Here is a 121,022-nt window from a genome sequence, read left to right on the forward strand (position 1 = left end):
CCATCGAACCCTGCTCCAAGGTCGATGCTTGTCAAACTTCTCTGTAAGTTAAATTCTATAAGGAATCTCCGTAGATTTTATTTTATTTTTTCCTATTTTTGTCCTGCGATCATTCTCTTTCCTTCTGACCGACTACCGGAGGGTTTAAAAGGACTTGTAATCCTAACAATTGATATTTTCATTTCACTGACCATACTCTCACTTTTATACCGTCAATCTTACTCATTTTATTCACGGCCATTTCATCACTTCAAATCCCTGAATGACACTTAGGGGCTGCTCTGTGAGCATAAAGGCCCGTGTTGGCATAAAGTCAGCTCAATACTAAACAACAACAACAACAACAACGTGGCGTATACGTCACGTGACTACGGGTCGTATCGTGATTGGCTGCCGAATCTGTCTGCGATGCTTCAGTGCTTTACAAAGGCAACAGACTTTCGCAATCTACTTCTTTTTACAGAGATATTCACTTTCTGAATAACGGCATGGCGACGGCAATTAACTCTTTTCCAGAACACTTGCTGAGGTAGTAAATCTAAGACAAATTGTATTCTTCAATTCACAGGAGGAGGTGGAATCTTTTAACAAAATATCATTTATTTACAATGGCAAACCTAGGTAGCTACCTTAAAAGCTTTTATGATTTTAATTACTTATAATGAATTTTATATCTGTTACCATTTTACAGCTTTTAAAGGCAAAACCTATTTAGCTAAAATATTTTTCCGTGTCGATTACCTTTGCTGCTGTGACACCAGATCAATCAATCAATCAATCTGCTGTGAACAAAATTAATGCAACCGTTCTTCGATTTTATCTATCTGTAAGAGAAAGCACATGCCACTGACGTGTTCAACTTCTCAAAAATTACTGAGCAATTAAAAAATTAAGATATCCTTACTGCTCCTTTTACCGAGAAAAAGAATCGTTAAAACTCTACCGATTTCCCTTTTTCTGAGGCGAAAGGGCATACATAATAAAACCGTATACAAGTCCTTCTGCCCCTTCAGACGACAAACAGAATTACGTCATGTGTTCCTCTGCATTTGCCGGGAGCCGAAAAGGAAAATTCCCGTGCAATGAGGAACCAAAATTCCCGTGCAATGAGGAACCAAAATTATACTCTGCCGTTCCCTGTCCCTCCCATAAAAGGAAACTTTATTAGTTTCTCCGCTGAAAAAAGAATCATGCCGTCACATTCCCGGCCTCCAATTTCGCCTCATGTGCTATGAAAGGCTGGCAGGGCGAGGAGGGTAGCCGCTGGACCACCTTACCCAAAGGCACACGCACGCACAAACACACACACACACACACACACATATATTTTGTTCCTCTGTCTGTGTTGTAGTGACTGTCAAAAGTATTATACAGCATTTCATTTATTATTGTTTTTATTATTGTTATAATCTCATTTTATTTTAGAATTTTACATTGTGCTTTACTATTAGTTCTTAATATCAATGACACGTTTATATATATATATATATATATATATATATATATATATATATATATATATATATATATATATATATATATATATATATATATATATATATATATATATATATATATATATATTTATATATATATATATGTATATATATATATATATATAGTGAACAGATATTTATATACATACAATATATGAACAGATATATATATATGCATATATATAAAGTGAATAGATATATATATATATATATATATATATATATATATATATATATATATATATATATATATATATATATACTATATATATATATATATATATATATATATATATATATATATATATATATATATATATATATATATATATATATACATATATACATATATACAGTATATATATGTGTGTGTGTGTCACTGATATTAAGAACTAATAGTTAAGAACAATGTAAAATTCTAAAACAAAATGAGATTATAACAATAATATAAACAATAATAAATGAAATAATGTTTAATACATTTGACAGTCACTACAATACAGACGGAAGAACAAAAAATATTTCCAACCTGTACGTTCACTGACGTCTTTTCCTTGTTCTTAATTAGCGCAACTTTCATTTGAAGACACCTTTTATCTTCAAGCGATCAGTTATAGATGTGTTGTTAAGAAGCATCTCTCTCTCTCTCTCTCGTAGGAATGGCGTTGTCTTTTCTCTAAGTCGTTAACGTTAAAATTGTAAGCATTTTAAAATAACTCAAAAAGTTTAAACCTTGTACTGACCTTTGGAATATAATAACTAACAATGAATTTTAGTAACCTCATTTCTAACCTCTGATCAGAAGAAAGGTGTCCTGTAATAAAAATATATAAATCCAACAAGAATTTCATTTCGATACATTTTGCGTCATGTGTGTGTGTGTGTTTGTTTGTGTTTGTGTGCGCGCTCGCGCTCGCATCCCCTACGGCAATAACAAGTTCCCTACAAAGCTGGTCCTCCTGTCGCGCAGCGAGCCTATTCCATGTTCGATGTGGTCAATATTTGGATGGGTGATCACTAAGAAAGATTAGATTACGTCGACACTAAAAGCCCTTGAACATCCTGGGGACTGGGCACCGGCTATCAACCTCATCACAAAAAGGGTAAAAGTTGTGTGTGTGTGTGTGTGTGTGTGTATTATATATATATATATATATATATATATATATATATATATATATATATATATATATATATATATATATCCCTCACTTTTACTTATTTTGCTCCCGCTTTGAAAGATTCGCTGATGTCCTTATCGATGTGGTTTGAGAAGCAATAAAAGTACAAAGTTCATGCATATTTTCTACTACTAATTTCTACTTGGTTAACAAAGGAAAGTTGCCATAGAGCATAATAATCAAGAGTCGCCCAACACTAAACAATGACACTTATGGCGTGCTTGTCACAGTAGAATACAAAATGTTAACATACAAAGGCAGCTGGCTGCAATTGGGCTGTGGCGAAGTGGCTGCTAGCTGACCCATTTAGTCAAAAAGTTGTTTCCAATAAAAAAAAAAAAAGGTGAAAAGGAAAAAAAATATCTTTAAACACTTTTATTAAAATGCACTAAAAAGTAAAAAAATAATTTTTTTTATACACACCAGGATTTTCTTTCAATTAATCATGTCTACAAAAATAAAAGCGTGGGCGCCAAAACACGAAAGAAAATTCTACAAGAAAAGATATATATATTTTTTTTTATTTCTTTTAACATTTCCTTCAATTTTTGTCGCCCACGCTTTTATTTTTGTAGACACGATTAATTTTTAGAAAATCCTGCTCTCTCAAAAAACTACTTTTTTGCTTTTCAGTGTATTTTAATAAAAGGGTTAAAAAAAATTTTTTTTTAATTTTTTATTTTATACTTTTTAGTTTTAACAGAAACTGTAACCGACTTATGACTGTAGCTAACGAAATTGATAGCCTGTTGAGTAAAAAAAAAAAGTAAGAAAAATCAGTACAGTACAGTTATTAACTTATTCTATGAAAAATCCGAAGAGTTCCATACAAATCCTGAGATACTACTGGGAGAGGTCACTAGAGGTCACAGCTGACCTACTGATCATGTAAGGTTGTGTTGTCACCGGGATTGAGTAACCATGCAAAATTTCAAGTTCATCAGCCGAAGGGAACAAGTCGAAAATTGAGTTATAAGATTGGACCCAAACAAACAAAACAATAGACAGACAAAAAGCACGCTAAATAAAATCGTTTAAAAAACAAAAAAAAAGTACACTACATACATCTGGTAACTTCAGAATCAAAAACAGATCCCCCATAAGAAACCTTCCACAAGTTCTTCGTAACTACAAAGAAGCTCCATAAATAACCCGTCGATTACCCTTACCTAGACTGTACACAACGTGAGAATTTATGCACTCTCTCGCCCCTGAATATCAAGGTACATTAGGCAATAATATGACCCCATAATTCTTACTCTCTATCACCAGGTAGTTTCACATATAAAAGGTCACCTTTCTTGTCAATGCCAGCTGAACAGGCACCTGCAACAGAATCATAGCATTTCATTCCTGGGGCTTTTTCAGACTTTAATCTTCTACAGTAATCCTTCACAGTCTCTTCTTCAACATTAAAAAAAATTCACTTGCTTCCTCCTGTTCTTGCACTATTCAAATCCTCACTTCTCGTCAAGACTACATTCGTTTTAGACTACCTCTATTTTTTCATCTTTTATTTTGTAACCCATTCGCTCATTAACCTTGTTTTTCTAAGCATGACCATCTCTCTGAAACTTCTTTGCCTTCATAACAATAAATACTATAACTTTTACAGCCTCTTTTACAGTATCCAATTCTCCATTTCCATTTTTTCTCCTCCATCTCCTCCTAGTGTGTCTACACACACACACACACACTATCACTTTTCATCCAAAGAATCGCAGCTAGAAACTTCTAAAATCCCTGTTGGAGGCCATCCGTTTTTCTTTTATCTCAGCTCATTTTCTTTTATATTTTCCTGAAATGTAATATTTTCTTACTCGCTATCAAACTCATCCCTCTTTCTGACATCCATGACCAGATCCCCAACCTTCTTTCCGAATAAAAGCCTTCTGCTTTCTCTTTAACCATTATCAGATTTACCTCCCCCAGCATTCCACTATTTTCTAGCGTGTCATTCAATTTATTCTATGCTTTACTGCGCTAATACAATCTAAAAGATTTTCGTCCTTAGCTACTTCTTATTCCTAACAGCAATTAGGATCTTACTTTAGTGGTATTTCGAATAAGAAAGACCCTTTTAAAACACGTCTATACAAAATTCTCACCAAGATCAATCATTTGATCTGAACACTTTACACCTGAAACCAAACCATCTATGTCGCCTAGTTCAGCCAAAGAATAATGGTCTTTTCCCTTATGAATCTTCACATATTTAGCTTATATACAGCCCAACTAATTTCCCTTCCTGCTATTTTCAGTTCTTTAAAGTCTGATAATAGCATTCGTAAAACAGTTCACTATCCTCTGGTCTTACTGAATTCCTTATTATCCGCAGTTCCTTCGCTATTACCAAAATGGAATCACTCCTGCTCTTTCACCTTATTTCGATTCCATAAACTCAAAAGTGGTCTGTGTTTAAAATTTTGTCTGCTGTTACGCTGTCGGTTTTTACTTTGGAAAAATACTTATATATCCATTTACCTTACTCTTAAGCAGAGTACCTAAACGGAAAATTAATGTTAATATCCAAGTATTTTTTGTGAAAGGGGAAATTACAATGTTTCAGCCGTGACATAAAAACAAAATCAATTTTGCCATTTCCTAAATCTCCTGTCAGAAAGAACAAGATTTGAATGGTGGTTATTTGATTTTGAAATATTCAATGAAATAATTCTAACAAATAGACAAATGAAGCTCTGCAAGAACCATATTCAAAATAGTCTTTATATGCTCAACGAAGATTGTTAAGTAGAGACAAAACTAAAAATTTCACTCCAAGGCAAAATTTTTCATCCAAAACCAATGGAGCGCAGGGACGGCTTTAGGTCTAGGTTGGATCCAAACCTGTCACTCGGTAGCCATAAGATTACTAAATGTTGAAGTGGATTTTACTAAATGTGAAGTTAATCCACACTTTCATTCTCATCGGATTAGCTATTTGTGGACGTTAGGTTGCAAATTTAAAATGTACATATGGATCGAAGAAATGCTTGAAAAAACTTATCAAAATAATCCCCCAATCCTCAAACTTCTTTTCGTCCAAATTAAAGCTAGAAACATATTCACGGTTGGATGACTGCAGCCATTTCGACGCCAGATTGTATAAACTATTCAATCAGTTATCATCGACAAGAAGTGACACTGATTTTTAAACATTATTGACTGCATTCCAGTTACAAGAAATGGCGCAGGTTATGTTTGGTATTTTCACATGAACTGTCATTTCAGATCTGGACTGAGAAGCCAGAGGTAAACTCTGTTATCATTCGACAGCTGGATTAGACTTTCTCACCAACTGAGCTTAGAAATGAACCTCCCCAGGTGAAAATCGAAAGATATATATATACCGCAGAATATTTCTAATGCCTCTTATCGAAGGATACCTGTTTAACAACAGCGCACTACTACAGAGATGGATTCGACAAGAAATCAAGTTATGCCTGATCTGCTAAGTATCCGCATACATTTAAGAATAAAAATACCAGCTTGAATAATTAAGTGTACATGCATAAACAAACAAATGCCTCTATGCGGAAAGCTTCTAAACTCTTTCTACTTCATTTTTTTTTTGTCTTTCCCTATTTGACATTCATGATTAATTCTTCATAAGCTTAGTCATTTAAGATTAAAATGTTGCCCTATCTGTCAAAAACTCCCGTCCTCATTACTGCCATTTATTGCGCATAGTACGTACGTACAGAAGAATGCACAACAGCACTTTATTAAATAAAATAAACGGCAATTACAAGTAGGATGATATTGGGGGTTATGTTGCATATTAATAACCGACCCCCCCCCTACAACCCAATTCCTCCATTCCCTTACTTCCGTCCTTTGTGTGTCTTACCGCCCAAAATCCCCACCACCACTAAACCCACCGGATCTTCCCTTCAATAATCTAAAACTACGTCCACTGTGAGCGGCATATCTCAAGTCCATTAGGTCGACAACAAATGACCAGCGCTAGGGATTTTCGACCCAGCGGCGTCCATCCATTGAGCGGACAGATTTCTTGCTCTTGTGTGATACCAGTGAGCATTCAGACACAACAGATCATCCATACTTTGCCTCTCATCTCCGAAGAATAAAGCAGAAGAAGAAAGCAAAAGAGGAAAGTAATCCCGGGTATCCTCCCAGGGGACCATACCACCACCAAAGACTATAGCACCCAAACCTCCCCCCACCCCCCCAACCACCATGCCTCTTCCTTCCCCTCAACCCCCATCGCCCTCTTTCTCAGAATCACACAAGGACAAGCAGAGGCAGAGAAAGGGACCTGTTGCAGGCGACTGGGGCCAGATGTTATGCAACAGATTTCTTCGCCAGGAGGAAACTGTCGGCGCGAAGCTTGAATTTTCCTCCGCAAAAAAAGTTCAGTATACCTTAGTTTAACCAGACCACTGAGCTGATTAACAGCTCTCCTAGGGCTGGCCCGAAGGATTAGACTTGTTTTACGTGGCTAAGAACCAGTCGGTTACCTAGCAACGGGATCTGCAGCTTATTGCGGAATCCGAACCACATTATAGCGAGAAATGAATTTCTATCACCAGAAATAAATTCCTCTAATTCTTCATTGGCCGGGCGGAGACTCGAACGCGGGCCCAGCAGAGTACCACCGAGAATAATACCGATCCGTCCAACGAGGAACTTTTAGGAGGTCATATTCTGCAAGTTACATATTGTGCAGGTTTTACTTTGTAAAAGGGACACTAAAAATGTCAAATGATGATGTATGAAATTTTGGCCAAAGGTCAAGCGCAGGGGCCTTTATGATCATTCAACGCTGAAATGAGAATTGAGAGTAAACAGGTTTTAAAGGTGTTGCAGGAGGAAAACCTCAAAGCAGTTGCACTATGAAACTACTATTAGGAGATGGTGGAAAGCAAGATGGAAGAGAAGTAATATAAACGGAGGTACAGTGAAAGGAATGAAAGGAGTTGCAGCTTAAGTAATGCCTACAGTTCACCGCGTGAAGTGCACTAACGGCACCCACGGGGCATTAAAAATTTAAGGGAATTCGCACTCTGATATAAACTGCAAGTTGGCTTAAGCTTTGGCAGGTAAGATTCGAAATCGAATTTTCAATTTACAGAATGACTGTAAAACTGCTTTTTTTTTTTTTTTTTTTTTTTTTTTGGACATTTGATCGAGCTCCCTTCCAGGAAGATTGAATAGACAGTTGCCTCACGAGTAAAAGGGAGATTTTAATTCAAGGGGTTGGAAGGACAGAATATTACTTTCTGTACAGTATAATGGCCAAGAATGGGGTGAACCAACATGCTTACCCTTAGGAAATTCAGAGCCCCTTTAATCTCACACTGCGGAAAGAACCATAATTTCAATGTCCATCTGAAAATAGGTGAGCTGAATAGGGTCTAGTCTTTTCAACTCAGTGTCTCAGTCTCTCTCTCTCTCTCTCTCTCTCTCTCTCTCTCTCTCTCTCTCTCTCTCTCTCTCTCCTCTCCTGTTTACCAAACTTAATGTTTCCTATTCGGAGCAGTACAGAGCAATAGTCAGCCAAGATTTCTCTGCAAAAACCCTTAAAACCTTAATGTGAGGCCCTCCTAGAACTATAGGAACAAAAGCCGTTTACTTTTACTCATGTATGCCGTGACATAATTTTTTTTCTAAAATACCTGAGGCATTTCCATGAAACCTGAAAAGAATCTAAAAATATTTAAGTAGAAACGTAAACTATTTGTGCCTTACAACGAATATGTCGCGTTGGAGTGTTTACACAAACTTTTCGTCCAATTTTTACTGACAAGAGAAAAATTTGGCAATACAGAAACTGAGGTTTCAGCTGAATTCAACAACTTTTACTTTAATTTGAGAGTAAAAGACTTAGTGTAAAGGGAAACAAAACTAAGAACCTTCTCTTTCCTTACGTCACTCTCACATACACCACCCATCTTAACCAACATTCCTCCAGATTCACATCAAAGCCTGTTACAAAAGATGAGGACTGTACACCGTCTACTATTGCAGTAAAAATTATAATAAAAATAAGAAGATACGCCTTAGAGAGAGAGAGAGAGAGAGAGAGAGAGAGAGAGAGAGAGAGAGAGAGAGAGAGAGAGAGAGAGAGAGAGAGAGAGATAAAAATTATAGCCTCTGGACAAGACTAAAGGAAATTAAATCTTCCACTGAGAGATGTTGGTTTCAGCTTCGTTTTGGGAAAAACAAAGAAAGACCCAAAACTCTCTCTCTCTCTCTCTCTCTCTCTCTCTCTTTCTCCCCTGACAGCACAACAAGCAGCCCATCACCACAACAACTGACAAACGCGTCGCGTCCAACTCGCATCATGGTTATTAACATGCAAATTCCATTCGCTACGCTGTACTATATGCGAAAATATCTTTGATGTGTCTAAATGATATATCGAGACAGCCTGCTCTCTTCTCTTCGTCCCTTCCTTCCATTCTCTCTTTGCAATCTTTTTTTTTTTTTGAAAGAAGGGAGGGGCTTATCCTCTTATTATGATAGAGTTTTACACATTTAATTTATGAGTTTCAGAAATTATATGAAGAGGCCAGTACTTTAATGCTTTATTATATTAATTATAATCTGATATATATAACTGGAATAAAATTATATTCTCTCTCATGAAGCAAAATTTGCCAAAATTACAAAGCAAAATCAGGAAATGAATTCAGAGCCAAGGAAACTGACTTCTTATATATTGTGTGCTTTGAGTAATCTCAAAATATTTCCATAATACTGTAAACGCAGATATGGTATCATATGCAATTTCAACATCAGGCCATGTCCCTTACAAGGGGGTTGGCTCCAAAACAACCTCACAGTCAACTACTGTGAATAAAACTTCAACATCAGCACTTCATATAGCTTTACAGAAGGCTAATTAGCAGCACATCTCCCCTACACACATTCCGCCACACACTTCTACTTAGGTTCCTGATTTAGGGGCCTACTTTGTAAACACCTCTTTAAAGTCACTTATCCAGCACTTTCTACATAATCTTCTTCTCCTCCCTTCTGTGACTCAACTCTTCTCTCATCCTACCTTCATGTGATATGTTTACTCCCAAATACCTTGATGAATCACACTATTATATTCTTCCACCACCCATATCTACATTCGCTGCAGGAACCTCTTTTTTAATTGCCCTCTAAACCACACGGTTGTTCTAATTACTCTCAACTTTCAATTCGTCTTGCAAACATTCTAAAACTCTTTTACTAGTTTCTCCTCGCTATACGCAATCAACATTGCATCGTCTGCAAACACCAATTATTTCACATTCCATTCATAACTCATTTTCTTGTAACGCGATTTTGCTCCTACACCTATTGTCCCTTCTCTGACTTCTCACATAATTGCAACAAAAATACTGAGCAACCATAAAAACAAATCAGTCGCTCTCTAATCTAAATAGTGTAACACATGCTTACCTACCAAAAGATCTTTTCCTTGCTTACCTTTCATCATACTAATTTATATTCTAGCCCATATATGCTCAGCACCTTCCTTTAAACTTGTCACATAGCCGTTTCATAACAGACCTGATCTACACACCTTCTTCCTTGTCTAAGCCCACATTGTCGTTCCCTCTCAGATTCCTCTGTCATGTCTCACTTTCTCTATCAAACCCCTAACACACACCTTTCCTGGTATACCAAGTAATTTTATGCCCAATAATTTTCAGTCTCCTCTATTACCTTTACCTTTCTACAATCGAACTCTTCTTCCCTCCTCCAGACATATATACCTAACAAATTCTGATCTACCACTCAATCGTACTCTCACCACTAGACTGCGGAATCTAATATTATAATGCCATCAGCTCCAGGAACGTTTCTATTATTCAGTCTCCTCACCATTCTCCTTACATCCTCAGGATTCATTTCCACAAAGTATATTCAAACTTTCATTAACCCTTTCCTCTCCTGGGTCATTCAGCTCTGCGTCTCTTTTATCTTCCACATTCAACAAATCATCAAAATACTTTCCCCTTCGACCCATTCCTGCATTCACATCAGACTGCAGCTCTCCATTGGCATCTTTTATCCTAAGATCCATTTGTTGATGGCGGGTGACCCTCCTCATAAAAGAACAGTGCCTTCTGTCTTTTTCGACAGATGTGAAAGAAGAATTTTAATGAAAGATTTCGATTACGTCAATCTGTACCTAATGTACCTAAACTATCAACGTATGCCTTCAGTCCTTTAATTCATTTAAATCAATTTAAACTGCAACTACGGAAGGTCATCCAGAACGTTTATCTAATAATCCTGAGCCTCTGGGACCAACGATCTAATATGATCCTTGGTGTTCTATTGTTTTACTTCACCGAAGTGCGAAATTGAGAAACACATCGGAAGCACAAAAAGATTGCTTAAAGGGAGGATAGGCTCTCACTAAGGAGCCAGTCACCATACAGGATGTCCTTTAAAACCAACAGAATTTTCCAGTATCCGAGATCACTGCAAGAAATACATCAATTTCCATATTTAAAATCCTCCTGGGCCTCTGAAGGCTCATAGGGCAGGCGCTGATCTCCTGTTTCTTGGGCCGACAGCCAGTGGGGGACAGGTCCCAATGCCTATGACACATGGCTAGTGTGTCGCTAGGCCCACTGTTTAACTCCCCAGCCCGAAGGCTGGTACCTATTCCCCTACTGAACCTCTCGGGTTTTTTCGGGGCAGCTAGGTTGGCAATCAATGATTTTTAATACTGTTGCCAAAGCACCCAATGATACTCTCTCTCTCTCTCTCTCTCTCTCTCTCTCTCTCTCTCTCTCTCTCTCTCCTGGAATCTTAACTATTAAGCTGCCTGTTCCCTGATTAAAGGGTCAGACTCTTTCACTGCTTGGTATACAGCCAAAGCTGACCTCCTGCCTTCCTAAAAGGAGCAGGTTGGTTTTTAGCTCTGGCAGAGTTAGGTACTGCAAGTAGTCTTCCCTCCTTTAACGTTCTCCTTTTTCTTTTTTATCCTTTACTGTTTGGTTATTTGTAAAATTATAACCTATGGAAATTCTATGTACCCTTTGTGTAGAGAGTTTGCAATTTAATTGCTGTATTTTGTATAATTTTATTGCCCTGAAGATGAGACTCGTTATCTTGAAAACTAGGTCAATATACTAAAAATCCTATGCTGGGTGTTCTCCATACACGTACACATACACATACATACAAACATACATAAACACAGAGCGGTAATTTTTTTTTTTTAACTTAGTGGTAGCGCTTCTTTTGTTTTCTTGTAGGTGACAGCCCCACCCACTACCGAGGGAAACAGAAAAAAACTGGCAGCCATTTTCCAATTTGTTTGTGCCCTCATGTCCATAAGAGGGGGGGGGGAGGATGGGCTCTAATTCTGTAATTACTTGGTAAGTATATATAAAACTTAATTTTATAATGAAAAAAATGTCATTTTCCTTTAAGTAACTTACCAAGTAATTACATGGGTGAATTCCACATTGAATGGAGGTGGTATGTATGGACATGGTCCCCTCCAAAACATTAAAGCAAGGTGATAAATTTGAAAGAGAAAAGAAGTTCTGCCGGCATTGTATGCAGGTGAATACTGCCTGGGGTTGGTGCTCATCTCAACCTGTAGAGGTGTGACTGTTGAGCCGTGGAGCGCCTCTACATAAGTGGGAGCTTTGTAAGAGAGGATATGCATGCAATAAGGTGCCCTTGCCCTGAACGCAGTACCAACATTAAAAAACTAGACAATGCTGTCACCTATTCTGAAAAACTTGTTAAAAACCACAACCTATCCACTAAGACGTGGATACTCCAGATGCCTTGTACCCCCAAGCTCCCCAAAACTCAAAAAACCTACACCAAGACAAAAAGATAAGCGAAAAAGAGTGCTTCCTATGATTCTTCACCCATTACCATGCAAGCCACTGATAATGGAACCAAGGTACTGCAATCGATAAACACTGTTTTTATTTCCTTCAAGTAGTGAGAAGCAAAAATGGACCTGCACCTCCAGTAGGTAGACTGGATAATGGAAGTCAAGGACATGTTATATCTAAAACCCAAGGAAGTAGACACCACTCTGATATCTCACTTTATTGGTAAAATGTTCTCCTGGATCTGGGAATGTGCTTCTCTAATTAAATCTCTTACAGAGAATGACAAGGCATTCTCTGATATAGAGGACGAGAGGGGTTCCTTACTGAACATCAAAGATTACTAGACAGGCCCCTAATCTTTTCTGTCCTATTCAGGTAATAAGTTCTTTACAGTGAATGAATGAGGCCAAGGCTTGGACTGGTCCTCGTTCTTGGCCAGGAAAGCTAAGGTGAAGGAGCAAATGGCATTCCCTTGAGGAAAGCCCACTCTTCTGTCAGTAGCTTGTATTTCGCTGATTAGCTTACCCGTAGCTAAGGCAAAGAGGATGAAGTTTATGCATCAGACTGCCCAATAGCCTTTAATGCTAGTAGACAAGTTCTTTGTATTCTTCAGAAAACAGAAAATCCACAATTTACTTTAAAGCGGTTTTGGAAGATGAAACATTGTGGTTGTGGCACCATCGTCGGAAAACTGACCTTTTGGCCTGACAGAAGAGGCTAGAAGACTTTCTTCTGCCCTATGCAATAGCCTCTGAAGCTTCCCTTGAAAAACCCTTCGCCCTGACAAGCTTACGGACAGTCTGAAGCCTGTCAGAGCTACAGTGGACAACCCTTGGTGGTGTCTTCTGAACTGGGTTTGTCGAGTAGCAATACTTTTTTGGGGAAGCAGCTTGGGTAGTCCACCAACAGAACCACTCCCTCAGAGATGGTCTGGGACCGCTCAGATCTGCTTATACCACTTGACAGGCAGAGGGTCTGGGTGCCAACCATGGTCTTCAGAAAGGTGCTTAAGGGGCCGGTAAGAGTCCAGGAAACGTTTGTGGCATTTCATGACCACCGTAGTCATCTGAAGAGCTGGAGGACAATGGATGTACAATACCTCCTTGGACAAGCCTTTCCAGTAGCTGTTTGCCGACACCTGGGAGTGGTCAACAGGTGCGGCTGAGAGGTGACTAACCGTGGGCAAACCCCATCGACCTCCCTTGGACCTTTGGTATGTCTTCTCCCAGGTTTGGGGGAGCAGGACAGGGACCTGAGTCTAGGAGAACCGGCAGGACGGATAGCCACCTCCTCCATTTGCACTGCACTATCACTTTCCAATTTCTTTGCAAACACTTTCTCCATAACCACTCTAAGAGATTCACCCAAATTAGCAACAGCACTTACTACTAGATTAAGCTTTTTATCAAATCTAGACTTGAGACTGGCAATGGCATTACGGTCGGAAGCATGGGAGCCAGGCAAGGGAGGAGAAGGTTGCAAGGTAGGAGGGCAAGGAATAGGAGAAACAGCAGGGATAGGAGAAGAAGGGAGAGTAACAGAGCTAACCTCTATACTAGCTTTGGTGTAGCCTCTAAACTAACAGAGCATTTTTCAGCTCCAGAAGCCACTTTCCCCTTTCTGTCTCTCTCTAATTTATTTAAATAAGATTTGAGTACCTCCCACTGTTTAATCTCCCAGTTTGAACACTTTCTACAAGCCTTATCAACATTACATTCTTGTGCCCCCTAACCCCCTACATGCTAGAATTATTAATATCACAGACCTTACTACTTAAGACAAATACGAATGTGAAAATCCCCAAAAAATTGCAAAATTTTCCGAAACAAATTGAAAAATGGCTTCCAGGCTGTTCCTGTTTCTCCCGGTAAATCTACCGCTAATTTTTAAAAAGTTGCAGCGCGCGGTAGATAATTGAGCTATGTAATTATTTGGTAAGTTCTTGAACTACAATCTTTCTGGAGTTTTTTGTAGTGTCTGTGAAATAATGAGTTCCCCTTGACAATGAAATATCCCATAAACTATCTTTTTCTTCGTATGAGGATGTGCTCTGGGTAACTGGTATCTTACTTATGTTTTCTTAATTTTGCTAATGTTTCAGATTATTGAATTAATTTTCGTAAATTATTTCTTTCCTTTTTTATACCTGGTACTTTTCCTGACTTGCTAAGTTTGTGGTAGTTAAAAAGAGTAAATTCTTTATTAGTTGAACCATGACTCATGAGCAATATGAAACGTCCAATGCCTTTTTCAAGTCTGCAATATGCTTTAAGCCGCAATGCAGAAATATTTTTATGGCTTCGTACATGAAATAAGGGTAACTTAACTCTATGCGTTGACAAATATCAGATGACTGAACCTTAATGATGAAGAACACCTTTAAATATATCAAATACGAGATTCATTGTAGTACTTTGTTCCCTGCCCTTTTTTTTTTTTTAGGTTTTTCGAATGGTTTTGCTAAATTAACTATAAAACTAAGGTCGAATGTCTTGCAGTGGCGTGACAAAAAGGCATCAGGCACGATCATGAAAGTAGGCATCTAAGGGATTTTGGTCAATACCTGATTACGAAAGTGAAAATGATCAGTAAAGTATACATTATATATATATATATATATATATATATATATATATATATATATATATATATATATATATATATATATATATATGTATATATATATATTTATATATATATATATATATATATATATATATATATATATATATATATATATATATATATATATATATATATATATATATATATATATATATATATATATATATTGAAATCCCTTCGTATCAAATACAAGACACCTTGAAAATCACCAGTAAATGAAAATTACCCGACAGGGCTCTACATTGAAAATAAAACCTAAATTAACGGAAAAAAGGGAATTCTTGAATTCGAGAATTACTGAGGCAAATTCCTACATTCTTTATCAACCACCACACAAATTCTAATGCATACGACGACGGCATTGAATTCTAGCTTCAAACGAATTTTCTTAACAATAATACGAATAATAAAAGACCCATCGAAACATTTTGAGGGCTCTCGCAAATGCAAGTCGAAACAATCAGTAAGCACGCGAGAGTAATTTACGAGCCAATGACACGTAAAACCCAAATCTAATGGAAGCTCGTATCCCAGCGTTGATGAAAGCAATGAAGGCGGGCTTGCGCTTCAAAGATATGCACTTGCCTAAGGGAAATCATTGGTATAAATACGCACCAACATTATCATCATCGCAGGTACGTTTTCGTGGTCAAAGTCTTAACGCGGGTAAAAGTAAACAAAAAATGCGCAAACGAGTTTTCTGTATAGCCGCTACAGCGTATAATCAAGGCCACCGAAAATAGATCTATCTTTCAGTGGTCTCGGTATAATGCTGTATGAGCCGCGACCCACGAAACTTTAACCACGGCTCGGTGGTGGCCTATCCTACATCGTTGCCAGAAGCACGAGTATGACTAACTTGAACCGTAAATAAAATAAAAACTACCGAGGCTAGAGGGCTGCAATTTGGTATGTTCGATGATTGGAGGGTGGATGATCAACATAACAATTTGCGACCACTTAGCCTTAGTAGTTTTTAAGATCTGAGGGCGGAGAGAAAAAGTGGGGTCAGAAAAGAGTGCGGACGGACAAAGCCGGCACAATGGTTTTCTTTTCAGAAAACTAAAAACCATCAAATTACAAAGCAAATTAACGTACAGTTTATCGAAATGCCAACTCGATTCTCACGAATAGCTTTTAATAAGTCAAAACCCCCGTAGAGGAGTAGTGCCGTCAGCGCACCTCATGCGGTGCACTGTAGGCATTACTTAAGGTCTTTGCAGCGTCCCTTCGGCCCCTAGCTGCAACCTCTTTCATTCCTTTTACTGTACCTCTGTTCATATTCTCTTTCTTCCATCTTACTGTCCACCCTCTCCTAACAATTGATTTACAGTGCAACTGAGAGATTTTTCCCCCGTTACACCTTTAAAACCTTTTCACTGTCAATTTCCGTTTCAGCGCTGAATGACCTTACTTGCCCCAGTGCTTGGCATTATGCCTAAAATGTATAAATCAATCAGTCAATAAGTCAAAACCCCATTTCAGCATCGTCATCATCATTATCATGACATTTTATAAATGGAAAATGGTTATAGCTGTATTAAGAAAATTCACTAAACCAAGAACTATAAAAAGGAAAAAATACATTAAAACACGCTAGTATTAAGACAAGAAATGTCTACCAATCTTGAAATTAAAATTTCCTTCATAAAAACCCATATAAAAGTTATACGCTGACCTTTACAACTGGCGTTTACTAATCTAACAAACTCGGCTAAAAAGCATTCAGATGAATATTTACTTGCCTGGTATAATTTCATTTTTCGAGGAGATCGTCTTCTTTCATATTCTTTTGGACTGTTCTTAAATAATTCTTAACAACACTACACTTGGATTTTGTCATTCATCTATCTGGAGTCGAACAGACCATGCTGGCTTACATCCCTTATTTAACTGTCTAGTATTTCATAATGAACGAACATTTCTGTGAACCCTTTAATAGTGCACTTTCCCGTCTGCTGGAAAGAAAGCTCACTTTATAGGCTCTGATGCTCAATAAGGAAGTTTGGTCAAAATAGAATCTTAATTAGCAAATAACTTCAGGGGATAGTACGAGCAATGTCTTCGTATTTGGTTTAATAATTTATTGATACCCTGATGTTTTCCGTTGATACTTCTTGATTTGGAAGCTTAACCTATAAGCAATATAATACACATGAGAGAGAGAGAGAGAGAGAGAGAGAGAGAGAGAGAGAGAGAGAGAGAGAGAGAGACGCATATCAGAATCAGATAATTTTTTATCTCGTGATTATTTGTAAAAAGGGACGGCTCGCCTGAAGCCAAGTTAATCACAGGCACTATAAAAAAATACCTACGAATGTAAAGTATAAATTTCTCGACATTTTTAAGTTAATAACACGGACTTTCTGTCCTCAGGAGGGAATTTCAAAATGGCTACAGCATCCCATGCTTGGTAATCCGCGTTAGTTTTTCTGAGTCGAAGATTTAGTTCAGAATATAAGAAAAGGATTGCTAAAATCTGTGTTCTTTAGTCTGCGTGGATGTCTAACCGTACAAATATCAATAATTCACAACCCAGTAGTAGTTCAGCCCTTAACCCCCTAAAAACAGATGGTTAGATCCCATGCGTACCAGCTTAACTGAAATACCGACTCTGTCTCAACATTTATAGGTTTTTCTACTTAAAATACCTTGTCATTTAACTAAATATTTGATGAGTAACGTGAAAATGTCATGCCAGTGTATGCGTCTCATCAAGCGGCACTTTCACCAGTACGGTTTAGTCAATCAACTTAGTCTATCACTGAACTCTCATCACATTACAGGATCGATGGCAAAATATGCCAGTACACTCTTTACAAGTGTCAGTCCTTTATAGAAAATAAACTCAATTTAAAATCTGAAAAAACACTCACGTGGCATATTGCAATACCTACTCGCCGCTCAGGGAATACGAAAGAATCGTTGACAACAATTGGAGCGAGACTTTGCACGAAACGAAATCTGAAATGACTTCCAAGTGATTAAGCAGCGAAAGTGTGTTCACGCCTAGTTAAATAAGGTCTTTTAATGTCCGGTTTCAACCGCCTTAACTAAAGGTTTCAATGGCCTGACTCAGATTTTGACCTTAATTCAAATTGCTGCTTCAAAAACCTTACAAACAATTTGTCTAAAATTTAATTCCGGTTTCAGCCATCTTGCGCACAATTTGTCTATAATCTAAGTCACTGATTCAATCACCTTAGCCGCTTTTATGATTTACATTAGTTTTTATCACCTCGTCCACGTTTATGCCTATGGTTTAATTCCAGTTTTACTCCACTAACAGTCTATCATTCAGCCATCTTCACCATACTGCGCCTACAATTTAAACTATAGTTTGTCATCTTACAATTTATCAATAACCTTAGGTTCCAGTATTCTTCCCCACATGTCTATAACATCAGCTTTTCTAATCATTCAAAATAATCTCACGAAAAGCTCCATTTTATAAAAATAAACTTTCTAACAGAATACAACGGAGGCCGACTTCTCATTTTATCTAATCCATCTCACAGACTTCTTTCCTTGTGGATTTAGCTGCCTAATGACCGCTGCCTTTGTTACTGCACAGACTCATTAATGACACTAATTATCAATGTCACCGACGACCATCAACACAGCACATAAATGGCAACATGAAAATGCCTAATTATCTACAAGGGAAGACACGGCTGCCTTCATTTCTGAGGACGCTTTTAATTTGTAATATACAAAGGTCGCTAATCACCACCACTTTTCAAAAGCCCCCTCTTTACCTACATCGAGACCAAAGGAAGCCGGTAGAACCAGGTAGACCTATAGCAAAGGCCCCCCAATCTCTAGCCTCACAAAGAAACTTAGTGTTCACATTGGGCAGTCCACGCGGATTGACGCAACAGATTTAACCGTAATTTATGCCAAATAACATCATGCATGTAAATTTTCAAAGGTACCTTTTTAGCTCCTCGTTGGATGGGTCGGTATAGTTCTCGGCTAGCACTCTGCTGGGCCCGCGTTCGAGTCACCGACCGGCCAGTGAAGAATTCGAGGAATTTATTTCTGGTGGCAGAAATTCATTTCTCGCTATAATGAGGTTCGGATTCCACAATAAGCTGTTTGCCCCGTTGCTAGGTAACCAATTGGTTCTCAGCCACGTAAAATAAGTGTAATTCTTCGGGCCAGCCCTAGGAGAGCTGTTAATCAGCTCAGTGGTCTGGTTAAACTAAGGGATGCATAACTTTTCAAAGGTATCTTGACAGGAAATATGTAAATGAAATGAAGCAACAATATGAAGAACAATTTTCTACAGTACTCTATACATGTAATAAACTTTCCATTTAATAAATAAATTATAACAACATTACCTCTCATAATGTAAGACGCAAAATACGTTTCAACTTGTACAATACATCAATTACCTCTCGCCCATCTGGGTCTAGTTTCTAATGAAACCACCGAAAGTTTACTCAACTACTTCATCGCTTCCCGAATAAAATAAATATTGTGTCTCCGCAAATACTCCCTAAAATTCTTGTCACACAAAATAACTAATGAAATATCTATCTAAACTATATAATTCTGCTTGCTTGTCCAAATGACAAATTACACTTGGTGAAGAGTGTAAGTCTCCTGCGTAGATTTTCACAAACCTTCGCCATACTTCATCGCAACAAAATGTTTCAACGAATATTTAATTGTCATTCTTAATCACACTCAACATCAGCTCTCACTGTAACGTACGCAAGACCTTATCAATTAAATTAACCTCTGGTATATCAACTTTCCTTAAAAGTTTGTTTTTGGGGGACAAAAAATTTAGAAAATTCGATGGTTTAAGTATGAGGAAGTTGATCGGACTGGTCTCATTTTAAAGAGATGAAAATGAACGGACTGGTTCAACTCCTGATACTAGAACAATGTGGAAAATTTTTATAGAAAATTTAGGAGCAGGAAATAAGTCTACATTCATCCAGTTGTCAGCTAGTGCTTGGGGATGAGGTTGCAAGACCAATGTTCATCTCCGCCCTCCACCTAGCTACTATCACCACAGTCGACTAAGAACCAGGTGCATTATTCATTATCTGGGTCTTGGAGGGGCTTAATGGATTTTTTTCGAAAACGGGTCTTAAAAATTAAAGTTATATATAAAATATGTGTATATATAAAATATATGTATATATATACGGTATATGTATATATATTAGAGAGTATTCATTAAACTATTCATAAATACTGTGCATGAAAAAAGCATTAAAATGCGTGAACTTGTAGAAGGTGACTCAGAGAGAGAGAGAGAGAGAGAGAGAGAGAGAGAGAGAGAGAGGAAGTGGGTAGTGTTGACCAACCGCTAAAGACAAAACAAAAGTCTAATGGCTTTCCCAAAGGATTTTCACTGCTAGTTAGTATCAAGCAAAGTCATCATTTTAGAGCATAAGCCAAAGGCGATAAAGGTGATAAGTTACAAACACATTTCCAACGCTGCTCAGAAGGTGTGGGAAGGTGAATAAAGAAAACGATGAGTAAAGAGGGCTGTGAATAAAGAAAATGGTGAACTGAACGGTGAAGAGTGAAGCAGGTCTTAGCCGACATACCTCGAACCATGACGTCATGGTTGGCACCAGGAACAAACACCATAGAAGGGAGAGAGACAGAGAAGGAAGGCAGTGAGAGTTGCAGTTGCAGTAGACAGAGTTGCAATTACAGTGAGTTGCAGTTGCAGTAGAGACAGAGTTGCAATTACAGTGAGTTGCAGTTGCAGTAGAGACAGACAGGGTTGCATTACAATCACCGTAAGAGCGGACGGTGTGCGCAGTGTGATGGTGTTGCCCATGGCGCGGTAACTGAATTCATACGTTTTTACAAGCACTCTCTAGAACTTAGTTTTTTTCAAGTCCAAGTTTGGACTTGGTGTATATCAGTCTCGAGTACAGTCGACTTCCCAAGAAGCAATAATTAAACCCAGTTGGAACATTTATACTTTAGAAGGGATCATAAATGAAAACCTTAAGACGTTTTTGTATCAAGAACTACAAGAGTACTTATCTTCAACTGTTCCTAAAATAAGATAGAAGCCAGATGCCTCCCCGACTATGCTATGTATGTATAAAAAATGTATGTATGTATGTGTGTGTGTGTGTGTGTGTGTATGTATGTATATATATATATATATATATATATATATATATATATATATATATATATATATATATATATATATATATATATATAGAATCTACTGGTCACTTTTACCAGATACATATGGAATTGTAATAGCCACAATGCCCTCTTAACTTCTCGAGTTCTTCGCGCTTTTTTGGATATGCTTGTCACTGCAAAGCCGTAAGATCCAAGCGCAAGAAATTGAAGAGACTGTGATGCCTGGTCGCGGGAAACGAACCCGCGTCACCATAATCACAAGGAGGTCACGTTGCCGACCTGACCATGAGAAGGATAAAAGTCTATTACCTCTCGTACATACATATACCTGTCGTTTTCAGATATATACATTAGAGCTGGAACAGACCCATCCTCGCCATCGTAGCCACTTGGCTACGATGGTGAGGGTGGGTCTATTCCAGCTCTAATAAATATATCTGAAAACGACAGGTATATGTATGAACGAGAGGTAATAGACTTTTATCATTCTCGTGGTCAGGTCGGCAACGTGACCTCCTTGTGATTATGGTGGCGCGGATTCGTTTCCTGCAACCGGGCATCACACTCTCTTCAATTTCTTGTGCTTGGATCTTACGGCTTTGTAGTGACAAGCATATCCAAAAAAGGCGAAGAATTCGAGAAGTTAAGAGGGCATTGTAGCTATTACAATTACATATATATATATATATATATATATATATATATATATATATATATATATATATATATATATATATATATATATATATATATATATATATATATATATATATATATATATATATATATATATATATATATATAATGTATGTATGTATAAATGACTCGCGTCTGTCTCGCCACGTCGAAATCATTCGGGCAAAATCAAAGTTGATATTAAAACCACGGCATAAAGGGCCAGGGAAATATGTGCGGCCGAACATATGCATGAATCACAAGAAATACTATATGCTGAAACCAATCCAATGAAAGACGCACCTACCTTTGACATTCTCTTTGACACGGCCCATCCTTGCTGTTCCTGGGGGAAAACAAATTCGATATGAAATGAATATGTTAAGTTGACATTTGCATAAAATATATGAAAAATGAAACTGCTCTATTTGCACCTCACCAGTACCCAAACCCCAAGCCAAGCCAGGGTCCCCTCCCTGCCGCAAATACCCAACTGTTCCCGGATGGCCCCACCACGCCAGTCTGGTTTCCCCAAGTTCCCGCCGACATTCCGCTCCGTCGTGACTTATCTATCTATCTTCTTCGATGAATAAATAAACCGCTTGCGCCTCAGATCTTCTGCTTTAAGGACTCGCACGGCGTTTTCTAAAGGTGCGTGTGTGCAGCCACGCGTGAGATTGACGCAAATCTTTCACTGGAATTCAGGATGAGTTTTCGTTATTTCCTCCTCCCCTTATTTTCCTCTTCGACTACTTCTTCCTCTCCCCGCTTCTTCTCCTTTTTCATTCTTGACCACCTACTACTTCTTGTCTCCTCTTCCTTTTATCCACAATCTGCTTTTTCATTCTATCTCACTATTTCCTTCCTCTTTAGACAATTTTACTCACCTTGCTCTCTATCGTCTTCTCTTCCTTTCCCACGCTTCCCTCTTCCTTATTCTCTGTAACTTTTTCTTCTGTTCCCTTCCTTCCTAACCTCCTTTATTCTTCTTCTTTGTCATTTTCTTCTTTACTTGTTTCCTGTTAATCATCCCTCCTTTTTTATGCTCATCTGCATCACTGTCTTCTTCATTATCCTCTCATTTTTTCCTCCTTCCTTCTTCTTCTTTGTCATTTTCTTCTTTACTTATTTCCTGCTAATCACCCCTCCTTTTTTATGCTCATCTGCATCACTGTCTTCATTATCCTCCCCTTTTTTCCTTCTCCTTCCTTCTTCTTCAGTCTCCTTTTCTCCCCTCTCATTTCTCCTTATCCTTCATAATCCATTCCATCCTTTTCATCACTTTATTTGTCCTTGTCCTTCTCGCCTCTTTACCATCTTGATTTTCTTCCTCCCATTCTTGTTTTCCTTCCTGTTATTCGCGTTGTTCTTGCCACTAAAGCTTTAGAGTCATTTCATCATCGTCTCCCTATATGTCTCTATCCTGGTCTTGCAGCCTCACCCCTTATGATAATAAATTCAGATGAATAATTAGAGGGGAAGAAAAGGGCACGATTTGGGGTGGGTTTTGAGGGGTTACACTTCCCTGCCCCCACCCACTCCTTTTTCTGCCCCCGCCGGCTCCTTTGTCTGCCCCCACCTACTCCTTTTTCTGCCCCCCACCCACTCCTTTTCTGGCGCCACCCACCCCTTTTTCTGCCATCCCCCCACCCACTCCTTTTTCTGCCCCTCCCACTCCTTTTTCTGGCGCCACCCACCCTTTTTCTGCCCCCACCCACTCCTTTTTCTGCCCCCACCCACTCCTTTTTCTGAACCATCCCACTCCTTTTTCTGAACCATCCCACTCCTTTTTCTGAACCATCCCACTCCTTTTCTGCCCCATTCCACTCCTTTTCTGCCCCCACCCACTCCTTTTTCTTCCCCCACCCTCCTTTTTCTGCCTCCCCCCACCCTTTTCTGCCCCACCCACTCCTTTTCTTCCCCCACCCACTCCTTTTTCTGCCTCCCCACCCTTTTTCTGCCCACACCCACTCCTTTTTCTGCCCCATCGCACTCCTTTTTCTGCCCCATCCCACTCCTTTTTCTGCCCCATCCCACTCCTTTTTCTGCCCCATCCCACTCCTTTTTCTGCCCCATCCCCTCCTTTTCTGCCCCCTCCACTCCTTTTCTACCCCCCCACTCCTTTTTCTGCCCCCACCCACTCCTTTTTCTGGCCCCACCCACCCCTTTCTCTGGCTCCACCCACCCCTTTTTCTGCCCTCACCCACTCCTTTTCTGCTGTCACCACCCACTTTTCTACCACACTCCTTTTCTGCCCCCACCCACTCCTTTTTCTGGCCCACCCACCCTTTTCTGCCCCACCCCACTCCTTTTCTGCCCACCCTGTCCCTTTTCTTCCCCACCGTCCTTTCTTCCCCCACCATCCCTTTTCTTCCCCACCATCCTTTTCTGCCCCCACCCACTCCTTTTTCTGCTTATTTTTCTATCTTTACTTTTAGGTTCTACAGTACCTTTGTGTCCTTATTTCCCTTCTTTATCTCCTGCCTCCCCCTCCCCTTTCCTTCTTTCTTCCTATGGTATTCCTTCTAGTCCACCTCGTTCTGAATGAATTAATTCATCATGAAATTTGGGCAGTCAAGCCAATCACCGGGTACTTTCAACCATTCAGCTTTTAAGTCTGTGAGAAAGGAGTTGGAGTGGCTGGAGAACAAGATATTCAGAAAAAAGAAATGATAACGTTATGTTGGATCTAAAGAAACTGAGGAACACCACTGCACAGCATCAAGAAGTAATAGGTAGGTTGAACAGTATAGTGGAGATAAAAAAAGAAAGTAAAAGGCTAAAACGTGGGCTGCTGCAAATACCCTCTGGCAATGACTACGGTGCACCTCGTGAGATGCACTAAAGGCATTACCCCCCCACACAAGGGTTCTTATTTTTCTCTCTCTCTTTTCTCCTCTTCCCAATCATCTCCTTCCCCTTCTCCTTCTTCGTCTTCATGTCGATCTTATCGTCTTATTTTGCTATTCTCTTCTTTCTGTTCGTTTTTTCTTCTTCGTCGTCAGCTCATTTTCCTTCTTCCCTTTGCTCTTCCATTTCGTTTTTCTTCACTCTCGAATCTTTTTTACTCTCTGGTTTTTACTCTTCTTTTTCATCCTTTTTATTCTGTCCCCCTTGCTACCAGCATCAGCGTTGCTTTCTCTTTACTATTCTCTTGTTTATCGAATAATAATTCAGAATGTGATTATTTGGGGAGGAGGTCTTGCAATGCATATCAAGAATCTCAGAGTTACAATTAACAAGATATTGAGGAGCATTCTTCATGTCGGGTACGATGATGATAACATAACCTTTGTGCCAACGAACAGAACGCACAAAATACTTAAATTTGAAGACGTTTATAGATGTTTATAAATATTTTCTTTAAAAGCTGGTTCACATGGCTTTTTACAAAATATTATAACATATTTCTTGAGCATTTCCAGCCATTATACCTCATCATGCATATGATACAAGTAAAACAAGGATGAACCTTCCAGCTGTTGCTCTACAGACCCAAAGACACTTTCAGGTATTTCAGAGCTGAAAGTGTGTTGGCTCCCCTGTCTGAAGTCTCACTGAAGCATAAATATATACGATGGGCGATCAGTAAATAGGGAACGATTGTTTTTTTAATGTTTCGTGTGCCGCTGGCGTTTGTTCTTTTTTTTTTTTAAACTAACTAGCTTGGAAAATTAATCGTTCATGCTTTATCAGGCTGCATATTACTGTGTATATTATTTAGGTTCAAGACTGTGTCTTATTTTGTGAATTCTGTTATTCTTTACGTTTTTATTCGTTTCGAAAAATATACCTTTTTATGTACTGATGATACATAAGTGGGTTACTATGCTACCACGTTATTTTATAATGCGATGTCTAATCAGTAGGACGCAGTAGGTCTGGTGCCTCTAATGACCTCTTTGTAAAATTTTGTATTTAGAAGAATAAATAAAACATCTATCTATATATTTGTCTATAAATGAACATCTATCTATCTATCTATATCTATATATGTCTATAAATAAATATCTATCTATATATTTGTCTAACATTCATTATCTCTTTCGCTTTCCGTTATTCATTCCACTTCAACCTCCCCTCCAATTTTCTTCCTCTTCCTCCTCAAACCTTTTTTTTTTTCTTACATTCCACCTTCAAAACTTGTTCTTAATTCACTTCCTTAAATTATTTTCAACTTCTCTCCTCGACGGCTACCTCGCTCCCTTAATCAACTATTTTTGCTCTCCTTCTCTCATCTTACTTCGTCCTTCTTCTCTCCCTCCTGTTCCTTCGTTCGCCTCTTTCCACTCGTGCAGCGCCAGCGTCCGTAAACCAATCAGTCAGTGACTCCTCCTTAGGGGAGGTGACACAATTAGCCAGCTCTTCATAATCAAGTCCAGAGGAAAAAATCGAAGAAAAACAAATCACTCGGCGCAACGAACAAGCAACAAAAATGACGAGATCATTGCAAGGCCCAGATGAACACGGATGTGCATGGGAGAACTGGCCAGGAGGAGATCAAGGGAATAATTGCAATCCAAACGATCGCAAGGCGATGATAGCTTAGAAAATAACCTTTGTAAGTTTCTACACAACAAAAAATGAGCATCAATATCTCCTGATACATCTAGCAGTTTCGTCAAGGGAAAAAATATGAGAGAGAGAGAGAGAGAGAGAGAGAGAGAGAGAGAGAGAGAGAGAGAGAGAGAGAGAGAGAGAGAGAGAGAGAGAGATATTTACAAGCACGGAACACTCTCTCTGTTAACTTTACTGCTGATGATAACGCATTTGGTCTGTTCTCGTAAAGAATACATATGAATGGATGGAATGATGTACGTAAAAGGTCATGGCCAGCAACTGGAACCAAACAGCAAACATTTGAACTGAGAGAGAGAGAGAGAGCATTTTTTGCTATACTAGAGACTACTTCCAGACATCTCAGTAAGTTAGAGCACTGGATCCCCATTAATCAGACATAAAAGTATAACTACAGCACGAGGTTGTCCACTAAAGATGCCTGACATTAATTCTGACTATAATTCCATTAAGAAACTGAACCGCTTTAGTACTAATTTTATGATGTTTCCTCGAAAAAAAATCTGCAGTATTTATTACTTTGTTCATAAAATTAATTTGAAAGACATAGTATGATAAATGGACCATTTAATCCAATGGCAAAGTAACTGCTCCCAACTGAACCACGATAGTAATTGTCCCTAGACTCAAGGGAATTGCCCCTAGACTCAAGGGAAGAGATTGCCCCTAGACTCAAGGGAAGAGGATTGCCCCTAGACTCAGGAAGAGATTGCCCCAGACTCAAGGAAGAGATGCCCTAGACTCAGGGAAGAGATGCCCCTAGACTCAAGGAAGAGATTGCCCCCAGACTCAAGGGAAGATTGCCCCTAGACTCAGCGGAAGAGAATGACCCTAGACTCAAGGGAAGAGAATGCCCCTAGACTCAAGGGAAGAGATTGCCCCTTAGACTCAAAGAGATTGCCCCTAGACTGAAGGGAAGAGATTGCCCTAGACTGAAGGGAAGAGATTGCCCCTAGACTCAAGGGAAGAGATTGCCCCTAGATTCAAGGGAAGAGATTGCCCCTAGACTCAGGGGAAGAACTTGCCCCTAAACTCAAGGGAAGAGATTGCCCCTAGACTCAAGGGACCTAGACTCAAGGGAAGAGATTGCCCCTAGACTCAAGGGAAGAGACTGCCCCTAGACTCAAGGGAAGAGATTGCCCCTAGACTCAAGGGAAGAGATTGCCCCCAGGCTCAAGGGAAGAGATTGCCCCTAGACTCAAGGGAAGAGATTGCCCCTAGACTCAAAGGAAGAGATTGCCCCTAGACTCAAGGGAAGATATTCACTCGCCACTTTGGGTATTCTCGTACCTTAGCATCCCAGGCCATTGGCATCCGCTAGGGCAGCAATGTCCATAAAATACATAAAACTTATCACCACCATAACAGCAATTAACATTACTTAGATCAGTATATGCAAGAGAAAGATTCTTGAAGCTAGTAAGACAAGCTGTTTGTGTATGGCGTACGAAGATGAGCAAGGGTGAGAAATGTGTAGGTATAAGTAGTAGTAGTAAAGGTTAGCATACATGTGACAGGAGGGATCAATGTTCTGTGAATGTACAATTCGGGAGTATTAGGAAAAAGCAGTAGAGGAAGACCTAGAGGGTCCTGGGAATATCGGAGAGGATTTACAGTAAAAAGGAAGGACCTGAATACCCAGTTAGAAGGGGAGTAGAGGGCGTACTTGCATGAGGTGAATGGCACATTTTGTGTACCATGGTTTGATGCCCTGCTGACAGGCCTACTCTGGAGATGTGTAAAGTAGCTAGAATTGTGGAAGTTTTCTGTAAAAGGGGTCCATCCACAATTTAGCAGTTGAAGTATACACGTGGCATGACGTTTTCTCTGGTGCCACCATGTTAAAAGAAACAGTTTATAGCATATATATATATATATATATATATATATATATATATATATATATATATATAGTATATTTCATAAATATTGTTTAAAATATCCAATTCACTATACTTTGAGAATAACCTACACTCACAGAGAATTACAACTGACACATGATTCGTCTCCGGCAGGAAGGTAGCAGTGTGTCTGTGTGTGTGAATATATATATATAATAAATATATATATATATATATATATATATATATATATATATATATATATGTATGTATGTGTATGTGTGTACGTGTGTGCGTTTGCTGTGTATGCCAACGATATACCAAACTTTTAAAAAGAAACGACACAAACCTTATGGAAACAGGCTGCCTGATGGGATGGCCCTCCTCTACGGGTTTCACTTCATTCCACTGCCTCCCCGCGTTTTGGTGTAGATCAAATTGAACGAGATGGGAGATATAATGGCGTTAACGGCTTCCACGCTGCACCGGAGCCAATTCTGCAAAATAAACAAAATACACATAACCCATCGATGCAATAATCCCCGGTAATCCAATAACATATATATTGCCTGTCACTCCAGCAATGTTTACTGACTGATAAATGTATTGGTCATGGCAAAAACGACTGACTGGAGAGAGAGAGAGAGAGAGAGAGAGAGAGAGAGAGAGAGAGAGAGAGAGAGAGAGTTTACACACAGCAGCATGAATGAAGACAAAACTATTCAAGTCTGAAAAACAAATCCATTTATTTCTGAGGAATATCACCGTAATTGCTACACTCTGCATAATACTGTAATGACTACGGTTAATGTTAGGCTACTGCAGGACCCAGTGAAGTCCTGGGCTACTGAATCCAGAATAACCTTCGTCTACAAGTCGATAATTTACATCTTCGTAGGTAAATGATTTGCTAATAATCACTTACAGACGCTGTTTACACCTTATCGTTCGTTATTCGTCCGGTTTTCATTCGTAAGAATGATGAGTTTGGAAGAAGTATCTTAAGAAAAATTAGTATATTTTAGGTCTGAGTTAAAGTAAGTATCCTTCAGTCCGGAGACCGTCAGTAGGCCTATATGAAAGCTGTAATAGCGAACGATGCACGGAACATATACAATGAATAGCCTCATTCATTTCTACGTGAATGTATAGACAATTTACGTACGACAGAGTACAAAGACGAACCGTACAGTGTGAATCGAGCCTACTTTGTATTTTTCCCCGGAAATAAATAAATGATGAAACGAGGGTATAATAAACGTCAATGTCGTCAGTAATCGAGACAGGCATCTGGCAAGTAGAGCATCGAAACTCCTCCTCAAAAGTTCTTTATTGGCTGGCACCCCGGGGGGGATCGGGTAATTGACGCAGCCTTGGGAATTCTGATGCGCAGAACTTGAGACGTTTAAATTCATTCCACGAGGAATTTGGGATCGTGACGGGAAGAAGTTCTTGTTTAATCTATTCTGGTAGATCTAAGCAACCTTCACTCAAATTACTTCCTGCTTAAACTCTGCATACCTTTTTTATTCTATTTGGAGATTTCCCCGTCTCCCAATTACCTGTAAATCAATAGGGGCTCTTTTTAATGCTTAGTAAATATTAAGATTCGTGAGAAATATGGTTGATATTAATAATAATAATAAGAATAGTGATACGCAGACTCAGAGAAAGGAAATCAGACGTGAATGGAGTGTTGAATAGTTGGTTTGCAAAGCCGATACAGTGCTGATTGAGGAGAGTGAAGAATACGGTGTTCATTCGAAAGAAGTAACACAAGGTAATGAGAAATACAGAAATACGGGATCAGTTGTTAGAAAAACTGATAAATTAACAAATATATAAAAATGTAAGTATATTATTAAAATAAAAGGAGAATTGTATTAGGACAATAATGCATTGCATCTTTGCTTGAACTTCTGAATTTCCAATTGCACGAAATCCTCTGGGAAGCTGTTCCACAGTCCAATGGCACGGGGAATAAAGGACCTCTAAAACTGAGAGGTTTGACAACAAGGCACATTTGCTGCATGTTGATGCTACTGTCCAGAGAATCTGGTTGCACTCGATAGGAAAAGGGGATCGGCGATCAATTCTGAATGAGAAAAATCTCTGTTAAAATACAACTTACGAAAAACTGACAAACAAGAGACCTTCCGACGATGGTCCGAGTCATAACTGCTGATATTAGGAAATACAAACCGACCACCATGAACCACTCTATCTAAAAGAGATTAATCTCTGGCAGAAGCAGATATCCACACCAGGCAACAGTATTCTGGTAAAGGAAGCATAAATTACCTAAAACAGGTTGCATTGATTTTATCACTTATAAAATGAGGCTTTACCTAACTTTTGTGCAGCATTTGCTGAGACTTTCATTAGATGTTTCTCAAAAAGGGGGTGGGAAGGGCTTCCCTGAAACAGGGCTGGTTCTGCCCATAGACTTAGTAACTAAATAAACTGTATGAATTTATCATACATCAATTCGGTATACATATGACTTACTCTGGAAAAGAATGCTGTGGGGGGGTAAGACACCACTGGCACCAAAGGGGGTGGGGTGGGAAGGTGACGACGTAATAATAACCGAAGATGACAGACAGTGTCTAATCCATAGTTTTTAAGGTTACTGAGATGAATGGTGACACTCCTGATACCCTTCAAGTCCAAGTTCAGGCCCAATAGGAAGGTGGGGTGAGAGGGGGTGAAAAATAAAATGTCAAAAATGACACATATTGGTGTCTAATCCATAGTTGTCAAGGTTGCTGAAATGAACAGCAGCACTCCTGATGCCCTTCAAGTCCCAGTTCAGCCCTGACACGAATGGGGGGTGAGAAGGGGGGTGAAATATAAAATGTCAAAAATGCTGATGTAATTGAAGCACCTATCTTAACCGGAGAGAGAGAGAGAGAGAGAGAGTGAGAGATTTATCGGTTGTCATTCAGAGTTTTCCCGGGCAAGGCTGGGTTGGTCAGCTAGTACAGAGATAAAGATCAAACTGAGATGGAAAATTTTTGGTCCTAACTAGTTGAACCTTCAAATATAGTACCTGAATTATACTGAAATTGCAAAAATAGTTTACAAAAACAAATTGGCCTATGTTAGCCTCTATCACACAGCACTATACCAAACTCACTGTGATGAATTACTATATATATAACTTTGCCTAGCCTTAGCAAAGCTACTTGTCCACCTATTTTCCTTAAATTGCAGGTAATCCTTATTTAACTAGTCCAGCAGGCTCAAATTCAAATAGCCTAACTTCCCTTAGGTAAAAAGGGTCAACTTATGCAGGACCTGATATACAGGGCTACTAGACTGCCTACAGTAGCTCTCCTAAATCTAAGGCTCTGCCTACAACTTGACTCATTTTCTGCAAGATTTAAGCTAAGTAAAATCTGAGTCCTTACACTTATCATACATGGTTTTCTTATATTCATGTTTATTTTGACATAGATTAGTCTAGGCTAGTTTCAATGAAAGTTGTACTTTATACCATTATCATATTTTGGACTTGAATATATCATATACGACTTGAATATACCATTTTCCTATGTTTTAATGTGTGCTTTCAACGTTTCTAACATCCATTTCATTAGCAAATGACCTAACCAACCACATCTAACCTAACCTAACCTGACCTAGGATACAAGATCCTTACCGAAGTTCATTTTTATTAGTTAGAAAACATTCCATGCACTTAAACTTACTCTAACAATGGGATTAAAGTCCTTGTATTTTCACTCGTTTTACGTTACTCCTACATCGAAATAATCTGGTTCCACACCGTGGTCCCCTGAATTGTAGGATAAGAGTGTAGGGGGTCAACTAACTCTAAAAGTACTCAACTGCTAATGAAATCAAGTAAGAAAAACGTTTCAAGATGCATTAAAATAGGAAAATGATATCCTAAAAGGAATAATGGTTTAAAATAGGGTAATACCCTAGTTTCTTGTAAACCTAGCAAGGTTAAATATTGTATTTACGAGGCGCACATGTCTAGCGTGAGTTGAGCTATTTGTATTGTATTTTTTTTTTTATCCAAGTGGGAGATACGATATTTGTATAGTTTTTTTTTTTATTCTGGAGGGAAATAGGCGATTTCTATTGTTTTACTGGTATCATTATTCAGGTGGGGAAAGCAAACGCCTCCATCGGGGAGTTAGGTTAGGCTAAATCTCTTTTTAAGAGGCATAAGAAGTCTTATTTTTACTTCTTTCTAATTAGAACTCAAGAGGCATTTTGTACATCATGTTTTTTCCCCTCACCAAAAATACCCCGACTCTCTTCACTGCTGCATTATTAATGCAAAAAAGCAAAAAACTGGTTGTTGCGCTACGCTAAAAATCATGGTGAAATTACACAAGATGGCGCAATAGGGTAACTGTCGTTTATGGCAATTAATTAAAAATAAACGGTAAAAAAAAAAACGTATATCTGGTTTCATAAAGTTAAGTATACCTTAGTTTTACCAGACCACTGAGCTGATTAACAGCTCTCCTAGGGCTGGCCCGAAGGATTAGATTTATTTTACTAGTTTCATAAGGTTAGCACTTCAAACATATATCCAAGTCAGGGTATAAATGCACTTGACCACATATCTATGAGTAAGCTACGAAATTCTGCCCCAAAAACTTTATGATCATGCAATGGAGACTAGGGACTAGAGAATCAGAAATGTGCTTGCAGTCTCCAGCAAAATTTCACCCACCTCAATAGCTTTGGACAGAAAGAAATGTAATCTATTATAATTCTATATTTCAAAAATAAGCTTCGTTATATTCCGTAATTCAAAGCGAATTTCAAAGTACTTACAATGCACTGTGGAAATAAATGAAAAATTTTAAGATAATTTGTGTCCCAACCCAATTTTAAAAATACTGGCTTCACCGAGACCTGCATCACCCATGTTTATTATCAGCCCGATTCATCATACATAACTAAAGTGAGTTGGCTCATGTCATTCCATATATCTCACATTCAGTTACACTTACTTTCAGTAAAAAAGGCTTTGTCCCCTTTTCCTCGTGAGTCTTCTTGCAATCGATAATGCTGACAGGTAGAGCAACAAAAAAAACCTATCATTACAGAGATAAATATATCACAGCGACTGATATTTTTGTTTTACTGGTCTAGCCAACAAATTTCACCAACTACACAGCAAATGTCAAGCAGTTTTATTCTCCCACTGACTACTGGACAATCGTATTGGTGAAAAGTGACACGCTTTGTAATATGCCCAAAAAAACCATGTTATTAATATAAAACATTTAGAAGTTTTCCACAATACCCACCCACGAGATCGCACGCGCTTTAAAGCAGAGTGTTAGTTTTGAAAACAAAAGCACGATCACATAAAAATACCTTTATCATATAAAAAATAAACACCAACTGTGCGTGCTTTAACCTGCATTTCTGTCTAGGCTTCAAAAGGTATGAATAAGTGGGTGGTTATCGGCAAGAAGGGAGGCTCGGAAATATTACTCCCAGTGCAAGTTAAAGGTGGCGACATTAAAACTGACCGATGGCTACATGTACGTGAGTCTCCGCATAATAGGCCTGGAACCTTACAAGAGCAACACGACAGTCACTGCCAAGTTCCTCCTTGAACTGTTGAGTTTAGGAGAAACGGTCCGTGGAGAAACCATCGACAATATCAACTATTTTTATGCCTCTCCATAAGTTTCATTAGACCGAATGAGAGAAAGACCTACCGCTACCGACTCCTGAATTATAGTCTTTGCACCAGCCTGGCTACCGCCTCCAGTTTCTCAACGGCCAAACAACCTCAGAACACTAGTCCTTTTTTTATACACCTTCTGTCGTAATCCCAGCAGTTTCCACAATTTCCCTTTCATTTCCATCCAACATTCACGCTTTTCTTCCATAAAGGAGCGTAGTCTCAATAATCCCTCTATTTACACGCTGGATCCATAGACACTCCTACTGCATCTATTTCGCAAATATTTTGTTTTTACCGTTTCGCTGCCTACACCAAGGATATGTTGTTTTTATCTATACAACAACAAGTGAGTAAAATCCACGTGCATTATTACTATAACATAATCATATAATAGTTAACTTAGCGCTGCAATAACAAAAATAAAACATGATAAACGATTACACCATTTGTTTTATATATAATGCTCTCTCTCTCTCTCTCTCTATCTGCTTTTCAGTCACATAATGTACGTAAAACATATCACTCTCTCTTCCTACTCCGATCTTCAGACATCTTTTAACCATATCGTAAAACTAAGGTATACTTTTTTAACCATATCGTCATAATGCGTTTGAAAACAAAAAAATATGAAGAGGAATTACAATCAAGAATAACCACGAGTTGTTGTATTCACGCAATAATTACTTCATAAAGCATCATCAGTTGTCCTATTTCTGTAATGTTTCCCTTAAAAGGGTATATTCAAAGAAAATTAAGACAACAGTCCTACTTCATTCAGCCTTAGGTTTTGGTACAGTTCCCGTCGCTTATTTCGGTACCTTCGCGGTGAAAAAGGATAAGGCTCCAACTGGCAACTCCACGACATAGCAGCTAATGCCCCGGTGAGAAGCAAACACGAATGTGTTGGCAACACTGCCTGTGGAACTAAATTTGCTAGACAATCAAACGTTTGTCAAATGAGTCATGATAATTGAGGAACTTTTTCTGTGCATAACGCACATGATACACTGAAGTTTGAAATACTATACTCTCATAACTAAAGTAATAAAAAGCCTCTCTATCGTGACGTGCTATACTTGCTGTTGGCCCAGCGTTCGACTCTTCGAGCCGCCAAAGAAGAATTAGAGGAATTTATTTCTGGTGATAGAAATTCATTTCTCGTCATAATGTGGTTCGGATTCCACAATAAGCTGTAGGTCCCGTTGCTAGGTAACCAGTAGGTTCTTAGCCACGTAAAAATAAGTCTAATCCTTCGGGCCAGCCCTGGGAGAGCTGTTAACCAGCTCAGTGGTCTGGTTAAACTAAGATATACTTAACTTGTGTGTGTATGTGTGTGCATAACTTTTTTGGAACAAGAGTATTCCTTTCTTACTTTGCTCAGTTGGCCCATTTCGGTAAGTCATTCCTTTGCCAGTTACTTCTTGTTACTATTGAAACAGTTTCTTTGAGTATGCCATCGTCATATTGATGATTGTTGAGTATGCCATAGTCATATTGATGATAAGATAGTACATTGATGAAATAGTTTCTGATGATCTAGCCCCTGCTTTCATTACGACACAAATATATCACTGGCGTCATGTGAGTGTGTATATTTGTGATTGCGAGAGGATTTGGAGGGTGAATTGTAAATCTCCTTGGGAAGCCATTTCGTAATTATGACTTTTACATCGCTTTGTTCTACTGTCATTAAATATTACTGTGAGGAACACAGTTCCACACCCGTTATTTTTAAAAGTCTTTTTATTTCAAGTAAAGGTTCACGTAGTCAATTAATAAACTGTATTCATTCAGTCTTGACATAAAGTCAGATAAATAAAAGTATCATTGTAGGTTAAAAAAAAAAAAAAAAAAATCAGCGCATTGAAGTAAATTGATAAAATGTATTTTTTCATTCCTGACAGGTCAAATACATAGTAAACTATTTATATATATATATATATATATATATATATATATATATATATATATATATATATATATATATATATATATATATATATATAGAAAACGTGATCAACGACCAATGAGAAAACTAGTTCCGGAGGATAATTTTCCAAAATAAATTCATGAACAGTACGACGAGTTTCCTAAAGATAATGGGTAACTTGCTAACTTTGAAGACGACTTAGAACCTGGCGATAAGCTGCCAAAACGAACTTGCATAAAAATATGGAAATTTAAAGTTAGGACGAACACCTTATGTTTTGAAGACGACCTGAATTGATTCTCAGGATAATTCACGGAATGAGGACAAAGTTTTCCGACACACATATATATATATATATATATATATATATATATATATATATATATATATATATGTGTGTGTGTGTATGAAACAACTGTGGATGATGTAACTTAGTCCTGGCAATTTGATCCCAAAATACCAACTAATAACTCGGAAGGACTCCTGTAGGATCCACTTCCCTTCAGGGAATGTGAGGGTGATCTCGAAGAACGTGGGCTTCCTCCGAAGAACTTTCCGAAGCCACTCGTCTCAATTAAGGACCAAATCCGGTTCCTCCTCCACCCAGTGATGTACGTTACTATCGTGCAACAAATCCAAAGGTTGCAGAACCTGGAGATCGTCTTGAAGCCGTCAAAAGCACCAGAGACAAAATGAGTCTTATTTCAAATCTACTACACTTACGAAAGGCACTAAGTACAAGGCAACAATGGCATATCAAAGTTTTAAACTGTTTGGTCTTAGTGGTGTAAAAAGGCCCTGCTTTGCAGTGTAAGAAGGCGAAAACAGAAAAAAGTCCTCGGGACTTGCATGGAAGAGTTGATCCTGAAACTGGACGGTCACAAACATGTCCTCAAGAAAGTCCGAGGGAATCAAATTGAAACCCAGATGTAAGACGATGTACGATCAAAGCTTGATCACGAAAGAGAAGCATTCAAAAGGGAGAAATAACTATTCCTTCTGTAGAGAAAGCATTCCATTTAGAGGTTGAGGACTCGGAGTTCCGTTTGAACTGCGAGAAAACAGAGCTTGGTCAAGAACAGACAATCTGCGAGAAAGAGAAGTGTTTGAGAATCGGAAGAGGCAGGACATCTATGGATGACAGCACAAGAGGGAAGAACTCCTGAGGACGATCGAGGAACTAAGGACGACAGTGAAGAAAATAAAGAATTATCAAAGAGTCAGCTCACTAAAATACACCTCTTGGATTCCATACTTCGACATGGTATCAGAAATAAAGAACTGCTCCAGCCAATACTGGATGATATTATAATCCAAATTTCAAATTAAATGCAATCCAAAGGCAACCTCTGGCGTGGCATAAAACCCCGTAAAGTTAATGCCTCTGTAAGAAAAGAAACCAAAAGGCAACCTCTGGCTAAAACCCCGTAAGTTAATGCCTCTGTAAGAAAAGAAACTTGCAAAGGCAACCTCTGGCGGCGTAAAACCCCGTAAGTTAATGCCTCTGTAAGAAAAGAAACTTGCAAAGGCAACCTCTGGCGCGGCGTAAAACCCCGTAAGTTAATGCCTCTGTAAGAAAAGAAACTTGCAAAGGCAACCTCTGGCGCGGCGTAAAACCCCGTAAGTTAATGCCTCTGTAAGAAAAGAAACTTGCAAAGGCAACCTCTGGCGTGGCATAAAACCCCGTAAGTTAATGCCTCTGTAAGAAAAGAAGCTTGTAAAGGCAACCTCTGGCGCGGCATAAAACCCCGTAAGTTAATGCCTCTGTAAGAAAAGAAGCTTGTAAAGGCAACCTCTGGCGCGGCATAAAACCCCGTAAGTTAATGCCTCTGTAAGAAAAGAAGCTTGTAAAGGCAACCTCTGGCGCGGCATAAAACACCGTAAGTTAATGCCTCTGTAAGAAAAGAAATTTGCAAAGGCAACCTCTGGCGTGGCATAAAACACAGTAGGTTAATGCCTCTGTAAGAAAAGAAACTTGCAAAAGGCAACCTCTGGCGCGGCATAAAACACAGTAGGTTAATGCCTCTGTAAGAAAAGAAACTTGCAAAGGCAACCTCTGGCGTGGCATAAAACACCATAAGTTAATGCCTCTGTAAGAAAAGAAACTTGCAAAGGCAACCTCTGGCGTGGCATAAAACACAGTAGGTTAATGCCTCTGTAAGAAAAGAAACTTGCAAAGGCAACCTCTGGCGCGGCATAAAACACCGTAAGTTAATGCCTCTGTAAGAAAAGAAATTTGCAAAGGCAACCTCTGGCGTGGCATAAAACACAGTAGGTTAATGCCTCTGTAAGAAAAGAAACTTGCAAAGGCAACCTCTGGCGTGGCATAAAACACTGTAAGTTAATGCCTCTGTAAGAAAAAGAAACTTGCAAAGGCAACCTCTGGCACGGCATAAAACACCGTAAGTTAATGCCTCTGTAAGAAAAGAAACTTGCAAAGGCAACCTCTGGCGCGGCATAAAACACCGTAAGTTAATGCCTCTGTAAGAAAAGAAACTTACAAAGGCAACCTCTGGCGTGGCATAAAACACAGTAGGTTAATGCCTCTGTAAGAAAAAGAAACTTGCAAAGGCAACCTCTGGCGGCATAAAACACCGTAAGTTAATGCCTCTGTAAGAAAAAGAAACTTGCAAAGGCAACCTCTGGCGTGGCATAAAACACAGTAGGTTAATGCCTCTGTAAGAAAAGAAACTTTGCAAAGGCAACCTCTGGCGCGGCATAAAACACCGTAAGTTAATGCCAATGTAAGAAAAGAAACTTGCAAAGGCAACCTCTGGTGCGGCATAAAACACCGTAAGTTAATGCCTCTGTAAGAAAAGAAACTTGCAAAGGCAACCTCTGGTGCGGCATAAAACACCGTAAGTTAATGCCTCTGTAAGAAAAGAAACTTGCAAAGGCAACCTCTGGCGCGGCATAAAACACCGTAAGTTAATGCCTCTGTAAGAAAAGAAACTTGCAAAGGCAACCTCTGGCGTGGCATAAAACACAGTAGGTTAATGCCTCTGTAAGAAAAAAACTTGCAAAGGTAACCTCTGGCATGGGCATAAAACACCGTAAGTTAATGCCTCTGTAAGAAAAAAAAAACTTGCAAAAAGGCAACCTCTGGCGCGCATAAAACACCGTAAGTTAATGCCTCTGTAAGAAAAGAAATTTGCAAAGGTAACCTCTGGCGCAGCATAAAACACCGTAAGTTAATGCCTCTGTAAGAAAAGAAACTTGCAAAGGCAACCTCTGGTGCGGCATAAAACACCGTAAGTTAATGCCTCTGTAAGAAAAGAAACTTGCAAAGGCAACCTCTGGCGTGGCATAAAACACAGTAGGTTAATGCCTCTGTAAGAAAAGAAACTTGCAAAGGTAACCTCTGGCGTGGCATAAAACACCGTAAGTTAATGCCTCTGTAAGAAAAAAAACTTGCAAAGGCAACCTCTGGCACGGCATAAAACACTGTAAGTTAATGCCTCTGTAAGAAAAGAAATTTGCAAAGGTAACCTCTGGCGCAGCATAAAACACCTTAAGTTAATGCCTCTGTAAGAAAAGAAACTTGCAAAGGCAACCTCTGGCGTGGCATAAAACACAGTAGGTTAATGCCTCTGTAAGAAAAGAAACTTGCAAAGGCAACCTCTGGCGCGGCATAAAACACCGTAAGTTAATGCCTCTGTAAGAAAAGAAACTTGCAAAGGCAACCTCTGGCGCGGCATAAAACACCGTAAGTTAATGCCTCTGTAAGAAAAGAAACTTGCAAAGGCAACCTCTGGCGTAAGTTAATGCCTCTGGCATAAAACACCGGAAGTTAATGCCTCTGTAAGAAAAGAAATTTGCAAAGGCAACCTCTGGCGTGGCATAAAACACCGTAAGTTAATGCCTCTGTAAGAAAAGAAATTTGCAAAGGCAACCTCTGGCGTGGCATAAAACACAGTAGGTTAATGCCTCTGTAAGAAAAGAAACTTGCAAAAGGCAACCTCTGGCGTGGCATAAAACCCCGTAAGTTAATGCCTCTGTAAGAAAAGAAATTTGCAAAGCAACCTGCAACCTCTGGCGTGGCATAAAACACAGTAGGTTAATGCCTCTGTAAGAAAAGAAACTTGCAAAGGCAACCTCTGGCGCGGCATAAAACCCCGTAAGTTAATGCCTCTGTAAAAAAGAAACTTGCAAAGGCAACCTCTGGTGCGGCATAAAACACCGTAAGTTAATGCCTCTGTAAGAAAAGAAACTTGCAAAGGCAACCTCTGGCGCGCATAAAACACTCGTAAGTTAATGCCTCTGTAAGAAAAAGAAACTTGCAAAGGCAACCTCTGGCGCGGCATAAAACACCGTAAGTTAATGCCTCTGTAAGAAAAGAAACTTGCAAAGGCAACCTCTGGTGTGCATAAAAACACCGTAAGTTAATGCCTCTGTAAGAAAAGAAACTTGCAAAGGCAACCTCTGGCGTGGCATAAAACATGCCTCTGTAAGGTTAATGCCTCTGTAAGAAAAGAAACTTGCAAAGGCAACCTCTGGCGCGGCATAAAACACCGTAAGTTAATGCCTCTGTAAGAAAAGAAACTTGCAAAGGCAACCTCTGGCGCGGCATAAAACACCGTAAGTTAATGCCTCTGTAAGAAAAGAAACTTGCATAAAAAAGGCAACCTCTGGCAAAGGTAACCTCGGCATAAAACACCGTAAGTTAATGCCTCTGTAAGAAAAGAAACTTGCAAAGGCAACCTCTGGCGCAGCATAAAACACCTTAAGTTAATGCCTCTGTAAGAAAAGAAACTTGCAAAGGCAACCTCTGGCGTGGCATAAAACACAGTAGGTTAATGCCTCTGTAAGAAAAGAAACTTGCAAAGGCAACCTCTGGCGCGGCATAAAACACCGTAAGTTAATGCCTCTGTAAGAAAAAAGAAAAGAAACTTGCAAAGGCAACCTCTGGCGCGGCATAAAACACCGTAAGTTAATGCCTCTGTAAGAAAAGAAACTTGCAAAGGCAACCTCTGGCGCGGCATAAAACACCGTAAGTTAATGCCTCTGTAAGAAAAGAAACTTGCAAAGGCAACCTCTGGCGCGGCATAAAAACACCGTAAGTTAATGCCTCTGTAAGAAAAGAAACTTGCAAAAGGCAACCTCTGGCGTGGCATAAAACACAGTAGGTTAATGCCTCTGTAAGAAAAGAAACTTGCAAAGGTAACCTCTGGCGCGACATAAAACACCGTAAGTTAATGCCTCTGTAAGAAAAGAAACTTGCAAAGGCAACCTCTGGCGTGGCATAAAACACAGTAGGTTAATGCCTCTGTAAGAAAAAAAGAAACTTGCAAAGGCAACCTCTGAAACTTGTGCAACCTCGGCATAAAACACCGTAAGTTAATGCCTCTGTAAGAAAAGAAACTTGCAAAGGCAACCTCTGGCGTGGCATAAAACACAGTAGGTTAATGCCTCTGTAAGAAAAAGAAACTTGCAAAAAGCATAAAAAAAAACTTGCAAAGGCAACCTCTGGCGCGGCATAAAAACACCGGAAGTTAATGCCTCTGTAAGAAAAGAAATTTGCAAAGGTAACCTCTGGCGCAGCATAAAACACCGTAAGTTAATGCCTCTGTAAGAAAAGAAATTTGCAAAGGCAACCTCTGGCGTGGCGTAAAACCCGTGCGGCATAAAACACCGTAAGTTAAAAAAAAAAAATTGCAAAGGCAACCTCTGGCTTTATGTAAAAACTTCAAGTTAATGCCTTTGTAAGAAAAAAAGAGCAGAAAAAATTTACAAGGCAACCCCTGGGCCGGAGTAAAAAACAAAAACTTACAAAGGCAACCTTTGGCGTGGTGTAAACCCGTAAAATAAGGCCTTTGAAAAAAAAATTAAAGTTTACAGAGGCAATCTCAGGTGGGGCCGTAAAAGCCCATAAGTTAATGCCCCTGTAAAAAAAACAATAAAATTGCAAATATGGAGAACCAGCAATTAATTTGCTGTGTGTGAGCAGCCCGGAATCCATATTAATGGATGAATTGGGCACTTTATTGACCAGTTTATTGGGCTATAAAAAGAATAAAACGTACAGTAGCATCTGACTAATAGAAAGGTCATTTGAAATACAACACAAAATTCGATAATGGTCATAGTAATGATAAAGTTAATATTGATTCAACTAAACGTGTAATTTTCATAAAATCTGTTGCTTACCTTCAAGTGAGTGTTGATAACATGCAAGGCCATCATTTTGTAGTAGTCTCACTTTGGTAACAATCATTTAATCACATGTTCAATTCCCACACCAGATACGATGAGCAGAATATCTACAAGGAGTCGAGGAGAGGTCAAGTTACGTGTAACTCTTAGGGATAGATTCATTTCTACGGTATGCGATAACTATGACAGAGGGCAGATTCACCAACGAGAAATATCCAGAAATACTGGGAAGGTAATGTTTCCAACCTTCCCGGACCCAGAGCACATTGTAAAGATATATTTGACAACTGTACTGTTCACCAAGCCAGTATTGTAATACGGTGACCGAGTATGGCCTCCTCGACCCAATGGAAAACATGTGGGCGTACACTGTGAAAGACTGGGATTCACAAGAAGGACGAACATCACTGCAGCGTTTGCAACATGATGCAGCAGGTGGGAAGTACTGCGAAGGAGGCATGAATTGTTTAGAAATACGTTGCATCTATGCCGAAAAAGTACTGATTTGTATAGTAATTTCCACTTGGTTTTGAATACATACTTTTTATCCACTGCCATATTACTGTCAATTTCATGGATATTTCTTGATTTTGCATTATATATATACATACATACATATGTATATGTATATATATATATATATATATATATATATGTGTGTGTGTGTGTGTGTGTGTGTGTGTGTGTGTGTGTGTGTGTGTGTATTTGACTTGTGTCAGGAATGAAAAAAATAAATGTTATCAATTTACTTCACTGAGCTGATTTTTTTTTTTTACCTACAATGATACTTTTATTTATCTGCCTTTGTGTTAAGACTGAATTAATACTAAGTGAGCTCTATAAGAAAACCTTTAATTAAAATAAAAGCAATGTTAAAAATAACGGGTGTGGAACTGCGTTCCTCACGGCAATATTTAATGACAGTTAAGCAAAGCGATGTAAGTCAATTACGATATGGCTTTGCAAGGTGATTTACAATTCGCCCCCAAAGCCTCTGGCAACCACAATATACACACACACACACATGACACCAGTGATATATTTGTGCCGTAATGAAAGCAGGGGCTAGATCATCAGAAACGGTATTTCATCAATGTATTGTCTTCTCATCGGATGGATTAGGTCGCTCAATTTGAGGGAAGTAAACCAACATCAATATGACAATGGCATACTCAAAGAAACGGTTTCAATAGTATCAAGAACTAACTGTCAAAGGAATGGCTTACCGAAAGGGGTCAACTGAGCAGAGGAAGAAAGGAATACACTTATTCCAAAAAAGTTATGCAGAGAGAGGGAGAGAGAGAGTACAGCCACGTCACGACAGAGAGATTTTTATTACTTTAGTTATGAGGATAGTGTTTAAAACTTCAGCGTATTATGCGTTATGCACAGAAAAAATCCTCAATTATCATTACTCTCATTTGACAACGTTCTTTGGTTGTCTAGCGCCATTAGTTCTACAGGCAGCGTTACCAACACCATCGTGTTTGCGCTACACCGGGACACTAGCTGCTACTTCGTGGAGTTGCCAGTTGTAGCCTTATCCTTAGTTCACCGCAATTCTACCAAAATAGTGCATGGCGGGAACTGTACAAGAGCCCTATGTAAAACTTCGCCCATAGTCCGTCAGCAGCATTACATCCAAAATTGCTTATGCCGTGTCATTTACTTTAATCTTATCAACACTCTCGCACTTGCTCAACCAAAGTTATTTCTCTCTCTCTCTTTCTCCATTTACCCGAACACTTTTTCGTGCAACCATTCCGCAAACCTGTTCTGCCTACGTGACGAACCACGCTTTAACTCATGCTAAGTTCTAAATTACACCTTTATATTGAAACGTTTCGCCTTTTCAGCATAAATAACAAATTATGTAAACAATAATTCAACACAATAAAGTCTACCAATTTCAGCTTTCATCTGAATTTAAGAACAACATTGCATTTTCATACGGAAGACGGATTCAACAAAATCTTCAAACACTGAATTTTGCATTTCTGCCAACTATTCCGCTATTCACTGAATCCTAATGTCTTCGTATCTATTACATGCATTGCTTGATGCATCCAGTCCTCCATTTACCAATGCTTTTACTCAACCACTGCCATTTTTTATATAAAATATTCTCTATTTTACCCGTGAAAGAAATCTTGCTCACATTTTCTTGAATTTTTTATCTTTCACTAGCCTTTACACCTATCAAACTTGTGCTACTTTATTGCATTCACAGCCTTTTTTTTTCTTGTCCTATATACTTCCAATTGTATTTCTCCTTTCCTATTTCATAAAATTCATAAATAGCCGCTCTATAACTTAGTATACCATTCCCTGAGAGCTGGTTCTACTCTAAATTAACGATTCTTTCAAGCCCACTTTCTCACACAAACTTCTAAACGTTCATACATCATCCATCAGCACTGAAAGTTACAATAATTCAATCATAAGACTGTTTGGATCAGGGAGCCTTTGTCACATACACACAGACTGAAATTTCTCAGACAACTGTTTCACAACCAATACCAGTTCCATAAACCATCATCATTACTTAAACCCATGTGCACTCAAAATCAAAAGACTAGGATCTTTTTCTTTATATTTTTAGACAGCAAGGAGTAACAAATTCTATGTCCAGTCCACCTGTAAATCAAGAAGCAGCGTAAACAGTGTTGTCTAATATCCTTCACCCTACTTGAGCAGTGAAATCATTGCAGTGAGAGTGAACGTGGGTACACAGGATAATATCCCGTTGCTTGTTTCCTCAGAGAAAAACTACCCATAAACAAGCACAATATTTGGCTTAGAAAGAAATAAAAAAGGACCAGAACAAAGAAGCAACTGCAATAGAGAGAAAATTATGACCTAGAAATAACAATACAAGCGTTACCTACAGAAAAATATGCCTTGGTCTCTTATGGGTTTTAAACACTGAGGTTGCAAAAATGACTGCAATTTATTCATATGAGATACGCGACGCGTGATGCATTACATAACGTCAATGAATATATGAATACGTTATTTTAGTTTGCAATTACACAGCGCTTTATTTCTAAATTTAACACAAGAACATAAATCATGAAATCAATATTATTATTATTATCATAAATCATGAAATCAATATTGTTATTATTATTGTTGTTGTTCTAAAGGGTCCACAACAATATAACTGTTTAAGGGTCGTGTAAAATTTATAAAAGCTTTCGAACCCTTCTCTGGGTTCATCTTCAGTTGAACCCAGAGTAGGGTTCGAAAGCTTTGATAAATTTTACATGAGCCTTTAACAATTATGTTATTGTAGACCCTCTAAGACATTTATGAACTCTCGTGACAGAGAGATTTTCTCCCAATTATTATTATTATATTGACATACTGTGCCAGTCTTCTGGATAAAAGTAGGCGAGACTAATCAGGTCATTAACCTTTCATCTTCCCGAATTAATAGCACTCATTTAGAAGTACTAAATTTAGGTTTGAATTTTAATTTAGGTCCTGAAAAAGATTTTCTTATTAAAAGCCCAGCCTCTAACAATAATTTTAAATATCATAACCCACAAGAAAAATCTTCATATTTTGATAGGGTCGATTCTTGCCTCTGAATTGAGTAAAAACAATTTTGGTATTCCTTTGAGAGACAAGAAAGCTTGATCTCAAAATAATGAAAACAGATAGGGGCTCCATTGTTGTCATGGATAAAATTTGGTTATAATATTGAAGCATTAAGATTACTAAATGACAGTAATGCTTATAAGGTTGAATAAAGTGCCTTCTATCAATGAAGTACAAAATTCTATCAACAAAAAAAGAGATATTGCAGCTAGAATTTCAAATGATGAGTTACGAAAGTCATACCCAAGAAGATCTAAGGCAAAAACACCTAACCTTCCTTACTTCTACAGGATCCCTGAAGAACATAAAACTGGCTGTCCTTTACGACCAATTGCAGCTACGTGCTGTGCCCCACAATCCATGTTGGTTGAATCAAGGTCCCTAGACCTTGGGCTCAGTGGTTTGCCAAGCAACTTGTACCTTTGGTAGGCACGATATCCTCTGTACATATCAGACACAGGGATGATTTCACTCAGAGATTAAGGGCGTTTGATGGCTTTTCTGGGAAAATGTATAGTCTGGATGTCACTTCTTTATTTACTAATGTCCCTACTGGTTATGTGATTGAAAAATTACGTGATAAGTTTGATAATGACCAAAGTTTATGCCTACTCCCCCACTGAATTATTTCTAGACCTCAGTAAAATTTAAGTAGAGTCCAGTGTTTTCATTTTCAATGGTGATGCATAAGAACAAAGATCTGGAGTAGCAATGGACCACCCCCTCTCACCTGTTTTGGCTAATATCTGCATGGAATTCGTGGAGGAGACTATTCTGAGTTCCTGTCCGTCTCGTTTTAAAACAGTACTTTGGGTCTGCTAAGTGGACGATATTGTCATTCTTTTCAGACATGAATGCATTCAGTGAACTAGTGGAATTTGTTAACTGTCAGATGCAATAAATCAAGTTCACACATGAAGAGGAATCAGAGCACAAATTACCTTTTATGGACGTCCTAGTGTTTCACAATCCAAAACAAAGTTTGAATTCTCGGTTTACAGAGAATTATATTTTCATTTTTATTCCTATCATAGCATTCAGATAAAGGAAAAATATCATTGTTAACAAGGCTCTTAGGCCTCTTAAAGTTTGTGACCCACAGTATTTAGATGATTAAATTTCCCATATCCGAAATGCTTTTAGTAAGTTCAGTTACCCTTCCCATTTTATTGAAGCTGCTTTGTCTAAAGCTAAAAAAAAACGTTTTACAACCCTTCTTCACAAACGTACATTGATCACAGCAAGTGATAAATAACGCTTCCATATCATGAGAAGTTAAAATCAACAGTTCAGTTAATCGAGAGCATGCGTAATGTTAAAGTAGCCTTCACATATAAAAATTCAATCAAATAAAAGTTCACTAAGAATAATGGCCGCAGAACTGGAAGTGATAGTACCAGCAAGAGAGATATGGGTATATTCTATACAATGCCAATGCAAGCTCTGTAATTTATTTTGAGGAGACAGGTGCAGGGAAGGACATAGGATTACAAGAACATAAATAAGCGGTTAGGGACTTCGCTCACAGCAGCGCTATTCCTAAACATTGTTGGGCGAATAATCACGCCATGGATTGGATGGGAGCTAAAACTATAGCAGGCCACAGAGGAGTAGTGGAGGGGGCTTTGAGAAATATTTGCGACACAACAGATAGCAGTCAAGCCTTTAACGCAGGAGGACAGACATTCCATGAATTTAAATGTAAAGCAGTTTCTCGAGGCCCCTGATACTGTCTCCCTCATCTCTCCCAGCACAGTAGAAACAACAGGAGACGCCGATGCTGAAAGTCGTCCACTACCAACGAATCGCCTAATCACTAGTAACGAACACCGTTACGTACGATCGAGAGATAGCCGTTAAGATCGCGACGTCTGGCTCACAGATACGGGGAAACAGCTATTACATAACCGCCATTTCTTGATTGTTCGATGGTTTCCCGGACTGTTACAAAAAATTCGTCAATTGTCTTGTTAAGAAATACATGAATTTTTATTCAGTTGGCTGAAGAGGACCGTTGTTGCAAACGGTTGAAAGCTCCCATTTTCAACCATTTTTGTATTTTGAAAAATACAGTCGCTCACATTATTGTGGCTTTTTACTTATTATTTCCGGTCACAGTATAGTGATGCACCGTAGATTATTATTATTATTATTATTATTATTATTATTATTATTATTATTATTATTATTATTATTATTATTATTAAACAGTTTAATATTATTATTATTATTATTATTATTATTATTATTATTATTATTATTATTATTTTATTATTATTATTATTATTATTATTATTATTATTATTATTATTATTATTATTATATTAAACAGTTTAACAGGAATACTGAGTCACATCCGTTGACACTACTCTGCTTGCCTTAGAGGATTTGTTCTTATATGAGGTAAAGATTGGAGCAAGTCAAAGGAGTTCGACAGCTAGGTGGGAAGAGACCAAACAGGAACGAATAAAAGGTGACCGCAAAAAAAAAAACTTCCATACCGTCTACAGTCCGCCACGCAAAAGCACACTGCAAACGGCGACCCTCCCCTGTGCACGAGGTCATCTGATAATAACAGGTAAACAATAAGAAGATACAGCAACGTTTCCACCAACCTGCGAATGATGTCTAATTCTCGATGAAACACTTTTCATATTTAATTCCGGTGCGCGCCAATTGGAAATTCGGCGAAACGGAACTGCAAGCGATGTTTCATTATAACAAATCAAGAATAGAGACGTACGGAAAACCGCAATCATTTTTCACCCGGTCCTGCATCAGATGGGAACCCTAGTTTATATGCGATCCAATGAAAAGGTTAATATAGCAGCCGAGAAAAATCTGAATTTTTGGTAGATTACTACCGTTTAATTGGATATCTCTCTCTCTCTCTCTCTCTCTCTCTCTCTCTCTCTCTCTCTCTCTCTCTCTCTCTCTCTCTCTCTCTGTGAGTGTGCATAGTGCAAAATCATGGCCAAAGGATATACGGTCCCGTATCCTTTGGAAAATGAAAATTATACTTTCATCTTCTCCAGAACGAGAAATTAAATAGTGTAAACAAAGGTTACAAAATATTGTCAACGGACTCAATTTGACATCAAATAATCATGGCCATCCCTGATGCTGGCAAATAGCAACACGGACGCTTGATTAAATGAAAAAATTAAACTTGGCAGAACCAAGTTATATAATACCATTAACGTATGCATACGTACTTGCATACAGTTATGTACATGAATATGCCCATATACGTATCATGTTTATACTACCCAAAATTTGAAAGCACCCAAACATCCACATGAGAATATGCAAGGAAAAGAGAAAAAAGGCAAAATCCTTAACAGAACAGAAATCAAACAAAATCATAATAAAAAATGGAAGAATGGGTTAAAAAAATTACATATGAAGGCAGATCTGGTTTATCTAATCAACATAAAAAGCAAAAAAAAAAAAAGTATTGAGCATATATTTTACAAACTCCGTGAATTTTACTTGATCGTGTATTGTAAAAACAATTATTTCATAACTTCTCTATATCCTCATATAGTATCACTGGGTAAGCTCCAACCAAACGCCTTGAAATCCAAAATTTCTCCATTCCGAGTGAAATTCAACTCTACACTCTTTACCTGACCGAGTTCAGTTCTAATCCACTGCACTGTCAAGCAGCATAAGCGTTTATTCAAGTTTATAAAAACATAAATCTTCAAAATTCGGACACAATTATCCCAGCCGAAATTAATCGATCCTCAAGATGGCAACAAAAAGGTAAATCTTTTTTTATTTTTTATGTTGAAATATGTAAGATCTGGATATTTTTCTTGAATGTGATCAGTAGAATCTGCGTATTACAGTCTACAAGTCAAAAACGATCACCAATCTCTGAGATCCTGTTAAGTAAGAATTTCTCTGAAACCCACTACCAAACGACTGAACCCTTAGTGGGCTGATTCTATTAAAGACTCAACCTTTAATATCTCATCATTCGGAAACAAATGAAAAACACAGTGTGCAAGTTCCTCGCAAATAAACAAGAAACTGATTCTCAACTTTTTTTTTCACTTCTAATTCTTGAATACTATTCCACTCAATTTCATCTAAAGGATCTTCTAACCGCAATCTTTTTGCCTATATTCTTCCCTATATACGACTCTTTGTAACAAAATCATAACTTATTTTCTAAGCAAGTCCATCTCATAATCATTTAGTATTATGTCACATGCATGCTAGGCTCAAAATATAATTACAATCCCAAAATACTTCTCCTCATGCGAAACGGATAATATTGCTGTTTAAAATACTGATTTACTAACGAACCTTCTTCCAAAATAACTATAAACTCGATCACCTTACAAATCATCCAAAATTGCTGAGTATCACTGATATGTGATATAACACTAGACATTTACAAAGATCGATTAATTTCACAAATATATATCTGACACCAACGACCATCCTTGGGGTAATATTTCAAGATCGTGTTACGTGCTAATTACTATAAAAAAATTACTTAAATCAATTAACTGTTTACACGACAGATTTTCCCAAAAAGTCTAAAACCTGGACCATATTATTACGCACCCAAAATCACATTCAGTGAAAACTGTGAGCTGAATATCACTGATAGCTAACCATTATCACACAAGTTACTGGCTAGACCAAAGAGCTACAACCGGACTCACAGAATGCACAGAGCGGCAGAGAAACGAAGACTCGGCTCCATCACCCCGACCGCCTTACGGGGAAGAAAAAAAAACGAATGAGAGAGGGAGAGGCAGATAACAGTAAAAGCGTGAGGTCTGGCCCAGGAGACAACAGTGAATCCTTTTGGAAGCTAAAAGGTTAAGGGGACCGGGGAAAGCAAATCCAGTTATAAAATGCAAAAGCTGGGTGAAAGAAGGAAGGAAGTGACAGTGCACAGACCAAGGTCTACAGACCTTGGCGCAGACAGCCCAGACTGGGGTCTCCTTTCCTACACTTGGTGCACGCGAAGAAGAGAGTGTCTCTTAAATTAAGACACGTTTCAAAACGGCACCTGTACAAAACGCTCACCAAAAGAGATGCGGAATGGAATGGAATTTGAATATAGGATTTAGGCCAAAGGCCAAGAAACAGACTCATGGCATCACTGTTACCCAAAGGGAAATTTGGAGAGTAGGTAGGTTTGAAAGGTGTAACAGGAGTGTAAACTCAAAAGTTGCAATACAAACAAATTGTTAGGAGAGGGTGGAAAGGAAGATAAAAGAAAGATATTATGAATGGTGGCACAGTAAAAGGAAATGAAAGGGGTTACAGTTAAGGGCCGAAGGACGCGTAAAAGAACCCACGTTTGCAGAAAACTGCATGAGGTGCACTGATACTGTTTCTACGCTGGTAAGATGTTGATTTATAATGATGACGACAAAAATATTGTTGAACAGAAGAATTACTGTTTCAGCTTTAGAAAAACAGAAGCTAATATATAACCAATTTTAACAGCAAAGCTCAGAGAATGTTCAGGAGAGTATCTGTTGCAATACAACAAAAACATCTAAATGTCAAGAAGTAAATCTGACAAACTTAAATTGCAGATAGATATGAAATGAGAGAATAACATTATATTATCATCTGAAAACATATAAAGCAATTTTTGGAGGAAATGTTCCACATTTCCAAAATTAAACCCTATTGAGACAACAATAATAATAATAATAATAATAATAATAATAATAATAATAATAATAATAATAATAATAATAATAATAATAATATCTGAATGGCTAGGAGGCTAAGTAGGAAATATGGAGTGTCAATTCCCGTGACAAGCGGAATGAATGGATAGATTTAAGCATAACTGACGTACGCTATACAGGACAAATACAAACAAATTTGAAAATGAAAGTGTGTGTGTTTTTCATATATATTAAGCGATCATTTATATGCTTAACAACTTTGTAAAAAAAAAACATCGTTGATAACCATCACCTCCAAAATTTGAGCAAGTATTTCAAAATGGTCTTTTCGAGCTCCAAGACAGTGCTGGTATAAATCAAATTTTTGTAATGAATCCACGCCTCAGAAAAATATAACATAATGAATTAGTTCATCAGTAACTTTTAGAAGTCACCCCTAAAACCAAAAAGAAACACAATATATTTTTTTTAAAAAGAGATTTACAATTTATGAGAAGATGGTAGAGCACTTATACTCGACCTATCTCACGACTACCAGCCAGATCACTTCCCTAATCAGTATACGCTATATTTTCCAGCATACTGATAACGAAAATATACCTATGGACATGCTTGACATGTATACTTACGGGGAACGCAATCAACAAAAGATATCTGAGCAAGCAAAAGCTGTAATAATGTTTGAAACGTCTGGATATAACTACATAACACTTCAAACCCAGAGCTCTTCTTCTCTCTCTCTCTCTCTATCTCTCTTTCTTTTTTCCTCCCCTTTGGCATTCATTTTCTCATCCCTTTATCCTTCGTTCGCGTTATTTCTCAATCTTTGAAACCCCTTTGCATACCCTAGTTGATAAAATCCAATATAATCTCTTGTATAAATTTAATCAAGCCGTAGCGTATAAAACTGATGCAATAAATGTGTTACCCATATACAATAAATGGTCGAGGATCATTTCGTGAAATTTCATTTTGGACTGGTGCTTTCTTTTTTCACCTGCGCGACATACGCCACAAAAGAGAGAGAGAGAGAGAGAGAGAGAGAGAGAGAGAGAGAGAGAGAGAGAGAGAGAGAGAGAGCTCATCTACAGGTTCTCCGCTGAATATCTCTCAGCAACTACGACGAATTGAAACAAAGAACCATACTTTACATAAAATTTATACAAACATCATATATATAAATATAAATATAAATATAAATATAAATATAAATATAATATAACATAATATATATATATTATATATATATATATATATATATATATATATATATATATATATATATATATATAGCAAAGAAATTCATAATCATGAAATTATAATCAAACAAAGTCCACTAATTATTATTTGGAATATTGATGAATGAAGGGAATTTATATGTGACAAAAAGGATTTTGGTGGACGCTGTCTCGATCCCCGACACAGTTTCCTCTCCAACGACTCCAGTCGACGGTCTACCAATTGAGCCATCAAGAGAGGTACTGATCCATTTATCACTAATAAATTCTTCAATGATAATTTCATCGGGGATATTCCTGAAGTAGCGTGAATTGGATATTAAAAACGACATTTGTAGCTTCATGACAAATATAAATCACAGATAAAACTTTCAAATATATATAAGCAAATATCACCGAGCCATAGGGTAGAAAGTTCAGTGCCTACTATTCCACGTTTACTCAAACGTAATTTCCACTTACTATGATCTTGGATGATTTACAAGAAGGTTCAAGTTTTAAACTTTTGTATTTTTTAAATCTCTGATTTTTTAATCTTACGGTTCTGTCACAAAGTTTGGATTACTAGAATTCTAACGTGTAAACAACTAATTAATTCCCGTGTTAATTCTAAAGTAACCAGCACATAACACGATCTTGACATGTTACCCCAAGGATGGGTCGTGATTTCAAATAAACATTTTTGTGAAAATAACAGATTCTTGCAAACTTCAGATTTCTGCTTCAAAACTAGGACCTAGAATTGTCTCGCGTACAAAGTTATTACATGATCGCAATGCGTGAATGAACGTGAACGAACCTGGTACTGAACTTCCACCGTTAGTTTCTGATGCCATGTTTCAGATATTTATGTATACTGTATACATATATAATACATACATACATATACATATATATATATATACATGTACATACATTAGAGTAGAGTATAATATATATATATATATATATATATATATATATATATATATATATATATATATATATATATATATATGAGAGACAGACAGAGCAAAATGTCCCACTAACCCTTTCACGACAACTATGGGCAAGTATTAACTGTGCTTTTCTACCAAATAAAAGGAGAATATGAATCCGGTGTGTTACTGTAATTTTCGCTCCTCTCTCCCTGCAATCTTATCAGCTATATTTGTCTTACGGTAATTTTGCCTTATGGTTAATATACTTGTTTCGAGGTCCAACCTGTCTTGCTTACGCCATACACACAAAAACCATTTATGAAGCGGTCGCATAATTACCAGGCATGAAGCGGCTTCCTGTGACAGCAATGCATCACACAACGTTCAATTTCTGCAAAAGCTTTTCAGCTCAACAGTAAAAATTTTTGAGAATGAAAAGAATTTAATTTTTATTATGGGAAAACATCACAAAACATCTACTGGAATTACCTCTACCTATCTGTCCATCTTGACTAACCGAATGTGGTTCTACGGACGAACGGTTTGTGCACCACTGAGTTGACTGGTGATAGCAAGACGCTGGAAAAACTAATGTGATGATAAGGAATCTGAGAGTTTGTGTGACAAGCCAGAGTTTATGCTTCTAACAAGGTTTTGAGAATAAGTACAAGAAAGACTGATACTTAACAATATCCACGTGAAAGGGGAGGGGGTTCTAAAAATGGCTGACGCACAGAGCATCTATAAGTGTACGTTACAGACGACACTGAATGGCAGGTCAGTCAAAATTTGAATTTTTCTGATCTCTCTGCCTTCCTCATTCCCACGCAAAGCACGCAGGCACTTCACATCCTGTTTGCGCAACGTGTGGACACATTCTATACGTGTACGTGTTATTATTTTTATTAATACATCATTGTTAGTTACCATGAACATTCATTCATGTGGAGCAAAGAAAAAATGTCCTCCTGTTGAGCAAGCTTGCGGAGAACAAGAATTCCTTAGGAAAATAGATAAACCTCGGCATAGATAAGTTGTCTAGCATATACAGTTTTTATAAAGATGAAGATTCAGACGAAAAAACTAAAATATAAATGTACGAACATAAATACAGAAATAAAATTACTGACATACAGTAAATGTGAATTAATGAAACGTGTACCTATTCAAAAAAGGCCGCCTTTATGCGTAAATGTGTATGTATATACATATATATATATATATATATATATATATATATATATATGAACTCTATCACTTACACAATTGTTCAGTGTATTAATACAATTAATATAAGAATCTCGTTTAAACTGGATGGTATCTAGCCGAGATAGTTATTCAGGAAAAGTCAGCTTCTAGACCAATAAGTCCTATCAGTCTCCTCTAGACCCCATCCAGTTTAAACAGGTCCTGTTATTAATATTAATATATATATAGATATATATATACATATATGTATATATATATATATTTATATACGTGCTTGCCTAACGTGCGTATTCCTCTTTAAGGTGAGAAAACGGAATGACAACCATATTGACCAACCAGCGCCCACAAATGCATGACCGCCAGGCATTCAAACTGTCACTTTCCTCAACTCTCATGTCTTCTTGGGTTATTAGTAGCGAGTTGGAATGTTCCCAAAAACATCGAGACGGCACATGTGTGTATATGCATATATATACATATACGAGTGTTTGCGCATATCTATTTATAAAAACATATGAACCTTTTCATCCCTTTCAAAAAGGGGTGGTTTCAGAAGGTATTTTCCCTCTGACTACGTTTCCATTTTGGTAAGAACATGCTAAACCCATACCTTTCTACATCACATGATGTGACTAGCTACGGTGGACTCAAGACCAGATACAGAGTGCTTAGTCTACTAAATACACTGAGCTCTTAACAGAATGTGGCCAATTTGCTCTGTCCTTGGCCTCGGTTCAAACCCATTTTCTGTTAGATGAGTAAGTTGTCGATAACACCAAGAAGCCCACACAAAAAACGACATACACGTGTAAAAGGGGGCAAGATCCGCGTTTCTCCCTATGGATTTAATTAAGGAAGAGCAGTGCAAGGGGAGGTACGATAATTTTGAACACAGCAATACAAGGCGAGCAGAGATAATCTTTAAACCAGTAGTCTTGATAGCTAAATATTTAAGTCATAATACGGTACTGAATTTATTGGCTAGGTTAAGTCCCAATTTAGGAAATCTCATCAAAATTATTCTTGTACTAATCATCGGGATGACATCAGTTTGGTTTCGTCATTTGTTTTATAGTGACATAGCATTCAAATCAGATCACGGCTTGGTGGTGGCCTATCGTAGATCGTTGCCAGAAGCACGATTATGGCTAACTTTAACCTTAATATCAAAACTGTTGAGGCTAGAGGGCTGTAATTTGGTATGTTTGATGAGGGTGAGTGATCAACATACAAATTTGCAGGCCTCTAGCCTCAGTAGTTTTTAAGATCTGAGGGCGGAGAGAAAAAGTGCAGACAGAATAAAGTGTGGACGGACAGACAAAGCCGGCACAATAGTTTTCTTTTAGAGGTTATCAAAATTTCATAACAAGGGCCCACATCTTAGTATCAGACTACACGCTGTCGTGTACACACCGACCTAAACCACTACAGCTGACTACAAAATATAACACCGCCTCCTCAGTGTGCTATCAAATAATAAAAGGAAAACGATGGACAATGAAGATAATTCATGCCTACAAGACACATCTTGATACTGTATACGAAAACAACTTGGCAATGTCTGGACAACAACAGCGTTAAAGACAATACTACTAAAAGACGGTACTACTACAGAAGTACCCTCTGTGCAACTCTCTCTCATCTTCCATACTGGTATCATTCCTTCCTGAACTGTGGATAAATTATCCGTAAGAGTTGTCTTTCAGCAGGAGACGTTCAAAAGACTGCCAAAGTTCCAGGGCTGATTCGTGGGGTATATCAGAAAAGCATAGTAAGCTAAAACGAGGTAAAAAAAAAACGCAAAAGATTTAGAAAATGTTCAGAAAATACTATTTTTCCTACTTAACATTTACTGTGGGGAATGACTAGGGATGAGATTGAGCAATCAATCATTCCTCTTCCTTCTATGCACTAAGGTTATTTCCAGTTGCAACCAACATAGAGAAGAGAGAGAGAGAGAGAGAGAGAGAGAGAGAGAGAGAGAGAGAGAGAGAGAGAACCCACCATCCACTCTCTCATCACTCCATAACTTTCTTCTCGACTCCTCATCTTCGTCCCATAAAGTTTGAGACTACCTCCCTCAAGTCATGAACAGACCTGTGGCAGGGGGATCAACTCTTCCCACTGATCCCAAATTAATCATCACTTTTAATATGCCTGTGTGTGTGTGTGTGTGTGTGTGTGTGTGTGTGTGTGCGTGCGCGCGCGCGCTTGTGGTTGCGTTTTTTGCATTACAAGCCCTCAATCAATATTACTTTGGTCAACGCCTGGAAATCACGTATATTGCTCGGTCAACACTGATCCTAAATTAATCAAGTTTCCGACCATTCTTCGTGTGTGGATGTGTGTGTGTGTGTGTGTCACAAGTCCTCAACAAACGTCAGTTTGGTAAAATTTGTAAATTACTTACAATATATCTATTTTACGAAAGCTAAACAAAACTAAATAGGTTTTCGATCTCTCTCTCTCTTCCATGCGCGCATGCGCCTGTATGTGTGGTGCAACCCCCTATTCTGCATCATTTAGGTCAACGTCTCGAGATAGCGGGTATCTCCGTGATCAGCAGTCACGTCATCAAACTTTGTTGAACTTGATTATAGGGGACCGACAACAAACCCAAGGAGGCAGCCCTCTACTCCCTGAATCCAAGTGGCCCCCCCTCTCTTCCAACACTGAGGCTCTGTGGCCTCCTAACTAAGCAGCTCCCAAAAACCTTTGCGGTTTACCAAGGAAGGACAGCTAGCCCCTTGAAAGTTTTAACAGGAGGATTCTATTCTATCTGGATCCAGGTCTAGCCAGAATAAAAAGACGAAAATAAATAGCTCAGAGCAGTTAGAGCCCCTGAGGAATCGAGGAACTGAACACTTCAGTAGCTATTCTTTTACACGATGAAGAAAAATATTACCTCGAAAGCCGATCTCTTACAGCTATTTCTAAATATGTTTTTGAATACTCTGTTGGCAAAATTTCAAATTGTCCCCAAGAATAGAGCAGCGTTGCAAATTCATAATCATGGGACTGCTTATGAGGAAAAGCTTAGAAATAAAATAAAAGACACGACAACTACGCATCAGTGATTACTAAACGCTACTACTTCCATCCTTAACTGATAGCTCTAACAACACGTTTAGAAATTCAATCAGACAGAATTGATATTCAATAGAGATTAATACACAATGTCTACAAAAACAATCAGTCAAACATTAAAACAAAAACAAGCACAATGTGAATACTTAATAAGCATTGGGACATTCTATACACTCTTCTCAGTCTATCGTAGAGTACCTGCGGGACTGATTAATATCAAATGTGACAGGTATCCGAGACTAAGAGGTGAAAGGCCTACATCACGCTCAACGGGTAGGCCTAAACAAAGTACCTTGCCCTGAAGGAAAAGAATAAGGTTGATGTCATCTTAGGCTTTAGAACAAAAACTTAATTTTCACTGCACTACTAACAGCAAAAATTTTTGTCCTTTTATACTGACTTTAAATCATTTGGATGTGTGTTTGTGTTTGTGTTTGTGTGTGTATATATATATGTATATATATATGTATATATATATATATTTATATATATATATATATATGAGTATATATATTGATGTATTGATATTGATATATTTATATATACACTCATACATCTATATATATATGTATATAAACTTTCTGGCTCACATCGGGATCGAACCCCGGTCTCTCAAACATGAAAGGCCAGGGCAGTACCAATTGATCCACACAAGTCACAAAAGAAGTTGGAACCTAAGTACCTCTGTCCCTGAGGTACATAAATATATATATACAGGAGTGATGTATGTCCAATTATAGAAGGCACACACATATATATATACTTGTATATGTGTATAGCCTATATATATATATATATATATATATATATATATATATATATATATATATATATATATATATATATATATATATATAACATATATACTATAACACTAGTGAGAAACAATTTATATAAAAATGAAAACGTGAAAAAATTAGACTAATCATTTCTCTAAAAACCTTCGGGCAGATCTAGGCAACAATTTATAACCGCCCCCCCCTCTCCCTCAAAAGAAGCAAACCTGTACTTAAAAACGATCATCTTTTTAAATAAAGGTAGATATTCAAGGGCGCAGCGTGAGGCTCATGTTTCATAGATCTCTTTATACATCCACTTCGACTGCTCTCCCCCTTTCACCGTCCCGGATGTTAGGGTGACTTCAAACTTCTCCGAGATAGATTGAATGAAGTTAATTCAATTGCTTGTATCCCTCTATTGAAATCTTTTCTTTTTAGATTTCTGTAATATAATTCCCTTTTACTTTACCTCGGTTAATTGAGCTCTATCCCTGTCCATCACCGTGTGGAATATTACTATACTGATGCAGTCTCCTTTCTGTTACATCAGTGAACCCACTCTTACATCTTCTGTAGACCCCGTTTTCTTCTTCACAATTTTGCAGCCACTCATTTCTAACACCTTCAAGTTCATCACTTCCCATACTGACACTAGAAATCACCAATCAGTGGGGACACTATTTCGACACCCAAAGAAAGCTTACTTCTTTCCTCAGATTGGAAATCAATCCAAGAAAAACCTTGTACACTAAAATCTAAATACGTTGAAAAGTACTTTTTGCAATGCAATTAATAAATAAATATATATATATACATATACATATATATATATATATATATATATATATATATATATATAAGTATATAAGTTTTAGCAATGAAATAAATATATATGTGCCCTTTTTTCCCAAGAGGTGGAGGCTTCAGGTGGTAACCTTCCGGTTCTTAGGAAGACTTTTGGGATGAAACTTCTAAACCCCACCCCCTCCGTACCTTAAATCACCATGGTTGCACCCCACCATAGTCGTAATCAAAGTCTAGAGAATACATGGCCAAGACGCACTGTCGATTTGGACAAAATGCACCTAAATCCTGCTTTGTCTCGGTCGGGAATCGAACCTAGCACTTGTCGCTGGTAAGGCAATCGTCCTAACCACTTACATACAATCCACGTACTACATACAAACACACACGTCTATATGTGTGTGTGCATTTATACTATAATACAGGGTTACAGATGCACTAAAAACAGTTAAAGAAATAGAGGAAAGATTGGAAATCCTCAAAAGTAGTCATCATCATCTGCCTTAAAGACAAACGATTGATAGTAAAAACTTAAACCCAGAGATGGCGAGAGATAAAATTTGAGCAATTGCTACTTACAAGTACTTTATACAGTGATCCTGCTATTATGTTTAAGTGCCAATTTATGTACCGCAATAAGAAATAAAAGAAAAACTTAATTACCAAACATAATAAATATCTTATATATATCGTGACTGTTTGCAAATACGTACTTCAAGCAAATTCAAATCAATCTTGGAGGACGTTCATACAATCACAACAGCTTCATCCGTGACTCACTCTTGTGGATTCATTTTGCCAGTTCTTCTATTTCTGTGTACATTATGGGTAAGCATAAATGAAAGTGTATATCTGTATGGAACGAGTTAGGTCTAAAATTGGGCCTAATTGACCAAAGTTTAAAATGAATTCTTCTAAACAAGTTCCACCCCCAACTCCCTCTCTCGGAAACATACGATAAAGTCGCATCTGGGGTGGAAAGACAAAGAGACAAGGAATAAGAAGGGGGATTAATTAATAGACCCAAGTGATTAGTACTCCGTCAAAACGTCTACCATCATATAATTAATAAGGGGAGGAAGATAATCTCGCCCCTCTGGGATAAAACCATTCAAACGAGATTCTCTTCCTGTCCCCCTATTTACTTACGTTTGTTGTTCCGTCGCATGTGACATTCCACCTCATTTAGCGCTATATGAAGGCCCGGATGACGTATGTCAAGGGCAAATTACCAATTATTAATAGTCATTAACATCAGATCCCGGTAATAACGGGTAACCATGGGAACGGTGCCAACAAAAACGCGTCCTGTAACGAAGAGAACTAAATGGATTATGATGTCTCCAGCTGTACGGGCGAGCATTCATACATGCACAGAGCTACTGACAAGGTGTAAGTGTGTTTCTACACAAGTGAAACTCCTGTTTCTACACAAGTGAAACTTCTGTTTCTACACAAGTGAAACTCCTATTATTCCAAAGTGCTCTAGCGTCATTGTATCATCCTTAAGGTATCATGCATGATTAGACTAAATCTAGCACTGGTAACTTTTTAATGCACTAGAAAATTCTTCTCTCCTACGTCTGCTACCAGCACATCCGGTCTTCCACATTCATTATTTATCACCATTCTCTGACAATAAAATACTTTTTATATCTAGTTTTAAATTCTGTTAAAGATTTATCAGATATGCCATCATGTATTCACTTTAAATCAACTTTCATTTGTATATCAAATTTAAGTTACATCAGTTGACAGAGTCTGTCTCTCTTTAACACGGTACTATTTCCTCGGCTGGTTCGTAGAGCCCTTGGGTCCACACCAGACCACTTATTTTCATTATATTCCACACTTTGGGTTGCACTCGTGCGGGTCAACCTTAGTCTCGGTTGAGACACGGGTTAAGAGGTCCACACCAGGCCTCGTATTCCCTTTACCGTAACTTACGGATTGCCAATGTTCAAGAGCCCTTGTTGGCATGAGGTCAACATAATCTAGACAAGTGGTTCTTAACCTTTTTTAATGTATGCACCCCTTTCAAATCACCAGTCAGCTATCGCACTCCCTGAATTGCTGCAATCAAAAAAATTTAAAAAACTAAAATACAAAGTTGGTATGATGTGTATTAACAACAAAACCACATCTTTTTAATCTTTATTCACAAACCTTACAATATTAATAATAATAATAATAATAATAATAATACACACACAATAATACACAATAATACACAATTATTATTATTATTATTATTATTATTATTATTATTATTATTATTATTAACGATTTACTTTATTTAATTTTAGTTAATCTAATTTTTTTTTTTTGCAAAAAAATAACATCCGTATACATAATATATTTTGTTTTAATTACTCATAGGCATCCCCGCACCCATCAGGAACCGGCTTCGCACCCCGGGTCCCAGCACCCCAGGTTAATAAGAACCGCTGATCTAGACCAACTAAACTTAATGTCGTTTGGCTAGCTCGAGTCCAGGGGTCTAAATCAGGTCTCATAGCCCCTTTAGCGTCTTACAGGCCAGCTTAACCAGCCTACACAAACAAACCAGTCTACTTGAAGGGCCACTACTCAGAAAATGTGTTGGCCTATCCCCACACAACGCAGAGGAAAAGTCGCCTAATTAAACCTGGAATATTATCAAGACCTCAGGCATTTCATGAAACATACAGTTTATGGACAATCACCACTTGCATATTCAATTATGTATGCAACAACCGTCAGGTTCGTTCACTGTTTGCTTCGGGGGTGAATTTTATGAAAGGTGAAATAATCAGTAAAACATAAGTAATACAAAAATCTGCAAGGATACCGAAATAAGGAACTGTAGATAAACCAACAATAACGCGAGCAACATTTTTGGAACCTCTAGTAACAGAGCAAAACCGAAGAAATTTTAGCAAACACATCAGCTATTACAATGGTTTCAGCTAAAATTAAGAATATATTAAAGCCAGCTTCAACGACATTACTTTCCTTTTGTAATGGCTATCACCTGGAAATAATTTCATGTTCCTACAATTAATCGTTTCTACCATACACAAGTCAAGGGTCATTAACGGTAAGGCAGTTTTCAAGAACAGTATTAATAAGAATGAATTCTGCTACAAGGATTTCAGCTAATGAGTTTCCTATCAAATCTGGCATAAAGCTGCCGAACCATACAAACTCATTTTCCCAACAGACTCAGGAAAAGCAGACGCTGAACCAACTGCAATATTTAGCAGCGTCACAAAGCGACACTCGAGAAATAATTTATCCCTTAGGGACAAAATGACAAATTCGCAGAGAGTACAGCTTCAACGGAACAAACTGAAAGAGGCACCCATTCCTGCCTTGTCTTTTCGGGATACCATTCTCGTGACTTTTTAATAGAAGATAGATAAATAGAATATACAATTTAGAACGAAGGCCAAGCGCTGCGACCTATGAGGTCACTCAGCGCTGAAAAGGAAAATTGAGAGCAAGAGGTCTGTAAGGTGTAACAGGAGGAAACCCTCGCAGTTGCACGATGAAACAATTATTAGAAGGGGGTGGAATGTAAGATGGGAGAAAGAGAATATGAATGGCGTTACAGTAAAAGGAATAAAAGGGGTTGCAGCTAGGTGCCGGAGGGACCTGCAAAGAACCTTAAGTAATGCCTACAGTGCACCGCGCGAGGCGCACTGACGGCACTTTCCCCGCCTACGGAGCGTGACCTTTTAAAGGCAAAATGTTATCAAGACCTCTGACTATCTCAACGTCTGCAATAGGCATACAGCTTGCCAAGCCACATTGATTACTCCTTTATTTTTTTTTTTTACTCCGCTTCATAACCGTTGCATGAGCAGAGGGAAGAAGCTAAAATTAGCAAGCAAACAGTCCAAGAATTTCTGGTTTGTCACTGGCACGCCAGATGGGATTCGGGTGGTCATTGTCACATTCTTTTTGTAGCCTTCATGTGGCTGCAGTGACCGATCGAAGGATTTATATACTGTATATTATATAAAGAGAGACACACACACACATTACACACACACACATATATATATATATATATATATATATATATGTGTGTATATATATATATATATATATATGTATATATATATGTGTGTGTGTGTGTGTGTGTGTGTGTGTGTGTGTGTGTGTGTGTGTGTGTATGAACAAAGTTACAGCCACGAAGGAAAAGTAAAACGATCGAGATGCTAAATACTTTCTGTCTTATTACCAGGACATGATCACAGCAACTAAAGATATATATATATATATATATATATATATATATATATATATATATATATATATATATATATATATATATATATATATATATATGTGTGTGTGTGAGTATAAGTCCCAGGGGATACAAAAAGGGTTGGGAGGTCAAAGAACTGTCAATGAATTAACATCGAAATCTACCCATTGGTAATCCTCTCTCACTTATCTTTCAAACCTTCTGAACATATCAGGTTCTTCTTCCAGGTCAACTGAATTATAACACGTTTTTTACTTTTCAAACACACACACACACACACACATATTATATATATATATATATATATATATATATATATATATATATGTATATATATATATATATATATATATATATATATATATATATGTATATATATATATATATATATATATATATATATATATATATCAGTGTTCAAAGTACCTGGCTATTATTACTAATAACTAATCACAGAATTCAAAAATTTACCTCACTTCAGCCAGATACCTGAACTCTCATAACAATAAAAATTACGACTGAGTACTCTAAAGGCAACAGTGATCCCTCAAAAAAGCTTACTAACCACGTGAAAAATCAGACAAAGTTCATCAAAACAAGTGTGAGGTATTACCATCTAATCAAGAAATACACTAGAGTAAAAGGGCATCACTCCATCGAACAACTGGGGCTGCAATTGACAACCGAATGGAGACTATGCATGAAAAGAGGGAGATTGAAATAATGCCAAAGAAATAAAAATAGGGCAAGATCTAGGTTAAAAACCCAGTCAGACAAAGGCCAAAATTAAACATCTGGATTCGTATAATCCATTAAATAGAGGATATACAAAGACAGCCCCAAACTACCAAAACTAGTAGAACTAAATAGAACCACCGCCACCTGACATAACACAAGGACTATGACAATAATATTTCAGATAATGGCCTACAAGGATGATGTGTATTCAAGGAAAGTGAGCTATAATTAAAAAAAAAAAAAAGGGGGAAGAGGGACTATGGGTATATCCTCACCTACCCCATCCATTATAGTGAGTCATTTAAAAATATAAATAATTACCACCCCAACAAAATAACATAAAATTCAACCAGAATTGCTATAATCCCCCCAAAAATAACTTCAAGTCAAAAAGTACTGCACCATCCAAGGCAATATTGGCCATTAGAAGTCTGATCTTTAACTAGTTACCGACAAACAAGGTGATACAGGCCACCAGAGTTCTCATCTCTTAACTTGCACAGCCAATAAAGGTGATGTAAGCCACCAGAGTTCTGATCTTTAACCAGTACTGCCAATCAAGGTTATATATACCACCAAAACTGTGATCTTTAACCTGTAATGCCAATCTAGGTGCTGCGACAGGCCACCAAAGTTCTGATCTTTAACCAGTACTGCAAATCAAGGTGATACAGTCTACCATAGTTCTGATTTTTAACCAGTGCTGCAAATCATGGTGACGTAAGACTGTTAACCGGTACGGTACTGCCAATTGAGGTGATATGGACCACCAGAATGCCGATCTTTAACCTGTCCTGACAATCAAGGTAATATGTGCCACCAGAGTTCTGGTCTTTACTGTGTACTGTGAAACAAAGTGCTTCCATAGGCCACCAGAGTTCTGATGTTTAACCAGTACTGCTCATCTCCATCAGCTTTCAACAGCTTCTTGCTATTGTCCAACCTCAGCCTCACAACTATCCCTTGAACTGCACACCCTCCCTCACTACTGGTTCATGTTTCTCTAGTGGCATTCACATCAGCATCATTAAAGTACAATTAGAATTTAACTACTGGACGTGACATTTTCCTTTGCCAGTTGCTCTAGATCTCAAGGCGAAGATATGAACAAAAATCTAATACCAATCTAATCATTAGTTTTTTATTTTATTTTTATTTTTTCTTGCCGGAAAAGATTTTTAACATTTTGTCATTTGTTACGTACACAGATGGAACTCAAAAACGTTCGTCCCTCCTGTGTTTCAAATTTCCAGGCTCAATCTCTGAAATGACTGAGGTCATTCATAAACAAAATCCGAAGAAAAATATGAAAGATATGAGCAACGACACTAGACGAAGGCGGTGAAGACTAAACCCCAGCTGGAATATCAATATCAACCGGCAGCCAGGAGCATCATTACACCGTCATCGTCTGACCATGATGAAAAAGGCTTAACTCGAGAGTTTAATAAAACCTTCCTCTAATAACAGCAACAGCCACTACTTGCATCATTCCACTGAGATCTCTCTCTCTCTCTCTCTCTCTCTCTCTCTCTCTTCTCTCTCTCTCTCTCTCTCTCTTCAATTTCATTAAAACGTTCATCTTCGAGTTTTGACGACACTTAAAAAAGAAAAAAATTTAATAATTTACCCTCAAACTTTCTACGCAAATTAAGAACTAAAACCTCATACGAAATTTAACCAAAAATTTATATGTATGTATATATATGTGTGTGTTTTATTATACATATATATATAATTATTTTGTATTTCCTAAGAGGTTTATGTTCTTACTCTGCAGATAAAGTCTGGAGTAAATTATCCATTTTATACATACAGTACATATACATATACATACATACAGTACATTATATATATATATATATATATATATATATATATATGTATATATATATATATATATATTAGAAAATAAAAATTTAATAAGAAATACTACTGGAAAGATACTCTGAGGAGAAAACAGGGCACTCTTTCGTTGGAATGACTTTTGGAAAGAAATTTAAAGTGAAAGATTTAAAAGAGATGGATCTAAATGACGGGAGTGAAATTAATAAAATCCAATTCGACAACGCTTGCAGACATGCAGACATGCCTGCCGAGGATATAAATATAAACAGCTTGTAGAATGGAAGGACACCATAAGCTGGTGGTGGTGGTGGTGGTGGTGGTGGAAGAGCGTAAGCCTGAATGAAAAAGTTAAGTATACCTTAGTTTAACCAGACCACTGAGCTGATTAACAGCTCTTCTAGGGCCTGAATGAGGAACGGGTTCCAAGGGTATGGGTGAGAGGAACAGCTGTTCCATCCTTTAAAGACAAACGGTGATGGCGATTTCAAGAATTGGGTCTAACCTTATCAAGTAGGTCTCTGAAGTCATTTGCTTGAATTTCGATTGAGAAGGAAATATGATGGCAAAGAACTGACAGAAGAAAATAAAACGTGATTTTTGACAAGGAAGAGAGTGCGTGACCCAGAGCTCTTTATGTATAAACTGTGCACAAAATTTGAGACTAAAGGGATACAGTTATATGTGGTATACACGTCAATGAAAAGCTTATGATAATTACCAGAGATGCAATGCGAAGTGTTAAGGCTGCATGAAGCAGAAGGCATATATTTAGCAAAGCTGCCGTTACTAAATAATGAAAAGTGGTTAGTTTGTTGTAAATATAGGTCTCAGACATGAATAAGCTAGTCTAGAGCAAGCGAAATTGGCATCTGATGCTTTGCAGTGTACGAGTATGTATAATAGTGGTGAGAATCTACCAAAACTGGCAAAGGGGTTGGAGAGTGTGTGCAAGCAAGGAAGACAAAAAGTATATCTTAGTTTAACCAGACCACTGAGCTGGTTAACAGCTCTCCTAGGGCTGGGCCCGAAGGATTAGATTTATTTACGTGGCTAAGAACCAACTGGTTACCTAGCAGTGGACCTAGCTTATTGGAATCCGAACCACATTATGATGAGAAATGAATTTCTATCACCAGAAATAAATTCCTCTAATTCTTCATTGGCCGCTCGGAGAGTCGAACGCTGGGCCAACAGCGTGCTAACCGAAACCTCTACCCACCCATCCAATGAAGAACTATTCGATAGTAAATGTTACAAAGAGTGGGGTCATCTGGGTAACTGGAAAAACGAAAAATGGAGTAGTCAATGCTAGTACACAAAATGGAAGACTGGAAGCGGTTGATTCAGAGGTATTTGAGAATAACTGCAACGAATTATATTAGGATTAAAGAGATGAATCAAGCGATAAGTGAAACAGCAAAAGTAACACAATCTCAGCACAGTTTGAAAGAGAAAAGGAGTATCGATGGGTGAGAGCTGAAGAGAAAAGGAGTTTTCACAAATGAAAGAGTTGCGAGTTATGCTGAACTGAAGTGTGAGCGCTATTTGACCGAATTTAAATTACCTGTTGTCATGATCATGGAAGTGAATGCAAGTGAGTATCATGTTGATGAACTATTCATGCAGGATATAATGAGTAAGAGGTAAAATAAAAGATATGACGAGTATGTGGTACTGTATACTAACTGTATGTACTGTAATTACCTTTGCATCATATTTATGTACAAAAATAAAAATAAGAATTTTTCATAACGATTTTACACATAAAAGCATGAAAACTTATAAATTGCTTCAAAACTGAAACATGAACACTACTGTAGGATTTCTCGAGGATTTCGCAAATGTTGCGAGTCTGTGAAAAAAATCGTGTATGCCAATTAGTTAAGTTCCAGTGAAAAGTTCACGTCTGTGAATTCAAAAACTGAAGCCTGTAAGATCGAGGTATTATTTTATATATATATATATATATATATATATATATATATATATATATATATATATATATATATATATATATATATATATATATATATATATATATATATATATATATATATATATATATAATATTATATATTATTCAGCAAACGAGCTGAGCTGACCATAATCACGGAGAAGCCACATAAGTCTAAGAAAAAGCTACTGTATATCTTAAAACCTAAATAACCCTCATTCCTTTACCACATTTTTTTTATTTTATCTAGGGCATTGCCACTGCAAAAACTGACTGAAATCACAAAAGTGATGAAATCACAAAAGAGGTAGTAAAGCCTAGCCACAGGAGACAGATATAGAGGTCAGGGGATACAAAGGATGGGGTACGGCATAGGGCTTAACCTGCAACCTGGTAAATTATGATGAAAGCAAAAAGTAGAAGTAGCAGTCTTTTCTCAATCGGTAAAGAAAGCGAGTGCCATTACAATACACATATTGAGTAGGCTTCGGTTTGGACGAATCACCACTGATGATGAGAAGACTATGCACAACAGCGCCTGAGTACAGTACTCTCCAACACTGACCCGAACAGGTATTTGTTGAATATAACTTAGTCTCCACAGAAGCAAGAGCAACAGTTGGGAGTTGGCCCGTATTATTCTCGATGAAAAGTAGAAAAAAGAAAAAAAATAAGAGAAAGAGCAAAAATTTTACCCAAAGAGGCGTTGCGTTTATATGATCTCGCACTTCTGTGTGGACATTTGCTGTCTTCAAATTGTATTGCTTGAAGAAGTTACCAGTGTCTATCTCTTCAGGTAGGGTTAGCGCTGTGCATATTATGAAGGCACTCGCTTTCTATACTGATCGAGTCAAGACTCCTATTTATACTTTTCGCTTTCATCATAATTTATCAGGTTGCGGGGTATAGTCCTACGCCCTATCCCTTCCTTTGTATCCCATGCCCTCCATATCTGTCTCTTCTGGCTGGGCTTTAACCACGTACCCCTTTTGTGATTTCATCACTTTTTCCTGTGATATACTTTATTTTGAGGGTAATAATGTCATTTGTATATCGCACACACTATTACAATCAGCAGGATGATGTCTTACTGCTCAAAACAGCAAATACTACATAAAGCAACAACATATGCACAATATCATCACAAAATTTCAAGCTGTCAAATCTGAATCCCAGTGATATAGCAAGACAATTTCATTATTATTTTGTACTCTAATTTTCTTAAAGCACCTCATGCCCCGAGTATGAATAAACAAACCCCGAGGCATGAACCAGATTAGTTCGTTTTCGTCCTACACGACATTTAAATGTATCAATAGGCCTAACATATGTTACAGCACCCATAAAGTTTCCAGAAACAAGACCGCCCCAGTCTGCCTCCTCCATACACTGGCAGGGCAAATATGACTAACGTGAAATTAACTAATTTACTATCAATTTACACTTGGGAAAATTCACAATCCCAAAGTAAGTTGGGTTACCAGTGTGGTCATTTTCCTTAGTTTGGAGGTACCTATCAACTCGGTAGCCTTATAGGTTTATTATTTACAAAATGTTACAAAATGTGGCCGTTTGTAACAGTAGGGTAAGCTAACTTCGAGAAGACCCGTTTTACAAATACTGAAATCTGAATAGGCCTATAGTAGGCTTCCTGGGCCTTATCCTAAGTTATCAGTCTTACTTCTCATAGGGGTTGGATTAAATGCCTAGTATACATGACTTCCTTACATCGGTTTCGAGACAGACTGTGGTTTCTGTGGGTCTAACCTGAATGCTCTATTTAAACCCGAATGCTCATAGGCCTAACCATACAGAAATATAACGATATTAAACTTGTTTGACAAATAATTTGTTCACTTGGTTTTTGGAAGGAATGCATTTATGCAACCACAGATAATGTTCACCCTGGTATACAGTCATTATAATCTCACTGACACTGACGATTGAAGGCTCAAATATTGAGCCTTCGTTGTTCACGGCCTGCAGTTTTCTCTATAAATCATTTACGTACAAGACAAAACGGTCAATTGGTGAGAATTACTTTCCTTCTTTCATTTCATGATATATGTGTTATTAAAAATGGTACTAGGTTTGTCTGTATCAAAGCACACAACGTTAAACGAAGAACGTGATTGTAGGAGAAATAGGTAAATAACAAGCAAAACATATTTATGATAGTAGAGATATGACGTTTGATTCCACGAATGCTGGGGGACCTATTTTACAGATTATACGACCAATAAATCGACCTGGAATGAGACGTTACATAGTTTCAGGTTGGTATTGCCGCGTTTGCCCTCAGTTTGTGGCTCCAAAGCCTTTAAATAAGCAGCTCCTAAACTTATATAACAAGCTTCCTCTTCGGCTGAGGCAGACTGAGGATTCGAAGTCTTTCAACAAGAAACTTAAAACTCTTTTTTATTTAATCGATGATATGCAATATCATTGTATGTGGAATATGCAACGTGAGCAAATACATCTGATGAATAAACTATTAATTAGATAATAGAGGTCCTGCGAGCGCTTTGGAAGTAGTGCGGGACCTGGATAAACCGGCAGCAACAAACCTATGTCGAATGCATTTGCATTCAGTAGACTACTAAGTAATAAATTGTATCAGTTATTTAATCCTAAATATATTTCATTACCTTGACAGTTTAAAAGAAGATGCTGTTGGCCGTGTATCTAATAATTAAATTACCACGCTAAGCATGATAAGTTATTCAAAATTCTGAAAATGAATTTCAATCATGGCGTTCACGAACTCACCCACTGCCGTAACTGGTGATGGAAACGAGTTCCTTTCACAATTAGTCCTGTCTACGAGTCCGACTGTCCTTTTTCAAAACCAGTGACTGCCAACGAACAGTCAAGGGCTTCTCCCATTATTGAGAACGAGAAGTATTTAGAAGACAAGGGTGCAATTCGTACAGTCACTAATAACCAAAAAATAAAAACTACAGTTGGACCTTGTATGTTTCTGAGTCTATGGCTTGGCATGTCGCAGCCGTGCTGTGAACTATCGCGGGACAATGAAGCATTCTAAAAGACCCCATCTTGAAACCTTTAAATTTTCTATACTTTATGGGAGCAGTTATGTAAAATCAACATATAAAGCCCGTGTGTTATTTTCAGTATGCTTATGGCTATTACATGCAAGATTGAATTAGCTTGCAAGTTAATTAAAAATGAAGAAGAAATCACTCACTGGGAACTCACCAAGGTGTATTGTCTCACACACTATTCAGTTAAATTTCTTCCTTTTTCAACATCCCAAAGGACTTTTAAAAATAAAAAATTCTGAAGAATAATCTAAATTATTTTTAAGGGGAAGATGGTTAGTTTCAGTGTCATTTTACTGCCCGCATAATAATTTGGATTGTCCCTCTTGACATCCGTTTAGGTTCCAACAAGATTACGAAGTTCCGAGTCGGAGACGGAGTTTCACTCCAGTGTGAATAAACCTTTTGAGTCACTTCGCCGATAACCGGTTAAGTTGTGGAGATTTCGTGGTGTAATGTTCGAATGGGAAGAAAGTCCAGCTTGCTGCTGAATTTTATTGGTGTTTACGTATTCATTTCAAGATGAGAATTGGTCGTAGCAGATATTGGTACCTTTTACTTGCGTCTTTATTTTCAGTAAGTTCACTTTTGTTTGAGGTTTTATTTAATTGCATTGTTATGCTAAGCTACAGCTGAAGGGAAGTCTGTAGCCATTGGCTAACCCTGGACATGTTGTGGTAATAATCTGTGATAGCTGGCCATATTTACAGGCCATAGAGACCAAGGAATTAAATTTATTTGCAGCCAATTAATGTATCAAAAATGTTGCAGTTAACAAATGCATGAATCATAAGCTATTGGCTATTTTTGTAGCTTCATACCAATTGTTTTTACGTTTTTACCATTTGGCGATTTTTTCTGTTCCTATATTTTAAAAGTTAATGGAAGAATACACTTGGGGAACATTTTTGTTGACTACTACAAACACCAGTGATCTCCTAATGTATTCTCAAAACAAGAGCCCTTGAGAGGGTTCTTAGGTTTGGATTACTTGAGATCTCTGACACTCGCAAAGAGCAAGAAAGCAAAAAATAAAAAGTAAAACGTGAAATACAATATGGTAATCTCTCACCTAGCCTAATCATCTGTGTAAATTTTTGTAAATTGCCATAGCCCAGTTTCAACATCAGTTGTCTGGTTAAAGGTAACACTTACTGTATAGTGCAGAAGGGGTAGCCTAGTTTGCAGAACAACGGGACCAGGCCCTAGCACAACCTCTGAGCTACTACTTGGTTCTACCTCCATTGTTTCTGATGTTTAGTGTTACTAAGAGGGTCCCTCCCCCTCAGCTAGGTCAGGGCACTGCGCCCTAACTGAGGTTAAGAAGGTAGGATCTGGTTAGGTCAGGACGTGGCATTCTAGGAAAGGTTAGGTTTGTTTTCATCTTCCAAACCTGTTTCTGTTCTACACCTTATAGTTACATACATTAGGCCTGACCTGGTCAGGGGGGCCTTTTGCCCCCAGGGCCTCCCACCTAAACATGACACTGTACACTGCTGCGCGACATGTACGTTGCAATGCAGTATTGCCAGTTTGACATTTCCAGCAATACTGGGTGGTTATGTTCAATCACATAACGACACCAGTAGGTAAAACTGCAGAATACTATCATGGCCTTGATTCCCACCAGTCGCTGACCGGAATATTTACCACCTTTTGTATATGTTTCAATGTCTTATGTTTGTTTGGTATTTAGAATCTTTGTTTTTACGTTCTTCTTCAAGGGGCTCGTACTATATGTTGCACCAGTTTTGTGTGTAAACTGGCATTTTGTACATGCAACTTACCCGTCAGATATATACTTAGCTATAGTCTCCGACGTTCCCGACAGAATTTCAAAACCGCGCACACGCACAGGTAGGTCAGGTGATCAACCATACCCGTCAGCTGGGTGGCGGAATAGGAACCATTCCTGCTTAATCAGATTTTCTGTCGCTGGTTCCGGCAACATCTGCTGTTGGTTCCTTCCTGCTTTGATTTTCGTTTTCTCGCTTGCTGAGGATCTTTTGGCCTGATTTTGGTGACGTATTGATCTTTGGTTTGGCATACGCTATTGTGGACTGTTTGATTTGCTTTTGGATTGTTCATTAAGATGTCTGACGTTAATGTTTCGCCTGTGTTCCGTGTGTGTGCTAGGCAAGAATGTAAGGTGAGGTTGCTGAAAGCTTGTAGACCTCACACTGGGTGTATGAGGTGTAGGGGAAATGATTGTTCTTCGGACAATAGGTGCAAGGAGTGTGAGAAATTGTCTGATCAGGAATGGAAGGTTTTGTCTTCTTTATCTGAAGAAGCTTGAAAGGATAGAGTTAGGGAAGGCTTCCTCCAGAAGCTCGAGTAGGTCTCGCTCTGCTGAGCATGATTTGAAATTAACCCAGTAGACTCTCCTAATCCTTTGGTTTCAGCCCCTTCTCCTTCATCGAACCTGTGGATTCGTCCTCTGAAATGGCTGCGATGAAAGCGGAACTTTTCAGGTGAAATCGCAACTGCCCGCGATGAAGGAAGGTAAGAGTGACAGTGATATGTGCAGTGTCCCCAGTGTAGTGGAGGGGGCGTCTGATCGGCCTCCGCATTGCTCCTAGGCCTAGACCTCTTCCAAACTCCCAGGACCAGTGGAGGAGGAATGTCGAAAGCCGCAGGGAGGGGATGTAGAGCATCCCCAACGATCAGGCGTCCCTTCGGCAGATCCTGTTGTTGCGTCCCAGGCTGCCTTGGATCGCCATAGAAAAGGCATCCTGAAAAAGTGCTTCGTCGTCTGACGCCGTCTTTCTCCGAGACGTGGTTGAGTTCGGCTGAGGAGTCGCGCCTTTTGAAGAGATCTTGAAGGCTCCTAGAGTAGAGCGTTTGGACTCGAGCCCTGAGCGCTTCCCGGAGGATTCTCCTATTGTCAGGAAGAGAGCTCGTAGATCCTCTCCTCCTCTCCATCAGGGGTGAAGGATTCACGAAGAAGATTTTGATCGGCCTCCAGGAGCAGTTATCGGCGCTTGTTGATCTTTGCTAAGGACCCTCTTCTCGTAGGAAGGATGACTTTTCCTGTCAAGAGTTCCAGGAAGCTCGCCTTCAACTCGTCGCTTTCTCCTGCCAAGCTTCCTTCGTCCAGCAAGTTTTCTTCGTCTCGTAGACGCTCTCGCCGAACAGGCGCCAGTCTCCCAGCAGGCGCACTTCTTCCAGGCGCTCGTCATCGGAGAGAAGCGCCTCCTTCCAGGCGCACTTCCCACTGTACTTCTCCTTGGGCAGGCGCCGTCGTCTTCCAAGCTCCTCCCCGGCAGGCGCCGCCTCCTACCAAGCGCCCCTGTTTTAGGGCCCTCCTGGAAGGCTCTCATCAGTGGACAGGTCCCCTCTCTGACAGGCGCCCGTCCGGGTCAGGCGCCATTCTCCTGGTAGGCGCCTGAGCTGGACAGGAGTGCTTCTCCTTCCAGGCTCGCTTCCCTGATAGGCGCTCTTCTTCTTAAGCCTTCCTCTCCGCCTGCTGCTTTGGGAGGAAGTTTCAGAAGAGGATTCTCCTAAGGACGCTGGAGTTTCGGATTACAAACGGTTGGCTTCGGTTTTAATTCAGGAGTTTGAGATTCTCTTGTCATGCTGCCCTCCTCTCCGGGATCTTTGTGGGACAGCACCAAGTCAACTAGACCCTTCTGTTTGTCAAGATGCGCCCACGATTTCGATGAGGAAGGCCTTTAAAGGAGTAGGGGAGTGGATGCAGTCTAAGAAGGATGCAAGCAAGACGGTTTTCTTTCCTCCTTTGAAACTTTTGGGAAAATCAGAATGTGGTATGAGACCAAGGAGCCTATGGGGTTGGGTTTCCACATTGCTTGGACGCAGATTTCTAATCTAGTTGACTCCTCCAGGAGACTTTCCCTTCTTCAGCGAAGGCGACTTGGGGAATGAGTGAAATGGATCATCTCCTCAAGGGTCTTTTAGAGTTGTGGAGGTCTTCAACTTTATGGATTGGTCTCTTGAGCTTTGGCCAACAGGACTGGGATCCCGAATTCCTGTGTTTGGATGACTTCTTTAGTGTTTTGTCTTGCTTGGACAAAGCAGTGAGGGACGGTTCCTGCTGGAAGTCGCTGCCTTATTCGAGCTGCTATTCTGAAGAAGAGGCTGCATTCAGCTCTTCCTCACGAAGTCTGTGTCTCCTCTTCAGAGATCCTCTCTCTGTTTGCTCCTTTTCTCCTCACCTTTTTCCTCAAAACTTGGTGAAGGAGATTTCTGCCTTTATCTGAAAAGGCGACACAAGACCTTTGGCCCAGTCTTCAAGAGGGTCAGACCTGTCAGTCCCTTCGCCAAGAAGGAGAAGGCTCCCTTCAGGAGCCCTTTCGAGGTGGTCCTTCGTCCAGACCTCCTTCAGGAGCAAAAGACCAGAGAGGAGAGGAAGGCCTTCCCTCTGCCCATCAGAAGGACCAAATGAAGAACGAGTACTCCAGACGACAGGGGTGCCAGACTGCCAATCTGCCGAGGTCTGGGCACAGAGAGGGGCGGACGACTGGTCCTCTCCATTTTAAGAAGAGGCTACCTTATCCCTTCAGGGAAAGTCCTCCTTAACATCAACTCCCAGGAGTTATCCGCCAGCTACAGGGATCCCATCAAGAACCAGGCTCTTTTCTAGCAGTGGAACAAAATGTTAGAAAAGGAAGCAATAGAACTGGTTCAAGACTCCATTCCCCCGGTTTTACAAACTGTCTTTTTCTGGTTCCAAATCTCGGGGTTGGAGACCGTGGTTCTGATGTAAAGTTACTCTGAATTTCTTCATAATCAAGACGAAATTCAAAATGGAGACTACCTCTTCGGTTCTGCAGCTCTTCGTCCAGGGGATTGATGGTCTCCTGACCTGCAGGACGCTTACTTCCACATTCCATTCATCCCTCGTCAAGAAAGTTCCTGAGGTTCGTGATTGGGAAAAGTTTTTCAATTCAGGTCCCTGTGCTTGGTCTTTCGACGGCCCCACAAGTGTTCACGGGCATCTTAAGGAATGTGGGCACGCTGGCTTCACTTAGAGGGGAGTGAGGATATCAATGTATCTCGACGATTGGCTGATTCGAGCTCAATCAAAGGACAGTTGTTCTGAGTACTTGTCGATCACCCTAAATATGACACAGTCCCTTGACTATTAGTAAATCCCACAGAAATCCCAGGTTGTTCCCGAGCAGAGCATTGTTTACCTGGGGATTGTGATGGATTCTCGGGATTTTCTAGCCTTTCCATCCCAAGAGAGAATAGATCGCTGTATAGAAAAGGTGACAGTTTTTCTAAGGAGAAAACATTGTTCAGCGAGGGAGTGGATGAGTTTGCTGGGACCATTTCCCTGAACAGTTCTGTCTCCTTAGGAAAACTTCATCTGAGACCTCTTCAGTTTTTCCTAAAGGAGAGTTGGGACCAGAAGTCTCAGGGACTTAGCAACTTTGTTCCAAATTCGGACAAGATAAAAGAGGATCTCAACTGGTGGTTAGACCTCGAAAAATTATGCTGGCAAGGACTGTCTCTTCAGTTACCGAGCCCCACCCTAGTGTTGTTCTCAGACGCCTCGGAGTCGGGATGGGGGCAACACTAGGGTCGAGAGAAGTGTCAGGCACCTGGGAGGGAGACCAGGTGAACTGGCACATCAACAAGAAAGAGCTATCAGCAGTTCATTTGGCTCTCACAAGTTCGAGTTCCTTTGTCGAGGACAAGTAGTCCAAGTGAACTCAGACAACACTACTGCCCTGGCTTATATAGGAAACAGGAGGAACACACTCCTTCTCCCCTTTACGAAACGGCAAAAACGTTGCTGTTATGGGCTCAGGAGAGGAGGATCAGACTCCTCACCAGATTTGTACAGGGAGAGAGGAATGAGGGCCGACCTTCTCAGCAGGAAGGATCAGGTCCTTCCCACAGAGGACTTCCATTCAGAAGTCTGCGAAAGACTGTGAACCTGTGGGGAAGGCCGAATATCGACCTTTTGCAACCCACTGGAATGCAAGAAAACTACTGCCTCCCTGACATCGGACCCGAGAGCAGTTGTACAGACAGTCTTCCCTAGATTGACAGGATTAGACGGATATGCCTTTCCCCATTCAAGATCCTAGGAGAAGTGGGTGGAAAGCTTGCATCATCGGAAGGCTGAGACCGACACTGGTAGTCTGTTTTGGCCAGCTCAAGACTGGTTCAAGAGGTACTGGAATGGGATAGTAGATTTTCCAAGATCGCTTCCACACAGGAACGATCTTTCAAACAGCCCCACTTCAACAGATTCCACAAGAATCTCCCTGCCTCAGTCTAACTGCCTTCAGACCATCGAAGGTCTGGTCAGAGCGAAGGGGTTTTTCGCACAAAGCTGCAAGGCTATTGCAAGAGCCAGGAGATCCTCAACCCTTTCGTGGCTACTAGTCGAAGTGGGAGGTCTTTAGAAGATGGTGCAGGACCAATAAGATATCCTCTTCCAGTACCTCTGTGACAAACATTGCTGATTTTTTATCTTCCTGAGGAACATTGTAAACCTCGCTGTATCCACAATTAAGGATACAGGAGTATGTTATCTTCGGTTTTCAGACACAGAGATCTGAATATCTCTGAGAACAGAGACCTCATGACCTTATATAAGGTCTTTTGAAACGTCAAAATTCAGACTTCTGAAACCTCCCAGTTGGAATCAGACATATTTTGAAATTCTTAATGTCTAAAAATTGAACCTCCCATCAAGCTTCCTTCAGGGACCTCACCAGGAAGTCACTTTTCCTCTTTGCCCTTGCCAGCTAAGAGAAATAAGTGGAAATACAAGCCTTAGACGGCAAAGTTGGTTTTATGAGGTTCAAGCATATGCTCCTTTAAACCATTCTTTCTAGCGAAGAATGAGAACTCTTCTAAACCGTACCAAGAACCTTGAATTAAAAGGTCTTTTCTTCTGTGACGGACATGAGTTGGAGGACTCTATGCCCTGTCAGGAGCCTTAAATTCTACTTAGAAAAGAAGAAATCTCTGGGAGGATCAAAGTTGAAAGTCTTTGGTGCTCTGTCAGGAATCCTTCACGAGGATCTCAAAGAATGCGCTGTCCTTTTTATTATGACGTCATCAAGGAAGCTTATATCTCATGTGAGGATGAGCACTTTAAGCCCTTAGAGTGAAAGCACACGGTATGAGAGCCATTGCTACTCCTTGGCTTTTCACAAGACGTTGTTCTCCAGTCTATTTTAGAGGCAACCTATTGGAGGTGTAATTCAACGTTCGTGATCTCATTACTACAGATATTAGAGTAACGCGTATGATAAGTGCTTTCTCTAGAGCCGCACGTATTCAAGTGATTCGGTGCTGGGACAGGAGCTGGAATCCAACTTCTATTTAGTTTTAAAGTTAATTTAGTTGTTTTTTAGGCTTGGTGGTGTGTGTTTTTTATGGTTGGCTGAAAGAGGGTGATGGAATTTATGCTTCCCTTTCAATTTTTATCACTAACAAGGTTAGGATTGGTCAGGTGGCTTGGATTATTGTCATGTTCCTTGTAATTCTGTATGGACACTTAGCTCTGTCATGTAAGAGGATAGCCCTATTGATACGATTCAGGTGTAGGCCTGGTCATGTAAGTGGGCAGCCCCTTTGACATTTATCCGCTATAGGCTCGGCCATGTTAGTGGGTCATCCCCCATTGGCACGATCCAGAAGGGCTGTCAGTCACAGGTCACATCCTCGCTGAAGCTCCTGAGGCAAGTAGACTCATAGACAGTATCCATGAAGTCTTCTGCCCAATCAGGTAAGAACCATGGTTTTTGTTTATCCTACAAACATGTTGTTTCGTTTTAGTTATTTTCTGTCTCTTGCCCTCCTCCAAGGGTGCTATATATATATCTGACGGTGCTTGCATGTACAAAAATGATATTTTTATGATAAAATAAAGTTTTGTACATACTACCGGCAGATATATACGATTGATGGCCCGCCAGCCTCCTCAGAGACAGGTGGAAGAGAAAAATCTGATTAGAAAACGGAATGGTTCCTATTCCCCACCCAGCGGCGGGGTATGGTTGATCACCTGACCTACCTGTGCGTGTCAGCGAGTTTTGAAATTTGTCGGGAACGTCGAGACTATAGCTAAGTATATATCTGCCGGGTAAGTATGTACAAACTTTATTTTATCATAAAATATCATATTACCCAACTAGGGGGGAATGATGGTATTCTACTATTTTACTTGGTAGCCTACTAATTTGTACTACTGTTGGAAAGCAGACTTTTGGGAGGGAAAATTTTAAAAATTTTAGATTGCAGAGATGCATCCTAACCTAACCTAGGTCACCAGGTCCTGCCTGACTGGAAAGCCCAACTGAACCCAGTAACTTGACCTTGGTCACCATAAGTTACAGAGTATCCATATTTGACTGCCTACATACCATGGTTATGTATTTTCATCTGTTATTAATTTTATGTAAAACCATTATTGCATGCATTTTAATTTGTGCTTTGAAAATTTCTAAGATTCTTTCCATTCGCAAGTGAACAGTTTTAAAGATACTGGACTCGCTCAGGTATGCTACATTTGTTGGACCTCAGTAAAAAAAAAGTGGGGGGAGGGAGGTTTGCAGGTGGGGGGAAGACAGAAAATGAGTGAAATGCAAGGAGGGATCTAACCTACCCTAACCTAGAAGGCCTGGTCTTTACCTAGCAGGGAAGGGGGGAAGCTTTGCTCCTCATGGATCCCCTTCTTTAACCTAACCTACGGGTGCCTTACCTAGCTGGAGAGTTTTACCCTACCTCCTGGACCTTCCACCTAACCTAACCTAAGGGTGCCAGGTAGTTACTTAGCCAGTAAATGATAGGGTTTGTGACTTAACCTAACCACATCTAACTTAGGGCTTCTGGTCATCACTTGGCCCATATCCTTGGTTTTTAGTATGTGACATCACTTTTAAAATCTTTTTGATATTTTACCTTAATCACAGTCAGAAATTGCAGAAGCATCTTGAGCAGGTTAGAATACATCCTTGTATTTTACCCTTTGCTATTATTCCCCACCAAAAACCTTGCTTTTCCACAGTGGCCTATTGTGTGTTTCCAAAATATAACCAACAATTATCAACGTTTGGAAATTAAATCAATGAGGGGAAATTTTGTCAGAATCTTCTACATTTTCAGTCATTCAAATTTTAATTTTCATAATGGCCTGTGTCACCAAGTAATTACATAGTTGTGCTTTATACACGATCGGCAGTTAAAAATTTGAAGTTCGCAGTAGCGATTCAATTGATGTGAGTGTAGGTAACGGCCCCTCCCTCTGTTGGGGAACAACAGGTACAACAAAACAGAGAAAATCACTTCTTTTCTGCTGATGTTCGACGTAACATCAAATGGTTTGGTGGTTGGGTTTTGAAGTTTTCTACATTGCTTTTCCAAGGAATTGGTGAAGTATTGTTGATTTTGGTAGCTTTTCAGCTTAGCTTAGTTGTTATTCCTATAATATGTCTGATTCTAGCTCGAGTTTTAGATATTGTAGCGAAGGATGTAAGACTCATATGACTAAAGTGACTTACGATAGTCATACAGTTTGTGCTAAGTATAGAGGACAAGAGTGCTCAAAAGATCTTACTTGCGCTGAATGTGTTGGCTGGGATGAGAAGAAGTGGAAAGTTTTGAAATCTCATTTGGATAAATTAGAAAGGAATCAGAAAAGGAAGGCGGCTGTTAGAGCCAAGGGTAGGGCTGTGAGCTTAGAACCTGTCTCTTGTTGGCTGAGTCGGTAGAGTTCTCAGCTAGCACTCTGCTAGGCCCGAGTTCGAGTCTCCGGCCAGCCAGTGAAGAATTAGAGGAATTTATTTCTGGTGATAGAAATTCATTCTCGGTATAATGTGGTTTGGATTCCACAGTAAGCTGTAGGTCCCATTGTTAGGTAACCAGTTGGTTCTAGCCATGTAAAAAAAGTCTAATCCTTCAGGCCAGCCCTAGGAGAGCTGTTAATCAGCTCAGTGTTTTTGTCTCTAACATCAAGTCTAAGACCTTAATGTTCCTCCTCCTCCTGCCCTTGTATTAAACCCCATCCTTAGTCTTCCAAATATTTTTCCATCAACTCCTGTTCCTGACTCCCATGCTTCTGATCCCGATACTGTAGCCATCCTCGAGAATGAATTTGATCATGTTGTCAACACTGCATCAAAATTAAGTGAGTCACTTAAGGTCATGATGGATGAAGTTCACAGTTTTAAACAAGTGTCAGTGCCAGTGGAGGAGGTGGTTGTTCAGTCCCACTGATTCTCCTAGATGAAGGTCACTATAACACCCCCCTGAACCTGGAAGTAGACATACCAGAGGTCCAAGGGAAGTCAGCGGGGTTTGCCCACCCCCTCACCCCCTCATCTGATTCTGTGGCACATAGTTCCCACAACCATTGGAAAGGTGTCGCTGTGAGTGCCCACCAGTTGTTGTCAAATTCTGAGCTCTCCAGTCCGGGGAAGAGACATATGTGGCATTTTCCGGGCGAGTCTCATCCTTTAAAGAGACAGCATGATAGAGAGCCCCCTCCCATTTCTCCCAGGCGCTTAGAGACCCTGCTCTTAGTCCACAACAAGGTTGCAGTAAGTGGCACAGCCCTGCTCATTATTCTCCCAATCGCTCCCATGCTGAGTGTTAGTTGTTGGTTCCTAAGCGCTCTTCCAGCAAACACTCTTCTGGTCATCCGCATAATCGTTCAGTGTATTCTCCAGAGCGGCATCCAGTCTCTGAACGCCATTCCCGGACTCCCAAGTGCCTGTCTCGTTCTCCGGAGCACCTGTCTCGTAAGTGCTCTGTGTCATCTGGGCGCCCAGTGCCAACTGAGCACCCATATTCTTCTGCTTCGCCTGCTTTAGTGTCAGAGAATTCGTCTTTTGCACACATTAAGAAACAGTTGGATGATGTGCTTGGCTTGTTGCACAAGGCGCCAACCTCTCTTAAACCTTCTCGAGAGGCTTCTCCCCATTTACCAGCTTTCAGGAAGTGCCTGCTCTTTGTCTTTGGGGAAAGATTTATCAGTGTTGAGCTCTTCTTTTCAAGTTTTCACTAGGGTGCCATCCCCTTCATGAATGTTTCTCATGTTGAAACTTCGACAAGAGAGATTGTCATTTTCCGCAAGTTGTGATATAGTTTTATGTATTCTTTCCAGTTTTATGTAAAGTGGAAATGCGTATTATATAGAAGAAGGATATTGTTTCGTTGTGTTTGTGTTTAGTTGTGAAAAGCATTGTGTTCGGTTGTTTCATGTATTTAATTGTAAGTATACGCGTAATAGTGCTTTAGTACCAGTCATCGGTTGTTTGTTGGTTCAGTTGTTAATTGAACATTTGGTGTTGGTCAAAGACTGTCGTGAGAGCCAGTCTCTTTACAGCTTAGTACAGTGTAGCTGTATCTAGGAAGGACTCAGGAAATGCAGCCATAGTTGTCGATACCTTCAAACCCACTTCAGTATGCCATTTCATCTTAAAAGTTCATTTAGGGAGATTTCCTTTAGGAGATATGCATATCTAAATGCAGGAGAATTTCTTTGGATGAGGGTTATGAAGTAGAGATTGTGCTCACGCCAATCCCAATCTCAATTTAGTCTAAGAACATCGAATGCGCCATTTGAACTAACAGTAAGTGTATGCCATTTATGTCTTGGATAATATACACAATGCAGTATGGTTTTGATTGTGAGTTAGAATATAGTTGAAGTAACCTGGGTGTCATAGCATAAAACTTAGGCTACGATTAGGTTGGTACATTTCAAACCATTTAAGCTATGTGATCACTTTACGATTTGAAATGCTATACTTATTCTGAATGAGTCGGAATAACTTAGGAGTAAAGTTACTTCTGTACCTGGACGACTGGATTATCATTGTGAAGTCCAGGGCATTGTCCCATAGGGCAAGAGAGCCTGTACTGGGCTTGGCAAGGCCCTAGGTTTACTAAGACTGTCACAAGTCATCTCTGGAACCTACACAAAAAGTGACCTACCTGGGCATTGTGATTGATTTTGTTCTGTTCAAAGTTTCCCGAAACAAGCTCAAGTAGACAAAATGTTATTAATCATGAGAGAATTCTCCTCCTCAGGGAGCATGCCCACTAAAAGCTGGTTGCATCGCTTAGGCCACTTGGCTTCTCTGGAGAAGTTAGTTCCGAGTGCTGGACTTTGGATGTTACCTCCGTTGCACTGTCAAGGGGAGAGACTTGGCCAAACCATGGGTTGTAGCTGTGGAGCCACGAACGAGTTCTTTCCCTTCACTGATTGTTGTACATAGTATTGCTTCTTGCAGGGAAGTCCCTAGAATCCCTGAACCCAGACCTGTCACTGTATTCAGTTGCCTTGGACAAGGATGGGTGTGGTTATCAGGAATCAGTCACTTCAAGGGTGTGGTCGCCAGTAGAAGCAAGTCTTCTCATTAACTGCAAGGAGTTGTTAGCCATCCAGGAGGAATTTGAGTAATTCTGTCTTCTCTAGCTCATATAAGAAGGCAGGAGTATAAACCTTGGTAGTCATCGCCACGATGGTGGAGAGGAATATTGTCCATATGCCTTAGTTGTTTCCTTGTTGGCTGTATGTTTGGTGGACACGTTAAGTCATCTAGGACAGGTGCTCTCCAGCAATTGATCTTTACCCTGCAGTTTGCAAGGCGATTTGGAGTGTTCAGCCAACCCATCATTGATCTCTGCAGCGAGGCTGAATCATTGTCTCCAGCTGTATGTCTCCCCAGTTCTGGTCCCTCAAGCCTGGACAGTAGACATTATAGTTCAAGAATGGACAGACTTTTTGTGTATGCCTTCCTTATGTTTCCACTGTTGAAGGGTGTACTCTAGGGTTGAGGACTACTGGGAACTCCACCATGTTTCTAATCTCATTTTGGTGGCCAAGCAACAGCTACATTGATTAGTTTTTATCAACACCCCTCTCTAGACTGTCAAATCTTGATGGCACAGTGTAAGTGTAACTTGTGTTCACTTCTAACTACTTGAAGCCTGTCTATATCCAGTAGGAAGACTGCCATACACTAGCACCTTTAGTTGCAGCAGGGGAGATTTCTCTTAGTCTTTCCCTTATGTGTTACGAACAGGTATAGATGAATCCTGTTCCCAGTTCTCCATCTGTGCCACCCTCTCCTTTACCTGGCTCTTGCTTCCGAACCCAACCATGTTGCCAGCCTTGAGTTGAAGATTGATAAAAGGTTTGAATTAATAGTGGTATCCATTGCCCAATTAGCATCATGAGTGAAAGTCCTAATGGACAAAGAGAGTGGTTCAGAGTGCCCAGCAGTGCTTAGTGCTAATGAAGTGTTAGTGAAGGAGGTGGCTGCTCATCCCACCAATTCCCTGGGCAAAGGTCCCTGGCATACTCGCAAAAACCTGGGGGGAGTCAAACTGGTGGCCTAAGGGAGGTCGGTGTGGTCTTTCCACAAGTAGTCGCCCCTTCAGTTCAGCCTGTTGACATATCCCAGGTTTAAACCAAGAGCCATTGGAAGGGTCTGTCTGTGGATGTGCATTGTCTGTCATCAAGTTCGGAGTAGTCAGGTTCCAGGCATCAATGGCACTTTGCAGACAAATAAAGACTACTGAAACGGTGGATGTGTCACACTCTCCTCCGGTTCCTTGTAAGAAGATCAAGGATCCTGAGCGCCCTTTGTGTAGTCACTGGGACAGTCCAGAGCATTTTCCTTCGGACAACCTCTTGGCAGAGAATCTTTTGGTGCCCAAGCGCTCATCCTCCAGGATTGTTTCTTCTCCAGAGCGTCGACAAGCACCCGAGCTCCCAGCAGTATCTGAATTTCCTTTGGAAGTCGAGCCCAGTAGCACCAGTGCGGCCAGTAGTGCCCAAGCACCTGGTGGCTCCCGAGCTTCCGGTAGAGGGTGTGCGCTCGTTAGCACCCAAGGTCCCAGGTGTATCTTTGTGTTCATTAGCGCCCAAGCACCCTGGGGTGACCGAGCACCCAGTAGCACCTGAGCATCCAGTGGTTTCAGAGTGCCCACTGGCGCCCACTCATCCAGCTTCGACTCGGCATCTCCTTTGGTTGGGATTTCTTCAGTGCAGCGCCCAGAGGCGCCTTCCACACAGATGACTCCTCTTATCCAGGCTCCTGCCACTGGTTTTCAGGCGCCTGCAGCTGTGGGTCAACCTTTGGACCCTATTCAGAATAAGCTGGATAGTATTTTGAGCCTGCTCAAGAAGGCTCTGTCAGCTCCTCAGACTCCAGTAGACTTGTATTTGTCACCGATATCCTCTGACGAGGAAGAAATGGTGGACCAGACACTCCCACTTCGGCACATGCCTCATTATAGATTTCTGCTTGCTACCTTTCCAGGTTTCTTTTCTCCAGTAGCACCTTACTTGCCTGCATCTGCCTTTTTAATGGAGTCTCAAACTTCTGGGTCCTCAAGATTACCTAAGATTGTGCTTTCTTCTTCAGCAAAGACTTTAAATGAGGTGGAAGGATGGCCTGCAGAGAATAGGGACCAAGGAAGAGCTGCCCTCAGTTTTCCTCCTTCCAGGTTATCTTAGGGGAGATACTGATTGTATGCCACAAGGGAAGCTCTTTCCCTGGGAGTTTCTGCCTCCTCCCAAGGGGACTAATCTGGGTTGATAGACTCGGCCCAAAGATCAGTGTTTACTTCAGCGAAGATCATGTTCTCCGCGTCAGAGTTGGCTCATCTCTTAAAAAACATGTTTATAGTGTTCGAGGTTATGAGCTTCTTGGATTGGTCAGTGGGTGCTCTGTCATGAAAGATCAGACTGCACTGTTTTGCCCCAGGATTCTTCCACAGATTGGCTTGGCATTCTTGTATAGACAAAGGTATCAGGGATGGCTCCTAAAAATTGGCCTCCCTTTATGCTGTGGGAATACTGAAGAAAAGAGAGCTTTGGTGCTCATTCACTTCTTAGAGAGTTACTCCTTCGCAAAGATCGGCGCTCTTGGTTTCTCCCTTAGATCGTCATCATCTGTTTCGACAGGCTACAGTTCTTGGTATTGCTTCCGATCTCCAAAAGAAGAGTACCCAAGATCTTTTGGCACAGTCCTCTAGACGCCCAAAGGAGACAGCCACCTTTAGTTCCAGGACAGTAACACCTCTACAGATGAATCCCTTATGGGGCAGCAGGCAAAGGGCTCACACTAGACCAAGATCTACTGTCCGTTTCGCGAACCATGTGCCATTAAGAAGTCTGCCTCTAGATCTTCCTCTCGAAAGCAGAGGACAATGTCCTCTGTACTCATGTAGGAGCCAGGCTCCTCCTCTTCTGGGAGCATTGGGAAGGGAAGGAAGCAGAACCTTGGATAGTCTCCTGAGGGAGGGTTACGCCATCCCCTTCGTTGAGAAGGGTCCTTTAGTCAGCTTGCCTGTCACATTACAGCTTACTCTTCAGGCTCAAAGATGTTTGTACCCCTCTTGGAGGAAGTTTCATCCCTCATCAGGAAGGGGGTAATAGAGACGGTTGAGAACATATATTCCCTAGGGGTCTACAACCAAACCAAACAGTTCTGTCATCTATTCACTAGGGAGACTGGATGACGTCCATAGATATGCAGGACACATACTTCCATGTTCATATCCACCCGGACTCTAGGAAGTACCTCAGGTTTGTTTTTGAGGGCAGGGTGTTCCAGTTTCGTGCATCTTGTTTTGGTCTCTCGACGGCCCCCCAGGTTTTCACCAGACTTCTTGCTCCCCTCACAAAGTGGCTCCACCTCATGGGAATCAAGATATCCCTTTACCTCAATGATTGGCTCCTTTGGGCCCACTCAGAAGTGCTATAGAAGCCATTCAAAGTTACAATAAAAAAAATATTGTACAACAGATTAAGTTTTCACTCCATAAATTGTATAATAATGGAAAAAATATAGAAATATGTTGGATCCCTGCCCCTGTAGGGATTAAAGGAAATGAAGAGGCTGATAAAGCAGCTAAAGAAGTGGTCCATATGACAAGAACAAATGTAAACATCCATATTAGTGACGACACACACAAGTAGTTCTGACGCGTCTTCGAATAGGCCATAATCATTTGACACATGGTCACTTAATGAACAGTCCATGTGGCCCTCCTCCCAAATGACCAGAGTGCAAAGTGTTAATAACAGTCAAGCATGTATTGTGTGAATATCCAAAATATAACCTGCAGCTATTATCAAATTTTGGAAATAGATCAGTGAAGGAAATTTTGTCAATCTACATTTTCGGTAATAGTAATTTTAATGTTCATGAGGAGCTGTGACTTAATAAATAAAATATAAAAAGTAAATAATAAAAATACGAAACCCCTTAGGTGTTCTAATGAATTTTAAAACCACTAAATTTTAAAATGTTGCTTAGCTTATTCTGAATTTTAATATACTTTCTAGTGAGTATATATAGAAACATGAGTATACATGTATTTATTGTGAGTGTGTGTTCCAGTATGAGAGCGTATGCCTTTGTGCAGTTTTTAATTTCATTTTCGTTCATTCATCATCATACCGAATGACCTATTTGGTCCCAGTGCTAGGCCAATGTCCTAGACCTGTCATTTCATCCAGATCCTTCGGGCCAGCCCTATGAGAGCTGATCGTCAGCTCAGTGGTCTGGTTAAACTGTTTTAATAATTCATCAATTTGTAATTCGTCCTTCACCAGAATAATAATAATTCATAAGTTTGTAATTCGTCCTCCACCTTCGTTGTTTAGATAGCAGTTGTTAAGGGCATAATCCTCTATTCAGACAAAATAATGAAAACTTTTATTAAGGATGTACCATATCTCTTGTTCAGTGCCAGCATGTCAGAGATTAATTTTTTTATTTTCTTATTTTACTTTTGGATTCTCTTATTTTATTGTAATAACACCCTCAGTCTTATTTACATAATCAGTAAGAATATTTGAAAGATGTGCCTTGTCCATGTTATGTAAGGTCTGATATAGTTAGGTATATTTTCAGTTATCAAGGGCTGCACTTAACAGACAACTACCTCACAACCGGACATCTTCATGTATAAACAATGACCATAGCTAGTATTTTTTTCTTAGGTGATCAAGCAAGTAAAAATATGTTTGGAATCAATTTGATAGATAAGTTTATATCCTTTGGGAGGTCGAGAAAGTTTCATTAATTTTCATTCTTCAGGCAGCTTGCAGCATAGTCTGAGTAACATTTTCAGTTGCATATTACCGTAGGAAGCCTCTTAGACATTTCAGTCTCATTTCTTTAAGTACCGAAAGTTTTGAAGGAAACGTTTCTGCTTCCAGATCTTAAACAAGAGTGACTCAATGTCTCCCCAAGTTGTACGCGCCGAAAGTAAACAGGATGAGGTAGAAAAATTAATGCAGGCCTACTTCGAAATAGACGAAAATAATGAAAGAAAGGGTAGTAGTGCCAACCAACGTTTCGAAGATCTCCTAAGGAAACTCAGAGAAGAAAATCTCGTGGCACAGGATAAGGCCCCAGCTGACATTTCCCCAGCCATCTATAACAATAAATTTAAGTCCTCAGGAAATCAGATGGCTCCTGGAAGGGGAGACAAACAGGTACGGGTAGTTCTCTTCTCTCTCTCTCTCTCTCTCTCTCTCTCTCTCTCTCTCTCTCTTCCATGTATGTAGGTAATGTACATCTCAACTTGTATATCAATGACATAGTGTACATAAAGCTTGAAAAATTTTGCCAGCGTTGGTAATGATGGCAAAATTCTTAACTAACATAATCAGATTAACTCTCTCTCTCTCTCTCTCTCTCTCTCTCTCTCTCTCTCTCTCTCTCTCTCTCTCTCTCCTTTTGGAGGCCTTATGTTAATAAGTAGGTCGTCAGCTTATAGGAAGTAGTTAGCTTGTTAATAGCTGGTTTCATTTCCCTTGTATCACTCGTAATGGTTTTCATTAGAGATAAAATGTGGGGACGAATTACTGACCTTATCGAATCATTCACAGCAGAGGAAGTGATTGGATGATTGTCTGATTGGGGTTCCAGACACCTTTGTTGTTGTCTTTGTTTGATCAGGTGCCAGTTTATACAAATCTGCTTGTTTACACGAGCATCGACTATAAGGAAATATGATAAATATACATTAAGAGTATTTTGGCTAATGATGATAGCCTGTGCTTTTAAAAGATTACAGACATGGTGTGAGATATTTTCTAAAGATACCAAATGCAAATAGGTATAACTAATTCTCACTGGCCTGCAGTATATAATATGAATTTATATTTGTAATGTCTATGGCTCTGTAAAATTAAGAAAATACTGAAATCCCATATTTAAGACTAGATTTTTTGAACTGCACTTCTTCATTAAAGTTCAAATTGATAGAAGGGACAGGATGTTTGCTTATTAACTCTACGTGAAATCAATTCATAAATGCAGTCTTCAAGAAACCTGTTAGCATCCCTCTACATATATACATACATTATATATATATAATATATATATATATATATATATAATATATATATATATAATATATATATATATATATATATATATATATATATATATATATATATATATATATATATATACATAGGTTACAGTAAGATTGTGAAACCAGTTATTTCACTAGATCGCTCGGGATTTTGTGAAATGACCAATTCGCTTAAGAACATTTGATCCCTCAGGGCTAGAACTAAACACGGCGAAATACATTTGACCCATGGGCTAGTACTAAACATGGCGAACAGTGTAGATGAATCACTATTTCACTCTTTAGTACTAGCCTTCATGGATCAAATGTTACTAAGCAGATTGGTCATTTCACAAATTACCTGAAGATTTCAGATTTCACGAAATCCCTGGATTTCACAATCTTACTGTAACTAACACACACACACGCACACACACATACATAAGCAGCAGTTCTTGCTTCGTGGTGGAGGTTCCATTCCGACAGTGTGACTATAAGCAAAAGTCACTGATAACTGAAAATCGCCATTTTTCGGCTATCGGATGCTCTGTTGGGTATGTATTGGTGCTGATAAGCAAAAATCGTCAGTTTTCGTCGCTAGACAGCGCTGAAAAACCGGATTGCCAATAACTGAACTGTTTGTATAGAACTGCCTATATATATATATATATATATATATATATATATATATATATATATATAACCCTCATTCACTATTTGCCTGAGGAGAGAGAGATTTTGTTCTCTGAAATACTATATAGCTTTACTTTCTACATCTTGGCATTTTATGGCTCATGTATATTATATATATATATATATATATATATATATATATATATATATATATATATATATATATATATATATATATATATAATATATATATATATATATATATAATAAATTTATATATGTGTATAATATATATGTATATATATATTATATATATATAAAGATATATATATATATATATATATATATATATATATATATATATATATATATATATATATATATATATATATAATATTTATATATAATATATATTTAATAAATTTATATATGTGTATAATATATACAGTATGTATATATATATAATATATATATACACACTGGCTGACCTACCCGACACTTCCCAGAAAAACTGAATGACATTCTCTCTCTCTCTCTCTCTCTCTCTCTCTCTCTCAACACACCCATTCACTATTATAGAATCCAACAACCTAAGGCCATGCATTCATGGTTAAGTGTACATTTCTTCTGGTCATTTCTTCAGTTTATGGGTGAAGACAGTCCACTCACCAGAATGGATGAACTGATGGTATTACCTAAATATCTTCCGAATGACAGGTAACAGGCAGTTGCAAGTGTGGACAGGTCAGCACCAATTTTGTGACAGTTTGCCACTGTATTTTCTGGGAAGCATCTCAGACGCTCGGATCAGAATATGAATAAATTATACCCATTATTCACGGGAAATTCGCCCATTAGCGGTATTTTTCACTGAGAAATATTCACTGATTACTGTATTTTCATATTTTCATGACTAAATGCACTTTTTGTGATGAAACTATTAAAATACTCAGGTATAAGCATTTTTAGAGGCATTTTCTTGTGTTTAAACTAACAAAATAGGCAGTTCTGAGTGTTTTTAGAGGGATTTTAAGTATTTGCGGATTTTAGCTATTCGTGGGGTGTGCGATCCCCCACGATCCCCTATAATGAATATGGGGTTTTACTGTATATATATATATATATATATATATATATGTGTGTGTGTGTGTTTAATGTATGTATATATATGTATATGTACAGGCAGTCCCCAGTTAACGTCAGGGTTTCAACTTACCTGGCAAAAGTCGTGCAGGTTGGTAGCTGACCGAAGTAAACCATTTATTCCTCTCTATGTCTCTCATCCTCCCTCTCACTCTTGAGCGCTAATACAATCCTACATCTAAATGGGTATGTTTAAATCAAACCTAGGATACAAAAATACTTTTAATTCATAAACCCAACATGAAACTGATTAAATAAAAAAAATTAGCTAATAGCCAGGGTATTCAACCCCCTCCTATAATGTCACCAAAACATAGGTGATAATAAAAGAGAAACCAAATTCCTTCCCCTACACTGATACTGAGTGTCCCATACTAACACCCAAGTCCATTAGTCAGACACAATAAAGACAGATGTCTAAAATAGTCACCCCTGACCATTGTCCATGCTGTTTGCACACCCGTGCATGGATTATCCCAGTAACATCTGTCAATGAAAGAAACTTTTTTTATATTAGTCTAAATATGAGATAACATGAGATATTTCCCATTACATAAAACCCAAATAAAGAAAATGCACAAATAACAAGAAAACCACAAGCATTAAGAAATAAACAGCAATGCATTGAATGTTCACCAGCTATCTTAAGCTTACCTTTTCAGTGGGTAAAAGGGAGCTCATCTTTCCACCATCAGTGATGACTGGCTCTGACAACAATAATGCCCCATATTTCACAAAAAAAAATCTTGCACTTTCCCTATCAGCCACTCCCATTCAAAGAAGTGAACTTACATCATGAACTTACATTACTGCAGTGACACTCCCTACAAATCTGGATCTGTAACGAGATAAGGCTTCTGGAAGTTTCCATGCTGACTTCCATTCACATGTGTGTTGTAACCAAGGGCCTTCGAGAAGGTGACAATGCTGAATTTGTGCCGGAAGTGCCCTGTCGTGTTCGGACTGTGCTGAATCCGAAAAACACCGAAGCATACACTTCTTGCCCTTTTTGACCTCTGCACAACAGTGGCGTACCAATGTTTAATAAAACATGTATACAGTAAACCCCCATATTCGCGGTCTCACGATTTGCGGATTTCTCTATGGAAAATATATGCGCCTTATTCACAAAATTTGCTCATTTGTGGTATTTTTCACTGAGAAATATTCACTGATTACTGTGTTTTTATATTTTCATGACTAAATGCACTTTTTGTGATAAAACTATTAAAATACTCAGGTACCCAGGTAGTGCTCGTGTTATGATAATTCGATTTTGCAATGGTAATACCGACACGACAATAGTTATAAAATATTTTTAAATTTCGGCGGGCGCAGGCAGCAGCGTACAATCAGGCAGCGAGACCGACTTTTCTTCCACCTCTTTAACCCATCTTCTAGTTAAAAAAGTTAGAGAATGATAAAAGTATTGTCAGTAACGTTATACACTTGCATAAATACTTACAGCCATAAACAACTGAACGAGAAACTGTTCTGCTTATAACCGAATTGGATAACAACAGCCGTTATGCTTGTATTTTAACCATCGTATGGTAGTAAACAATTACCTTAATTATATAGTACAAATGACGTTAAGTAGAATAGGACTGATATATTTTTACATTATACACTTATTCCGTATGGATTAAAGATCGGCAAGGAAATACACTACTAAATTTAAGCTGCAAGTTGTAGCTGAAGCTGAGAAAACAATGTTCAAGCTGCTAACGACTATAAATTATCGTGCATCGGCAACATGGATGAAACTCGACCATAATTAAAATTGGAGAGAGTATTTTAATCAAAACTACTGGGCGTGAAAGAACACATATTACTGTACTGCTATTTTTATGCTGATAAACGATAAATACATAAAACTTATATTATTATGAAATCAAGTGAAAATAACAAACAGAATGTTGATTTTTTTTTTACACAAAACACATGCCCCCAAACGGCCAATGTCATCTGTTAACGACTTTTATTGGATACAGTGAATTAAAGCATAACATTTTAAAAGATCCATGGAAAAGATGCATATTCGTTATGTTGATGTTTGTATAATACGATCTTATGTGAATATAGAGTACAGTATAATGTAGGCTAGGCTAATGCTTGTTTGTTGTTCAATTTCTCTTTGTATTGAGTTGCCATAAGTCACTCTGTTTGAATATCCGAGAATTAGCTGATATTAATAATTACTATACTGTGAATGTATAGAGTATACAGTACTTTATAGTGTAGGCTAGGCTACCATATATGTATACAGTACACGGTGGTACTGAATACCCTAGTGTAGGCTAGGCTATATTTGAGGTACATTTTTCCAACAAACGATGGGGTTTTTGGAACCTTGTTGGAGGTTTTTGGAACTTAGCCCCATCGTAAGTAGGATAATACCTGTATAAGCATTTTTGTCTTTTTCTTATGCATTTGAACAACCAAAATAGGCAGTTGTAAGTGTTTTTAGAAGGGTTCTAAGTATTCGCAGATTTAGCTATTCGCGGGGGGATGTGGTATGCATCCCCTGCAAATACAGGGGGTTTACTGTATACTGTATTATATATGTATATTTATGAAATTTCAATCAAAAGACTGCAGTTTCTCTTTTAACATTGAAACACAATAGAACCCCCTACAACAGTATTTAGAATTTGAGTCACTTGAAGCCTTAAAACATGATAACAGTGAACGCTGTTAACCTGTTATAATGTCAGATGAGATTACCCACTTCAAGAAGCTTAATGTGTGCGCTAGTATTTGATGGAAATAAAAGCACCAGAAAATGCACATACACAATGTGAGCTTTTATTTCCATCAAATACCAGTCCATATGTGAAGCTTATTGAAGTGGATAATGTCATAAGACACTATAACGGATTAAGAGGGCCATTGTAGTCAGGTTTTAAGGTTATAAGTGACTCAATATAACAATAAATGTATTGGGTGGGGTTCTATTGTGATTTAATGTAAACAGGGAAACTGCAGCCTTTTTATAAAAATTTCAGTACTGTATCTGTGTAATTGCTATTACCAGCCGAGTTGCAGCACTGGTTGGAAAAGCAGATTGCCACAAACCCAAGGTTTCCAGTAGGGAAAGTAGTCAAGGCCTTTAAGAAGATATAGAAATAGAGAATGAAGTATGGGTTAGATATAACAGAAATAAACAAGATACAGTGGTTCCTGTGAGCCTGGTAGAAAAAAAAAACATAATCCAGTTTGAACATCTGCATAATGAAGAGGATAACTAAGAACAGGAACTTATGATGTCTATTATGCTCATTTCTTGTTCCTCTGAACTTTATCAATCTAAAGTTACTGGAAAGAGAGTTCACTGCATAAAATTCATGATTTTGGTTTCCCTACACAGATTAGCACCAGCATCAATGGATCCAGCATTCACAAAATAAAAGCTCCCCCACCAGATGAGGTACCTGATGCTGAAAATGATGAGCAACCTTTAACGACACCTTCCACTACGACAACCACATCAACTACTGCTCGACCTCCAACACCACCACCATCCGTGAGACCAAAGGCTCATGCAAACAAGGTGAGTGATGATGTTTAACTGTAAAGACATTTTAGTTTTTATTTAAATTTACACAAGCAAGTGTCCTTGAGTTTCAATATAACATCATGGGAATAACTTGCACCTAAAACCATTTATATGTGATAGTGCATATACCCTGGCAAGGATTCGAACTTTGCTCGTAGATTTTGAAATAGAAATGACAGTAACTTATTTATTCTGCCATCAAGAAAGAGAGAATTATTTCTGTTCTACTGTAGGTTATCCAGTCAAATTCAGGTTCCATAACAAATGAAAATCAAATTATCTCCACCATGATAGTTTTGGTGCTACTTCGGACGTGGTTTTTCATACTCAAATATGAGGCACAAATATCACTTAATATATTAAGTTCACTTTACCCTGGGAATAACGTACATCCAAAGGTAATTATATTTGATGAAGTGCAGCTACAGGATGACATATAATTTATCCTTCAGTTATCAAGAGAGAGAAGTTGATTTCTGCTCTGCTGAACTACTGCTTGTCAAGTAAGGGTGTTGCAGTGTTAATTAAGAATTGTTATAAATTAAATCACAATTAAAAGTGTTGTTATTGTAACCATTTCGTGTAAACGTGGTTACATGGTGTTTTCTTTAAATAAGCATACCCCCGAGATAGTTTACAGAAATATTTTAAGGATCACTGCATGAAAGTAAAGTTTACAGAAATATTTTAAGGATCGCCGCATGAAAGTAATCAAAGATGCTTTGCGTACTTGGTAGTAGAATGTGTTTGATTAGTTTTTTGCAGAAAGCTCTCGAATAATTTTTGAAATACCAAGTTTATTTTTTTTATTTTTTCAAAGGAGGCGTAGGTAATAAAAAAGGCGAGATAAAAAATGAACCGTATGCAATCATCCCGTGGCGAGAAAAAATTGAATTTTATTTTCCCTCTTTTGATGTGAAGATGGTATGATAAAAAATGTAAATATTCTGGGGTTCATGTGATTTTCAGTTCCAGCCTAGAAAATTGCAAAATGTATTTATTCCATTTTTATGTCCTGGGTGCCAATGATTAATTATTGCTCTTCATTGCCATGATTTAATTGCTGCGTCCATCACCTGACATTTGAAAAGTGCAAACTGGTGTCAGGATTCTAAGTATTGGTCAGTAGAAGTATTATTTGCTGAATTTTATAACTTCCCATGTTCAAAATGTTTAATACTTTTACATTTTATTTTGTATTTGCTTGATGCCAGTTATGAGATGCTTGCCTTATACATTCATATATTTGGTAGCAGGTCATTTTTAGTTGACAGTCCAATTACGCTTTTTAAGTAGTGTTTGAGTAAGAACTTTTGGTAATAATACATCAAATTAATTGCAGATGTAATCATTTGATAGTTTTTTAAACTAAGTATACATATATATATATATATATATATATATATATATATATATATATATATATATATATATATACATATAAAGATAAATATTATGAAGGAAAAATTCATGAGGAAAGAGAAGCTGGGAGTGCTGTGGTAGGCAGTTGAGAAAACGACAGTGTTTCTGAAAGGCCTCGTGATTCAGCACTCCAGTGTTCCTTCCCACTCCATTGTTTCTCTACTCCTTTATTGGATTCTATTTTTTTATTTATATATATGTATATAATGTATATATATACATATATGTCTGCATATGTGATTCATTTATAATATTATATATATATATATATATATATATATATATATATATCATTTATATTATATATATATATATATATATATATATATATATATATATATATATATATATATATATATACATATATATATATATATATATATATATATATATATATATATATATATATATATATATATATATATATATATATATATTGTCACATGTAATTGCTATTATAATATATGGGATGTGAAAGCTCCATGTATTAAAACTACAAAACTATATATATACTCCATTGTTTCTCTCTTTCCTTTGTGGATTTTGTCTTATTTATATATTCATCACATTCCATATTTTTGTGATTCATTTGTATATATTATATAATGTATATATATATACATATATGTAATATACACACATATATACAGAGTATAATTATAAAAATATATATAATGTAATATATATATATATATATATATATATCTATGTGTGTCGAACCCTCGAGAAACCTCAGTTTCGTACATTTTGGACTTCGTCTATCGTTTTCGTTGAAATTTTGACTTGGGGTTTCGTACAGCCACTCAGAGATCATATTCCTGGAAACGCTTTCTACGGGGCCCACTGCATTACTAGGCCCCTTAACGAGCACCGAAACAAAGCATCCCATGCACTCTTGTGACTCAGTCTTTGTTTCTTGCTGAATGAGCATCATCTCATGCATTATTCCGCATCACCCCATGTGTTTGTTGTTTTTTGTGCTTTTTCATTGAGTGCAACTGCTAAATTAACCATCATGGGGCCAAAGAATATTCCAAGTGGCAGCCCTTTGGTAAAAAAAAAGGCGAGAAAGATGATGGAATTTAAGAACTCATAGCAAAGTATGAAAGTGGCGTACGCATGGCTAATCTCGCTAGGATGTACGGCAAGTCCATATCAACAATCGATTCCATCCTAGTGAAGAAAAAAGAAATCAAGGAAGCTGATGTTGCGAAAGGAGTAACTTCATTAACAAAACAGAGATCGCAACTAGCTGAAGATGTTGAGAAGTTATTGTTGTTGTGGATCAAAGAAAACGGTTAGTGGGAGATAGTGTGTGGAGACGATGATAATTTGTAAAAGGCAGGGATGTTGCATGTCTGTCTCATTAAGAAAATGCCTCTAATAAGTGCTGCAGTTTGTGAATTTAAGACCAGCAGAGGCTGGTTCGAAAAATTCAAAAAGCCAACAGGCATACAGTGTCATAATGCATGGGGAGGCTGTGAGTTCCGACAAACGTGCCGTGAAAGAATGCATTGACGAATTCAAAGAGTATGTAGAGGCTGAAGGATTTCCCCCAACAAGTCCTCAACAGACGGTGGAAACAGGCTTTTGGGAAAAAATGCCAAAGAGGACCTACATCACACAGGAGGAAAGTGTACTGCAGGGACACAGGCCTGTGAAGGATAAAACCTGTTCTGTGGGAATGCCAGTGGGGATTTCTAAGTGAAGCCCACTTGGTGTATCACTTGAAACTCCCACATGTTCAAGAAAAACAATGTCATCAAGAACAAACTGGCCCGTGATGTGAAGGCTACACAAAGTCATCATGGGTCATGAGACAAATTTTTATTGAGTGGGTCAATGAAGTGTTTGGCCCTATGTCGAAGAAATACCTCATGGAAAATAACTTGCCACTCTAGTGCCTAATGGTAATGGACAATGCTGGTCATCCTCTAGGCTTGGTAAACCAATTGTTAGATGAGTTTAAATTCATCACAGTGAAATTCTTGCCCTCTAATACCACTCCTCTCATCCAGCCCATGGATCAACAGATCATTTCAAACTTCAGGAAACTTTACACCAAAGCTCTGTTTCAAAGGTGCTTTGAAGTGACCTCGGACACTGAATTGACCCTAAGAGAGTTCTGGAAGGATCACTTCAATATCTTCAGTTGCACAAGCCTTATAGATAAGGCTTGGCAGGGAGTGACTTCAAGGACAGTGAACTCTGCTTGGAGAAAATTTTGGCCAGAATGTTACCTCGAGAAGGACTTTGAAGAATTTGTGGCTGACCCTGATAACTGTATGTCTGTTGTAGAATCTATAGTGTCTTTAGGGAAGTCCATGGGCTTGGGATATGAGTGGTGAGGACGTGGAAGAGTTAGTGGACACCCACAGAGAAGAGCTAACCACTGAAAAGCTGCAAGGAATAGAGCAACAGATGGCAGATGAAGAATCGGAGGAGGAGGAGGGAGGGGGAGAGAGAGAGGAGATAATGTGCCTGCTTCAGTGATTAAGGACACATTTGCAAAGTGGAGCAATGTAAAAAATTTTGTGGAGAATTATCACCCTAATAAAGTTGTTGTAATACATGTCTCTGACACGTTTAATGACAATGCCGTGTTCCATTTTAGGCAAATCTTAAAGACATGCCATAAACAAATGTCTCTGGACAGTTATGTTATGTGACAGGGGCCCAGTGACTGTCAAGCTGGTCCTAGTGCCAGTGAAAAACGAAGAGGGTAAGTAACCCCCAGGTAGGTCTGTGATACCTGAAATCCTTCTGGAGGGGATTACCCTTCCAAACAGTAAACTCTCCTCCTCCCTCTCCCCTCCTCTCCATCTTCCATACGCTAACAATGTCCTCCATGAAGTGATGTTAAATGTTCATTAATCCATTTCATTAGTAATTTAAATTTATTTTTCATTGTTTTCTGTATGTACACCGACATTTATTCTGTATAAAATGTTTTTTTTTTTTTATGTTTTTTTGGTGTCTGGAATTCATTAATTGGACTTATATTATTCTGTATGGGAATTACAGTTTTAAGAGTTAGTGCGTTTCGGACTTCGTCAGATGTTCTAGAACGGATTATGTATGAATATGTATATGTTATATATTTATATATACTGTATGTATAGTATATTTTAAACTGAGTGCATACTTAATATACACACACCATATATACATATATATATATATATATATATATATATATATATATATATATATATATATATATATATATATATATATATATATATATATATATATATATATATATATATATATATATATATATATATATATATATATATATATATATATATATATATATATACATATATACATATATATATATATATATATATATATATATACATAAATACATATATATATATATACATATATATATATATATATATATATATATATATATATATATATATATATATATATATATATATATATATATATATATATATATGTGTTGTGTGTGTTTGTGTATACACATGCATATATATTTAGCATAACTTATTTTAAAAAGTTTTTGGAAGTGCATACTAATTTAATTATTATAAATTATATATATATATATATATATGTTACAGTCAACATGCATAATCAGTCATTACGATAATGACTGAAATTTCAGTCATCACGCTTGTTTGATCTCTTTAGGAGCTAGTATATACGCTTAAACAGTGAGTCACCTTTCTTTAGTACTAGATCTGGGGGGTCAAATACCGTTTTAGTACTAGCTCCTGGGGGATCAAATGTCCATAACGTAATGACTGAAATCAGTCATTACTGTAATGACTGATTACGCTATGGTTGATCTGTGTAACATATATATATATATATATATATATATATATATATATATATATATATATATATATATATATACTGTATATAAATCCATAAATACTAACTGTATGGGGGTAAATTTAACGCATATAACGCATGCTGCAGCTGGCTACTGACTAACAAATCATAAACTAATGCCTATCGGGCATTTTAACCTTTGGCCTGAGGTGGGGTTAGCCTCCCCTCCCCCAACTTTTGCATTGTGCAAAGTTAATATCCATTTATAAAAGGAGCAATATAAGTATGTATATCAGTAAATGTATTACTCTTCCTATTTACTCAGGTGTTTCAACCAGTGATATTTGATAGCATAAATCAAGGAGCTTACAACAGGTTTTGGGTAGTGTAGGATTTTGTAAATTTTGCATGCCATCCCAAGTACTGTACAAGACTTCAATAAGGCCCGCGTGTTTGCGTGTATGCACACACACACACACACACACACACGGTAACTAAAACGGTAACTACTCTATGAAATTTGCAGACAAATGTGTGCCATGCTTACAAGCAGCCTATATTATTATGCCTGCATATATTGTTAAACTCATTATAACTTGCAAGACCCTCTTCAAATATTGTCTTTGTTGCTACATACCTAATTAGGATAGAAATTATCATAAAAGATACTGTTTTAAAAAGGAAATAGTTAGATCTATGAAGCTCAGAGCATCTCGGCTTACCTCCTTCCAACAACTGTAACTTGACAAGATTCTGTCCATATTTTGTTTTCCACATCCCTTGATATATTTCGTTTCACACATTCCCTGTCAACCACATCTTTATGAATGCTTGGCAGTAGCTCAAAATGAATACAAGCTTTGCAAAGAAAGTAGCTTACCAAATACAGAGAAGTGGTTAACAGTGGCTGTACAATTTTTTGTTTTCCATTTCTCTTTCCTATTGCTTGTGATCCTTTCCTTATTTTGGTTCTGGGATGTATGTATTGGTAATGGCCATCAGTTCCCTATTTTCCTGCCCAAGTTTTCAAGATCTTCAACATGCATCGTACTAGTGGTGCATTCCATGAATTGAATGCATTTGCAGTGTGTTCCACCATTGAGATGGAATATAGTACTGTATTGCCCTAATACTGGAGAAATATTCCATTCTAATGTTAACTTGAATTTCTTGGTGTTTGATAGTATTGTCAGCATTCAGGATTCCAAGGTATTTGTTGCCAGTTTCCTTTAGTCACTGATGATACTCACTATTGGGAACTGCATTCCATCACTCTTGATGGTATTTACTTTTACTATTATCTTCAGTTACAATCCAGGATGATTGTAAATAGAAGCAAAGCTTGTAGAATCTTTTCATACGTTTTTGTCATCATGAATAATAGGTGATTGTTGATTGTGTCTTGTCTTCCAAGTTGGTAGTCATTCTTAGTTTTCCTTAGCCAGCAGTAGTAGTAGTATTAGTAATAGTAGTTTAAAGCTGAATGTATGACATGTGTCACTGCAGAATGTTGCCAGTCTTTTAATACTAAAATGCTGCTGATATATACCATATTACCTTCTGGGCTAAGGAATTGACTTAACATGTATCGCTTTGAAGTGTCTTGTGTTTAGAAAGGAAAGAGGAACTTGGTGCCATCCCTCTGTAATGGTAAAAGATAATTAGAAATTTCATTAGTGCAATCTGAAAATAATGAAGTAATTATAATACATTATCATTGTGAAATATTTTCTTTCTCATAGTTTGCAAGAGGAACTGATGCTCCTGTGAGCCATCAGTCACGTCCTACAAAAGCAGCAGCAGTAGCAAGAGCAGATGTACTTAGCCAAGAGGAATTGAAATCTTTCTTCACTGACAGTGGTCGGGGGAGTAGTATCTTGATTCCTGGTTGTGATCTTGTTCATTTTCATATTAAGGTAAGTATCAGTCTTAATTTTTCATGTTACTGCACCAAAAAACTTACCAAGACCAGAATGAGAAGTTCCAAATGGTTACTTTTATCCATATCTAAAATTTGGTTCATCACAACCTTGTCAGTCATATATATCCCCACATTCTTGAAAGAACTGGAATGTTTGAAAGAAAAGGAAGTTCAGAGGAAGTGTAGGCAATTATTGTTATGAGGTAATGGAAACCAGGTAGCTGGAGGGCAAGTGTATGTATGGCTGATGAGAGAATGGAAGTAGCTAATTTGTTCAGGTACTTGGGGTAATTACAGTATGTAGGGTGATCACAGGACAGGTGAGTCTAAGAATATGTAGAAGGAATGTAGCTGGTTTCATGTACAAAACTGGAAGGGAATTTCTTGTGTATAATGAATTCAAAGTGGGAATAGATTTAGTGATTGTTGAGCAAGCTCTCTAAGTGAAGTATAGTTGCCAAATTTGAATGGGAGAAAAAAGGTTGGTGTTGAAATGAATATTTGCATATATGTGGCATAATAATTAATATAAGATGGTGGGAGTGGAATTAGTGGTATAAAGGGTAGTGCACGTGAAAGGAATGATCAGTGAGATAATGTAGTCATGCAGAAAGAATAGAGGATGATAAGTCAAATGGAAAGAACAGAGGATGGTAGGTTGGTGAAAATCATTGTGATTCAGAAGTGTTTAGTGGAAGGAGGAGAGGAAGGCCTAGAAAATGATGAGTTGATAGCATAAAAGAGTTATAGAAAGGAGGACCTTTACATCCATGAAGGAAAGTAGTGCACGCGAAGATGTCTGCAACTGGCACAGTGTAAAGGGTTTTGTGCACTGCTGAGGAACCTTCTTTGTAGGTGTTTGAAGTAGCTAATGTTGTGGAAGTAATATTCACAGATTCCATCCACAATTCAGCAGTTAAAAGTAGGCAGCTATGGTGATTTTTATCTCTTCCTAGGAGTGTGTGTGATCTACAAATGTCCCTAGCTCAATAGTCCCTTGTATAACAGATAGAAGATTAGTAGTCTCATGACAAATGCATTACCAGGACTTTAGGTATTTGTCAGTCACCATCCTTACTTTGTCATGAGAGAGCAGAGCTGGTAACAGTTTTGTCCAGAATTCTCCAGCTTATTTCCTGTATTTTTTTTTTTTTTTGCATATGATCAGTTTCTGGGTGTAACATTTCAGTCATTAACAGTGATTATCACTAGGCAGGCAGCTTTCATATATTGCATTTTCTGTTAATTTTGTAATGGTTTTTAGATTTTTGCAGGTGTTATCAGTTATCTATTCACTGCTTGCAATCATTAATACTGTACATTACATTTGTGGAGCAGATGTATAGTAATATGTACCAATCCCTTTATATTATCATGTGACTTGTTTTTCAGTGATTTTATGGGGCACTGTACTGTGGTTTTTTGGCATCAGCATTTTTCCACCTTGTGTTTTTCATCATTCTTTATTGCCATGGTTGTGGGTAGTCTTTTTGTGGATTTGCTGAACTTTTTTTGGTATGCCTTAATGAGATATGTAACAGCCTTCAAGTGAGGCCTGTTAGTCCTTCGCGAGGTCTCTTAACTGGTACCTACACCTCTTGTGTAATAGCTGCCACAAGTAATGCATTTGCCGTCATCGTAATTACTAAACCAAATATTGTTACTGCAATGAATTTCAAGAGTGAGGATGGCTGCAGTTAGATATTAGGTTCTGTACACTGTGCTTGCTGTAGATGTCATAGTTTGTTGAAACTTTTTATATTTTTCAAGGTTGTGTAACAGTGGAAATTCATCCATGATCATCTTGAAAGTGCTGTTGGACATGAATAAAAAGGAAGGATAACATTGAAAACCAATTATTCACAAGTCACAGTTAGCAGAACAGATAGCTAAAGTTAAATTATGCATAATGTTTTTCGTAAGTGTTGCAGTTACAAAGTATTAAGGAAAAAAACTACATGGCTTTCATTTCAGTCAAGGTGCTCTGGGAATCTGCTGGAATTATCTTTGCTTTCCCGTTCGCCTTTGAGGGGTCAAGTAAGAATTCTGGAAGGAGATGGGGAGGTTCTTATGGAGGGAACAAATTTGGTAAGCATATTCAGTCTTTGTACTTCTTGTGTGGGAGGGAGTTTGTGCTAAGATCCAGGATTGGATGTGACAAACGTCAATAAATACATTACTGTATATAGAAATTTAGTTCATTCAGACTGGATGGTGAGTGTGTATTTTCCTCCCCTTTTTTCCAGGTGGCATATGGAGTCCTTGGTCCATTGGCACCCTCAGGCAATATGTGGAAGTTGACAAAAGATGTGCTCAAGGAAGATCTTCAGAAAAATTGCTATATCTGTGATAACATGAGCTTGCGTGTAGTTATTGAGGTGAGTTACACTTGTATGCAGTTTTACTGAATACAGTATTTATATAAATATGGAGCTAGCAGTAAGTGACCAAGGTCAGACTTTACACAAGTTTTTGTTTATGATTAGGAAAGTTTATTAAATAGGTTAATGGGAATGAGACCAGTGAGTGGTATCTTGAGACCCTGACAGGGCTCACATGAAAGGTTTACTCATAGAAATCAATAGAAACTAGCAGTGTAAAGCTGAAGCAGTTCTGTAGTTAAGTGGAAAGAGACCAATGGGAACAGATGAAAAGTAAGAGAGACAGCATAATAGTTGGCAGTTTAATCGAATCTGCAAAGATTCTTAGTGCCATCAACTTTCAACTTTGTGCCTAGCAAAGAACACAATGCAGAACAGTTTTGGCAAAATTATGCTCTCTGGTAAGAGCTATTTTTCATTGTTTCATCCTATAACAATTTATTGATTACTTTGTACCAGGTACAGTACTTGGTAGACTTAACACAGTCATGTGCTTCCAGGCTGAAGAGGCCACATGTGGAATGGTAGTAACCTGCCAGCAGAAAGGATCTTCCAGAATTGTAAATGTTGAGGACAGGCTTGTGGATCTAGATGATGAAATACCTCCTCAACGATTACCACAACCTGAAGTCAAATCGCCACCACCTGCTCCTCCAGCTCCTAATTCTGGTCCAAGTTCTCTTCAGGGAGGTGACCCCCCAATTCAAGATCCTGGAAACACAGCCAAAACGACAATGACACTTGTTTATAGTCCTGATAACATCAACATTGAAGGTTGGTTACTTCCCTGTTGGAGGTTTTTGATGATGACTGTATTTTCCTTTTACACCAGGCACTGTGCAGCACAGTCGTTTTACAAATTTTCAAAAATACAAACCTCCAAGCTTATGTACTGTATTTAGAATTTATTTAGGTGCAGAATTCAAAATTATTGCACTTTAAAATTTTTAGGTAACAAGTAAGGTGTGCAGGATCCCATGTTGTGAGTAAATAATAATAATCTCACATTTTCTTTTGGCTAATAGTTAATTCGCAAAAAGATCTTCGTTATAAGAGAGAGAGAGAGAATGAGTATATTTGCATACATATGTTTTCTTGATATTTAGTGGTAAACAGTCTACAGGTAATGCCTAGGATGCAAAAGTACTTATGTTCCAACTACTTTTATGACTGTTGAGAGTCTGTTGGTAGTGTCTTTTCTTTCATTTGAGGTCTGTTCAGTCTTCATGTGAGTTAGAAATTTATCCTAGATTGTGTGGTGATTTCTTTTTTGTCATTAAGTCAGAAAGGGTGATTCGAATGAAGTGCACCAGTTGATCACTGGTGGGTTGGGAAGTTGGGTAAAACTTACTGGTATGCAGGTTTTAACCTATCCAGATACAGTATTGCTATATCCAGGTATTGCCTCAGGTACAAAAGTACTTAGGTTCCAACTTCTTTTATGACCTCTTTTGGTCAGATGTAGTGCCGTTACCTTTCATTTGAGAGTCCTCGGTTCAATCCATGTAAGATAGAAATTTATTTAGCAAGAACAGTTGATGGAAATAACAGAAAAATTAAAAATGTTCTGACTTTTGCTAATTTGCAAACAAAAGTATTAAAATGTAAATGAGAGAGTGAGTGAATGCGAGTTATACATACATGTTCTAGAAATAAACTTTTTTCTTGAACAGTATAAATTTGTTGACCATACTCAACTTTATATATATTACATTGTCACTTTATATTTCATTGTCACTTTGTCAAGAAAAGAGTAAAGATTTTCATTTATTAGAAATTATTCCATGTACACTCACGAACTCATGGCAGCCGATTCAAAAAGATCCTGGACCATGGAAGTCCTGGACCAAAGTCTGGCAGGAATGCTGGGATTTAAGGTTATTTGATTATTATTATTGTGTGTGTGGTATATTAAGGACCAAGAAATAGCTGTGGTTGCTTTCATAGTAAATATTTCTAGTGTGAAGTGAGCTTGATCAATTTGCAGATGAGCTAAGCTAATCGGAGAAAACTAAATATGCAGAAACCCCTCTTTTTATATGATAGAACGAGGAAAATACTTTAGTCCTGTGCTAATAATGCTCAAAAAGGCTATCTAAAGTTATTAAAATAATGCAGAAAGGCATAATAAAAACAAAAGACCACCTTATAACTATTCATAGCCATTGTAATGAGAAAAATAATCTGAGGCTTGAATTGTTTGGAAAATATAATCAATTAATAAAAGGTTTTCCTCATGACTTTATATATATTGGTAACATTACAGAATTTGTTTCATTATAGTTACCATACCAAAATAAGCTTTGTGATCTTGAGTTAGTTAGTTATAAATGATATGTTTAACCAGACCTCTGAACTCTTTTAGTTTGTGATCTTGAAAAGTAACTGTATTTAGCTTTTAGAGTAATCAATTAGTGTGTTTGGAATCTTGAATAGCCAATTTGTGTATGTAAATGTAAAAGATCTTTTACTTGAATTTTGGGGTTATCTGTAAATTATTTCAAGATACTGTAGTGACTAATTAATATCATGTCTGAGAGGAATATACTCAAACCAGAGTAAAAGGACTTTGATTTCATTTTCAAAGTAATGGGGTTCTTTGACACTTGTTCAAAGAAGTTCTAAACTGAAATTTTAAGCATTGATATGACATCTTTGCACTAAAGTAATATTGTTTTTGAATTAGGATGTCATACTTGACACAAGTCTTAGCCTTGCTTGTCTCATTTTTCATTTTCTTTTCCTTCATTCACCTTGCTATCATTTTCCAGAGATGGCTGGAATGCCCGTGACTGGTAGGGTATCAATTGGAACAAGGATGAACCTGATATTGAGTGTTTTCTCGAAAGATGTCGCCCTTGACCTACATGTAGTCAGGTGTCAGGCCAAAAGCGATGACGGTCGAGGAGTGTACATAGTTAAGGTAATTTATACGGCATTAGTATTTTGGAGTGGTAATGTAGTAGTAGTAGTATTAGGATATTTTGGCTTGATATGGACTGAATTGATCTTATCAGTTAAGTGGGTAATTTTTCATGGTTTTGTAGGGTATTTTGTATTGCTAATACTGTATACATATTTATCATGAAAAACTGGTTGAAGATGAGAGGTAAAGGTTTATATAGGAGTAATGATAGGATAGATAGTTGACAGTCTTAGAATATGCAGATGATGCTGCACTATTGGTCAGGTTGGACTATTTTTATTATACAGTATTAGGATATTGATTTACCTTTTAAATGTAATAAACTATCATCCACTAAACTTTTAAATATTTTAGTTTTATCTGCAGGATAGCAAATCATGGGAAAGTTTTTGATGGTTAGGAATGAAAAGTTTTCCAGAAAGGCTTATGTTTGGTAGGAATGAACAAGTTTTCCTGGGAGTACTTTGGAAAATTTTTGGTTGGCCTTCTTGCTGGGATGCAGGGTATCCATTGTGTTCATTTCAGTAACTATTTCTTAATTCTTGGAGTTTGTTCATGGCCCAGCTGTGTTATATAAAGAAAAAAAATTTATTTCCGAGTCCCACAGAGATACTTTAATAATCCGCTTATTCTACTTAAAGGTCGGTAAATTCTTTGGTCTAGACTTAAACATGTACACTCAGCAACACAAGTGAAGATACAGTTTTCATTAGATTTCGTTCGATAATTTTTTTTTAAACCGAAAACACCTGATCTAGTTAAATTTACTCAAGAATATAAAAATAATGTAAAATTTATCATATAAGTTAAATCTGCAAAACAAAAACATTCAGATACTTAATTACATCATAAATGCCCGAAGTAATTGGAATTACTCAGATGGATTCGTTCATAGAGATCTGGAAGGTAGAGTTGGGGCTGCTGACTGTTTTATTCCGTATCACAACAACAATATTTACTTGTTTTCTTCAGTGACCAAGATTATTATTGCATCCTCGTAAGTGTTAATGGTCATTATTTTAGTTTCTACAAATTCATGTTTGTGTTTCAAAGTGTTTAAAGTTAGCTGACGTCAATGGCAGCAAATATAATGATGTATAAGGTAAGTTGAGCAAATCTAGTTAATCTGCAAGAGCGTTCTTTATGATGTGAGGAGCCTAAGAACTTCAGACAGGAAAGTACAAGTCACTGGATATTGGTGTGACAGCTTTCACACTTCAATGACTTTGACTTAGACACAGATCAAATGCTAGTAGCTGTTTACAAAGCTACTACATCAAAAGGATATCTATATCAAGGTTAAAGTAGCCTGTCAACTTTAAGATTTTCTGGCTATGCTCCCATTACAAGCAGTTTGGAGTTAGCCTACACACCTAAAGCCTACACAGCTAACGCGGCTGCTTTACTTGCTGCGAGACCAAATGATCTCCCAATATGTCAGCATTTTTTGCACAATCTAAAACTCTCATTGCCTGTGCAGTAGACATCAAGTATTTGTGGTAATAAATATTTTTTACTTTACAAGCTATTTTCATTATTGGTTTGTTGATGAAAAGACTGTCAAGAAAGTAAGAGTGACCATAGGCTGTTGTTGAATTTTTCCACCTTTTTACTATCTTTGAATGTTACAGCAACTGTTGAATCAAATCAAGACTAAGGTATGAATTTCTTTTAGAGAATTAATTTTAATACAAAGGTGACTTCAAATTTTATCTAATATAGTAAAGCACGACCTTGGCAGCCCTACCACCCAGTATCACAGGAATCTGTGCACCGACTCCTCCCTCTCCTCCCCTTTTCCCATCAAAAGTCCACCACAGGTCACAGGTACTGTAATATTCTCTCTCTCTCTCTCTCTCTCTCTCTCTCTCTCTCTCTCTCTCTCTCTCTCTCTCTCTCTCTCTCATATCATAATATACATTCATTCCTGTACTGTTCCACACGATTTCCCCTGTATATTGCCTTAAAATTTTAAAATATTTTCTCTCATTGTTTAAGATCGTGTTGCCAATTATGCACGAATTTTATTTCATTTTAGGGTTATAACATCAATTATGAATAAGGTTTCACTGTAGGGTTCAAAGAAAGATGGTCGATAATTTACTCTGAATGGATATTGTAGAGGTTGTTACTGCTTTCACTTAGTAATTATTTTAGGACTATAGAATCTTTATGGTTTAAAGTTGTAGGAAATTTAGCAAACAACGTGATGACTTTGAAGCTCTGCCCCCTTTCTAGAATTGCCAAGTTCGGCATTGTTAAACAGTGTATCTGATGATTTAAAAAACCTCTGTCATCACTTTTCATTTACTTCAATCTCTTGAACATGTTTTTTTCCTTTACTTTTTACCAACCTTTGTAGCACAGGCAGGAAGCTGCTACTACCCCATATTATAACAGTGGTAGGTTAAAAGATCTGAAGCATGAAGCATTATATAATTTCAGAAATACCTGTCTAGTCTCTATTATATTTTTGGTATTTTTGATGTTGGCTTTTTATTGCATATACAGTATATGTGTATTGGCATTGATTTTGATGGTTTTTCTTGAAATTTGGAACTGCCCAATCACCTCAACACACTCTTGTCACTGTGTTAATCTGTGAATGGCCAGAAGTGCCCCAATGCTTGGCTTGACAGCCTAAAATCATAAAATCTGAATTTTGGAACCCTTAGGATAACACACATACAGCGCTTGGCCTTGTGACAGTAGTAGTTTATGTAATATGAACTTTTTCTATATGGAAATTCTGTTATACTAGATATTTCTGTTATACTAAAGATATTTAACTTCTCTCATTTCTTGCTTGTTGGTCAATTTGATAAGACTGCAAGTTTGTCAGTAGAAGTATTTGTTTACTTAGAGATTGGTATGATTAAGCTGGAAAGTCCTAGCCAAGACGGGCCAACCTGTTTATTCTAAAAATTTTAGTGGTGCCTTGTTTTCACAGGACGGATGTAGTATATCCAGTGTCATTGGTGAATTCAGGGAAACCCTTAGTATTGTTCAGGAGACATCCTTTGGCAGTCACACGGTCAGAAAAGTCTCACAGCGAGCAGAAGTAAAGGCATTCAACTTCAGGAGATCTCCTCAAAATATTACATTAATTTGTACAATAAAGGTATGTATTCTTGATTATCTTCAAGAGTTGAACCAGTAATAATAGCTCTGATTGAACTAATCCAAAATCCCTATAAACTCTTGGCATTTGAATAGTAAATAACTTCACAAGTTCAGTTATCTCATCGTGAAAGCTTAAAATTACTTGGAATGAAAATAGTTTTTTTCAATAAGTTAAAATTACTTGAATGAATGTGAACTGATAGTTTTTTTTTTTTTTCAATTTTCATAATGAATGTTCTGAATGCATTTCAGATGTGTGGTGGAATGTTCTGAATGCCCAAACACCCTTTCAGATGTGTGGTGGAGAGTGAATTGAGATTCTGAAATATTTTTTTTTTCAATAAGTTATCATAATGTAGATTCAGATGTGGTGGAAATTTTTTTTTTTTTTTTTTCAATAAGTTATCATAATGAATGTTCTGAATGCCAAACACCCTTTCAGATGTGTGGTGGAGAGTGCACTGAGAGACCCACATGTGTAGATTCTGAAATAAACCTTTCAGCTGAAGTTCTACAAACACCTTTCAGACCACCCACATGTTAGATTCACTAAACCTTAGCCGAAGTACCAGACCACCTGTTCCCATCTTCACCCAAGAAGTGACTCTTGGGAAAGTCTTTCATGTTGGTGGATTCCCCCTCGACCCCTCACCAGGTCAGTTTAGATGCATTTTATACTAATATTTTAACAGCTTTGGATGCTATTATTTGATTGGCCTGCTCTTGATTAAATTTTGCTTTTCAGCACAGTATATTGTTGCAGATGGAAGATATAGTCTGCTGTATATGAAACATAAATATATTTACTAAGAAATTTGTGAAGTCCGCTGAGAGTGAAAGAGAGAACCAGTTGGTTTTAGTGCAGTTTGTAGAAACAAGTTAATAGGAGCTTACATGCAATAAGAGATTGAATGACTTATCCTGTACTGTAAATGTGGAGTGGGCTAACAGTTTTCTAAATTAAAAACAGAATTGATTGAAGCCTTTACAAAAATTTATCCCCCCAGCGGGTTAGTGCCATCAGTGCACCTCACGGGGTGCACTGTAGGCATTACTATAGGTTCTTTGCTGTGTCCTTTTGGCCCCTAGCTGTAACCCCTTTCATTCCTTTTACTGTAGCTCCATTCATATTATCTTCCATCTTGCTATCCACCCTCTGCTAACAGTTGTTTCATGGTGCAACTGCAAGGTTTCCTTCCTGTTACACCTTTGTAACCTTTTACTCTCAGTTTTCCTTTCAGCACTGAATGACCTCATAGGTCCCAGCTTTTGGCCTTTGGCCTAAACTGTATTTCATTCCATTCCATGTACAAAAATTTTTGAAGTAAGAAAAACTATGCTAAATAAAGGGTGAGAATCATAAACATCTTTGCATAATTAAGCTGGAATAATCTAATTCCTGTAAAAAAATTTTGTATGGGATTGATTTGGAACTTTAGATGAAATGGTGTGAGTAGCCTCATGAGAAAATAGTCATAGTTCATAATATCCAGCTTGAAAGTTAACCTATAATGTTCAAACTATTGAATTAACATGGATTATAATTCAGTTACTGAATGACTGTCTCTCCTCTAGTACATATCTTTTGAAAAATTACCTCTAAAGTCTTTGTCCACTAGCTTGGCAAAAACAAAATTCATGTAAATGTGTGGAAAAGTGCTGTTCACTCAATATACTTGCTTACTGCACACTAAGTAACAAAAATCACAAAGTAAGTGGTCTTGTCAAAGAATTTGTACGTCGATTTATTGAGTTTTTCTACAAATAAATCATTGCCATTAAACAGGTAGAAATATTACTGCAAATGTTAAAATGCCTTTGATTGGGCATTATTGTAAGCCAAAGAAATTCCATGATAAACCTACACTTTGGAGAAGTAAAACTGTATACCAGAATATGTTGTCAGTACATTTAGGATGGTCATTTGGTTAAAAAGAGTGTGGAAAGTAATTCCATGCTGTTAATTTTGATTTAATTGTACTTTTCCGTATGTGTATAGCAAATTATTACCTTCTGGAGCCTTATATTATACCATGGTTAGAAGTGGGTGACTGCATACATACTGTACTTTTATGGAAATTGTCAGAGATCCACCCTTCAACATATGTCAAGGCCCTGCACCTTATGCCCACTCTATCCAGTATGTCTGTAGTTGGTGGTGACAGCTGCTGACCTTCCCTTTCCTTTTTTGCCTGTTCTTATTAAGTTTTTTGGTGAAGAACGAGAACCCTTCCCACCCTTGGCCTCATTCTCTCACCGTTAAGAGGCTATCTGATAGTTTAGGCACAGAAGAGGAGGAAAGAATGCTATGCCCAGTGACAGCCCTCGGGTACTACCTGCACCGAACCGAGAAAACTAGAGGGCATTTTTCTAATTTGTGGTACTCAGTCAAAATTCCCTGTAGACCTTTATCTAAGAATGCCATTTCCTTCTTTTTGAGAGATCTTATTATTGAATCTCACTTTCAAGTGGAGGAAAATGACTTTGTCATGAAAGTTAAAGCTCATGATGTAAGGGCAGTTGCCACATCAGTAGCTTTCAAGCACAATCTTTCCTTAGCCTCCATTCTTTAGGCAACATGCTGGAGAAGCAAGTCGGTGTTTGCAATGCACTATCTGTGGGACGTAGAAACTGTTTACGAAAACTGCAGTACCCTAGGACTGATGTCCATCACTGGCGTAGTGATGGGGTGAGGGAGTGTAGGAAGTATCCCTGCCTATGTATTTAGCTCTTCGCCTTGTTTGTGGTGTCGAGTTCTGGGAAAGCCTGGAGAGTACAAGAGTAGAGTGCCCACCAGTTTTTTAGTTTTGGGTAGTGGTCATGTTAATTTTTATGGTGTAGGTGATATTGTTGCTGGTTTTTATTGGTTTTTGGCCCTGTCCCTTGGGCAGGGCAATTGTATGAGATTTGTTGACCTTCAGAGTTGACCTATCATCACAAAGTTCCTCCTGTATATTCTGTCATCCTTTGGAGCACTCATTCACTTCAGAATACCCCACTTCCTTAGAGGCGACTCTGGCTGTATCGCCATGTCTCTACAGGTTGAGATAAGCGCCAACCAGAGGCAGTAATTATCTGCTCAGCTCTCTCACCAGGTAAGGAAACGACAAACATTGTTGCTGTGTTAGCCTGTTTTAGGTCATTAACTTTTCACATGTAGATTGTTATTTTACTGTCCACAGTTCCCCACCACTTTTCAGTGTGAAATCAGCTAAGCAATTACTGGGTAAGTTACTTATGTAAAAATGACATTTTTATGATAAAATAAAGTTTTATGTGTACTTACCAGTAATTACGGATCGAGCCTTCCCTCCTCCCCTTGCATGGACTTTTTTGCATAAACAAATTGATCTGTTGGCGTAGTTGTTGTTCTGTCTTACCCAGAAAGTGGGCAGGGTCTTGTCACCTACACAAAACAAAAGAATCGCTAACGCAAATTTCAAAGTGTAAGCTGCTGTTCAAGAAGAAACTCTTAGCTAAGTAATTATTGGGTAAGTATGTGTAAAACTTTATTTTGTCATAAAAATGTCATTTTAATCCCACAGCTGTAGCTTTCCTTACCTTTTGAATTCTCATAAATTTTTTCCAAGAATTAGCTTTTATGACATGGGGAAGCTATTGAAAGGTGCCTGTCCTCACCAACAATGATGGATTTTTTTTTACTATATATATACATTTGCATACTTCAGACCTAATCATATGACCTAAGATATAGGTATAAAAATACAGAATGTGAATTTTTGAAAAATTATCATAATTCTGCCTTTCAGAAATCTCCAACCTAATGCTCGACACAGACCCCAACAGAGGTGACCCAATACCTGGGAACTGTCCTGATGGCTGCGTCGCTTTCCGAACTGTCATCGTTATGCTGTGCTTTATAACTGGCGTCTACTTGTTTATTACTGTGGTGGCAGTTTACTACATCCGCAGGACTGCCAGCAAAGATATGAAGGGTTATCACATGGATGACTTTGAATCGCCTCCAAGGGCATACTATCCTGAATACAACTCTCCCCGCAGACGTACGCCACAAACTTCACCAGAACACACTTCTTTCTCCATCAGCTCAGAGGAAAAGAACAGTCCCAGTTATGGAAGAAAGGTTAAAGAATGATGGCTTTTAGCATATTTTTTTTACTGTATTAAGCAGTCTTCCATAAGAACTTTTCTGTAAATATATTGTAATAGTAAATAAAGTTGTTTAACAATTCTCATTTCTTTTGGTTACTCCCTCAGTCTCAGTAGGGTGTACTATTGCATATGAGTGCGCCTTGCATTGTGTCCTGCAAGTAGTGTCAAAGGATGTTTTCTGTGTTTCTTAAGACCATAGCTGTGTTTCTTTTCATACTTCTCTCATCTGCTTATGCAACTTCATCTTTTCTCTGCTCTAGTTTTAAACTTACCAGAGAGCAACATGTTGATAAACTAGAATGTCTGTTTCTCAGTCAAACATGGCTCTAGGTAGTATGTTCAGTTGTGGCAAAAACTTATATCCCTAGTTAGTCCTCTTGATGGATGAGAGGATATCTAGGATGTCTTGGGCGAATTTGCATTCTTCATTACCAGAAAAAAAGTTTAGCCATAGTGTAGCAAACGTACTATGGCTACAATTACCAATATTCTTCAGAATTAAAGAATGAGTATTATTACTCGACAAGCCAGTTAGCAAAACAGTACAGGAGAAAGGAGGTTTCAGAGTTTATTCAGTAAGTTGAGCTATGTTGTACCTCAAGCTGTCAAAAAAATTCATTCTGTAGTTTAGACTGACAAACTTCAATACAGTACAGAGCAGTTTGTTGAAGGAAAAATTTTTAGACCACTAAATTCAAATGAATGGATGTTTGTTGCAACTACAAGGAACTGGTCTTAGTTTTCAAGATATGAAAGAAATCTGTAACAATGTTGACATAACAAAGAACTTACATTTGAACTATAATATATATGAGAACTATAATATGTATTAAAACTAAAATATATATTAGAGCTATAGTACACACACTGTAGGTTTTTCTTTTTTTTCAGTACACTATTGGAGATGAGGTGTTAAAGAACAAATTTGAGGATAGTAAGGAAACTCACATATTGCCTATTTCTACTTGATTAACCTTAATATTACAGTGGTCTGAAGATCTTCAGACAGAACATCCTAATTTTATTTACATTTGCCACAGTTTATTAATTGTCATCTTTCAATACTAACTTATTTCCTACTTACCACTTGTTTATCAAAATAATCTTCCTATACGTACCTAACTTAGCTTAGGCTAAGTTAGATACGTATAACCAATAATCAAAATAATATCAACTATTCTCCAACTCTGGCGTATGTCCCAAAATAGTTCTTTATCTTTTAAAGCACTTCATCTCAGAGTAATCCAGAGACAATCACGAAAGTCAACACAATTTGGGGATGACCACGGAGTGTATTTTGGCTGTAACATCCAAGCTGAGGGCAGAAATTACGTAGAATCTCTTAATGCAGTTTTTTCTACACAAAAGCACTTCACTCCTCTCTGATCCCATCCCCTTTGGGACAGACACTGTCTCAGTAACTGCCGTGTACCCTGGAATGGAACATACAAATGGATTCGGTCTCACCAGCTGTTTGACTGATTTATCAGCTGCCAATAGACTTAATTCTTACCACAGTCACTTCTGATAGGGGAAGGATTCCAAACATGAAATCTACCACAGATTGGGTGGAGGGGAGTCACTCACTCGACCCTGACACTCTCGAGCAAACCAAGTAAAAATAAGAAAAACAGAAATGAAAACTTAATTACATACTAACTGACATAACAAAAACAACATAACAAAAAAACATCACAATAGCAATTCGGAACTGTCATAGTAATTGGAAACTCTGGCTGTGGGTGTGCGACCTCATGGTCAACTTGGCAATCACCTGGTCAGTCTGACTTGCATGATCCTTTCACTTCAGGGAAGGGTCACGACAGAACTGCAGCATCTGTTGCAGATTCTCTGGTTCCAAAGGATCTGAGTCACAGCACAATGAATTAGACATTTATAGGAGATAATAGGTTTCATTTGTGAGTGCAATGGTCTCAAGGAAGCTTTACAGACAGGCTCTTGGCACTCGGTTCCATCCGTCCGTTTTCTCTTGAGACGTTATCCTCATTCAGTCTGCTCTTGTAATGCTGGGAGAGGTGTACCTCTGAACACTGGATCATTGAATACATTAACCTTTAGCCATTTGCTGAAGCATGTCTGAGCAAGAACTACACACTTGAGAATGCATAGTCCTGGCCCCTGCAGGTGGACTCAGTCTGCAGACTGACAAATGGCCTCTCCAGCAAGGCAGGAGCCATGGACTTGATTGCCATGACTTCCATCTAGGTATCTTGTAGCTCCTTTTTTTGGATGTAGCAAATGAGGGTTGTCACTTTGGATCAAGCATTTCCAAAATTCTTGGTGCGGCACCCAATGGTGTTGATGAGTGATGATACTATGTCGATAGTTTGTTAACAAGCAAGGTCAGGGATGGCCTCACTGATCCTCTGCATGTATGAACAGTAGATGCAGAAGATGGCAGAGTGCCACATCATCAAGCTGTTGGTCTGGTATATTCTGGGCAGGCAAAACACTGTGTTAGACAAGCTCAGTTGCCAGTGACAGGTTGTAGGAACAAAGTGGTCCCTACATCCTAGTTTCTGGGAGGGTGGTCAAGTTTATGGGAACAAGGAATTGACCTGTTCACCATGCAGCTCAACAGAGAGTTCCAGGTGTTCTGCTCCCCAGTTCCAAATCCCTGGATTGCAGTGGAGGATGCCTTCAAGCATCCTTAGAACAATCTGGATGTACATGCTGCCTTTCCCCTGTTTTCCATGAACCATCTGGTGATCAGTCCAAAACTCAGGATGACCCTGGTAGCTCATCATTGGCCACAAGCCTAGTGGTATCTGGATCTGCTGGCTCTTCCTACAAAGGCACAGAGAAATTCCTTTCTGGCCCACTTTCCTTTATCGCCATATGCATAAGGAGCTTTGAGCTGTTGTGCGCACTCATGAAGTTAGGCCTCAGGAGTGGAATGTGTCTCTCGTCATCCAAAGTCTTAGTCAGGCGCCCTTTGAATCCCTTAATGAATCTTCAGATAGCAAACTCACTTCAAGACTGTTCATCCTAGCCATAAGTTTACTGAAAAGGATCGGCAATATTCATGGTTTTTGTACCATATTTGACATGGTACTAAAGACCATATCAGGACCATGGCTCCTGTGAAGCAATGGGAGAGACTGGGTTCCTCTGACGCCATCAGCCTCTTGCATCAGGCATCCAGGTCTGTATTGGAATTTACAAGAGTTATCCTTTCCCTGCTCATGCACACATGAATGGGAAGTTAGGCAATTCTGAGTGGCTGCTGGAACAACCTTTCTGCCTAAGGAGTGAGTTATGTGAAAATATATAAGGAAAGGAAGATACTACACTGACGAGCCCAAATTTATATTTATTGCAGTATCCCAATTGAAAAGTTTGCCTTATACAAATGCAGAAACAATAGTTTATTGTTATGAAGAAGCCCAAAATTAGTGATAATCAAGTTGAAGTAAAAGAAGTTAGCCCAAAGTCTTTGTAAAGGAAGTGCTTTAGTTTACATACTTCTCAAAAGGAGTCACACACAAGAATCTGAAACAAACTGAAATTGACTTCAAAGCTGTTTCATAGAACCCTGAAATGACACCTACATATTACTGGGTACCTGTCGTAGCACCTCACCCTCACCAATACACATATTCATGTGATTTCAAGTTTCATTTGGGGTATAACCTTGATACGTAATCGTTTTTCAGTTTTAAAGTATTTTTTTTCAAAAATTATCCTGTTGTAGGCCATATAAGTGCTGGATTGTAATACTATAGAAAATTCAATTCCTAAAGCTCTGAGATCTGCTTAGGAAATTGATTTTTTAAGTATCCTTAATTGAGTCCCTAAGAGCCATTACGCTTACAAGACAGTGATGATCATTCATAGACCTAGCTATTTGCATCCAAGACAACCTTAAAAATAGATATGAGTACAGACTTGTTTATAGTGATAATAGTGTTTACTCTGATGTACGATAAGGAAAATCATATGCTCAATTAAAGTTTAATACAGCCTGTTTATAAATTTATGGGTCCATTACCATAAATGTTTGTACATTGCATTATAAGAGAATGACTCTGGTAACATATCCCAAAGCAAACATTATATGGAGACTGACACAGCGGGAAGGCAAACACTGGAAGACCTCCAAAAATAACTCAGCTGTGGAAAATATGATTGAAAAGAATTGCAGGAACAGTCCTAGAGACAAGGCCAGTTATGGGTGTAATGTTTATAGAACTTATATATATATATATATATATATATATATATATATATATATATATATAAGTATATATATATATGTGTGTGTGTGTGTGTGTGTGTGTGTATGTATGTGGTATAGCAAAAAATGGGCATGTGGAAAAGTAAGTAAGAGAAACAGGACATGCAAGATAGAAGAAGATGGGGAATGCTATACGGAACAACGACCCTGCTATAGGTAAAGGCTGAAGACAAAAAGAAGAGTTTTATATATATATATATATATATATATATATATATATATATATATATATATATAATAAATGCCAATTACTCTGTGATTACTTTTCAACCATCTCAGGTTAACCTCCCCTTGGAAATCTTTATCCTTCTCTCATTTCGCTTTCGATGTTCAACCCTCACCCTGTGTCCAGCAAACCCCTCCTCTCCGGTCTGGGGAATGGCAGAGGGCCATAAAACCTCGATCAATCATTTTTGACAAGTTTGCTGAAGGGAACGTGCATTAGCTGGCAGAGTTACTAGCTTTGGACCCTAAATTCCAGACCCCCCTCAAAAAAAAAAAATGCGATTCGAAACCGAGGGAAAATTATGAAAGTGAGACCTCTGTGTTGCCATAACCTGCAATTACGATGTAATGTTTTGCTTATATCCTTGACAACGCTTCGAAATAAAGTTAGGGTCTCTCTCTCTCTCTCTCTCTCTCTCTCTCTCTCTCTCTCTCTCTCTCTCTCTCATCTAACAATTTTTTTTAACCACTTTCGAACATGTGCTCTTAATGTAGCCTTAGTTAACGAAATTGTGACAAATGTCTGATATTTTAAAAGTGCCAGTTACCTAGAGAAAAATATTTGTAAACAATTTACCAAACAAAAGCAAATCTCAATCATGGCTCCTGTAAACATTCTGAAAAAAAGTCTTCGGCATTTTTTATTCAAAAAGTCTTGATAACGTAACAATTTGCAAGTTATCCAGATAAGAGGCAAAAACCTGGATTTATATTCTGTACCAGCTTGCATTCAGTAGGTCTAGATAAGAAAATGTAGTACTTACATATAAGTCATAAAGAAGGATTATATATATATATATATATATATATATATATATATATATATATATATATATATATATATATATATATATATATATATAAAAGCTGCGTTCACACCTACGGAAATTGTAGATAAATTCAGTGAGCGTCTTACTCTTGGTGCCGTAAGAAAAATGCAACAGCCTACAGACGAATCACGGAGAGGATAATAATAATAATATAATAATAATAAAGCAACTGCTTCCTCATCCATCTCTCGTCTAAGCTCTCGCATCCCTTTTCCCTAAATGCCACTCATCCATCCATCCACCCACTCTCTCCGCCCAGCCATCCACCTATTTCTGGAGAGCGGTTCCTAGATAACTCTTGTAACATCATCTCCTAATGATGACGCTGCCGCGGCGGTTCTGTACTTGGGTCGAACTTCTGTGTATATCGTAACATCCCTGTAATTGGTTTTCCTTAACCGAGGGAGACATGATATCTCCGAACGTAATCATCAGTTTGCCGAGAAACCTTACTTCCACGGGTCTCGTAAATTAAAAGCGAAACCCGACAAAGGAGACCTGAGTTAATCTCCATGCGGATTGCAATGGCCCTTCCTTCCCTCTCCCCTCCCCCTCCCCCACGCCCTCACCATCGCCAGACGCCCAGTCGCCCACCCCCTCCCCCTCTTTCTGGTGTTTGTCAGTAGCACTCGCCTTCGCGATATTATGTTCTCCGTGATGTTGTCCTTACAAGTATGGTATGTTAATTTTATCACCATTGTGAATTCATTTTACTTTTTTTGCCTGATGTGCTCGCCTGAACATTTTTATGCATGAATTATTTTATATTTTATATTTTATTTTCAGTCATTCTCTGAACTTGGTCATTCAAGTGGGACAGTGAGGGTATATTCACTTCAAAGTTCTGTTATCATCAGAATTACAAGAAATCAGGGAAGGGCTCAGAAAGCTTGTAATAAAAAGAATTGGATTTTTCCCTCTGGGCATCATCTTTACCGTCGCTATTCAGGTAAACAAGCTTCCTCTCTCTCTCTCTCTCTCTCTCTCTCTCTCTCTCTCTCTCTCTCTCTCTCTCTCGATCTCTCTCTCTACTATGA

The 121,022-nt window shown here is 38.2% G+C and overlaps 1 protein-coding gene and 1 long non-coding RNA gene across 4 annotated transcripts; one reads left to right on the forward strand and one right to left on the reverse strand.

Moving 5' to 3' along the window:
• Positions 1–22,255: 22,255 nt before the first annotated feature.
• On the reverse strand, positions 22,256–71,211 carry LOC136828742 (uncharacterized). The gene is made up of 3 exons (XR_010850206.1): positions 71,013–71,211; positions 28,717–28,864; positions 22,256–22,294 (listed from the first exon to the last, which is right to left on the reverse strand). It is a non-coding gene; the product is annotated as an uncharacterized lncRNA (long non-coding RNA).
• A 476-nt stretch (positions 71,212–71,687) lies between these two features.
• On the forward strand, positions 71,688–114,751 carry LOC136827182 (uncharacterized). 3 transcript variants are annotated; one of them, XM_067084954.1, is made up of 12 exons: positions 71,688–71,881; positions 88,476–88,754; positions 94,767–94,949; positions 101,930–102,103; positions 104,083–104,196; positions 104,355–104,486; positions 104,990–105,263; positions 107,261–107,412; positions 110,366–110,536; positions 110,981–111,034; positions 111,094–111,193; positions 114,309–114,751. In XM_067084954.1, the coding sequence occupies exons 1-12, from the start codon at positions 71,828–71,830 to the stop codon at positions 114,653–114,655; spliced, it is 2,034 nt and encodes a 677-aa protein (XP_066941055.1). In that variant the 5' UTR covers positions 71,688–71,827; the 3' UTR covers positions 114,656–114,751. The 3 variants fall into 3 exon arrangements, with proteins under 3 accessions (XP_066941055.1, XP_066941058.1, XP_066941063.1); XM_067084957.1 differs by lacking the exon at positions 88,476–88,754; XM_067084962.1 differs by lacking the exons at positions 110,981–111,034; positions 111,094–111,193; positions 114,309–114,751 and adding an exon at positions 110,832–110,856.
• The last annotated feature ends 6,271 nt before the right edge of the window (positions 114,752–121,022 follow it).

The sequence above is a fragment of the Macrobrachium rosenbergii genome, chromosome 3 (assembly GCF_040412425.1).
Source record: "Macrobrachium rosenbergii isolate ZJJX-2024 chromosome 3, ASM4041242v1, whole genome shotgun sequence".
Lineage (NCBI taxonomy): Eukaryota > Metazoa > Arthropoda > Malacostraca > Decapoda > Palaemonidae > Macrobrachium > Macrobrachium rosenbergii.

Excerpts from the sequence above, each read along its gene's own strand:
- LOC136827182 (XM_067084954.1), top strand. The coding sequence starts at position 71,828 with ATGAGAATTGGTCGTAGCAGATATTGGTACCTTTTACTTGCGTCTTTA. Across the intron at positions 71,882-88,475 it reads TACTTGCGTCTTTATTTTCA|ATCTTAAACAAGAGTGACTC; the intron begins GTAAGTTCACTT and ends TTCTGCTTCCAG. Across the intron at positions 111,035-111,093 it reads GTGTAGATTCTGAAATAAAC|CTTAGCCGAAGTACCAGACC; the intron begins CTTTCAGCTGAA and ends GATTCACTAAAC.